General features: G+C 42.6%; 3 protein-coding genes, 1 non-coding gene and 1 pseudogene across 6 annotated transcripts; 3 read left to right on the forward strand and 2 right to left on the reverse strand.

Moving 5' to 3' along the window:
• Nucleotides 1–5,565: 5,565 nt before the first annotated feature.
• EP300 (E1A binding protein p300) lies at nt 5,566–75,900 on the forward strand. 2 transcript variants are annotated; one of them, XM_037006888.2, is made up of 31 exons: nt 5,566–6,147; nt 18,620–19,257; nt 29,685–29,861; nt 30,911–31,172; nt 31,808–31,921; nt 32,990–33,235; nt 39,266–39,359; nt 39,924–40,061; nt 41,721–41,838; nt 42,529–42,703; nt 47,956–48,033; nt 48,471–48,580; nt 50,248–50,385; nt 50,975–51,412; nt 52,683–52,862; nt 53,077–53,221; nt 55,320–55,438; nt 56,611–56,850; nt 57,662–57,750; nt 59,648–59,728; nt 61,466–61,522; nt 62,123–62,200; nt 63,748–63,815; nt 64,986–65,136; nt 65,252–65,398; nt 65,998–66,111; nt 66,937–67,102; nt 68,189–68,353; nt 69,257–69,418; nt 72,077–72,358; nt 72,622–75,900. In XM_037006888.2, the coding sequence occupies exons 1-31, from the start codon at nt 6,054–6,056 to the stop codon at nt 74,797–74,799; spliced, it is 7,242 nt and encodes a 2,413-aa protein (XP_036862783.2). In that variant the 5' UTR covers nt 5,566–6,053; the 3' UTR covers nt 74,800–75,900. The 2 variants fall into 2 exon arrangements, with proteins under 2 accessions (XP_036862783.2, XP_036862784.2); XM_037006889.2 differs by lacking the exon at nt 52,683–52,862.
• Nucleotides 6,154–12,319, reverse strand: LOC140843655 (small ribosomal subunit protein eS24 pseudogene; annotated as a pseudogene).
• On the forward strand, nt 64,483–64,587 carry LOC118970383 (U6 spliceosomal RNA). The gene has a single exon (XR_005058302.1). It is a non-coding gene; the product is annotated as a U6 spliceosomal RNA (small nuclear RNA).
• A 38,398-nt stretch (nt 75,901–114,298) lies between the features above and the next one.
• On the forward strand, nt 114,299–130,412 carry L3MBTL2 (L3MBTL histone methyl-lysine binding protein 2). Of its 2 annotated transcripts, XM_017645844.3 has the most exons (17): nt 114,299–114,410; nt 116,069–116,309; nt 117,584–117,717; nt 119,504–119,627; nt 120,424–120,503; nt 121,482–121,599; nt 122,042–122,176; nt 122,480–122,568; nt 125,199–125,430; nt 125,823–125,899; nt 126,052–126,156; nt 126,845–126,992; nt 127,330–127,412; nt 127,680–127,914; nt 128,289–128,354; nt 129,349–129,465; nt 129,853–130,412. In XM_017645844.3, exons 1-17 carry the CDS (start codon nt 114,387–114,389, stop codon nt 129,963–129,965), a joined length of 2,121 nt encoding a protein of 706 aa, XP_017501333.1. In that variant the 5' UTR covers nt 114,299–114,386; the 3' UTR covers nt 129,966–130,412. The 2 variants fall into 2 exon arrangements, with proteins under 2 accessions (XP_017501333.1, XP_017501334.1); XM_017645845.3 differs by lacking the exon at nt 129,853–130,412 and having other exon boundaries at nt 129,241–129,378.
• Nucleotides 130,413–131,735: 1,323 nt separating this feature from the next.
• Nucleotides 131,736–140,967, reverse strand: CHADL (chondroadherin like). Its single transcript, XM_017645842.3, has 5 exons — nt 139,209–140,967; nt 137,684–137,849; nt 135,449–137,143; nt 134,767–134,933; nt 131,736–134,110 (listed from the first exon to the last, which is right to left on the reverse strand). The coding sequence occupies exons 1-5, from the start codon at nt 139,214–139,216 to the stop codon at nt 133,822–133,824; spliced, it is 2,325 nt and encodes a 774-aa protein (XP_017501331.3). The 5' UTR covers nt 139,217–140,967; the 3' UTR covers nt 131,736–133,821.
• Nucleotides 140,968–144,179: the final 3,212 nt, after the last annotated feature.

Here is a 144,179-nt window from a genome sequence, read left to right on the forward strand (position 1 = left end):
CCTTTACCTTGGTCTGGGGTCTCATGAAGGACATTTTACTTGCTTTAGAGCCTCAGTTTCCCAGATCATTAGTGAATACAAACACTTACTCTCTTTCTGTTGTAATTATAAAGAATCCAGGTCAAGATATTCAAGATGCCAGAAGAGAAGGAGATTGGCTGGCAGGTAAGATAGACCACATCCCCTTCAGGGCCAGAAAGCCTTGGGGCTGCAGTAGAATGGGTGACCCACCCACCCAGACCAGACTCACAAATCAATGGCATCCATTCATTTATCCAACAAGTCTGAGTTGAGTTCCTTCTATGTATCAGCTCCCGAGTTTGGAGCTGGGGAGAGAGATGGAAACATGGTCACCCTTCCTGCTGTCACAGGGAGAGAGACCAACGAGGACTATCACACAGTGTGAAACGCAGAACAATTCAGAAGTGTCAGGTGCTTGACGTGGAGGCACAGGAGGAGTCTGTATCAAGGACTTGGGGATCAGGGACGGCTTTACAGGAAAAAGGATGGCTAAGCTGAGACCTGAAGGGTCACTGGGAATTAGGTGGGTCAAGGGGTGAGGGTGGTTATTGTTTCAGACAGAAGGAATATGTGTGTGAATGTCCCAAGGACAGAGAAAGCATGGTGCAAACAGAAGAAAAATAAATCCACTTGGCTGCAAGAAGGGAAGTTGAGAGAAATGAGGCAGGTAGGCAAGGACCATTTCTTACACATGGAACTTTATCCTAACAGCAAAGAGGAACCATTGAAGGTCTTTAGAAAATGCTTTTTGGTGCTGATTTTGCACACCACAGACATTCAGAATGTAGAATGAAAGCTCCCTGTAACGCTTCTATTACTCCAACACTGTTAAGAGTTTGATGCATATTCTCTTAGCTTCTAACCCATTATTACTATTAATTACAAAAAAAACAGAGCCATTCGAGACCTGCTGTTCCACAATTTTCTTTCTGACCTTAGCGCTATAAGGTTATCTTTCTGTGGTAGTACATACTTACCTACTCATTTTTAAACAACTGCATAGTGATCCCATCATCATTAAGATGTTTCATTATTTGTTTTTATTGTGGTAAAATATATGTAACCTAAAGTTTATCATTTTAAACATTTACAATTATTTTATAAATTGTGGTAAAATACACATAAAATTTACCATCATAACCACTTTTAAGTGCACAGTTTAGTGGTATTAAGTACATTTGTACTGTTGTGCAAACATCACCACCATCCATCTCCAGAAATTTCTAGTCTTCCCAAATAGAAAGTCTGTCCCCATTAAACAGCAATTCCCCATTCTTCCCAACCTCTAGCTCTCATCATTGACTCTCTGGTCCCCTCATATAAGTAGAATCATATCTGTAGTTTTAACCATTCATCTAGAGATGGGCTATTGGTTTTTTTCCCCCTTTCTTTGGGTGGAGGAGGGACAATGACAGTGCTACACAGAACATTCTCTTTATACCTCTGTGTATTTGTAGAATACATTCTAGAAATACTGGGATTTTCAAAGTCTTACAAAACATTTGTACCATGCTCTATTCCCACTAACAGTATATGAAGGCACCAGTTCTTCATATCCTTGCCAATGTTGGCTATTAAAGTTTTTTTCAAAACGTATTTTATTAAATGTATGCTATAAATAAGAGTGTGTTCTTGCAAATGCTGACAACATTCTAGAAGATTATATCAACCAGTAGTTCCTTTTAATGGGTGTGCAACCCCTTTCACAACCCATCCAATGTTCACATTTGCAGGAGCAGCCCAAGTTCAGGAAACATTCCTCCCTTGATGGCGAGTGCTTTGGAAAAACTTTACTGAGGTCACACCTGTAAGAGCCCTTTTTAAGAATTTAATTTTTGTGAGGCAGTAATACTTGCACATGGTTAAACATCCATTTGATTTGGAAAGATAATTCAGTAAATAGAGTCCACAGGACTTGACTGGGTGTGAGGAAGAAGGCATAGGGAGGACTATGGGGATTCACAGATGGTGCCCACATTGCCAACTGGATGAGCACGGGAACAGCTGGACTATTCACAGGACTAAGGGGCACAAAGAGTATAGATCTTGGGGAAAGGGGGTAAGGACCAGCTGAGACCCTGGTGCTTATGGATCTTGTCCAGTTGCAACTGACGGATTCACCCTGGGATAACACGTGTCCCTCCTATTCCTGCGCTCTCTGTCTAGGGGGCTCCTTTTTGGCAATCAAGGCACTTGGGAAGCTGGATTAGTCATCAGAAGGTTTCAAGGTGAACAGAAAATGTCTTAAAGGGAGTTGGATGATCCTGTGAGATCTTCCTTCTGACTGAGGAGACAGATGCCAGTGTGCTAGTCCAAGAAAATTTGCCAGGCTGTGGGCACGGCTGAACACCTTACATGCAATAATCTCGTTTTCATTCTCCTGGCAACTCTGAGTTAGGTTAAGATCCTTTCCTTTTTAGAACCAGTGATTAGAAACAACTAAGGTGTATTGAGTGCTTACTATGTGCCTGGCACTTTGACAACCATTATTCATAAATTATCATGTTTAATCTTTACAACAATAGTGGGTCTCATCAAGAAATCCTTTTTACAGATGAGGAGCCCACCCAAGTCGCACAGTTGCTAAGTGACAGACCCAGAATTTAAAACCAGTCCCAGCTGCTCTCAGTGTCCCTGCTCTTACCTACCAGTCTTTGCTGTCTGATGTGTCTCCCTCTCCCACCTCCCCACTGCCAGCTACTGACAGGCGATTCCTTCTTCATGAATGTACTCTTAATCGACCCATAGCATTCCACAATAAATTAAATTTTCATTTGATTAGGCTAGATATAATCCAGGCTGATGATTCAATTCTACTTTTTTGAAACCATCTGAAATCTCATCTTGATTGCATTTGTGTCATTTTTATTTCTCCAGACACTTCCAATGAGGCTAACTTCAGAGTCCTGGGAAAAGACCCAGGCAGGAGCCGCCATACATGGAAATCCCCACTTTAGAGTGGAGCCTTCCCTTCTGGGTAGGTCCACAGCCCCTGACCCCCCACGGAATGTTTTCATGAGATGTTCCCCAAACCTGCTTATAGGCTTCCTGTACTTAGTCCCACAGTATTTTGGGCAGGCAGGTGGGGTATGTTTGAATGCTGTCCAGACTCAAGTTGGATCCTCTGCAAAGCTGGGCAAATATTTTTCTAAAGGGCAGAAACTCTTTAAAAAATCAGGTGAGCAACCTCCCACAGGGAAATTATGGGCCAAGTTTCCAAGTGTTGCCCACATTTCTTTCGTTTGTCCTCTTCATTGTGAATGTGGCTTATAAACTATGAAAAATCACTGGATCATTCCTGAAAGCCAATTTTGACCTTAGCCCTACTAATTGAATCCATCTTATAACAACTTTAAGATAAAAAGGTACTGTCCTTTTCAATGTGTCCTTTTCCTATTGTAGTTTGAGTGAATTAGGCCTGAAAGTTACACAGCAGAATTCATCCTGATGGCAACTTGAGTTGCTTCATCAGGATTTTCACTCCTAAGTGCTTTATCTATTCCCCTCATCACTCATTTTAAAAAGCAAACCGCTGCAACCAAAATCAAAATAAATGCAAGAATGAGCAAACACCAGCTAAAGGGGATGATATTCGAAATCTGTTAAAAAGCTTTTACCTACCCCCACAGATATTCGTTTGGGGGTTTCCTTGGAGAGCGCCAACAACCTTGCCACCTCCTCAAGTCCCAGTTTACCCAGGGCCAAGCAGAGGAATCCTGCAATGTGTAGGAATGTGGAAGCATGCTGGGGTGGCCTTCCTCTGCAAAACTGTATTGTCACACACACCGCACTACATTTACATTTAGCAATCTTCCCCCACAGTTACATTTTTGCTTTTTTCCATCCTTACATTACCGTTAGCACATTACGTTTTTGCTTTTTTCCATAATTACATTATCTTTACAGCACTGCCCAGACGTGGTCTTTTATTAAGCTCGCCTATTGGGGGTGGGCGAAAAGAAATACAGGTCCCAGGAGTATTCAGAAAAATAATTCAATCTCAATAATTCTGATCGAAGTGCTACCTGCGTAAGGGCCGGTGGACACGTGGTGGACAAGTAACGAATTTAGGTCTGATCCTAAAACCTCTCCCCACTGCTGTGATTTTTTTCTGATTACCAAAATAACACATGCGCGTTGTCAAAAAATTGTGAATTTCAAGGAAAAAGGGAACAACTCGTAATCAGTGTGGGTTTGGGATGTGAGCAGTTCCCTTTTGTAAAGCGATGGAGGACAGAGGACGCCCTAGGTCTCTAGCCCGGAACACGGGTCGGCGGGGTAGCCCTGTCTGGCTGATTCAACGGGGGTTCGGAAGACCGGCCGCCCTAGGGCCCCGGGCGCAGGGCCATCCCCAAGGGGCTCCTATTCGGCCACCTGCGCGGTGACCTGGCGCCTTTCCCGGTGTAGCTCCTAGGATCCGTCTACCCCGGTACCCACCGGTCCCCTACGCCGAGACCCAGCCCAGGGACCTTCTCCCGTAAGTGTCCACCGACTGAAAATAGATCCCGAATCCGCCCAGAGCCCCTCCTTTCAGATCCTCCCCTTTAAAGTGAGCCACCGGGTGACGCGGGGGGAGTTTGCGGAAGCGCCAACCGCGTTGGGGCCTTGGGCGGATCCCGTGATTGGACTGGCCCCGCCCCTGGGTCCTCTTACCCCATTGTGTGTGCGGCTCGTACCCAGGCCCCGCCCCCTCGCCACCTCCCTCCGAAGGCCCACCCCCTCCCCCCTTTTTCAACACCCCCCCTTGGCTCATTTCCGGCCGCCGTCGCTACCGCTAGCCTGTAAGGAGGATTCGGCTGAGGGAAGAAACAACAGCCGCCATCTTGTTTGTGTGCTAGGCTCGGGGGGAGAGAGGGCGAGAGGGAGCGGGCTAGAGTGGGCAAGCGGGACGCCGGGCTGAGTGCGAACTGCGGGAGCGAGAGCGCGGAGGGGAGCCGGGCCGGAGAGAGGCGGCAGGGGCCGAGACAGTGGCAGGGGGCCCGGGGCGCACGGGCTGAGCGACCCCCAGCCCCCTCCCGCCCGCACACACCCCCACCGCGGCCCGGGAGCCGGGCCGTCGTCGACGCCTAGGGGAGACCATTACATAACCCCGCGCCCCGCCGCGCCTTCGCCCGCCGCCGAGGGCGGCCCCGAGCCGGGAGCCCCGGGGGGCGGGCGCTCCCGGCACCAGGCCGCCGCGGGTGGGGGCCGTAGCGGCGGCCGTATTTATTTATTTTCCGCGGGAGAGGAGGGCGAAGGAGAGCGCGGAGCGAGGGGAGGCCGCCTGCGCCGCCCGCCGGAGCGGGGCCTCCTCGGTGGACTCGGCGTCGGCGCGGGCGGGCGGCGCTACTCAGCCCGGCCCCCTCGGTCCTCTGGACCGGCGAGCTCCGCGCCCGGCGTCCTCGCCGCGCCTCCGCCGCCCTCCGCGCGATGTGAGGCGGCGGCGCCAGCCTGGCTCTCGGCTCGGGCGAGCTCTCTGCGGCCATTAGCGGCCGGTGCGGCGGCGGCGCGGAGCGCGACGGCAGGAGGAGGGTTGGGAGGGTGGGGGCGCAGGTCCGGGAGGGGGCACCGGGAGGAGGTGAGTGTCTTTCGTCGCCTCCTCCTCTCCCCCCTTTTCGCCCCCGCCTCCTTGTGGCGATGAGAAGGAGGAGGACAGCGCCGAGGAGGAAGAGGCTGATGGCGGCGGCGGAGCTCCGAGAGACCTCGGCTGGGCAGGGGCCGGCCGTGGCGGGCCGGGGACTGCGCCTCTAGAGCCGCGAGTTCTCGGGAATTCGCCGCAGCGGACGCGGTCGGCGGATTTGTGTCCCTCTGCCCTCCTCCGGGCCTGGGCTCAGGCCCGGCCCCTCTCACTTGCCCCTACGTTTCCCTATCGAGTCCGCATCCCTCTTCCACCGCGACCCGGCGAAGAGAAAAAGGAACTTGTCCCCACCCGCCTCGGGGGCCGGCGGAGCCCCCTAAGCCCACCCCAGGGAGCGGGGCGGGGAACCCCAGCTGGAGAAGAGATTTCCCGAGGATTCTCCTTTTCCTCGCCTGCATCTCCGAAAGAATTAAAAATGGCCGAGAATGTGGTGGAACCGGGGCCGCCTTCAGCCAAGCGGCCTAAACTCTCATCTCCGGCCCTCTCGGCGTCGGCCAGCGATGGCACAGGTTAGTCTCGGGAGCCCTCGCCTTCCACATCCCCCTTAATCTTTTCTGCTCGTGTACCTTTATTCTTCCGTCTTTTCTTCCTTTCTTTCTTTTCCTCGTACTTTGCCTCTTGATTAATTTTAAAGGTGTTTGAATGAGCTGGTCTAAGACGTCCAGTAACCCAACCATTTTCTTTCCTTCCTGATACAAATTTTGCAGTACTGTCATATCGATGTGTGTTCTGGAATTAGAGCCCTTGAGTGGTGCTATAGAAATGGTTTTTATTGTTGCTCCCATGCAGTTTTAATTTTTTGAAATGCCAGTGCATTTGTGTGTAATAGCTTTTCATGCAATTTGACTTAAAAATTTTTGTTGTTGCTGTTGAGAAATGAGGAATTGCGAATCCTTTCTCCTGGATTGCGCTTAGTCTGTTTCCTCTACTTTCTGCACGAGATTTTCTGTTGAGGATGAGGATAGAAAAAAACCTTGGTTTTATTTGTGTGTCTGGGATCCAGGATTTCAGGTTTGACTTGAGGTGTGAACGTCAAGCCTGAAGTTTGGTTTGAATTATTTTACGTGCCATTCCTAGTCTTTTTTTTTTTTTTTTCATATTTGCTTTAAGAATCGATATGGAGCGCAGTTCATTTTACAGCTCGCGTTTCTTTGGTACAAGACCAAAATGTCTGAAACTGGGTTTTTAAGTTGGAAGAGTCGAGGCATTTTCTTTGCAGTTTGTAGTTACTTTCTTTGTAGCGGGGGTTGGGGGGGAGGTGGAGTGGTGTAACCGATTTTGTGGCGTTAAGTACTTGGAAATCAAGATTAGAAGTTGGAAGAGTCCCAATCATGGACTGATGATACAGAAGTTTAAAGTATGCATTCGGTTTCGTATTTGTGTGTTTCTGTCTTTTTACACTTTAAGTGTTTGGAGGTCCAGAATTTAGCTTAAAAAAGCTCTATGATTTCTTCACTCAGTTGTGGACTAGCCCTTTTTTCCGAGAGAAATTGAGGGAGATTGCCTTCCATCATCCCGGTTTTACAGTTCGTTTGATGCTAGGTATTCTGAGAGCCACTGACATTGTCTTTGGCTGTTGTGGTTGTTGAGGTGCCAGGATAATGAAGAGGAAGAAAGGCTGGCCATCTGACAGTCCACAAGATGTTCCCCTTACTACGGAGCATCTCTTTAACTCCCCGGGAACAGGCTCAACGTCATTCCTCCATCTGCCAGTGAGAGTGCATAATGGAGTTAAATGTGCCTATGAGTTTGTAGAGAAGTTCTAAAGCATGTTTCTAAGCAGGCTTCCTTTCAAAGGGCGAAATGTAACGATAGAGCAAATATTTTGTCTTCTTCGCTTTTATAAGAAAGATGTATCCTGAGTTTAATTGAGGATTTTTGCAGAGTTCTGCTTCACACTTGTCACATTGGTGCGCATGAACTTTGACTTGTCTTTCTTTACTCCTTTAAGTTTCTGTAGTCTTAAGGAATTTTTTTTTCTTTTTTTTTCCTCAAATGCATACACATATCCACTAGTGTATTCCTTTGCACTTATGTCATTTAGAAGGATTTTTAGATCACCTTTAGATACACTTTAACCTGTAGGTTTTTGTGTCATTTCTTCAGTTGTTGAGTAATGTAGTTATTCTTGCTCTTTAGTTTTTGTGTAAAGTAGCAATGGATTTTACTTAGGAGTTAGCCAGTGACTTAGGATATTGTAATAGGGAAAACTTGTTTTATATGCATTATTTTGATGTCTCCTAGTCTCATAGTAATACAAGGCCTTATAGAAAGGCTACAATCCGTGGTTCAAATACATCTGTTCAGGTGTTCTACTGCATTCTCTATATTTGATCTGTGTACTTGGAGATTTTAGCTAACACATTTTAGTAGTGTCTCACCTGTCTTAAGATACAAAAACTTTTGCTGCTTGAACTATCTTTGAATAATTATGAGTCCTAAATGTATCAAGTAGGTTTTTTTCATAAAAAACAATCACTCGACATTGAGATGAACTCATTCAATTTTATCTTAGTTACCCTTCTCAAACTTTTGTAGTGAGGGCTGATTTTCTCCACCTTTTATTAAGATTCAACTCCAGGAATTTTTTTGGTGTCCAATTTTTAGTACTAATCAGTCTGGGTTTTTTGTTGGGATGGTAGGGGGAGATGGGTATAAAGGAAATACTGACGCCTGTGAACTTCAAATTGGGCACCTTGCTTTTTTTTGCATCCAATAATGTGTAGTGTAAATTTCCTGGCAACTTATAAGGGAGACACTTCACTTATTAAAAGTTTAAATTTCAAATTTGTGGTTTTCTACACTTTGACTCCTGTGTCACCTGGGTAGTTTATAAATGTGAAAATAGGTTCTTGGTTCTTGATTATGAATTTTGTCTAGAACTGGTCAAAATGAGCCTCAAATTCTAGACCAGAAACTTTTTTAATGATTGAGGCTTGGAATTTCAGTAGTGTTAGTGTGCCTACCAAGAGTGTTTGCATGTTGCCAATTTTATAGGAAAGAAAATTGGAATCCAATGAGTTTACATGCTAAAGCATTACAAAACAAATTAGCACTTAATTCCCAACTTCTGAATTCCTAAGGTCAGCAGCTAATGCAGAATAAAAATGATTTATTTACTACTCAGATCTTTCTTAAAGATTTCCAGGTTGATTTCAGAAAACAAGTTCAAGTTTTATGTGTTGGAATGGGGATAAAGAGACTTACGTTTTAGTTTTTCCATCTTAATGTTCGAGCTCCAATACTTGCGCTTGATCCTTTGAAAATTTTATTTAACTTGGTATGGTTAGGTCAAAACTTTGATAGATCAAATGACTTTTCTATGCCCCTCTCCCCCAAAAGAACCAGTCATAAAAAGCTATGTGTAAGTATTTTTTGGTAAAATTATTGACCATGAAGTTAACAGGTAAGTCCTGGAAATATAACTGTAACCTATTTCTAATAATAACCTGAGTGATGGGAATGATAAAGATATGTTGCCTTCATTGCTCACTGGATATGTTCTGTCTGTGCTTTGTAAACATTTAATGCTATATGCAGTGAAAGAACAGACAGGGAAGATGAGGGATAGCGTTAGGATCTGGCCTATTAAGTAGGGTATAAAGATTCTTGTCTTAGTAGGTTTGTGGCCCAACTGTGTGTACTAGTATCAAACTTGGCTTGGATTTTATGCCTGTTTTTCATTTCAAAGGTACAGGGCAGGTAGTATATAAAATATACCTGCATTTTGACCACAAGATTAAAGTCCAGAATGGAGAAGTGGCAAGGATTTTTTTTTAATGTCAATTTTGTTTTCTCAAAAACACCGTTATGTGTTAGTGGTTTATCATCCTAACCAGGATGTTTTTGGTGGAAGCCATTTCTTTTCAGCTCTTAAACCTATATTTTGATGGTATTATGTTTTATTTTTTAGACGTGAGAGTTTACATTAGATTTCTGCTGTAGTTTTTCGGTTATGGCTCCTTGGTCCAGTGAGGCATGCTGACCTCAGTGTTAAATTGGAAAACATTTCACGAAGTGCCTTGAATGAACTCTGGCAATTACTATTCTCACTCAAGACTGTAAGTTCATTTGTAGGGCTTCAAGAAGGCTGTCTGTGGTCGATAAAGTGACTTTTGTTAAGTTGTAAATCTTGTGTGTTACAGTATGGGTGCCCTTTTCCCAAGGAGGTTGTGTTCTGTTGCAGAGGTAAGAAAAGGCGTGTCCACTCAGTGTAGGATGGGGGAGTGAGGAAAGAGTTGCTGCTGTTGTTGCCTTTTGGCATTATTTTCTGGTTTACTTTGCTTTTCTACTTTCTCCTTAGTCTATTCGATTAAAAGGGGGGGAAATTCAAACAAGAAGTTAAGAAGTTAAAAATTGGTGTGTAGTGGTGTTTGTAGGGACATAAAGTGGTAAATAGGAAGGGGGAAAAAAAGTAGAAACAATGTTGCAGATAAAAGTGGGAGTGTAAAGTACTTCTTACTAGTATATTTACAAAAACAATTCAGGAGTTATTTTGCCAATTCATACACCCCACAATTAATGGAAAAATAAGACATACTTCTGTGTGTTTTTTGGGGTTTTAGGGTTTCCTCTGAGGATTTCTAAAGTTGAATTTTTTAGTGTAGCAAACATTAGAGAAATTAATGGGCAAGGTGAAACTTACATGATAAAAAGTGTAAATTTTTAAAACAATTTTGCATATGTTTTACATGAAATGGTAGTTTTCTTCTGAAATTTTAATGGGAATTTTTTAATGCTCAATTCTCAAAGAAGGTTTAAGAGAATAAATATTAAGGTGTTAAGCCTCTTCTGAACAGTTTTGAATATCATTTGTTTTTAGATCTTTTTTTAAAAAACTAAATGTCCAAAAAGGCAATTAGGAGTAATTTAGTTGAGAGAACAAAATTAAAACCACTGGGGAAAAAAAGCACGAGTGGTTAAGAGAATGGGTTTTGGAGTCAGACTACAAGAGTTCAGACCCTAGACCTGCCTTTATTAAACTGGACTTTGGGCCTGTAATTGAACCTCTCTCTCAGCTTCCTCACCTTTAGTACCCACTTTATAGGACTGTGATGAGGAATAAATGAGAATTCTCTTTAGTAAATGCTTGGGATAGTGCTCGCTGCAGCATAGTGTGTGCCCATTCAGTGTTTAACGTTTTTAACCTTTTGGCTTAAAAAAATACATAGGTATGTATTTTTTTAAGTTCTTAGTTTATTAGTTTTCTCATGACAGATCTGCACAATCACCACAGATAATGTTACTGCAGAATCTTTACTACTCCTTTTTGCCAGCACCAGTATCGGCCTTGCAGTCCCCCTGCCTTTCTTCATTCTGTTCTGGCATTTCTTACACTGTTTCCTTGAGGTCTTTTCCTTCTCATACAGTCCATGTCTTGCAGGTCTATGTTTGGGTTCATTTTTCCTTGCATAATCCAAAGAATTGTAGGTCATGCCAAAGTCAGTTGTCTTGCCACCATCAAAATGGGTTCTGAATCCAAATACAGAGATGATGTCTGGTATGGTCTTAGACATTTTGGCTAGTTGTTGCCTTCCCAGGATGAAGGACATCAGTGACCATTTGCTTCTGTTCAAGTAGTTGGTTGTTCATAAACTTCCTGCCCCAGGAAGTTACTGTGTTGTTCATGGTGACAGTGGATCTTCAAGCAGGCAGGGAAGAAAGAGTGTGTGTGTGTGTGTGTACACATACTTTATTTTTAATAGATACAGACAGACAGACAGGATGAAGAGAAAGCCAAATGTATGAGGTTCAGACAGTAGTGTTTTGACAGAAAGGAAGGCATATGGTACAGAGTTAGCCTATGCATAATCTGCTCAAAGATTAAGTTTTTTGAGAGTATAAGAAATGTGGCAGCAGAGATGAAAATAAGAATAAAAAGTACTGTCTATGCATAGGGTGTCTTGTATTCTTGTATGTGTAATTGAAATGAAAATCAGGTATTTAAGGTATGAGAAATCAGAAAACACATTGTTCTTACTGGAAACCCTCAGGTTCAGAATGGCTTTTTGCTAAAGAATTGTGTGGTTGAGTGCAATTTTTTCTATTTTTTGTTTATCTTGGTCTTAAAATAAGGCTTTCTTATAAAGGAGGAGGAGGAAACATAGAAGGAGCAGTGCAGTGCTTCTCAAACTTACCCAAGTGAGAACTGCATTTTGTGGAAAACCAGAAACCCTGTCAAAAGCTAGTGAACAAATACTTATACTTACTAGTTGTAAAATACTCTGATGTTTTCTACTGCATTTCTTTTTAAACTACTGCTTGAAACCCACTGTATTGATTACATGACCCATTATTAGCTTGTGACCCACAGTTTGAAAAAAATACTGGCTTAGAAGGATGGCAAGCTGGCAGGTGTCCTGTACTGGATCAACATTTTCTGTATGCTAGCCACTTGTCCCCAGTACCTGGGAATAAGCTAATGATCCAGACATAGACCTTATTTCCTGGAATTTATAGATACATAGAGGAGAGCAGCGTTCTAGTCTAAGACTACTGTTGTATTTGGAAAGTGAGAGAAACAGAGACCTAAACCCTGTAACTCCTGTTACTCTGGTGGCTGTCTTTGAGGAATTGGGCATGGGATTTGGGGATCTGAAGGATAGATAGAGGATTAGAAAGGGTGAGCCCAGGTTGGGAACAAGAAAGTATAGCCTGTGAGGGAACCTATAAGTTCCATCCAGCTCGGGGTATAGCAAGAAATAAGACAGGAAAGATGAGTCAAAAGCCAGTCATGCAGGGCTTATAATGCTTGCTGGAGTTTAGACTTACCACTTTAGCTCTTTTAAATGACTGAGGAAGAATTGTACCTTAGATGATTGTCTAAAATGAGTGATTTGGAAAGGAACAGGGTAAAATATGAGAACCAGAGAGACCAGTGAAAAGGCTCTTTTAGAATTCTAGCAGTGATGACACTGACCTGGATATTAATAGATGAAAAGAAGTGAAAAGATTTGAGGGAAGATGGATGACCAGCAGAAACTTGGTGATTAATTAGGTGTTAAGATATTACAATGGAGGAATCAAGGATAATTCCCAGGTTTCAGGTTTGGGCAGCTATATTGGTGAGGATGCCATTTACTGAGATAGCAAACATAGGAAAGGAAGCATTTGTGTTTGGGGGAGTGGGGGGTGGGGAGAGTTGAATGTTGGACATTTTGAAGTTGTGTGATTCTCCTTGAATTGAGTAGTCAATGCTCATTTGGTGTGCCGTTCTCTCGTTTCAGCCAACAAACATTGACTACCCACCAGGTTTTAGGCACTTCGATGTAGCAAAGATGAAACAAATTGCAGTTTCTGGTCTCAGCCTTGAGGATCTGGTGGGGATGGTGTACCTGTACATACAATTTTCCCACAAGTTATACTCTGATAAGAATTTTTAAATGTTCTGGATAAAGGTAAAAGATAGGGATTATTGGATTATTTTAGACAGGATGGATTTGGAGTACTGGGGAAAAACTTCACAAAATTTGTGCTAGAACTGGGATAGGAGAGCTTGAAAGCAGCTTAATCTTAGAAATGGGGAAAGTTGGAAGGGTATTTCATATTTCAGGTAGAACAAATAAATGCCAAGTGGTTCTAATATGACTGGAACACAGACTCTGTGGTGGAATGTTTTTGGAGACAGAAAAGAATGTTTGTATCCTGTTACGAAAAGATGGAAACATGCTAAGGAATTTGACGTTTATGTTACCATCGGGATAAAAATTCTCTGTGCAGGAGGCTGACATGGTCAGGGAAAGGGAGAGGACTTAATTCTGGTGACATGTACAGGATCAGCAGGGAGAGAACCTAATGGCAGGAATATGAGGGGTATATCATTATCTCTTTAAATAAACATCATTTGCCTTGGAAGTTTATGGTAAATTTGTAATTACTAAAGTGAATTGTTTATTTTTTACAATCCAGGTTTTGTTGACGAGTTGTCATACATGTAGCAAATATAGCAGACAACTCAATCCATTAACGCCCCTCCTTTTTCTTTATAGTTACTCAGTTTTTAAGAGGCCTTCGTCTTTTTCTTTTTTTTTAAAGAGATTGTATGATTGCTTCATCATCTAGGATCCCCTGTAGGTACTTCTTGGAGCAAACACCAAGCTCATGTGCAGTTTAGGTTTAATACAAACATTTTGTTGAGATGATTCTTAAGGTGGGTTTTTTTTTTTTTTTTATAACATTGGGAAAACTGGTAGAAGGGTATATTCAGAAATTCTTGGTACTATTCTTGCAACTTTTCTGTAAGTTAAAAATTACATCAAAATGATAATTTAACTCCAAACAGTTTCCTAATTTGTACTCTAAGGTCTGTAAATCCGACCAGTGATCAAAGAATAATACGTGAGTGATTTTTAATTGTTTGCAACTGTTTGCTTTCCTTCTTTTTTCTGTATCTGTGGTTTTATAGCTGTGTTTTCCAAGAATATAGCTGGTAAGATTATTCCTTCAAGGAATTTTAGAATGGACTTATTTGCAGGTGAAATGAGTGGGTCCCAAACAAAGCCGGAAGCCTTTTCTTTTTGTTTTTCATGCCAAATTTTATGCTCAAATTTATTTCCATCAAGCTGATTGGATAGTGATGGGAAATTCCTTCATTTAGTTCTACATGCTAACTTAAGGTGGGGTTTTAATAAATAATAATGTCTTCATCTTTTAATTAACCTCACACTAAGAAGTGTCACTATGTTAATAAACTGAGAAAGACCAAGGCAGATAGATAGTCAATATAAAACTTCTAGAAGTGGCCTCAGGTCACATTCTTTATCAGTTACAGCCTTCTCTGTTTACATTTTGAGACCCGAACTTTAAATGGGTTGAGATTAAGAATCAACTTGAGTCAGTTGCTTTCCAGAATAGAGGTACACCTTTTGGTATCATGGTTGCAGGACAATGTTAAGGGTACATATTTTGAAATTGGCCTGCCCTTTTGCCTTTTGCCTCTAGGATTTCAAAATGCAACAGCTGCTGACATGCACAGCTCTGTGATCTGGTATAAGTTTATATTGATTCTCATCTTTGATCCAAATTTGTACATAACCCAGGTCATTTCCAGTTGTTTTGGAAAAAATCTTAGAAGTCTTAACATGTTTTTCCAGCATGGATGTTGCATTTTCTTAGTGTTCCTTCAAATTAAGTAGTTTTAAGTGTTTGTGTGTCTTTCCTTTGATAGATGGGTTGTTTATAATTAGATTAATTCTGCTTCATCTATAGGTATTAACTATTTTTTTTTAGATGATTATTTTTTATTGAAGGGTAGTTGACACACAGTATTACATTAGTTTCAGGTGTACAACACAGTGATTCAACATTTATATACATGATAATTCTAGGTACCAGCTATCACCATACCAAGTTGTTACAATATTTTGACTATATTCCTTATGCTATACATTACATCCTGGTTACTTACTTATTTTACAATTGGAAGTGTGTACTTTTTTACTGTGTGAGGGTATCTCTCCTATTTATTGATCAAATGGTTGTTAACAATAAAATTGTGTATAGGGGAGTCAGTGCTCCATTAACTATTTTTTAATAGTGGAGTATTGAGTGGAGGTTAGGAAAGTTGTTTTAACCTAGTAAATTCATGAAATTTGCAAAATTGCAAAAGGCCAAGGTGTTTTAAAACGTCTTGCTTCTTAAGCACCCAGCACCGCCGAGTCTAGTGTAAGAGCAGGAGTGCCCCCAATCCATGAGCCTGGGATCTTTATGAGATTGATGGTTTCAGTGTCGCAGCAGAACTGTTACCAGAATCATTAAAGTCATGTAGGCTTGACTTCCATATCTATCCTTACTTTTTTAATCCTAAATCCCTCCCCTAGGCTAGGGGCTCTGAGTGTTCTGATCTCTAATTACTTCATCACTTGGCTGCCCCTTCTCTGAATTCTTTCAGTTGCTGAACTGGTTGATTTTTAGATTGTTCACATTCTATTTTCTCTCTCTACTCTTTACCTGTCCAGCTCCTTCTTATCTAACTCTGGCCTCACCACTGGGTTAGGTAAAAGAAAAGTTTTGAGATCTGGAATGTTCATTTTTTAAAAAGCCTTTTAAGGCCACAAAGAAAACTAACTGAAAGGAGGAGACTCAACGGATGGGTTCTGTCTTCTAAGTGGGTACTTGACAATTGACTACTTTCAGAATAATTAGTGTCGGTATTTGGCTTAGTGTACACAGTGGGAGGGCAGAAGTGAGTTTTTATTTTGACTTCAGATTACCTGAAATACAGAAAGTAGCCTGTTTATTCAACAAGTAATGTTTGACCTTCTAAGGAGAAAACAAAAATGTAAATGGAAGGAAGAAATAGTATTATGCAGTAGAATTAGATTTTGAGCCCATATTATTTCTATTTTAAGTTTTGCATCCAAGTTAGTAACTTAAATCTTTTATTTATGATCACAGACAATGCAGTATTTGGGATTATGTTGTTAATGATCCTTCTTTTGAAAGTTATGCTTCATTTATGTATTTCATGGTGAGCGACATTTGTCTAATTTCTCACATGACATGGAATTGTCTTGATCTTCTGATTTTGGGAAAGTCTAAGTGGTCTGAGTACTGATTTTACAAGAGATTATAAAGCTAATTCTGTGAGGGCCACAGCAATATAGAAGATGGCAAGGGAGACCTACAGAATCAGAGTGTAATGATAAAAGGATGTTTTGACTCAACACTAATTTCCTGCATGATCAGTCCAGATTCATTTCTGTTTGTCACATTTAAACCTCATGGATTATGCTAAACTTTTCAAATCAGATTTAAGTCTGTCCTGTATTTCACATTCTGCATCTCTATGTTTGGACTGAATGTACACTCAGATGAAGAAACGTTTTACTCAAAGTCATTTTGTATTTGAGCTACATTAAATGTATATGAGAAAAAGACAGACTATTTGGTAGAGGTAGCCTGCTGGTAATGTTGATTGATATTTTAGAAAGTAAGCAGAAAATGTCTTAGTGAGGGTAGTGTGAATTCATTCATTTCAACAATTGTTTGCAATACTGTTCCATAAATATACCACAGGATAGTTCACAGATGATGGAATACATTTCAGATTTATAAATTTATAATCCAGGAGAAGGGAGTAAGCAGGTTAAATATCTAGGAATTCACTTTTATATCTAGAAAAAATTTTTCGTGTCTTTTGCTTTCTTACCTCCTACTCAGTCGCCTGCATTTCTCTTTATAGCTCCACTAAACTGCTCTTACCTAGATTACTAAATAATTCCTAATTACATTTAGTGACCTCTCTCTGAGCGTGAGACTCCACTAACATTTCCTTCTTGGAACCTGGTTCCCAGGACAGTATTTCTGATGGATAGGCTGATGTTGGGTTTTAGCATCCTTTACTGGTTAAGATTATTGTCTCTTAAATGCTGGCATTTCCAGTGGTCCCCCTAATGTCTAATGGTGACTTAACCTCCACATTTCTCTTTCACAACGCTATGCATTTCTCTCTACCCATCTGGATAGAGGTTTATCACTTGGATCTTAGGTCGTCCAGGTCTAAAACTTAGGAATCATCCTTTTTTTCTTTTCCCTTAATTCTCTACCTATAGTCCGAAAGATCTGAGTTCTTGTGTTTGCATTGGGATCTGAGTTCTTTTAATTGGCTCTTTGATGTCTCTTCCCCCTTAGCACTTCTGCTGCAGGCTTAGGTGCTGGCTTTGGTTGTTTCTTCAGCAGCAGCCTCCTGACTAGTCTCTCTAACTCCAGACTTGTCTGTCCAATTCATTCTTCATCCCTGTTACCTGAGTTGGCTCTAATAAATGCAGATTTATTCATATTATGTTTCTGCATGAAGTTCTTCAGTAGGTCACGTTTCTCTCTAGAATAAAAATCCCAAACTTTTTAGTTAGGTTACAGGACTCTCTAGGTTGCTTCTTTGTTTGTTGAACATTGAATTTTATTCAGCTCATCTGAACTAATCCCTCTGAAAGTTGGGATCTGAGAAGATTTATTTGAACCTTTATTTTTCCCTTTCCTGAAGGAAGAACCTGAGGAGTTTAGTAGTAGGCATGAAATCAAGGCTGGTCAGTCAATACCAAAACCCATTGTTAGAAAGATTTGTTATGGCATTTGCGTTAGTTTGTTATTTTTTCCTTCCATCTTCATACATACATTTGGTGATATCTGGAGACATTTTTGGTTGTCACAAATGGCGTAGGGATACTACTGACATTGAGAACAGAGATAGGGATCTGCTGAGTATCTTACAGTGCACTCCTTCCCACACAACAGGCAATTACCCAGCCCAAAATGTTTGGTAGTGCCAAGATTGAGAGACCCTGAGTTAATCTGTAATTTTGGCAGGGATGTTATTGTGAGGGTGGGTAGTTTGTGTTAAAGTAGCTAGACAAGCATGGTTTTGTATCCTCTTCCAGCTAGATTGTGGTTAGGTGAAAGCGATGTCACTCAGCAGATTGAGGACCTAACTTTAGGGCAGGCATTGTGATAGTAACTGGGTGAAGAATGGCAACTGGGTAAAGAATGGCAGACAGCCCACACTGAATGTTTACAAGTGGCGGGTCTCTTGTATCAGTTGTCTTTATTATTGTTCTAAATCTTTTGTTTCGCTCCAAATTTAGTTTGTGTATAGATGAGTTATTTCAACCTCTTCTAAGGAATTCTGGAATTTTACACAACCTAATTGTGTATCTTTTTTTCATGATTGTCAGTACATTTCAACAAATGACTGATATCATTTTAACAACTCATGTAATAATGGGTATTGTACTGATTTAATCCTTTCTCTTGGTCTTATGTCAGGTACAGTTCATAAGTGTTTAAACTTACTACATAACCAAATATTCTCCAATTTAAATACATTTTTTTAGTACAGTATGAAAAACTGCAATGCTAATATACAGTATCCCATGGAGTCAGGTTTGGAAATGATATTTAATGCTTATCAAGAACAAAATATAGAGCAGTTTGTAACTTTGATTCTGTCAAACTTTAACCTTTATCTTTCCTCTTTGCTTTTAGATTTTGGCTCTCTATTTGACTTGGAGCATGACTTACCAGATGAATTAATCAACTCTACAGAATTGGGACTAACCAATGGTGGTGATATTAGTCAGCTTCAGACAAGTCTTGGCATAGTACAAGATGCAGCCTCTAAACATAAACAACTGTCAGAATTGCTACGATCTGGCAGTTCCCCAAACCTCAATATGGGGGTTGGTGGCCCAGGTCAAGGTATGGCCAGCCAGGCCCCACAAAACAGTCCTGGATTAGGTTTGATAAATAGCATGGTAAAAAGCCCAATGGCACAGGCAGGCTTGACTTCTCCCAACATGGGGATGGGCACTAGTGGACCAAATCAGGGTCCCACGCCATCTGCAACAGGTATGATGAACAGTCCAGTAAATCAACCTGCCATGGGAATGAACACAGGGATGAATGCTGGCATGAATCCTGGAATGTTGAATGCAGGCAATGGACAGGGGATGCTGCCTAATCAAGTCATGAACGGTTCAATTGGAGCAGGCCGGGGGCGACCTAACATGCAGTACCCAAACCCAGGCATGGGAAATGCTGGCAACTTAATGACTGAGCCACTGCAGCAAGGCTCTACCCAGATGGGAGGACAAGCAGGATTGAGAGGCCCCCAGCCTCTTAAGGTAAGTATGGATTGGTTTGTATGCACAGTCAGTACATTTTGAGGGTTCCAAAGATGGAGGGCAGGTTTGGGGTCAATCAGTTATTCTTTACTGTTGATATTTAACCTTTCTTCAGTGTTTAGCGTTTCCCATGTGTTATATGCCAAGGATCTACTGTGTTGTCACAGATTTTATACAGCTCTTACATTAAATTTAAGTAAAACATTGATTTTACAACTGACTGGTATTGTCGACCTTCGCAGTTTGTTCCAAATGGTGACTGGCTAATTCCTGTTCTCTCTGGCACAGGTATTACGATACTTTCATTTCAGTTCTAAGCCCACTTTAGTTTTCATAGCCTGCTTATACAAATACAGTTTTGAGAGCTGGCATCATACTGTCTTCAGATAGACCCTTATTTCTTCCCACTGTGTGGGACAGCATTTTTATGTTGCTGTATTGATGTGGTTTACTTAGAATATTTGGCTTTTAAGAGCTATATTTACTTATTCTAAAATATTTGTTTAATGTTATTTTTCCTTAATAGTAGATGGACATTAAGGTGCATTAGTTTACTGTGAAACCCTAAGTAACATTCGAGGTGTTCCGATTAGCCTGATTTTCAGTTAAAGCCATTGTTTGAAAAGGTTTTCTTTTTTTAAAAAGCCTACTTTCTTAGATATATTTGATTTAGTAGAGAATGCTAAATATATTTTTAAAACCTTTTAAATGAGCATTCTGTGTATATATTTAGGACATTATAAAAGCACATATTTGATGCTTACTCCTCTGTATTTTTCCTATATATTTTTTTTCCTTTTTCTTAAATGGCATCACATAATACATGCCAGTGTATGGCATATGGTTAGTAAATATTTGTTGAATGATAGTGATGGCTTCACTGGAAAGGTGATGTTGGAGATGGGTAGGATTTTCACAAGGGGTCAGGAGCAAACTTTGTAAGAGGAATAATTTGAGCAGGCATTAGGACTCCTGAGAATCATGATGGTGCGAGTGAGTTGTTCATGGATGAACTTAAGCCATGGGGATGAATTGGGAGTGGGAGGACTGAGGTCACATTCAGAAATGGGAAAGCCCTTTATTGTTTTTTTTACTATACAATAAAGAATACTGACATCTGAGAAAAGATGTTTGGCATCAATACCTACTCTATAGATTCTTCCTTTTTGGCACTTTGATGTTGCTGTATTGATGTGGTTTATGTAGAATATTTGGAGTGAGAACCAGAATCAAGAAGGTAAAATATTTTTTAGGTGCCTCTTCAAGGTTCTAGGAATATGGCTGTAGAGTCCCTGCCCTTCTGATGTATGTATATATTCCAACAGGGAGAGGAGGGATGACAGACAGTAAATCTTCACTGATTGAACAAATATTTACTGAGTCCTGGCTTTGAAGCTGAAGACAGTAAATAAAACCAACTCATGGAACTTACTTTCTAGTATGCATGTAAGATGTAAATTTATAGTATTCTAGGCAAGTGCTATGAAGAAAAAGTAAGGAAAAACTCACTGGAAGAATGCCTAGGTTGAGAGGGGGGCAGTTTTACTTAAAATCTAAATTACAGACTTCTTGCATCAACATTGTTTTGGGGACTGGATATAATACAGCAGTGAACAACAGACCAAAATCCCAGTCCTTGTGGAGCTCATGTGTTCATGGGAGGGGGGAAATAAAAAAATAAAAACATTATTATTAAGATATTTCCTTATTTTAAATGAGTCCTATCTATATTTTATAGTTACAAGTTTGATACTTATAAAGCACAACAATGTCTGACACAAGCTCCAAATGTTTAGAAAATAAGTTTTGAAGTTAATGGAGGTTTAGGATGAGATACCAAATTAATACACAACTTAGATACTATTATAAAACAACTAATTTTCTATTTGCAACAGGATAAAAGCCTTTTCTATATTTTCCTATTGAAGATTAAAATTAATTCAAGTGAGGGTGTTCAAATTGTTGGCTAGCAGTTGCCCTTCAGTGGTACCAGGTCCTAAAATTACCTCATGGAATTGATTATATTCAATACTTTCCTTCCAAAATTCCTAAGAGTTCTGGTAGAATTAGGAATTAAGAGGATGCCCACTCTCCCTACTTTTATTCAACATAGTGCTGGATCCTAGCCATGGCAGTCAGACAACACAAATAAAAGGCATCCAGATTGGTAAAGAAGAAGTTAAATTGTCACTGTTTGCAGATGACATGATATTGTACATAAAAAACCCTAAAGAATCCACTCTAAAACTACTAGATCTAATATCTGAATTCAGCAAAGTTGCAGGATACAAAAATCAATACACAGAAATCTTTTCATTCCTATATACTAACGATGAACTAGCAGAAAGAGAAATCAGGAAAACAATTCCATTTACAGTCACATCAAAAAGAATAAAATACCTAGGAATAAACCTAATCAAGGAGGTAAAAGACTTAATACAAGACACTCATGAGAGAAATTAAAGAGGATGCCAGTAAATGTAAATACATCCCGTGCTCATGGATAGGAAGAATTAATATTGTCAAAATGGCCATCCTGCCTAAAGCAATCTACAGATTCAATGCAATCCCTATCAAAACACCAACAGCATTCTTCAACAAACTAGAACAAATAGTTCCAAAAGTCATATGGAACCACAAAAGACCCTGAATAGCCAAAACAATCCTGAGGAGGAAGAATAAAGCTGGGAGGATTACACTCCCCATCTTCAAGTTCTACCACAAAGCCACAGTAATCAAGACAATTTGGTACTGGCACAAGAACAGACCAATGGAACAGAATACAGAGCCCAGATATAAACCCACACATATAAACCTACACATATATGGCCAATTAATACACGATAAAGGAGCCATGGATAGACAGTGGGGAAATGACAGCCTCTTCAACAGCTGGTGTTGGCAAAACTGGACAGCTACATGTAAGAGAATGAAACTGGATTATTGTCTTAACTCCATACGCAAAAGTAAACTCCAAATGGATCAAATACCTGAATAAAAGTCACGAAACCACAAAACTCATAGAAGAAAACATGGGCAAAAATCTCTTGAATATAAACATGAGCAACTTTTTCCTGAATACATCTCCTGCAAGGGAAACAAAATTAAAAATGAACAAATGGGGCTACATCAAACTAAAAATTTTCTGTACAGCAAAGGACACCATCAGGAGAACAAAAAGGCACCCTACAGTATGGGAGAATATATTCATAAATGACATATATCCGATAAGGGGTTAACATCCAAAATGTATAAAGAACTCAAACCACCACAAATAACCCAGTTAAAAAATGGGTGGAGGATCTGAACAGACACTTCTTCAAAGAAGAAATTCAGATGTTCAACAGGCACATGAAAAAATGCTCCACATCGCTAATTGCCAGGGAAATGCAAGTTAAAACCATAGTGAGGTATTACCTCACACCAGTTAGGATGGCCAACATCCAAAAGACAAGGAACAATAAATTCTGGCGAGGATGCAGAGAAAGGGGGATCCTCCTACACTGTTGGTAGGAATGTAAATTAGTTCAGCCATTGTGGAAAGCAGTATGGAGGTTCCTCAAAAAACTAAAAATAGAAATACCATTTGACCCAGGAATTCCACTCCTTGGAATTTACCCAAAGAAAATAAGACCCCAGATTCAAAAAGACATATGCACCCCTATGTTTATTGCAGTACTACTTAAAATAGCCAAGATATGGAAGCAATCTCAGTGTCCATCAATAGATGAATGGCTGAAGAAGAGGTGGTACATAAACACAATGGAATATTATTCAGCCATAGAAGAAAAACAAATCCTACCATTCGCAACAAGATGGATGGAGCTAGAGGGTATTATGCTCAGTGAAATAAGCCAGGCAGAGAAAGATAAGTACCAGATGATTTCACTCATCTGTGGAGTATACGAACAAAGCAAAACTGAAGGAACAAAACAGACTCACAGACTCCAAGAAGAGATTAGCTATTAACCAAAGGCCAGGGGTTGGAGAGTGTGGGTGAGGAAAGAGGGAGAAAGGGGTTAAAGGGCATTATAATTAACACCCAATGTAGGAGGCTCACAGGGAAGGCAGTACAGCACAGAGAAGACAAGTAGTGACTCTTGCATCTTACTACGCTGATGGACAGTGACTGCAATGGGGGTGTGTGTGTGGGGGGAACTTGATAATATGGGTGAATGTAGTAACCACGTGTGAAACCTTCATAAGATTGTATATCAATGATACCTTAATAAAAAAAAAAAGAATTAAGAAGGAGAGCTTTCAGTGAGACTTACTGACCTGAACCCTGTTAACAAATGGCAGTGGCGTTTGTGCCCAGTTCTTTTTTTTTTTTTTTTTTTGAGAGGGCATCTCTCATATTTATTGATCAAATGGTGTTAATAACAATAAAATTCTGTATAGGGGAGTCAATGCACCATCATTAATCCACCCCAAGCCTAATTCTCATCAGTCTCTGATCTTCTGAAGCATAACGAACAAGTTCTTACATGGTGAACAAATTCTTAGATAGTGAATAAGTTCTTACATGGTGAACAGTGCAAGGGCAGTCATCACAGAAACTTTCGGTTTTGATCATGCATCATGAATTATAAACAATCAGGTCAAATATGAATATTCGTTTGATTTTTATACTTGATTTATATGTGAATCCCACATTTCTCCCTTATTATTATTATTATTACTATTTTTTTTAATAAAATGCTGAAGTGGTAGGTAGATGCAAGATAAAGGTAGAAAACATAGTTTAGTGTTGTAAGAGAGCAAATGTAGATGATCAGGTGTGTGTCTGTAGACTAAGTGTTAATCCAAGCTAGACAAGGGCAACAAAACATCCACGGATGTAGAAGATTTCTCTCAAAACATGGGGGGTGAGGTTCTAAGCCTCCCCTCTGTTGATCCCCAATTTCTCACCTGATGGCCCCCCTGCAACTGTGCCTGTCTTAGGTTGTTCCTCCCTTGAGGAATCTTACCCGTCTCTGGCTGACCAGTCATCTTCCGGGGCCATACAGGGAGATGTGAAGTTGGTAAGTGAGAGAGAAGCAATATTGTTTGAAAAGGTTAGCTTTTTACTTCTTTGCAGATTTATGCCCTGTGGCTTTTATGCCCAGTATTTGTCTTGAGGTATCTTTACCACTTGGAAGAATTATGATACTCGGTAATTTTGTTATGAGTGTGCCCAGTTCTTTTTAAAAGAATGAATCTGATACAGAATGCATGGGCAGGTTGTAATGTTACTGCTGTAAGTCCTCCAAGAGTCTGACTAACAGTGGTTTAAGAGTCAGAATAAACTAATCAAAGACAAAATGTTTTATGTCTTCAAGTTGTTTCTGACTTATTACTTCATGAGAGTACAGTGAAAGGCAGTGTAGTGCACAGACTTCGAACCGAACTACCTCGGTTGGCATCTAGGCTGTACCACAGTCCTCCATCTTTAGCTGCTTATCACAAAGCTCAGTTAAGTCAGTTCACTCCAGTAACTTCACAAGACATTTTATTTCCCTGCTCAAAAGCACTGGAGACAAAAGAAGTGAAAGTTTTCCAAAATCCTTTCCCTTTTATATGTGAATGAAGAGATGAAGTTAACTAATAAAAACATCACAGTTAATGTTGTGGACCAGGGATTTTTACTGCGTTTAAAATGGCTTACATAATAGTTATGTTACATGGGGCAAAGTTGCTTGATGTACCTCAGTTTTCCCATCTGTAAAATGAGTTTAGAGTAGATATAACCTACCTCACAGTATTGTTGGAGAAATGAGTTCATGTAAGTAAGCTCTTTTGTGAATGGCATATAGTAAGTACTTGTAGTGGAGTATTAGTAGTAGAAGAAAGTGCTTAGTATTATTGTAGCTTCCATTTTGTGATGTTCTTAAAACATTTTTGGGGGGAGGCATTGAAATCAAACCTACGTCATGTAGGTAAGCTGGAATCTTCTGGAGACGTAGCTCTAGCTAAATGGGGGAGATTAGATCAACCTAACACTGGAACAGCATTCAAGGCTGTGAGAGTGCTGCTCGTAGAGATGTCAGTAAATGATTACAAATTTGGTGGAAAGCTTACTTTCGTTGGAAGTAAGGACTTAATTCAAGAGTGTCACTCATTAGTATTCTGGAGTTTTTGTGTTTGTTTTTTCCTTAGAAAATAAAAAAAAAGGAGACAAGACCCAGTATATTATAACAATATAGACGGTGTAATTGTACCTAAATTAGTGTTAGGCTCCAAATGCTAAGGGGCTCCTGAATAATTAATAGGTATTTAATATGTGTTAGGACCTACATGCTATGTGAAGAGGTATTATCTGACGTCTGAATAAATTTCTATCCAAATTTTATGTGCTTTGTGACTAATGAAGCTGGTGTTTTAAGAAAACACAAAACAACTTCGTTCAAGTGAGTATTGATTGGTCTTAGCAATACCTTTTTTCTTTTCTCTTTTTAAAAAGTTTTAGAGGTGGTAGGAACACTAATGTCAGTTTTAGAGTTCTCTTAAAATTAACATCAGTTTGCGATGGTTTTGGGCATGTGATGTTAGAGAATATTTAACCTATAAAGTTCCAAAGTAAGCAATGATTGTTGCATTTCTGTTTTAGAACTTGGGTGTCCTTGGACAGGCAAAGGGTGGAGCAGGTAGCAGGAACCAGTCAGGGGGCATTAAGTGTAAGTCAAGGAGGAAGAAGCCATGTTGAGAGAAAGATGGTTCTTAAATGCCATATTCTGATGGTTTTTTAATAGGACAGTCATATGCCCAAATTTACAGTCTAGATGGATGTGGTTTTGAGTGTACAATATCCATTTAAGAGGACTAGTTCCTTATGGGGTAATGAGGCCCCCTGAACTAAGGTTATGGTATAGGAGTAATGGAAATGAGTCGGAAAATATGTTTAAATTTGGTGTAGGTTATGAGGTATCGCTAATCTTCCTTATTTATCAGCATACCCCAGTGCTTAACATGGTGCCTGACATATAACATGGAAACAGATAACATGGGCATTTAATGAATCCAGTCAGTAGTAGGGAATATCTGAATGTAGTTTAATTGTGTTTTTATTACTTGGTAGATCTTGGAGTCACACTTAAGAGTATTGATTTGTGTTAACTGTGATGCGGCAAGTATTATTAAAGGGATTTTTGTCCCCGCATTAAATGTTATATTCCTTATATTGTAGGAACTACTTTTTATTTTTCCTATCATAATCAGTGATCGTCTCTATTGTGTATTTGTTGGGTTCCTGTGTTCCCTATGTTTCTTTTAATATATAGTAAATTTAGAAACAACCTGTTGAGTCAGATTTTTTTTTAAAGAAAGAAAAATAGTCCCCTGCAGGTCCTTTTTGCTTCAGCCACCTAGAACTGTTGTGGCTTCCTGGTCCCTGACCTTTTACATTTAGGTGGATATCTGGATCATATTAGGTATAGAGAAGGGAACAGGATCAGATAACTAACTACAGTTTAGCAGAAATTAAGTGCAATGTATCCCTTTCTTGTTACATTTGGTGGGGGAGTTGAGGGGGTTAGGGAGATGGAAAGAGTAAGGATGGGGAGATAGGTTGTATTTTATTTTCCAACACTGGCAGCAGAACTCTGAGGGACATGGAAAAATGAAATGCCTAAGACTCCTAGAGTGAATAGAAGTGTCAGGAATGAATTATTGCCAACTAACCAGCAGTCAGAATATTTGAGACGATAGTCTGCTGTAGAGTAAATTTAGGAGTTTTCTGGGTGATGCATTGTGATTGAGGGAACAAGCAGTATCAGGAACTGGTTGAAGCTTGGTTGATGTAGCCAGGCAAGGCGGGTCTCTTTGAATGAACATGAAGACCAGATTCAACTTGGGTTGTGTGTGTGTGTATATATATATGTATATATGTACATGTGAATAAAGACAACAAGCTTATTGTCAAGAGACATTAAAGCAGCTTACAAATCCCAGAATTTTATTTAAATAATGAACCCTTAAAAGTGTAATTTATTGTCTATTGGCTTTTTATGTATGGTCTGTGATAGAATGGTTTTCATTTTATGTCTATCGTGAAATTTCCATTCTAATAGAAAACAATTAAGTGAAATATAACTCCCCCAGTATAGGCGTGCATGTTATTGGAATTCTGTTTAGTATAAATATTAGTCATTCTAAAGCGTATCTAGCAGCAGCACTTAAGAGATGGAGTTGAAACTACCCAAAGAAACCTGAACTTGGGTGTAAATCTGCTTCTCTGTCAATTGCTGCTGTAATCTTACTGGCCAGATTCACTTACAAAATTCCAGTTATTGGAGACTAAGTTTTTTGCTCTGGGTGCTTCTTATTCAGGCTGCCCCATTTTTTTTTTAATGCATTCACCCAAAACAACAGGTCTCAGCCTTATTTTTTTTTTTATGCATTCACCCAAAACAACAGGTCTCTGACATTGTTAGAGCACCGGACAAGTTACTTAACTCCTTGTCTCTAATCTCATCTGGAAAATGTGAATATTATTTAATTTTTCTTCTTTATTATTTTGCCTTTCCACTAAAGGCATACCTTTGAACTAATAAATATGTCATATTGATATAAATTTGCCAGAGCATAAATAACTACATGAAATTTTAGAAATGAATTTTATTTACCAGGGGTTCATGTAATTTATTTTCTGACTTTTATCATTTCTATTTTCCAGAGTCAAAAGGCTCTTTTGTCAGTCAGGTTTAGGGTGATGGGGCTACAAAGAAGAGGCCATGCGTTTTAACAAATGTTTATTTTACAAAAAAGGTGATAAAATACAAAGGCATAAACATTTATGTCAGGGTGGGAAAGATCTTTTTAGCTGTCTAGGACAGTAGACAGCTGCTTCACAGAAGTGGTAACTTTTAAAATATATCTTAAAAGAATTGAGTAGAAGCTGCACCTGCTGCTTATAGTTGTATAAACTAAGCAACAAAAGATGATAGGACTGTCTCTGTGAACTTAGTCTTTTGTTTCCTTTATAGATTAGCTTTCAGGAGTTAAATAGGTAAGGAGGATGTGTCACTGCATCCTTGTAAGGATGACGAAAAGCTTGAGGCAAATGCTAGAGATTTAAGATGCAGGACAAGAACACTTCACATTTGCACGTTAGTGGGTGTAGAGACAGTTGAATAGGTTTAAGTAGGCTTCGTGAAGATCATGAAGGCTTTGGTATACCTTTTTTTTCCCCCTCATGAATGGAAAAAAGTGAGGTTTAGAAGGCAAGAAAACCTTCTGGACACAATTTGCACAATCTGTGATGAGCGACTTGAATTAAGATAGTGACAGTGTACCTGGATGCCTGGGGAAGACAGGGGAGGCTGTTTAGAAGTAGAATTTGAAGCACCCTTTGGTATGACTCCTTTTAATTGGGCAATTGCAGTGTCCTTAATTTATTCTGATTGCTTGCTGTGTATTTCACTTAGGTGATTGACTTACAGTGGGATCTTATGGAAGAGTAGAATTGTAAGTTGCGTCACTGCTATCAGTAAAACATTTGGCTTTTGACTAATTAGTACTGTTCTTTCAATTAATCATTACACAGTATGATAGCTCCAGATGTGCCTAATACAGACACAAACCTGTCTTTTAAAATAAATAGGAGTTGCACACAAAGAAGACAAGTAGTGATTTTACAGCATCTCACTATGCTGATGGACAGTGACTAATGGGGTATGTGGGTGGGGGGACTTGGTGAAGGGGGTAGTCTAGTAAACATAATTGTAGATTAATGATACCAAAATAAAAAAATAATAAAACAGTTCGACAAAAAAAAAAAAATACATAGGAGTTGCAAAGAATTCAAATTACTTTCAGAGCCAGGCAGGTAATGAGTAAAGCCAGCTAGGTTTAAGACAGCAAGGAATGGTGTGGACTCTAAAGTTTGTGTGCTCTGTCTAAAGGATTCAGAATCAGACAGTTTAAAACCACTGTGATACCATGATGACCCCGAATAAAAAAGGACCTGTCCCCACACACTTCCCATTTTTTTACCTTTTATATAAACAGAATGTGGAAGTAATAAACATTCGAATGTTTTGATGTATCGAACTCTAATATATTTAGGTATTGGTTGGTTTATTGAGTTGAACTGAAGTTAAGCCATGGTTTGTACATTAAATGAAAGTGCATTCAGTGCATTAAAGGTGGAGATGAATGGCAAACCTTGCTTATTTAGCATTAAATGAACATGCTTGTTAAGTTTTTCTAAAATACATCTCAAATATTTTACAGAAAATAGCTCTAAATTTACTGTTCCCAAGGCCCCTAAATTTTAATCTTGAAAATGTAAGTATTTTCATGAGTATACTTCTGTAGTCTGTTTATACATGTGGAGGATTTCCTTTAAATTGTCTTTGTAAACTAGGAAGTGGAAAAGGAAAGGGAATAGTACTGTTTTATCAGTGTGGGGAATAAGATTTAATTTCTCTTCTGTTTCTTATTCTTAGATGGGAATGATGAACAACCCCAATCCTTACAGTTCACCATATACTCAGAATTCTGGACAGCAGCTTGGAGCCAGTGGCCTCGGTCTCCAGATTCAGGCAAAGTCTGTACTTCCAAATAGCTTATCACCATTTGCGATGGACAAAAAGACAGTTCCTGGTGGAGGAATGCCCAACATGGTGGGTAGTAATCTATCTACCAAGTTGTCTTTGAGCTAGCATTTTAACAAAATAATTGTATTGAACTTCTGCTCTGTGTATTAGGAGGTAATAGATGACCCCTAAGATCAAAGAGGCTTGTGCCTTCCCCCTCATTTCACATGGTATTTTATCACTTGTGATATTTATTGGTCTCTACCAGCTGCTGATCTAAATAGGATCAAATGGGGTTGCTTCAGTGAAAGTTTTTGGGCCTGCAATGTTCTGCAGTTTCTGCTTGTGAACATTTCTATAGGATAGGAAAGTAGAGCCTTTCTTGCAGGACTCTCTGGCAAAGGATTTTGACACTGAATGACCATACCTACTGATTTATGTCTGATACTGCTGCACAAAAGTAACTGCCCTCTCAAAGTTACATTGTTAAAAACACGAAGTAAAACTGTTTGTAATTGTAAACGTGTCAAGCAGTCCATGTTCACTTTCGGAAATAATCGTCCTCTAGGGATTTTATTTCTTTCATGTATTTTAGTTTTTTGCTTTGTGTTGTGGGTTTGTCGAATGCCTATATTTCAGATATTCTTAATTACTAGAGATAAAAAGATGGATAACATGGCATCTCAGTTCCCAGAAATGTTTACCTCTTTATTGGAAAAAACTAATTTCCAGAGTTTACAAAAACTAGTTTTTCACCTACCTGAAAGGTCCCTGCTGGGTCTCCCAAGAAACTCTTCATTATCCTTCAAAACCTGACTTGGACATGTTTATCACTGTAGACTCCTTGCTTCCATTGGAGTTTACTATGTCCACTTGTTTTCTGTTCTCTGATATTATACATACATTGATTCTATCACTTGGTAATGTAATAACTTGTTTTCTCGTTAAATTGAGCTTCTTAATAGTAGGGGCCATTGTTTATCTTGGAGTTCCCTGTGTCAGAAGACGCCAAGTATGGCATACAGTAGACTCACTCTCCGTAAAGGTTTTATTTGAAAATGTCCAGGTCCATGTTTATTAAAGAGACAGCACGCTATGACACCTAACATTAAATGTGACTTTATATCATCCCTCAGGGCCAACAGCAAGCCCCCCAGGTCCAGCAGCCAGGCCTTGTGGCTCCGGTAGCCCCGGGAATGGGTTCTGGAGCGCACACAGCTGACCCAGAGAAGCGCAAGCTCATCCAGCAGCAGCTTGTCCTCCTCTTGCACGCTCACAAGTGCCAGCGCCGGGAGCAGGCTAACGGGGAAGTGAGGCAGTGCAACCTTCCCCACTGTCGCACCATGAAGAACGTCCTGAACCACATGACACACTGCCAGTCAGGCAAGTCCTGCCAAGGTGAGTGGGCTCCAAGAGTGTGTGCGACTGGCAATATTTATAGTCAGTAAGAGAAGAATGTGATCAACTCTATTTTGAGACTCCTTTACTTACTGATAATGTCTTGCTCTGTATAAGGCTATGATAAAATTCAGTATTTTAAGAGTGTCTAGGGATGTGGTAGGAGAGGAATTGTAAAGGACTTTGATGATTATCCTTAATGGTTTTAATTTGCTCCCAGCATGCCATTCTTTAAATGTTGCTGAGTGTTTGCTATCACATGGGCAAACACTGAGACAGTGTTACCCAATGTAATATGAGTTGTGTATTTATAGAATCATTAGAAAATCTGTTTTTGTGTGTTTTTATAGAATAAAGCAGATTGCATGGCTTTGTGGTTGGAAAATAATGGGCTCTGGAGCCAGACCACTTGAATTCGAATCCCACTTTACTCTGTGACTGGGCAGATAACTTGACAAGTTTTTGCCTGTTCTGTGAACTATGAAATATTAGTACTAATGGCTGCACTATGAAGGGTGGTATGAAGATGAAACAAGTTAATAACATCTGTGGCAGTTGTAAAGTGATCAGTATATTAGCTGACACTAATGTAAAGATACATCCTGTATTTTTTTTCTTTTTCTTTTTCTTCTTAGTGGCACACTGTGCATCTTCTCGACAAATCATTTCACACTGGAAGAATTGTACAAGGCATGACTGTCCTGTGTGTCTCCCCCTTAAAAATGCTGGGGATAAAAGAAACCAACAGTGTAAGTGATTAAATCTTTCGAAGCTTTTATAGCAAAAGTATTCTTAGACTCCCACCAGTACAGCTTGGTGGGATTTAGAGTATTTCTTGATTATGTGAACTCCCTGTGACTGCCTAGTACTGTCACACTAGATAGTTTGCAGCTGATCTTTACAGAGAGAAGAGAGAGAATGTGGTCAACTCTGTTTTGAGACTCCTTTACTGATAATGTTTTCATATAGATTCATATTAATGAGGTTAGAAGTAAATGGCCCTTTACCAAAAATAAGATGCAGGAACTTGTCATTGTTAATTCTTTATAAAAACCATAGGTGAATGTATGCTCCATTTTTAAATCCATGAAAACTTCAAATATCATTGCTTTGACTTCAGGCAAGTTACTCTTTATACCTATGATCTAAATATTGAGATAATTTGAAATCATTTAAAGAGAAAGTAAAAAATCTTGGGATTATATTTAGAAATCTTGGATGATGAGAAGCTTAGAAAAAAGATTTAAATGCAGTTACTGCCCCTGTTCTTTAGAAACTAAACATTAAGGGTTTAGAATTGGAAGGCAAATTTGGAAATACACATGCAGCATGTGAAGAAGGAATTAAATTCCGTAGATTAATGAACAAGTCATAAATAGCCCAGTAGGAAATTGGGGCAAGGAAGTAGACATTCTCTAGAGAAAAGGAATGCCAAGAAGTTCACTATTAAATTAAGAAATGAATTAAGGTGCCATATATCTCTTCGTCACCTTGGCAGAGATCATGCCACCTACGGTTGTGTGGTGTGTTGTATGGCTCTGGCATTCAGACACTGTTAGTGGGAACATTGATGCAGTCCGTGAGAAAGTTTTTGGGCATTTTGGATCAAAAGCTTTTCATGCCAGTGATCCCCTTTAACCAGTAAGTTCTGCATCTAAAAGTTTTTTAAAAGAAGTAAGGGTAAAACAAGATGCATATATACTGAGATTTTCATAGTCACATAAAATAATTTTGTGTTTTTTAGAATTCACTCAAACATGCTGGTCTTCTTTTCTCGGCACCTTCAGTGTTTAATACCATTTCTTTGTCTTCTCTAGCAATTTTGACTGGAGCACCAGTTGGACTTGGAAATACTAGCTCTCTAGGGGTGGGTCAGCAGTCTGCCCCCAGCCTAAGCACTGTCAGTCAGATTGACCCCAGCTCTATAGAAAGAGCCTACGCAGCTCTTGGACTCCCCTATCAAGTAAATCAGATGCCAACACAGCCCCAGGTGCAAGCAAAGTCCCAGCAGAATCAGCAGTCTGGGCAGTCTCCCCAAGGCATGCGGCCCATGAGCAACATGAGTAAGTTGGTATCCTAGTGACAGATGTGCTATTGTATTTGTAAATGCCATGTAGTAGGCAGAATCAACTCCTTATTTTAGTTTCTGTGTGTCTTTCTAACCCCCCCTTAATTTTTTGTTAATGTTTTGAAGAAATTTGTTGTTTTAAAGATTGCAGTGTAAAAAAAGTCCCCTTGTAAACCACATACCAGAAGCAACTGCTACTGGTTTATATCCTTCTTAATCATTTTATGCATATGAGTTTTTATTTCTAGAGATGGGGTCCCATGTGTTAATTCTGTGACACACTATTTCTTTTTAACATAATCTTTCACTTTCCATACCAGTGTATCCTTTTTAACGGTTGTGTAGTATTTTGTTATGTAAAACAATCTCTTATAGGTGGATGTTAAGTTTCCAATTTTTTGTTTTTTAAAACCACACCAAAATGTTGTGCTTGGCTTGAAATATTGCTTTGGTTTGAAATAACTGGAAGTGAGTGTGGTTATTGTTAATACAGATTCCCATAAATCTAGCAGCAATAGTGTGGCCTTCTGAAATAATCTTTTGAGTGTACTTGTTTGCCGGGACTCATCCTACGACATGATTGGAGAGGAAAGGGAAGGAGTGATGGTGTTCTAATATCCTAGTTTGTGGTAGATTTCTTTCTCTAATTGTATGGTAAAATAAAAGATTTGCTGTATTACCCTTGCTGTCAGGCAGTTGAACATCTGAGATATTTTGTTTAAATAGTTAGATATCAAACAATAGTAAGTACATTACTTTTAATATTGTGGCTCTTCTAAAATTTTACTTGATGATAAAATTCTTCTGTAACTAGAAAACAGTCTGATTCTGAATAATTAATCCACTATACCTTTTCCTCTGAAATCCATTTTCATCTTTCTGTTAATATTTGCAGTAGGCTTTAGTTTCTGCCCATTATTTGATTCTAAGTGAGAAAATTGGGCCACTACTCTTGCAAAAGTGTGATGGTGTTGATTTTTGTTGTTTTTAACTTAAGGAAGTGTACACTATTGCATTGAGAAGCAGTGATAACTTGTTTTTATTGAGTGAGAAGTTCTAAAAACTAGACCAGAAATTGGGATGAAGAGCAAATTCTGGTCTTTCAGGCCTGTTTTCAGGCTCTTAAGAAGTAAAAAGCACATGAAAGGGGTTAAGAATGGAAAAGATCTGAGGATTTCACCCCCTCACCCCAGCCCCACCCCACCCGACCCCTGATCTCTTTGGTTTGGTTTGGTTAGTTGATTGCTTTTTTGACTTAAAGATAGCTTTTCTCATCAACCTTTCCCATGTTATGCAAAGTGCATCTTCCTTGAGTTTTAGGATCTTGACCCAGTACAGTTGTCTGCACGACCTGGATTTTCATTTTTGTAATTGGTTATTGCCCACTGGTTATTTCTCATTAATTTTTCATATTTCAGTGTTACCTTAGTTGAACTCTTTTCATTGGCTGTTGTATCATCTGTGTATGTTCATTTATAATAAATAGCCTCAAGATTATGTGGAGGTTAGCTTTTTGGGATTTCTTTTTACCCTTTCTCAGTTTCTTTCTCTTTATTTTAGGATTAGATTTAAGATTAATCAAGTTTCCATCTGTTTCTTGTTTTTCAATTTATGGTGCCTTTTTAGTAATCATCATTGTGAACCAAACTTCTAGAATGCCTCACTTATTTCTTTTGTTGTGTTAGATACTGTATTGGAAGCTAGTATGGGAATATTTACTCTGCTTTTCAGCCTATAACATCAGTGTGGTTTCTGTTCATCAGGCACAGCCCAGATAGGCAAAGACCTACTTATGAGGTGTTTTTCTTTTTACACCAAAGCCCTTTTAAAAATAATTCTGTGTGTTTTATGTTGAAGGGTGTCCCCTGTGTTTTCATTTTATTTTTATGAGTTCCCTAAAGTGTAGATAGTAAGTAAAGGATATGAATATCAAATGGAATCACATGACTGGGTCGTGTAATTTTCTCAACCGTCTTTAGATGGTTTTTAAGACAGTATTTACTACATATTATGAAAATGTAACTACTTTTTCACTTCACACCAAAATCTTAAATAATTTACTAGTTTTTAGCAAAACTTCATACTTTGGAGTGATGCTTTAGACCAGGGTTTTGTTTTGTTGTTGTTTTTCCTGTAAATGTTTTTTCTCAGGTTAAAGATCCTTTAAGGTTTCTATCATTATTAGAGTTGTATAATGGATTCTACTAGGAATGTAATAATTTTGATGATCAGAAATATGACTCGAGTTATGACTTGGCTGAGCATAGTGTCATATTACCAGAAAGAGTAAAGAAGCACACAGTTTAACACTCAAATTAATGTTGATAAGTGTATTTTCTTTTACTATCTCTTTTCACTCCTGTTTTCTCCCACTGATAGTTATTATTTTAGGGTATGTGAGGTTTCAGACCTGTGCTAGTAAGCTAAATCCACAAACGGGACTGATCCCCACCAACAGAGTAAAATTTTTATCCTGTTTGTAAACAAAAGTATTTTACTTGAGTATATTTCCATTTATTCAGTGCCCTAAAATGTTTGTCTTTTATGTTTTTCCAAGATTGGACTCCAAAGTAGTGCTGTCAGGTCTCACCCATATTATTTTAACCCCATAATATTGGATGTATAACTAGAAGTCCAGGGGAAAACTTGTCAGGAAATTTGGGCCATAAAAACATCTGTGTATTCTCCCTTACATAATTTAATATATTTTTCTGTCATAATCATTGCAGGTTTAAGGTAAACGTAGTATTTTGGTGATTTCTTCTACCTGTATGAGTGCTTTTTTTTTTTACTCCTGAATTTTATTTTCAAGCCTACCTAAAAGTTGTAGTAGTCCAGTAGAGACCATGTACATACATACCTTTTACCTAGGTTTATAAATTTTCGACATTTATACCACATTTGCTTTGTTCCTGTATGGACTTGAGATATCCTGCTTGACTGCTAACTATTTCAGCATGATTCCTAATAATGAGGACATTCTTAACCACAATACTGCTGCTGTCATACCTGCAAAATTTAACATTTGTTCAATAATGTCATCTTATGTACAGTACAGTCTGTTTTAATTTCTCCAGTTGTCCCCCAAAGTCAGCCAAGGCCTTTATATTCAAGTTTATGTGTCTTTTTTAATATAGAAGTTATTTGACCTTTTCTTTTTTGCTCATCACACATCGACTTTTTTTTAATTGAAGTATCTTTGATACACAATCTTCTGTCAGTTTCAAATGTACAACACAGTCACCCATATTATTAAACCGTCACCCCTTTAGTGCAGTTATTATCTGTCAGTGTAGAAAGATGTTACAGAATCATTGACTATACTCTCCATGCTGTACTACTGTCCACGTGACCTGTTTATATTGTAATTGTGAATTATTGTGCCCTTTTATCCCCAACCCCTACCCCTCACTTCTCATTTTTGTTTTGTTCCTTCTGTTTTCCTTTGTTTTTATATTCCACAAATAAGTGAAATCATACATCACACCATTGACTTTTGAGACCCCTGTAGATTGTCCTGTAAGTTGTGTTTGGTGGTTTTCTTATAATTAAATCCAGGTTAAACTTTTGAGATAAATAAGTCATTTGCGGTGGAGTGCTCTTCGTTTGCCTTTAACCTTTTTAGTATCCTTATTTTCTTCCATTGCTGACCTTCAAATTTTTGGTTAGCTACCTTTCAGTTCTTTTATGGAAATTCTGGAACTATTACCATCAAGAATTTAGGAGTTTTGATTTCTACTTTCTCGAGGTTCTATATCTCACTTATGTGGTAGTTAGGATTTCAAATTTATGTTCCCAGGCTGTCAGGTTTTTGGAAAAAGTAGTATTTATGTTTATGGGTCTGTATCATACCATCTTCACCCTAGGTGTATAGTGCCAGGTAGGATGAAGCACCAAAGCAAACATACTAATGCTTCCTTGGGAAAATGCATTCACAGTAACAGCTGGGGATTATAGGTATGTTTCTTGCTTGGCAGAACTGGTTGCAGTGCTGGAATATTCTCAGTTTAAAATTTAGGTAACCTTTGATTCACAAGGACATTTGAATAAATGATAAGCAGCATTCATTGAGGCGTGCTGTATGCTGAAAAAACTAAAGGGCATGGTCCCTACTTTGAAACATCTCTAGTCTGGATGGCAGGTAAATGATTTAAGTAGATGAAACTACAGGAATTTTATTACATATGTATCAGGTTATAGAGATTTTGTAGTAGGGAGGAGAAAAAGGAATCCATTCTAGGGCCCCAAAAAACATTGTGACCATGTTTGACCACATTCTTAATTAATCTTCTAGTTCTTACTGAATTCACTCACTCTCTAAAGGTTATCTTAGTAGTTTGTTAGATTGCTGCTACAGATTAACAAAGAAAAGTATGTTCTCGCTGATTTTTAGGTGCCATGATTTTTTTTATTCATTTTTTCTTCTTGACATATTCTCTGGCAATACCAGTAATGTCAGACTTTCTACATTTTTGTATTCTCAAGTAAGTGCTCACTCACTCTTATGGTCTTAAATACTAGTTTGTGTAAGGGTATTTCTGTCTCATTTATGACAGCCGTTACTTGTAGTCAGTGCTGCATATTAAATGGACTTCCAGAGACTGTGGAGAGAATGTTGTGCACTGTTTGTGTGCGCCACCAGAAAGCAGGAAGATAAGCAAATTGATGTAGTATCATCACTTTTTCTTGTACCTAATCATACTATTGCCACCAATAAAACAAATCTTTGTTAAATTAAAGGTATATAATTTTTATAAAAAGGGATTATTTACACATGGAGTGTTTACAGTGACAAATACAGGATTATGGACAATATAATTCTTTTCAAAAAGAACACTTCCAGCAAAGACATGTCAGAGCCAGTCTGATGCCGTTAGAAGCAAGATTCTGCCTAAGCATTTAGGAAGCATGAGAGAAGCATCAGCATTTTTCTTCACATCTAGCCAGTTTGCATTTCAGTGGGAGGTTTTGTTTGTTTTCTTTTTTTTAACTAAAACACCTTGAAGGGTATATTAATAGAATTGTGTATCAAAAACAGGGTTTTTTTTTAACCACATGAAAATTTGGTTTATTGTAACTTGCTGTTGCTCATTTCTGTTTTCAAAGAAATAGAATATTTATTAAAATAACAAATTGAAGAAGTTGTATGTGCACATAGAACTATTCAAGCTAGTTTGGAAGAGTAGTCAAAGTCAGTAAAACATGTTCAACTTTAAACCAAATGCTGCCTTACATTCCCCTCCCTAGGACCATAGTACTGAGGTTCGTCGTGTCCTTACATTAATTATACTTCTGAAAGCACATATGTAGAATAATTCAGTTCCCTAAACAATTTGGTTCTAGTGTTTTGCTCCTTTTAACATCATCATACTTAAGTCTGTCCATGCATCTATGCATATAAATGTAAGTGTGTCAGAGTGGAAATCCTGTCAAAGAATATGTGCATGCATTTTTAGTTAACCAGTTGCCAAAAAGCCCACCCAAGAGTGAATCAGTTTACACACTATGAATTGTGGTTGAAAAGGCTTCTTTCCCTGAACCCTTCTCAACACTTGATATTCTCAAAGTTTAAAAAATTTTCACAATTTCATACATGAAAAATACATTGCTCTAAGTTTACTTTAAGTGTAGTTGAGCATATTTGCATTTTTTAAGCTATTGTATTTTTATATAAATTACCTGTTCTTCCTATTTTATGGTTTATAAGGGTGCTTCATGTATTCAGCCTTTATGTATGTGCTAATTATATTGCTAATAATAATTTTTTATTATGTGTGCTTCTAGTATTTTTCCCTGATTTTGTCTCTTTGTGGTGATTGTTTTATTTATTACTCAAATTTCTAAATGTTGTCTGTATGGCTCCTGAGTTTTTGGGTCTTACTTTAAAGCATAAAAATTTCTTACAGTATTTTCTTCTGGTACTTTCATAGTTTTTCTTTCTTCCTTCTACTTATTTTTTTTTTTTTGTACTGCTATTTGATATTTAAAATATTCTATCTTGGTTTTTGTTTTGTTTTTTACCTAGGTGCTAGTCCTATGGGAGTAAATGGAGGTGTAGGGGTTCAAACGTCAAATCTTCTGTCTGACTCAATGTTGCATTCAGCCATAAATTCTCAAAAGTAAGTTTTATCTTGGGTTTGTGCCCTGTGTCATGTTTCAAACACTTTTTAGAATTCTTTGAGTTGTTTTGTTTCCTTGATTTGAGGATATCCTTGATGAATGAAGACAAATAATGTTTTGAGTCCATATTTAAGGCTTTCTATAACCTTATTTGAAACTCAGTTATCTGGGGTATCCTACACCTTCGCAAATAAAATAGAAAGTTGCAAGTATGCCGCTGCTTAAAAGACAAGTTGCTCCATCCCTGTGTTAAGAATTAGTCCATTGCCCAGTGGATTCTCTGGGATAAGCTATTTCAAAGTTACAGTTTAGTCTTATAAGCAAAACTTAGTCTTCTAAACCCAAGACTTCATCCTCCCTGCTACACAATGAAATGTTGTAGGTTGACTCCTTCACACAAGTATAAACACATAGACACTTTATTTCCTGTGGACTGCTTTATGTAAATAGACTTTTATAGTGTATTAGACCCATTGCAGTCACCACTGTCAGCTCTGCTTAAGTGAAATCTTCTTTCTCCTCCCCTTCTTTCACTAAAACTATTTCGTGACTCCTTTTTAAAGCCCAATGATGAGTGAAAATGCCAGTGTGACCTCCCTGGGTCCTATGCCAACAGCAGCTCAGCCATCCAGTACTGGAATTCGGAAACAATGGCATGAAGATATTACTCAGGATCTTCGAAATCATCTTGTTCACAAACTGTAAGATTGTAGGCATGTCTTATTCATAACGAGTTTCCATGTCAGCATGCTTCCAATCTGCCAGGCACTTAACCACAACAGGAATATTACTGATTTCTCTACAGCCTGGCTGATGCTGCTGATACTTCTGTTCCTGTGGCTTTCTTGCTTCCTATTCTCTGCTTTTCAACCTTTTCATTATCATTTGTAGGAGACTTTCAGCTTGAACAGTGTGTGAACTATTCTGCCTGGTAACAATAATCATTGTATTTGTTAAAATTATTCATTTTGGTGTCGCTGCCTTTACAAAACTCCTTTTTTTAAAAGAAAAACCAGATCTTAGCTCATTAGAATATGGCAGTGGCGACACTGTTTGCCATTATCCCTGCTAAAACTGCTGACAAGTTGAATCTGGTACTCTGTGGTGTCTGGTCTTCCACATGTGCACCCATCAGTAGTTTGTGAAATACCTCTGCACTTCTTGTTGCAAAGTTGATATATGCCCGGCACTTGGCCTCATGAATAGTCTTATTTAATTTAAAGAGCTCTTTTCAGATAAAAGAGGGAAAGCATATAGAGTAGTATATGTAATGTGCCTAAGTCATAAAAATAGAGCTTGGACCTCACTGATAACAGAGCTTACACTTCTGACAACATGTAGCATTTCTCTCTTGGGTTAGGAATCTTTTTTTCATTTCTCCACCACTTAATAGAAGGGTCTTCATTCCATCCATGTGTTTTATTGGCTTAGAACCATCTGGCTTTTTATCTTCTTAATTTATGTTTATATTACAGTAGCCTACCAGATACATTTGCATTTCATTTAGGAGTTGTTTTTTTTAAATGATTTCACTAGAAATGGAATTTGACAGTAAGGAGGAAACTCCAGAATAAACTTGATTTGTGACAAACAATTGTTTAGGAACTTTCACTTAATGGACAGAGACAATAGGCTATTTGGGATCAATTGCCTGAATTGATATTAAGGGATTAGTATATGCTTGGGAATTTTTTTACCAATTAAGATACTCTTAACTTCCATTTATTTCCTCCCCATCTGGTTCCTCTAACTACTATACAACTGAACATGGGTGTCCCAGTGATAAAATTAGTGGCTGGAAATCACATTTGTCAGTCTTTAGGAACACAAGTGCCAGGCATTTTGTAGAGACTTGCTAGAGAGTAAAAAATACTCAATTTAGCAGAAGCGTAGACATTTCTGCCTTCTTCACTTCCCATTCTTGATCTTTTAAGATTTTGTAGTGATTTTTAGGTTTTATTTTACTAAACTCAGTAAAATGAGAGCATAGGAGGATCTGAAGGGTGTTCTGCTTTACACTATGACAAAGGTCAGGTTTTCTGACTTCCTTTATGCAGATTGTATAGTATAATTTTTCTGCTCTACACTAGAGTGACGGGGACCAAGGAGTATTTTTTATGGCATCATTTCTTATATTCTGATAAGGAAAACCCTTTGTTTACTACAAAGAGACAACTTCATTTGGGCCAGTGTTATTTTATTTTTGAGTTTATCTGACAATTCTTTTTAAATTCTACCTAATGTACTCATTGTATAAAAATGAGAAAATACTAATTAGGAGAAGGTTTAAAATACTGTACAATTCTGTGATGAGAACAAAAGGCTAACATGATATAATGGTAGGATTTTCTATTCCCTAGTGTTCAAGCCATATTTCCTACTCCGGATCCTGCTGCTTTAAAAGACAGACGGATGGAAAACCTAGTTGCATATGCCCGGAAAGTGGAAGGGGACATGTATGAATCTGCAAATAATCGAGTGAGCATTTGTATTTTCTATATGAAATCAGAAGTGGACCTGTTCTGGTTGTTCAGTTGGTCTCTATTTGTTACATGTTCAGGTGATGCTATATTTCAGAGGATACCCTTTAGCTATCCTGTCTTACTGTGCACAGTCAAGATAACAAAGCAATTTTCTTAAAGCATATGTCATTAAGAATCACATTTTTCCTTTCAGTAATACAGTGCACTCATGTGGCACTTTATCTGGGTTGTCCTGTCAGTTTAAGTGGTTGAGCTGTTAATCAGCTCTGTGCTATTTTCACTAGGATGTAGTGAATCAACTACTTAATATTTCGATCTCAAGTAGTATTCCCATTTCTCTACATCAGTTAAACCTTCTTCTCTAAATTGGCACTTCTTCAAAATGTAGTGTATTCTTTTCATGTGCTGTAAATTGCCAGCATGTATTTCGTAAACCTACTTTGAGATGTCATGCTTTACTTTGTGGGGTCATAATAAAGCTGTTTTCACATTATGATTCCAAACATGAGCCTCATATTTGGAACAGTCTAAGAAAGTAGATTAGATTCTTCCCCCTTTTAAAAGTTTCTGCCTGCTTCCTGAAATGAAGCTAGCATCTGTTCTTAGGTTTGTTTGTTTTTTCCTGTTACCTGATGATAATTCTTTTTTTCTCATGTCTGCTTTTTTATTTCCCAAATTCAAAAAGGCGGAATACTACCACCTGCTAGCTGAGAAGATCTATAAGATCCAGAAAGAACTGGAAGAAAAACGAAGGACTAGACTACAGAAACAAAATATGCTACCAAGTGCTGCAGGCATGGTGCCAGTTTCCATGAACGCAGGGCCTAACATGGGGCAGCCGCAACCAGGAATGAATTCTAGTAAGTGCTTTTCTTATAGTTACTTAGGAGAGAAATTAGTAATAAAATTATTTCTAACAACCTAATAAATTTACATTAGATTGTGTAACTTGTTGTAGTTTTTGAATGATCCATTTTTGCCTTTGTAAAGAAAATAATCCTCTAATAAAAACAGTAACTGAATAGTATATAAGAGTCCTGGGCATGGTCCCTAACGTGTCCTGATATGGCATCATTTTTAGACCCCAAGATATGTTCTCTCATGGTACACCTAGAAAATATTTCACGAGTGTTCACTGATTTGGATATGGTGCACAGCCAATAGGTAGAGGCCGAGTAGGGTTCAGAGGCCTCACCAGCTTTCATAAATCCTAAACACACAATCTCATGTTACACAATATGTTCAAAAGCTAAGAACTATTTTTTAGAAGCATTTTTTAAAAATTTATCTTCACAGCTTCAGTGTCCTGATTATAGCAGCCATCTTGACTTAATGATTACCCAGATAGCCAAGATTATTCTGCATTGCCTTATTCATTCATTGGAACTCATTGTTCCAAGTAGTGCAATAAGCAGTAGATAGACAATAGTGAGGAAGAATACAGGATATTTAAAAGATGTGAGAAAGGCTAGGGAAAAACCTGGGTTTCTTGAGTTAGGGAACACTGACTACCTACAGGTAACATCAAGTGAGTCAGCAGGTGCCATCTCTTAATGCCATTAGTGGATTTGATAGGTGGGCTGAGAAATTCATCCCCAGGCCCTGAAGTAGTAAAGGTGGAGAACTGTTGGTTGCTATCAGCTTTTAGCAGCCTCGTTTGTTAACTTGCAGTGTGCTAGATACGTTTTCTCTGTGGGCCATGATGTGAAAAGAATTGAGAAGAGCGATAACATTTCTGGCAGAGGGAATAATACACATGGAGGCCCACTGACAAGGGAAGACGCATCTTATTTTTATTTATTTATTTATTTTGAGTAGGTAGGAGCACAGATGCTCAGAAACAAGGAAGTCAAGGCTAGAGCTGAGACTGCATCATACTGCTGATGGTTTGAACTAGGGCAGTAACTGAAGTGTGTGCATTTGAGATTCAAAAGTATGATAAAGTTTACTTGAGTTCTTTAGAAATTTGGTCCAAGTCTAAAGTCTATCAGATAGTAAATTGTAGTTTTATGTTAAAGTAAAAACAGTATAGTAACTGAACCATACTGTAACAACTGTGGAATAGGTATTAGTGGAACTCAGTAGCCCTAAGTAGATGTTGACCTTTAGCTTATACTAAATCTAGCATTTTGTATACCTTATCCCATATACAGAAATTAGTTGTAGAAGAATAAAGTTTTAAACTTTAAACAAAAATCTTAAAGTACTACACAGAACAATGTAGAAAAAGTAAAATGAAATAAGAAGCAGCTAAGCTAGCTGCTACCTGGAAGCTTTAAGAAAAAAGTGCAACAGAAGATTACCATAAATATAATTAATACAAACTAGAAAACAGACTCAATATTTAAAGACACTAATTTCCTTAATATATGACTTGGGAAAAAAGATTAGAGATTGGAAGAAAAATGAGAAAAGGAAAGAACAAGTAAAATTAGCAGAGACCGTTTGGAGTCTCTAAAGGTTAAAAATGTGTGTTAGTGACTATATAGTCACATGACTCTTGGTGAGCAGTTAAATATTTGTTCAGTCCTGTAAATCCAAGCATTCCATGTCTAGGAACTTAATGACAAGCAACAATGGTATAATTGCACAGAAATATCCACAGTAGCATGATTTATTCTATTGAACCATCAGAAACATCTAAAAGTGCCCCAGTATTGCATTGCTAAAGTAACCTTAGAGCTACGTACTAGAATATTTTAATTTGAGGCTCCCCCTTTACACCCAAGCAGTTGGAAGATGGAACAGATTTAACCAACCACCAGGAGCCCTCTACTTAAAGTGAAGGTCAAGGTGCCACTGGAGAGTGACAGCTTTAAGGTGATTCTACCTACCCTCTTGAGCAAACAGCTCACCCTGAGGGGACTGCTCACTATACTGAGATAAATGACAGTAAGGATCCAACTTGTGGTTCTTAGGTAGATAAGTTAAAACTGCAAGGGAAAGTCACAATCAGCAAATAGAAAAACTCTTTGAAGAAGTATTACTAAAGGCAAAGGGAATTTTCAGAAGAAAACATTTCTACAGTGAAGAAATGAAAACAAAATAGCAGGGGATAGAAAAGGAATTGAGTTTAAAAACCATGTTAGCAGTAACGAAACAGAAGACTTAACAGCTTTTAATAGGTACAAAATCAAATGAAAAAGAACAAAAATCAGTAGAGGATAGAGAAAGCAGGTACGGGAACTCCAACGAACCTAATGTAGGTGCTGTTGTCTCCATTTTACAGATGAAGAACTGAAGCACAGGGAGTGTTAACTAACTCGGCTGCACTCATACAGTCAGTCAATGGCAAAATTAAGAATCAGGTCCAGGCATTCTGTCTTCACAATCTTCTCTAAACCATTAAGATACAGTGAATAAACAGAACTGTGATTAAACTGTTAAAAAGTAGTAAAAGGAAATTTTATTGAAAGAAAAGGCTGAAACAGCCAACCACGTCTTGTTCATCAGTCTGTCTTAGGAACATAAGTTAACATAAAGGGAGATGAGGGAACATCCAGAAAATAAAACCAAACCATAAAGAAAAGGAATGATAATTTGACTAGGTAAAAAGCCCACAGTGAACCATAAAGGAGAAATGAGTTTAATAAGATAAATATATATGTACCCATGTGAACAATAGCCAAGATAGACCCGTTGATGGATGAATGGTTCAAGAAAGGAGGTGGGGCAGGGGGATTGGAGCGTTAGTGGATACATACACACAGTGGAACTTTATTCAGCCTTTAAAAAAGGAAGAAGGAAATCTTGACATTTGCAACACGGGTGGACCTTGAGGGCATTATGCTAAGTGTAGTAAGTTAGAGAAAGACAAATACTATATGATCTCACATGTGAAATCTTTTCCAATAAAGGGGATGGGGTGGGTCGTGCATACTGAGAACCAATTGGCAGTGGTTGCCAGAGTGGGGGTCGGTGGGAAGTAGGCAAAATGGGTGAAAAATGTCAAAAGGTATAAATTTCCAGTTACAAATAAGTCCTGGGGATGTAATGTACAGCATGGTGACTATAGTCATACTATACTGCATATTTGGAAATTGCTAAGAGTAGATCTTTAAAGTTCTCATCACAAGGAAAAAGATTTATGAGTCTGTATAGCAGCAGATATTAACTAGACTTACTGTGATTATTTTTGCTCTATGTACAAATACCAAATCATGTCATACATCTGAAACCAATACATTATGTGTGTCAGTTATATCTCAATTTTTTTAAAAGACAAAAACACTGGGAAATAGGGATGACACAGTTTTTGCACCCAGTATAATATTTTAAGTGTGAACTTATTCCTAATTTTTGTATTTGCATGAGAAAATTATGGGTAAGAGTAATGACTATGGAAGTCTTGAAACTTCTTGTTTTTGTATTTCTGTACTTGGATTTTTTTTTTATTTAGGCAAGAGGCCTGTGTTTATTATGTAATTAAAGAGTGGCTGTAGTAGGTCTATATATATCAGCCTACAAAGAGGTTCACGGTATGTTAATACAAGCAACATATACTTGCAGTCTGAAAAAGATAAACCACCTAATTGTTAACGACGTTGAATAAGGAGCTGACTTCAACTTTTTACAAATATAAATCCTTAAGAGAAAGTCAGTGACAGATCATTTCTGTTATAATCTGATTTTTTGTAATGTGACATATTCCCAGAAAAAAGTTCTGGAATAAATACTCATCTGTTAACACTGTTTTTTTTTTTTGTGGGGGTGGCAGGATTCCTGGATACTTACTGTTATATGTTATAAGGTTTTTGAATGTCTATGTATATATTTTGCATTAAGAGAGTATTTGTTTAAATGTGAATGATGGGCAGGCATTTTAATGGATTTGGATGTGTGTGTATATATTCTTTATCTCTAAATATTTATCTTAAAAATGATCATCAAAGTGTTCCTTCAAATGTTCATCAGATGTTCCTTTTGACAATGAAAAATTAAGAGCTACCTAATGGGTCAGCAGTAGATTTTGACATATTTCCACCATACAGTCAGTAAAAGCCATCATGTACATCATAGCTGTAAGCACTTGGGCCACATGTGGGCTGTAGAATTTTGTATTGTTTCATTTGCTTAGTCTCACTTATTTATAGACTTTGCAATAAAATCTGGATCTGGCTTTTCTTTAAAAATAGAAGGATCTAGCAGATTTGGCCCTGTCCCCTGCAAGGGCACCACTGTCTGTGGCTGGAGTAGTGGCCACCTTTAAGCAGGCTTGTGCTTCGTCCACCTCATCACAGTCCTCCCTGTCCCTGGTGTTTCAGGGGCAGCCTGATCTTTTTCTCACTCTTGAATATTAACTGCCTGTCCTCTGCTGGCATTTAGTTTGCAACGCCCATCCAGATTGTTGACAGGAAAAAAAGTTCCTCATATGTTAGGGGAAAACTTACTTTATATAAAGTGTGTTCAACACGTGGAAGATTAAAACTGTTAATAGAGGTCTACCTCCTTATATTTTATACAGTGAACATAGGTTACACATGTAACTTGGTAAATCTTGCACAGTTGTGTATAAAAGACTTTTCGAGGGTTTGGTGTTTTCTCCAGTTCTCAATTTTACTGTAATATAGTTTTAGGAGCAATATTAGTGGTAAATTCTTCTGAACTTAGTAACTTGAATTGCAGTAAACCACATGGTGGTGGGATCATTTTTGTTGCTATTTGGTATAGCAGACGTTTAGTAAATGAGCAGAAGTGGTAGAGTAAAGTTTGAAAGTTGTATCAATTTTATTCACTGACCAAGGTCTGTGGCTGGCTCTTAATGGAGTATTGTGCTGCATACCAAACAAAGAATCAGGCTTAGTCAAACAACAGCATATTAAAAGCTATAGTAGCTTCTTTTTTTTTTAAGACTTTATTTCCCTGTCACACTGAAAGCACTGGGAATATACTAACGGAATGTACTAAAAACATTTGAGGCATTTTCTGATGTTTCAGAACTAACATTTTCTTAAGGTTCCTGTCTAGCTTAAAGCTTTATTCTTTTGAGATTGAGACTGAATTCTTTAAGCTATTACTGAAGGTATTTTGTGAGTTGTGGTTTTTTTGTTTCTTTGTTTTAGCGTAGGTGGCTGAAAGATACTTTTTTTTAACCATTTCTCTCCCACTTTAGATGGCCCTCTGCCTGATCCATCTATGATCCGTGGCAGTGTGCCAAACCAGATGATGCCTCGGATAACTCCACAGCCTGGTAAGTTAAGAAAGAAATCCTTGTACTTAAATTAACCATGGCCATTTTAACAAATTCCCTAGTATACTACAAGATAATACCTGCCACCTTACTCTTAACTCAGGCCAGCAGCAAGTTACCTAATTACCAGTTTCAGAAATCAGAAAACGTTTTGGAGTTGGATGGGTGAAGAACAGTTTGGCTGGCAGGTCAGGGACAAAAGACATTAAATGATCAAGCATCCATTTAAAAACAAGTGGCAAAGATGGAATTTATTCCAGACCATGTGAATTAACAATCCCCTTCTATGGTTACTGTGAATGAAACTTGCATGCTAAACATTCATCACACTTGAAAGCAGGTTCCTTTCTTTGCCCTGATATAGTCGGAAATAAGAATTCTTTTATCCTCTGATACCACAAAGGTGTTGAGATCTAGTATTTTGCACTTACTCACAGGTTTGAATCAATTTGGGCCGATGAGTATGCCCCAGCCGCCTATTGGGCCCCGGCAGACCTCTCCTCTTCAGCACCATGGACAGTTAGCTCAGCCTGGAGCTCTCAACCCAGTAAGTTGGACCTCTTTGGGTAATCTTTTTGGCAGTTACCTGTCATTCTAAAAAGTCCTTTTTCTTTGTTTTTATTTCATAAACAAAAATTCTTAGGTAACTGTAAGTGATTAATCCTTAACTTTGATTCTTTCTATAATTCTGTTGATTTGGGCCCTTAATATAGACATAATTAAGTAGTTGCTGTGTTTCAGAGATGAAAATAATTACTTTTTTTAATGGAGTGGAGAAAACCAAACCATATACCACAATTAGGCAGTAAATACTAAATTCCTTAATTTTTACCTGTCTCTTTTACTTACAAATTGTTTTTAGAAATTTATCCTACAGAAATTATCACTGACATACTGAAAGGATATACTTTGAAGGAAATTCATTTTAAGAATGTTATGTTATATATTCTGATTTGAAAAAAATCCATATCCTGAAAGTACATCTAGGGATATATTATGGTTAAACCGTGGGACATCTGTAAATTAGAATGCGCAGTAAACAATAATTACAGAACTTTAGTGGTGGCATGAGAGCTGTTTACAGCTTTAAAGTAGAAAACCAGTTTTCTAAAGTGTGTGTGTGTTTCAGAACACCCATATATATATGTTGTGATAGTTAATGTGTATTTATATATATATATATATATACACACACACACATACATACATAAAGTATATATGGGATCTAATATAGTTTAGAACTCTCAGTTATATAAAATTTACAGTAAAAGAAAGATTTGTTGGCAGATACTGTTTGTAGTCAAGAGTACTAGCAAGCTTATAAAAGGGCAGCCAGTCACCTTTCCATGAAGTCTCAGTGTTGAGAAGCCTGCACACTTTGACACAATCACCTTTCTTCATAATGCCTACCTTACTCAAATATAGAACCATGCTGGCAGGAAACAGTCTTTTGCAAGGGTAATGGAGGGACAGTTGCCTGGTTAGAAAGTAAAGAAGAGGGACAATGAGCGTCTCACTGCTCCTTATGCAAACTCCAAACCTACCATCCGCCTTTCCACATCGACCCTAGCCAACCCTTACCCTGTCTTTCAGAGTTAGCTTAGTGCCTCTAATCCTGGAGCCTTTTTGAGGTTGTCTGTCATAATGTCTTGACACCTGTCTGCCATTCTTAATAAGAAGTCTTAATTTCCATTTTAATCTATTAAAAAAAAAGTTTATGGCCTTTGATATTTCATAATTCCTTCCTGTATTGATGGCCTAGATTTGTTTAGGGCAATTTTACAATGAAATGTAACAATCCCAGTGTGTTTGTGGGCCATGCGTGCTACCCACAGTTCAGCCACAACTTACAAGATTTTATGTGTAGCCATTAAGGAGTCTTATAATTTGTGCTGTTGCAATACCACTGACATTAGCAAAAACCTCATGAAATTCTGATGCACTCTTCTCAGTTCTTGTTGAAGTTCTAGGTTCATTTTGTGTATCGAATGATTTTATGTTTGCAACCTCCTGTCTTTCTTTATTAAATAAGGCTTAGGTCAGCCGTGAGTCTATTCTCCATTTTCTGAGCATGAGGGTCAGATGTTGCACCACTTCCTTTTCTACCCTCCCCTCCCCACATTACGGCCAAAGCAGTGGGTGATTCTAGCCATAGTGGAATTACCTGTAATGAAGCAATGTGGTGCTCTTTTTTTGTTTTGTTTCTTTGTGCAGCCTATGGGCTATGGGCCTCGCATGCAACAGCCTTCCAGCCAGAGCCAGTTCCTTCCCCAGGCTCAGTTCTCAGCACAGGGAATGAGTGTGACGAATATGCCTTTGGCTCCGTCTGGCGGTCAAGCACCCGTGTCTCAAGTATGTCTCACAAATGGATTTTTTTAAACCTGTTTTTGTAATTCTTAAAACTTACCTTGATCTAGATTTTTATAGGAAAGGATGGAAGAAAATAGTGGGTGAAAATAGTTTATTTTTTAAGTTTTTAATAACAGTTACAGGCATAAGGTATTCTGAACATGAAAAGATTACTCTGTGACATAGTGGTGGTGTTACAAAGTAAGAAATAGATTAAATTGATAGTCTTTAACCATTTTCATTAGTAGTGAGCACTTTTTAAAATGAAATCTTAGAACAGCAATGCAGAAGGAAGAACTCTTGCTGAAGAGAGTATAAGGGCCAGAAAAGTGTATTTTACTCACCTGCCCCATGTCTCTGCAGTGGCTAAGGCCATTCTGCTGAATTTTTTGAAGTCCACTTAATTCAGAACTGTATGGGTTGGATAATCCAAAGGTAAGCCCCACCTCCCCACCAAGATTATTTTTTACACAGTTTGAAAAGGAGACATTCGTTGCTATTTAATCAGTTTGTGTCTTTAAATGCATGTAGCCTGCCTATTAAATATTTCTTTGATTCTGTTCTGAATTTTGTTATGTTTTTCATTTAACAGGCACAAATGTCCAGTTCTTCCTGCCCTGTGAACTCTCCTATTATGCCTCCAGGGTCTCAAGGTGGCCACATTCACTGTCCCCCTCTCCCTCAGTCAGCTCTGCATCAGAACTCACCTTCTCCTGTACCCAGTCGTACCCCCACGCCTCACCATACGCCCCCAAGCATAGGGGCTCAGCAGCCGCCAGCACCAGCAATTCCAGCTCCTGTTCCTACACCTCCAGCCATGACGACTGGGCCCCAGTCACAGGCACTGCATCCACCTCCAAGGCAGACACCTACACCACCACCAACGCAACCTCCTCCCCAAGGGCAGCCTTCACTTCCGGCTGCTCCTGTAGCTGACCCGCCACCACAGCAGCCTCTTTCACAGCAGAGTACAGCAGCCTCCGTTCCCACCCCATCGGCACCATTGCTGCCTCCACAGCCTGTGACTCCAGTAAGCAAAACTGGGTTTAGGCATATTTTCAGTTGTTGTGTAGTATTGCACTAGTTATGTGCTGTACCTGTTCTTTATTTCGTCTCTTACTGTTGTCTCCCCAGTTAGACTAGAATCTCTTTGTAGTTAGGGACTTGCCTTCCTTTCTGTTTTTTCTTCCTGTTGTAGTACCTAGCATAGAAGGAATTCAAAGGTTTTGTTTAGTTCTGACGTTGACCGTGCTGTTTTGTGCTGCATTCTGAGACTTGAAGGCGTGTGAGAGAGAATGACAAGGGGCGAGAGTCTAGCACATTCAGTGGACCACATGAATCTTAACCGAAAAATCTTTTCGAACAGTCTGAGCTGTAGTATTTAAGAAAAAATAAACAAAATAATGGATTTAGTGTCTGTGTGGTCCTACCTAAGGTTAAGAAATCATGAGCTAAGATGAGAGGAGTGTGGGCCTGAAACAACTTGAAGCTTCCTTTTGAGAGACTCGTTATATATGTAGTAGAAATCAAATTCACATCTAATAGTTACATCCTCACTAAAAAACTGTATGTCATGGCTTAGAGCTTTCTTCTTGATCCCTGATGGCTAATATTTTAGTTCTCTGTCATGTTGGTGAACTGAGAAGTCCCATGAGTCACAACTTCTTCATAAAACACTTGTTTATTGATGACTGGTTCATCCTGCCCTCTAATAGGCGAAGAAGGGCAGAGCTCAGAAAGGAAACTTTTTATTTTATTCTGTGTAGGGTAATTTGTGAAGATATGAATGTCTCATTGTGAAGTTCCTCTATTGGAAGACTTAAGAAAATAGGTAGAGATTGCTAGTTATCCCACTAGAATGTGAGATTCAAAACAACCATTCAAGGGAGTTCATTATATTCTGTCAACTCTTCTGTACATTTGATACTTTTCCTAATGAGAAGTTAAAAACAAAAGAGCCAGTCATCCTTATTTTATTTTTCCATTTCTTATAAATTAGAGCTTCTCTTCTCTGAAACCCCCACCCCTCACACACTGCCACAGAATGATAATCACTGAATAAATGGCTGCTGGCTTTTTTTTATGTACAACCAGCCAACCAGTGTTTGTAAGTGCTCAGTCTCCCATCCTTAAGCAAATTTAGTCCAAGGGGGTGAAATAGAGTAAGTGAAAGCACTATAAGTGGGTATCATGATACAAGCCTGCAAGTAGGGGATTGATCATGCCATCCTGTTGTATAGCTTAAAATTCTGGTTGTGTATTTGGCAAACTTTGTTTGTTTTTCCCCTCTTTCTGCCCAGCTTTCCCAACCAGCTGTAAGCATTGAAGGGCAGGTATCAGACCCTCCATCTACTAGTAGCACAGAAGTGAATTCTCAGATCATTCCTGAGAAGCAGCCTTCACAGGAAGTGAAAATGGAGGCTAAAATGGAAGTGGATCAACCAGAGCCAGCAGATACTCAGCCAGAGGATATTCCAGAGGTGAGAGTAGGGCAGTTAACTGCTGATTGTTGGCTAGGACCTCAGTCTAGGAGCCCAGATAATACGACAGGGAAGCTCTGATACTTAGGTCTCATTTCATTGATTTCCATGTGAGAGAGGGTCTTGAGATACATCCGTAGGGGAGAATAAATAAGTCTCACTGCTTCCCAGTTGCGTATCTTCGGAAAACTAAAAATCTTACCTTGCCTTTTAGAGTAAAGCAGAAGGCTGTAAGGTGGAACCTACAGAAACAGAAGAAAGAGGCCCTGAACTAAAAATTGAACCAAAAGAGGAGGAAGACCAGCCAAGTACTTCCGCTACCCAATCATCTCCAGCCCCGGGACAGTCAAAGAAGAAGAGTAAGTCACTTAAGCTCTGTATTCCTGGAGGCAGGAAAAGAAACAAAAGACATACAGTAGAATGGAGTCAAGCTTCTTGGGCCTCGGAAATTGACTGTAACGTGATTTCATTAAGCTTGCAGCCCTTGGCCTGGTCTCTTCATTATTACTAATGTTGGAAAAGAAATGTTCTTTCATTTAGGTGTATTTGCTTTCTGTAGTTACTGGGTCAGACATATCCATCATTTCTTCAGGATTGTGGGGTGCAGCCTCTCAAAGTTACCATTTTTAGAGGAGAGAGGTTACTAAATACATCGTTGACTAAAATACCAGAAATAATAGCAATAATAATGGTGGCATTTATTGTTAATCTACTGTGCACTATGCCACACATCTGTCTCACCTATATATGTGAGTTACATGTTAACATATAGGGAGTTCATTATATTCTCTCAGCTCTTCTGTACATTTGATACTTTTCCTAATGAGAAGTTAAAAAGAAAAGAGCCAGTCACCCTTCTTTTATTTTTCCACTTATCTATAAATTAGAGCTTCTCATCTGTGAAACCCCTACCCCTCACACACGGCCGCAGAAAGATAATCACTGAAGAAATAGATGCTGGCTTTTTTTATGTACAACCAGCTAACCAATGTTTGCAAGTCCTCAGTCTCCTGTCCTTAAGTAAATTTAGTTCAAGGGGGTGAAATAGAGTAAGTGAAAGCAGTTAAACTAACTAATGTTACAACAGTTCTGTGAGGTTATTGATCACTATTTTATAGGTGGGAAAACTGAGAGTCAGCAAAGATAAGTAACCTGCCCAGCTTCCTCAGCTGCTGAGTGAACCAGGCAGGCTGATTCAGGGTCTGCTCTAGACCAGTCTGCTGAATGCGAGTGGATCAGACTGAGCGAGCAGCGCCACTTAGCAGAGTGTTAGACAGTTCACGTGGAAATGAGAGATGTGCTAACTAGGACTAGAACTGGCGGCTCTAGCGACCCCTTTAGTGGCACAGGTAGGACTTAACAGGGAGTCGGCTGGCTCCTGTAAATGGTGTGTATAAAAGTGTTCCACTAATACAGCGGGGCTAAAAAAAAGCTTTTATTTAAAATAAGGTTTGTTTATACTAAAGTGTGATTTTAATGGAGGCTAGAGCAAACCCTGCTTTACTGTTAGGAATCTATTCAAAACAGCTCATCTCACAAGTTTGCCCAAATTCTATTACTTTTTTAGTATAACCAAGAATGACAGACTAAAGGTCTGTCTTGATTTTTTTTTTTAAATGACAGACCCCTCCATGAGGTGAAAAATATTCATAGTACTAACAAATACGCCCTCCTAAATATTTAATTTGTGAGCAGAAGAAATAGGCCTCTATTTGGTGTGTTTTAAAGCTCAAAACTGAACCCTTAATGACTAGCTTCTTGAATGATAGCTCAAAGTAATTCCATTTAGGACACAGTAGCAAATCTTTCCTGACTTTTGGGAAACATCATACTGAGAACAAATAGAATGTAATTTGATAAACTAACTCCATGGTCTGGCAATAACAATTTAGTTCTGTCTTTCCTGACACTTAAACCTAACATTTGCCATCAAAATAGTATATATGTCTACCTCCTAAGCTGTAAGACGTCAAGCATTTTAATGAGGGATTCTTGCCTTCAGTGGTTCTATTCCTCTAGGGATAGGACAATACCAGGTCTATATGGTCGATACCGATATCACTAATGAGGACTTCTGTCTAATCTTGCTTGACATCATCCCTCTTCTTACACCACTATCTCCTGGAGTGTCATTTTGATGAGTTTCTTCTTAAGTTTTTGGAAGGCTGTGGTTCTGTTTCTAGTTGGTCAAGAGTATCTTAACTGAAATTCTCACTGAAAAATAAGCTGAGCCATGAAGGATGTCTAAAGGTGACTACATATGGTGTTTGAAGGTGCTGCCCAAAGCAGACGAGGAATTAGAAACTGGAAATATGCCCATAGTGATATTTCCAGAGGGACAGAGTAGGCCATTTTGTGTTTTGTGATTTTTTTTTAGATATTTTTGTAGCTTCGACTTGAATGTTTTTTTTCTTCTTTTGCTTAACTGTAACTAATTTCACACGTACTCTTCTGAAGTTTTCAAACCAGAAGAGTTACGACAGGCACTGATGCCAACGTTGGAGGCACTTTACCGACAGGATCCAGAATCCCTTCCCTTTCGGCAGCCTGTGGACCCTCAGCTTCTAGGAATCCCAGTAAGTCTTTGATGGCGCTTCTGATTTCTCTTGTTGTTAACAGCTTTATTTGTATGTAATTCGGATATTGTACAAGTCACTCCTTTAAGGTATACAATTCAGAGGTTTTTTGAGTACTCACACAATTGTGCAATATCACTGCAGTCAATTTTGGATCAGTTTCATCACCCCATTATCCATACTCTCCATTTCCTCCCAAAGCTCCCACCCCCACCCAGCCAACTGCTAGTCTGCTTTCTGTCTTTACAGATTTGTCTATTCTGAACTTTTTCTTAAATGGAATCATACAATCTGGGATTCTTTGTGACTGGCTTCTTTCACTGAGCGTAATGTTTCCAAGGTTAACCCACATTGACGTGTGAATCAGTACCTCATTCCTTTTTAATGGCCCAGCAATACTCCACTGTGCAGATACACCACACTTCCTTTACCCCTTCATTAGTTTGATAGACATCTGGGTTGCTTACACTTTTTGGCTGCTGAGGAAAGCACTGCTGGGAATGTTTGCATACAAAGTTTGTGTGGGTATATGTTGGGTATATATCTAGAAGTGGGATTGCTGGGTCATATGGTTTGTTTATTTTTTATCACTTGAGTAGCAGTAGTTTGTGATAGAAAAGATTGACCCAGAGTAGTTTTGTCTGCTTTTAAAGCTGTCAACACACCAGGCTACTTGCAATTTTCTTTTGAGGATTTTAAAGTAGTATCAGTAATGGAGTGTTTTGAAGGGCAAAAATCCATTAGTACTGTGTTTTTTCGTGACCTTTAATGGATCACTGATGTTCTGTGGTCTTAGTTTCCTCATATGTAAGCCCCTTCTAGTACTAAAAAGTTAAGGATCTTTGACTTCTTAATCTCTGAGCTGGTCTTCATTACCATCACACATATACTGTGCTAAAGTCTCTAGAGTTGCCTCAGCAGACCATCAGCCTGCTGTCTGGAAAGAAAGTAGTAGTTACTTTATTCTCTCTGCCCTCTGAGCTGCTTCATAATCTCGGTAGACTAATGATTTAAAGAAGCAATGGGCATCAGTCAGCTCTCTGGAAACATGGGCAGGTAAAAGACTCAACATTATCTGGAAAATCAATGATGATGATAATAGGAAGACATGTCATTTATGTTAAATATACTGATACTTGAGTAATGTTGCTTGGTATTCCTTGTCCTTCTAGGATTACTTTGATATTGTGAAAAGCCCCATGGATCTTTCTACCATCAAAAGGAAGTTAGACACTGGACAGTATCAGGAACCCTGGCAGTATGTGGATGACATCTGGCTTATGTTCAACAATGCCTGGTTATATAATCGGAAAACATCACGGGTGTACAAATACTGCTCGAAGTTGTCTGAGGTCTTTGAACAAGAAATTGATCCAGTCATGCAAAGCCTTGGATATTGTTGTGGCAGAAAGGTAAGAAATTTTTGCAGAGATAAGAATCATATTGAAAACTTGACCATTTAGCATCCTGAGTCATCAGATTGTGAACTCATTTGGAGTGGGGACTTGATCATATTCACCTGTGGGTGCACAGTGCCTGTAATGTCCTGGTTTTCCTGTGCATGCCATTTCACGTAGAGCTGCTCTGGTCCTGTTCTTCGGTAACTAGTGGAAGGATATGACAGCTAAGCCTGCCTCAGGGTGATGAGATGGTACAGTTCAGTAGTCTCTCATCTGTGGTTTCTGTCACCCGAAGTCCAGAAGCAGATGATCCTCCTCCTGATGGATAGTCAGAAGGTCCCTAGCTGCCTAACACTTGGTCACAATGCCTGCATCATTCACCTTACTTCATCTCATCACAAAGGTGTTGTATCATCTCACATCATCACAAGAAGGCTAAGTACAAGATATTTTGAGAGACAACACATTCGTATAACCTTTATTACTCTTACTGTGCCTATTTTTAAGGGCCTGTTTTTAAGTATAAACTTTATCATAGGTATGTACCTGTAGGAAATAAAACATTTTATAGGGTTTGATACTATCCATGGTTTAAAGCACACACTAGGGGTCTCAATATATTCCTCATAGATATGGTGAGGACTACTGAGTAAACTAGAATGCGTGTAGTTCTGTGAACTGTCTTGAAAACTACAGTAGCCCATTATGATTAACATAAATGAGAGCTAAGACTTCACTGACTTTTGTTTCTGATTGGCCAGTATAAAAATCCTAGCTTGTCCCTCAGGCTTGTGTTCTATTGAATGACTGGTTTCTTTTGCAGTTGGAGTTTTCCCCACAGACACTCTGTTGCTATGGCAAACAGTTATGCACAATCCCCCGGGATGCCACTTACTACAGTTACCAGAACAGGTAAGCTAGACTGAACCATGGTCCGTGTGTCCAGGGAGTGCATGCAGCTGGACCAGCACACATACAGTCGTGGTTCATCTGTAACTTGCTTGAAAACAACTGTACAGCACAAGTTCTGGGCTTTGCATTTGCCTCTGCAGAATTACATAATTTTTTAGCAGAAAGTAGCCTAGAGTCAGTAGTCTGGGCCCTTAATTTTTATAAGGTGAGAACCCAAGGCCTTGGGAAGTTAAACAATTTTGTGAGTTGTAGGCATAGATGGGATTACAACTCAAGCCCCTCTTCTCTTTCCTACTGTCGTTTGATAGTTTACCACAGCCTCAGACAAAACTGAGAAAATTTGCAAACCAATTAGTCTTTCTATTTGTCCATGAAATTGCTGCTGGCTGTGGTTGTTTCCAAAAACTACCCAGAGAGCTTTGAACCACAAGTTTGTTAGCCAGCTGTATCTTTTTGTGTGCAGTTCTTGGAGGATGTGAAAACAGGATTCCAGAGTGTTTGCTTTGCCTATATTAAAGCAAATAAAAAGAAGCTTCAAATTACTTACAATGATAAGGCAGTAGTTGGTAGGGTTCTAATAAATAGGCTTATTTTCTTCTACCCAGTGGGTATAGTTCCACAAATTACATTCATTAATCTACTTTAACTATGGTTTTTCTCCTGTTTAACAGTATAGCTTGCATGGGGTGCTTACTTAGGGCTCTGAAACAGAAATAGTAAGTCTGGGCAGTTAGCACCCTTTGCTCCTTTAATAAGCAAACCCGTGGTGGTAGTTTTTGCTGAACTTGTGTGCTACAGATGGATTTCTAGCTTTGAAAAAATCGCTTAAATTTTTTGTTTTATTTACAAAAAGGTGCATGCTGCTAATATTTAGTAGTCATTAGAGTCCAGGTTTTTACTCATTAAAATCTAAGAAAAGTGGGTTTCAGGTTGCTAAAAGCATCTTGTATTCAAAAAAGCAAGTAACAGCTGGCATGAAGTTTTTCTTCTATAGTCTTAACATGTATACTGTTTTTGGATTTTTAACACCAATCTACAGGGTTTTTAATTTTGTACCAAGGAACATATGATCACGTACCTGTACATCACTTTCTTTTGCCTTTTAAATTAAGTCAGTTGATGGCAGCAATGAGTATTTAACTACTTATGCAGTTCTTATTGAAAAACGTTTTGTTTTTTTTTAAATTTATGTGGATTTATTGATTGAAACCAATTGTATTTTTTTTTCTTTTTTTTCCAAAAAGTTTTTTTCAAAAACAGTTGTTTTAGGTGATTATTTCCTGGCACTATATCCACAGTTGTGGTTTTGTTTTGTTTTTTTGGAAGTGGGGAGAAGTGTGATTGCTCTTGGAGTAATAGAGTTGCAGTTCTCTCCTCTCTCCCCAGTATATTTTTCCTTCTTCCTCATTTTGATTATTTGCATTGAGTAGCATATAAGTACTGTAATGACAGGGTATGGTCTGTGTAAGTGAAGCCTTTTTTATTTTATTTGTTGTAATCATTTGCTGCTTGTGACCCCATTTGAGATACATAATGCTAATCTGTGCTTCGCCTTGGCTTTCTGCTTTGTGTTGTTTTGTCTTGCTTTTATGTTTTTCGTTGTCCTGCAATCCCTCATTTCTTCGTTTGTTTTGTGTTTTTTTTTTCTCCCTCATGCTTGTCGTTGTCTGCGCTTGGCTTTGATTGCAAAAACAAAAAAAATAAAAATAAAAAAAAACAAAACCCAAACTGTGGGGCCCATAAATCTGCATCATTGAATGTCCTTGTCGCCGTTGATGACCTGCTGTCTGCTCCCGTCCCCCTCCTTGGCCTGCTGTGATTGGTGGCTTCGTTGCTTGGCTTGGGCTGTGTTGTGTGAACGGAACAGTTCACCCCAGTATGGCCTTCTTGCCGACAGGTATCATTTCTGTGAGAAGTGTTTCAATGAAATCCAAGGGGAGAGCGTTTCTTTGGGGGATGACCCTTCCCAACCTCAAACGTAAGTAGTAACTATATTATTTTGGAAAGTGCTGTCTTCTGTTTATTGTCAGATGACTAGTTGTCAGGTTTCTAAGTGGTCTTGGGTTAGTTACACTGCCCAGTATGGTAGCCATTAACCACAAGTGGCTATTTAAACAAGTTAAAGTAAATAAAGTTTAACATTCCACGTTCGAACTGCACAGCAGACATCTGTGGCTAGTGGCTACCATATTGGTCAGGGTAGACAGAGAGCATTTCCATCATAGAAACTTCTGTCAGTGTTGATCTAGGTACTGCATCAGAACTGAGTAGTCATTTTAGATACATTTCTATAAGGAAGCAGTCACCTTTTCTCCTAAAAATTGAAAGGCTGTCATGCAAAGAAATTTCATTAACTGTTTTGGGTACGAGGGGAATTGAACAAGTAACCACCTTACAACCTCAGGTAGGTTAGCAGTACCAAAATCACTATAATTGTGAATATCATTTGTGACAATCGTAGGGGCTTAGTGGTTTGTTGGAGTGTGGTACAAGCTCTTGTTGTTTGGTAAATGCCAAGAAAAATTTTCAAACTTAGCCTAAATTGTCTAAGAGTACTTTTAATCTCAAAGATTTAGTTAGACACACTGTATTTCAAAGTTCAACTGTTTTAGGAAGAAAGAACTGTTTGGTGTACTTTAATAGTCTTCAGCTTTTTCTTTCTGTTTTAACCTATACTAAACAGAAACAGTTCAGAATGTAAAGTATGGAATTGCTACATTACTAGTAAAAACAGGGCTTCTGATAAAAACACTGGTTAAATTTTCCAAATTTGATTTTGAACTTGTACTTTTCCTTCAATTATAATTTAAATACAATATAGTAGGGTCTGATGGTGGTCTGGAAAGTAGGTGGTGGGTCTCCTGAAGGAGTCTTCTGACCCTTGACTAAACCAGGGAAGTTGCCTCTAGCCAGGTTTCCATGATTCAGGAAAGGAAGGCAACCTTCCCGTTAGTACCGCTTGGTGGGGTCACTACATGTTCTAGGTCTTAGGACAGTACATCTCTACTTTTAAAAGAGTCTAGAAACCCCTTGCAACTGTACAGGTCTGTAGTGAAGAATCTGCATCATTAATTAACAAGATCTCTGTTCCTTCTGTGCTGCTATCATTCAGAGCATAATACTTTGAGTAGCAAGACTGTGGGCCATTTAGAGATGAATCTCTAGGGTATAAATATAAGAAAACAGTTTAAATGTAGAAATGCCCTCATTTTTATAAGGAGAAATCACAGGAGTCAAATTTGGGCCCCATAAAATTTATTTATTCTAGGTAGAGAATGATAAGATTTGTTAGCATCTGTGTTTATGAGGTTATAAATAGTGTGGTATGCTAGATTTTGGGATGGGAGGCTGTGGGAACATTTTAAGATGAATACTATAAATAATTTTTACCCTTTAAAATTACTCTTTTTGGGGTAACTCTAAACCTGAAGTATGTATTCTTAATACTGAAATTTTCTATTACTATAAAAAGTGTGACTAGACCATCCTGAAAAAATGAGTATTATAGAGTCCTTTCCAGGGAAAAAAGGCATTCCTTTATGTAAACATGTGTTTTGTGGGAACCAAGAATGTACCTGTTTGATGAATCTTCAGTATATTCTTCGATTTAAATAATCCATTTACAGGATGAGATTTGTTCTTTTGTTAGAACAGTACTCGGGTAGCTCTTCTTTCTGTATTGCTTTTTCTTATTCTGTCCCTCTTCTCTCCTTAGTACAATAAATAAAGAACAATTTTCCAAGAGAAAAAATGACACACTGGATCCTGAACTGTAAGTAGTGTACCCCCTGAGTAGTCAGCACACTTTCCTTTCATTCTTTGGTCTGCATGGACAGTGAGATGAACTCTGTGGCTTTAAGCTGAATCCGTGGAATATACATCTACATAGATGGTAGAAATGTACGAGTCTACATTATAGTTAGTATTCATTAACATTTCACTGAATCAACCTGATATTAGTGTTTTGGCTCAAATGAAGCACCAAGCTACCTCTGCGTAGTGTCTTGTATTCCATCCCTGTTAACCTCTGCGTTTTCAAACAGGTTCATGTTCTGCTACTTTGTAGTGAGGCCTTTCAGAGCACTGAAATGGACTGGGATGCTAGGCTTCTTAGTATGGGTAGGATGGTGTCTCACTTGGAAGTTTAAGTCTGCGGTGGAAATTAAGCCACTGTCTTTCCACAGTCAACATTTAAAATTGTCACATTTAATGACTAATATTAATTGCTTTTGAAATTTGCTCTACGTATAACACTTAAGCTTTTTAAAACTAGAAACTTCTTTGAATTGTCAGAAATAGGGAAATATCAGAAGTTTTGATGTGGTTTAAAGTTTTGGATTTAATCTTAAAAATTTCGGCTTTTCATCTCCAGGTTTGTTGAATGTACAGAGTGTGGAAGAAAGATGCATCAAATCTGTGTCCTTCATCATGAAATCATCTGGCCATCGGGGTGAGACACCAGTATTTTTTCTAGCCTTTTTCTTCATCATGATAATTTTAGGGAATTTTTATCTTCTTTTCAGTGATTGATTATATCATATATACTCCCTCTTAAACATTGTTTGAATTGGGAAAAGATAGTTAAAATCCAGTTATATTAAATAACCTAGAATCAAAAAAATAGAGATCATTCTCTTATTTGCATTTTTTTAATCCATACACAAATGATTTTATTCTGCTGGTTTGTTTTTTAAATTCTTTGGTGATCATTACACATCAAAAGTAATACATTTGGAAGATGTGTCACTAGAGACAGCAAGAAATCTCTAACACCCAGAAACTAGCAAGATTTTAGATGCAATGAAATGTAATGTTACATAGACTGTAGCAGAAAAGTTAGAAGATACAGATGTGGAGGGCACCAAAGGGGTTCCTCTTATTCCTACCTCAGAAAATGTCACCCTGTAAACGGTATACTAAATGGTGACTCTAGTTAGGATTTGGTTTAAACATCTTTTGGGGGTTTGGGCCATGATGGCTGTAGTCAAGTGAAAGTCAAAGAGTTGCATAAAAATCACTAGATGCAAACTTCAGGAAACTAGTTACATTCTTGGGTCCCATATTCTGTTTCTGAACATTCCCTACATATCTACCCAAACTGAAAATCATCTGTGACTTTGATAGCAGTGTGTGGATTTTGGTCCATTGTGGCACTGACCTGTCCGCTGCTGTGGACCACCTCTCACTTCCCAGAAAGGAGGCTGATCTCTCTGTTGGAAGGGAAGGGGGTCTGTGGGTGGGGATATGTGCATCAAGTGACTCTTACAAGGATGGGAACTCTACAGTTCTCTGTTCTTGGACTAATTGTTGTTGCTGGTGTGGAGGTCACAAGAAAGAGGAGGCAAATTAACAGATTTTCAGAAAAGAACGCAAAGGTCAATCAGAGTAGTTGGTGTTTAAGTGGCTTGTCTTTAGCCTCCTTAGTGCACATCCTGATTGCAGAGTGGGCAGGAGTGATCAAGAGACTTGCCTTGATTCTTAGTTTAACATCAGTCAGCTGGTTGATGAACACTTGTGTGATCTCACGTTTTTCTAAGAAACTCTACTTACGCACACATCCTGATGTAGTTGCAGGAGCAACAAATTTCCATTTTAACTCTATTATTGGCACTGCTTTCAAAGTGTAACTTACATTCCCACCAGTGTAGCATGTAGACTTTCGCCAATGTAATTGACCAAAAAAAAAAAAACACAAAATTCCTGTTTTAATCTGTAATACGTCGTCTTTTCACAAGTAAACCAATTTATATGCCCTTCACATTTCTTCATATCTTTTGCCTCTTTCTCAATTAGGCTTTTAATCCTCTTTTTCTTAATGATATCTAAAAGCTCTTTCTTTGTATATTGGTTCTATTATTAACTCTTGGTTAAATATTTAGAAATATTTCTCCAGGTTTTGTCTTTTGATTTTAACTTTGTACATACATAAGGTTTGGTAGTGTATGTTTCTTTAAATGTTTCTGTGAGTTATATAATCAGTCTTGGTTTACAATTTAGATTTGTCTGTGATGGCTGTTTAAAGAAAACTGCACGAACTAGGAAAGAAAATAAGTTTTCTGCTAAAAGTAAGTTTTGTACTTACAGGTAAATCTTGGCAAAACTTCACTAACACATGGTTAATGAACTGTTCAAAGTGAATTACTGTATTTCAACCTTAAGTAAAATACCCAAGTAAAAATGAAATAATTTTTCTATAACCTATTTAAGGTTGAACTGTAATGTACTTTTTGGTGTGAAATTCATGAGACCTAAGAAAGAAATGAATGTAAGGGGTCACGACTTGATAAAACACAGGATGTGTGGGTTTTTTTGTTCCTACATTTCTCTATATTTGAGGCATGTCCTAATAGAGGCCACATGTGGAAATATTTGTCCAGAACAGCCATCTCATAAGTGAATCCCTTAGTTTTTGTCCATACCACTAGTTAAGAGAGCTGAGTTTAGACCTATGTCAAGTGAGAGGGAAGGAGTGACAGTTAAAATTTTTATCATAAATTTGATATAAATTTATCTTAATACAGTGTTAGTTTTGGAGGTGCTTTTGCAGTTTTTTCTGACCTAGAGGTTGCTTTTATTCCCATAAGGTTTCTCATAATACTCAACCATTGTTATTTTAAATTTTGCAGTGAAGACAAAAGGCTTATGGGCGTTTGTTCTGTTTTTTAACTTCTGAAATTGGAAAATTTTCAAAATAAAAATAAGAAAATAACATTTAAAAAGTATTTGACTATTGTGCTTGCTTTTAACTGCACATACACAAAAATTGAAATGATACAGAGATTAGCATGGCCCCTGAGCAAGGATGATCCACAAATCTGTGAAGTGCTCCATACTTTAAAAAGAATTTTTAAATATTGCTAACTTTTAACAAAATCCAGCAATTTAACAATCCAACAAAAAAGCAGAAATGATCAGGAACAAATTACTTCATTACTGACAGCAGTAGCAGTAATCAGAGCATCAGCAGGATGCTTTCAGTGGCTTCTCACACACATTCCCCACCAGGTGGTGGTACAAAATATCTTAAGATCTCTAGCATCTTTTTTATGCCTGATATTGGTAATTTGTACCCTCTCTCTTAACTAGTGTTTCTGGATATTACTCAATTCAATTAAATTTCTCATGAAGTGGGAGGACACAAAAAGCAGAAATAAGATTTGACACTGAACCTTAAAACTGGCAGTAATTAATTTGCACCTTGGTTACTGCTTAACTCCTAATATCTACATTCCTAGGGTTGCCATCTACCAGGCTTGGCACCTTTTTGGAGAATCGTGTGAATGACTTTCTAAGGCGACAAAATCACCCTGAATCAGGAGAGGTCACTGTTCGAGTAGTTCATGCTTCTGACAAAACTGTGGAAGTGAAGCCGGGCATGAAAGCAAGGTATCGAGTACTTTTCCCGTTTATTCTGGATCCACAGTTGCTCAGACATGGTTACTGTTGATGATTCTAATCTGAGCAAAATGTGGTTTTTTTCCTTTCGATCTGAATCGTGTAGGTTTGTAGACAGTGGAGAGATGGCAGAATCCTTTCCGTATCGAACCAAAGCCCTCTTTGCCTTTGAAGAGATCGATGGTGTCGACTTGTGCTTCTTTGGCATGCATGTCCAAGAGTACGGCTCCGACTGCCCTCCACCCAACCAGAGGTAGGACTTCACCATGGCCGGCTTCTGATTGGTGTGGGAGTTTGACGTTTAATAGGTGAAAAAGCGTAGTGGGCAAAAAACCATTCGATGTGCTTGATCTCAAGTGTAGTAATGAAATGAAACCGGAAAAAAAATAATACCGCCCTTCTGTCATAGTAATAGGGAAAATGGATATGAATAGCAGCCTGAATTTGAAAATGGGGTTCTCAGAAAATGAGCTTACATCTAGATTGTCTTAGTACCTTGCTGAGAGAGAGGCATGTGAAAGAATGTCATACAAATGGGGTATAGGATTAGGTTTCAGATTTCTTGTTTCTAAAATAGTATAAATATAAAGGCCAGAATAAGGTGCTGCCTGAATACATCTGGATCCCTAAGCATTGGCCTGCTGTCCTATGTTTCAGGCACTACTGGGTGCTGAGACAGTAACAGAGCGGCAGGCTCACCGAGCTCTTATAAAGGGTCCCGGTCTAGTCATGTACTAACAGTGCTGTGCAGCAACAGGGTGAGCAAAGCACAGGAGAGAAGATGTTTTTAGCCACATCACTAAGGACTTAGCATGGGACTTGACCTGGTTTCTTTCTCCCCTTTTGCTACAGGAGAGTATACATATCATACCTTGATAGTGTTCATTTCTTCCGTCCCAAATGCTTGAGGACTGCGGTCTATCATGAAATTCTAATTGGATATTTAGAATACGTCAAGAAATTAGGGTAAGCATGTTGATAACAAATGCTGTTCTTTAAAAAAAAAAAAAGCCTAAATAAATTAGGTTTTAAACTAATTAATGCTATGGTAATGTGATGAGATACAGGTTAAAACATACACGTATATGATTTACTGCTATTTTTTTCAACTTTGGTTTTCATCTAGTAGAACTATAATCTCAACTGTCGGAGATCCTTTGATGCTAATCCTTTTGCTGCTGGGAAAGAAATGGGCTTTTTGACCCTAGTTGTACCCACTCCAGATTAGTTTTATTTCGTTCAGTTAAGCTATTAGGTATAGTTTGACTTGACTTGAAGGTTGGTTGTTACTTGTTGAGGACCAGAGCCTCAAACCACATTTGATCCTTTTACACCTGGGTATCAAAACCAAAAAAATTAAGTTCTGGAGATAGAAAAATTTGTTAGATTGGTTCCTTACCTTAGGGTAGGTAAATGCTTGAGAATATTCACCACCTCAGATTGCAATTTCTCTTTAACAATATGCATTTCATTAGCTCTCTTGTTGGAATGGATTCATTTTCCCTTTACATTGTAGCTTTCAGTTTGTGTTTAAATACAGGTATGGGATTTGGGAATCCATGGAGATGTAGGGAAAACTAGGCCATGTAGGTACCTGTTGTTAGTGTTGGTTCTGACCAGTGTTATTCCTGGTTCTGACCTTAGGATTTTGATCTAATGCTGGATTGTACACTTTGCATTATTTTGGGCAAAACCACTGTTTCTGTACTGACTCCACCTTGTCTTACGGTGTGGCATTCTCTCTAGAACGGATGATCTTTTCTCTTGAATGTTCTCTCTTTGTGTTGTTAGATATACAACAGGGCATATTTGGGCATGTCCCCCAAGTGAAGGAGACGACTATATCTTCCATTGCCATCCTCCTGACCAGAAGATACCCAAGCCCAAGCGCCTGCAGGAGTGGTATAAAAAGATGCTCGACAAGGCTGTGTCTGAGCGCATCGTCCATGACTACAAGGTTAGGAGCAGAGGGGGCAGGACAGAACCGAACATTTGCTGCTCTGTGTTCTGCCCTTTGTCTTAACAAAAATCCTCTTCATTCTTCCTCTTCCATCACTAAAATTAGGCTGTTTAAAAATTGCTAAATCTAGTCAGTTGAGTATATCAATGTCTCTCTTAACTTTTCTGTACAAACTTTTTCAAAGTAAGGAAAACAAAGCTTTCAAAGAGTTTTAGGTCAACAAATTAAGGCATGATATTACAAATGTATTCTTAACCATTCATGATTATAGGGTATTTGATGATAAGAACTTGACTACTAAATTTCTTAACTATTTTTACTCATGAGGAAGAAAACATGAACTAGGTGTTTTCCCAGGCAGCACAGCAGGTCATGCTGTAGCCATGCAGTTGCCAGTATTTGTAGTTTGGGGTGTTTTGAACCTATTTCTTAGTGGAAACTGCTGAAATTCCAAGTATGGGTATGAGGCAGGTGTGCCTCACAGCATGAACTTCCTGTCATCACCCAAAAGTGATAACGGCTACTGTGAAATGATGATGCCTCTGCCATTGGTCCTAGCAGAAAAATTACCGCTTGGTTATATGAAGACAGGTAGCCTCCCTATCCTTGTGGGTATAGGAAAGAGTAAACCAGAAATACAGACTTCAGACCAGGCCTTTTCACTCTTGGTGATACTAAGTGAGGATGGGCCTTAGGTATCAAATCTCTGCCACCTTTCAGGAGATGTCTTAATCCTTCATGTTTCTTGTATCTGTCACTTGTTACTGTTTCTATATAGTAAATACGTTTTTCTTAATTACTATTTTTTTAATATCATTAATGTACAATTTATGCTTACTAGAATCCCCCATTATCAAGTCCCCCCAACATACCCCATTACAGTCACTGTCCATCAGCATAGGAAGATGCTATAGAATCATTACTTGTCTTCTCTGTATATACTGCCTTTGCTGTGTCCCCACCACCACCATTATGTGTGCTAATCGTAATGCCCCGGATTCCCCCTTATCCCTCCCTCCCCACCCACCCTCCCCAGTCCCTTTCCCCTTGGTAACTGTTAGTCCATTCTCGGGTTCTCCACAGGATATTTTTAAACAAGCTACTGAAGATCGGTTAACAAGTGCAAAGGAACTGCCTTACTTTGAGGGTGACTTCTGGCCCAATGTTCTGGAGGAGAGCATCAAGGAGCTGGAGCAGGAGGAAGAAGAGAGAAAGCGAGAGGAAAACACCAGCAATGAGAGCACAGATGTAAGGGCTTTGCATTTTCCTTCTCAGCTTCTATTTTCATGCCCATGTATAATCCAAAAATGAGCTTAAATTTTTAACTTGTTCTTAAAGCTCTCAGGTGGGAAAGAGCTCTTTAAATTGGTCAAGAAATAATTGGCTTAGATAAGGTTCTATTTTTAAACCTTATTCATATCAGACTCCCTTTTTAAATGGAATCTTGCATTTCTTATTAATGGAAACAGGAGGAAGGAAACCCGGAAAAGTAGAGAATTACCCATCTAGAGTAGGGGGGCCGGACGTTACTTATTATAAAGGTCCAGATTATGAGTATGTTGGGCAGGCCAGTATCTTCTCTTTTTAAACACTTAATAAATGTGGAAAGCATTCTTAGCCATACAAAAATTGTTACTAATTAGAACCTGTTATAAATCAGAACCTGGCTTTGTAGGAAAGATGACCTGAGGAGCTTCTTCTAGACAGTCACCTCCCCACAGTATGTCTAGAACTGCCCTCATTGAATCTGGCCAACTAAGTCACCCTTAGTCTGATAAAGAATCTTTATAGTTTAAATTCATTGGTTGAGTGTTTTTCAAGGGTTTTTTGTTTGTTTGTTTTGTAATAGTAGCTGTTATAGACCATAAAATTCTAGAATGTGAGTGGAAGGAAACGAAGACAATGTCTTGGGTCCTTAGTCTGTTCTGATCAAAAAGCAAAGGCAGCATTGCCTTAATGAAGGGTCATAGTGCAGGAATTCTTCACTGGGAGAAAATACATGCAAAAACATTAGTAAATATTAATTACCCTAAAGAGAGCAGCTGGTGGAAGACATAAGAGTATGACCTCTACTTTCAAAGAAAGGAAAGCAGTCTTTCTACCATTAGCATTATTCAAATGACTTCTTAAAAACTTTGTGCTAACCTGCAGGTAACAAAGGGAGACAGCAAAAATGCTAAAAAGAAAAACAACAAGAAAACCAGCAAAAACAAGAGCAGCCTGAGTAGGGGCAACAAGAAGAAGCCAGGCATGCCCAGTGTATCCAATGACCTCTCGCAGAAGCTGTACGCCACCATGGAGAAGCATAAAGAGGTAAGACGGAGACCATTCCGCCAGGAATGGAAAACCAGGGCAGGGTTTCCTAAAGAACTGCCCACTGTGATTGGCATTTATGACATGAACATCGGACCATCTGAAATTCAGAATAAAGAAAAATCATTTAATGGGTAAGAAGAAAGAAGAGAGGGTCGCTAGAGTGGGTGGTAAAATCTGGAAATAACAGTTTCTTTGACTTGCAACTGTTACAAATTAAGATGATATGTTGGATTGTGTCTTTTTTAAATTTAAAAGCATAAGCATAGCTTGTCTAGCCCTGTTATTTGTAATCCTGCTAGGTCTGTATCTCTGTCCGTTGTTCAGGATGTTGGTTCATTGGCTATTCCGGTTTTGTTTTAACCCAAGCTCTTTAGCACTCCATTGGCCATTCCAGTTTGTCTGTAATGGAACTTTGGCAAAACATACGAATAAAAATGTCAGCTGTCTAACTTCCTAAAAGTGAACTGGGAAGTGAAGAGAATCAAGGGAAAGCTAGACCTTTATATTTACAGTGTAATCGCTTCTCAGAGAAGTTAAAACTTGATTAATTTGCTTATTTGTTATTGTCAGCAATATGGAAAGGTAATTGGATGTGTTGGGGTTTCTTTCCCCTTACGTAGCATCACTGGTAAGATGAGATTTATTTATTTACACTTCATGTCAGTTTTTTTTTAGTATCTCAGTTTGACTCTGTTCAGGTATCATAATCAAATTCTTACAGGAAGGTTTTGTCATGCTGAGAGGGGGAACTAAAGGCTTGATTTTAAGGACAGAATTACAACTACATTGATGAAGCAGTGTCTTTGGGAAAAAAGAACCCTTCTTTAAGGAGGTGCTTATGATGGTGCTTGACTATGTAAAGCTGCTCGGAACATCCTCTCCCACACACCGCTACTCCACTCCTCTCCCCCACTCCTATTTTAAGCCTAAAGAACTAAGGTCAACAGGGTAGCTTAATATGATGGAGGCTTAATTACTTTACCTCAGCCACACTAGTGAAATGGAAGGATTCCTAAGTTCTAGTGGGTGCCTCACATAGATAGTATCAACAGTCAGTAACAATTTTGTTACCATTATTATTAGCTACTTAAGTGACATTTAGTGTTAGAAAATTCTAGCATAAAAATTGGGAAAGGCCCTAGAAGTATAATAGGTTTGACTTAAATTGTAGATACAGCCTATGATTTTGTTTAATCTGAAGAAGATGTATACAATAGTCACCTGTTAGGAATCAGAATCTAAGATTATTGATTGAGGTTAAATTCAAGTATTGTCTTAGTTAAGGTGGAATCGATCATGATGGTGGTTACTGGAGGCTAGCCATACTCAAGATTTCCTGGGAGTCCCTGGGTGGTTTTCTTTGCCTCTTATTTTGGCTGGGTTGTTACCGAATTTCCCACCTGTTAGATGCAGCACTTTCCTGTGTGTCACCTTTTCAAGATGCTCTTCCTTGCTTTGTGAGTGCTCTGGGGCCACAGAGGTCAAGCCTCAAGTACTCCCTTGATGGTTTTAACTTTTAGCACCTGTTTGATATGTATCTCAACTTGGTGGGTGTGTGCTCTCTTGTCCTGTGTGCTTTGATTATAAATGTGTCTTACTTAAAAGACTTGTTTTATGCAAATACGCCTGCTCAAGTGCATTGCAAGTGTTACTGCCAGTTTGCACAGATTTTCAGTCTCTGGAAAACTGGTAGAATGTAGTGGGCAATACAGCAGCTGCTTACAAATTCCTGATCTCTTTAAGGTACTGTTTTACGTTTTATTAGTTTAATAGTTTATAGTTATATACTAATTCATTTCAAAGATATATATATAGTAACTTGATATTACAGCCTTTACATTAATGGTTGTCATGTGTTCTTCAGTGTCACTGAAGAAAATTTTCACTATTCCCAGTAGTAGCAAGGACTGAAGTTGGATTTTTATCTTTCCTGCCCCCACTTTTTTTTAATTTCAAACTTAGAGGAAAGTTGCATAGAGTCAGTCCCCTTCCCACACCTTCACTTAGATTCACCAACTGCTAACATTTTGCCTTAATTTCTTTCTCTACTTCAGCAAGTACCCTTTAGAAGAGAAGACATCCTCTGCACAGCCACACTGGTTTTCCACTTGGGAAACTTACCCCGTCACCACCATCTGATGTCTGGTCTTAGACTCCAGTCTGGGCTTCTGTGTCATTGCCAGGTCTCAGTGCCTGGCCTTATTTTCTTCCATAACATGGGCATTTTATTGAAGAGTCCAGGCCAGTTATTTTGGAGAATATCCCTCAATTTGGACTTGTTTGGTTTGTGTTTCCTTGTGACTAGATTCAGGTTAAACCATGAATTACATCTTAAAGTAGACCATTTTGAGGCAAAATGTTCATTGTACATGTGCTGTGCCTGACCAAGACCATTTTGATTTTGAAGACATTATTGAATGAGGTGGAAAAGGTAACAAGATGTAGATTTTAGGCCCACTGTAGTCAGTCTCAGAGAAGAGCCGGGATGTTTGTGGAATAGGAGAAAGAGGGTGTGTTGTTGAACCTTGTGGTGTGGTTGTAAAATGACCCAGCCTCACGGTGCCTGCCTGGCCTGACTCCGCCATCTGCTGTGCTTGATCCCGTGCCATGTGCTACTCCAGTTCTAGAGTCAGAATAGGACGGTCTGTTTTGCAGGTCTTCTTTGTGATCCGTCTCATTGCCGGCCCTGCTGCCAACTCCCTGCCTCCCATTGTTGATCCTGACCCCCTTATCCCCTGTGATCTGATGGATGGGCGGGATGCCTTTCTCACCCTTGCAAGGGATAAGCACCTGGAGTTCTCTTCACTCCGAAGAGCCCAGTGGTCCACCATGTGCATGCTGGTGGAGCTGCACACTCAGAGCCAGGACCGCTTTGTCTACACCTGCAATGAGTGCAAGCACCACGTGGAGACTCGCTGGCACTGCACCGTGTGCGAGGTAGGCCCCCAGCCAGGGGAGGAGGAGAGGGTGCTGGGGGCTTGGCGCCTGAGAGGCAGTACCCATGGATGGTACCCAGGCGGGGGTGCCTGCCTTATGCCAGTGCTGAGCACTGTAGGGGAGGAGCCTGGCCTCATGCTTGAGTGGCAGAGCTGAAGAGGCTTTCTCTAAAGAGGGGCTTTTTAGTCCAAGCAGAACATGTAATGTGCTTTTGAAGGACTTAAATCTTGGAGAGCTGACTTTTGCCTGTGGTTTTTCCCCAGGATTATGATTTGTGTATCACCTGTTATAACACTAAAAACCACGACCATAAGATGGAGAAGCTAGGTCTCGGCCTAGATGACGAGAGCAACAGCCAGCAGGCCGCGGCCACGCAGAGCCCAGGAGACTCCCGCCGCCTGAGCATCCAGCGCTGCATCCAGTCCCTGGTGCACGCCTGCCAGTGCCGCAACGCCAACTGCTCGCTGCCCTCCTGCCAGAAGATGAAGCGGGTTGTGCAGCACACCAAGGGCTGCAAGCGGAAAACCAACGGGGGCTGCCCCATCTGCAAGCAGCTCATCGCCCTCTGCTGCTACCATGCCAAGCACTGCCAGGAGAACAAGTGCCCGGTGCCGTTTTGCCTCAACATCAAGCAGAAGCTCCGCCAGCAGCAGCTGCAGCACCGGCTGCAACAGGCGCAGATGCTGCGCAGGAGGATGGCCAGCATGCAGCGGGGCGGAGCCGCTGGGCCACAGGGCCTGCCGTCCCCCACGCCTGCCACTCCCACCACACCCACCGGCCAGCCAGCCACGCCGCAGACACCCCAGCCCCCCGCGCCTGCCCCACCCCAGCCCACGCCTCCTGGCTCCCTGCCCCCCTACCTGCCCAGGACACCAGCGGCTGGCCCTGTGTCCCAGGGGAAGGCTGCCGGCCCGGTGACCCCCCCAACACCCCCCCAGACTGCTCAGCCGCCCCTTCCGGGGCCCCCACCTGCAGCAGTGGAGATGGCAATGCAAATTCAGAGGGCCGCAGAAACGCAGCGCCAGATGGCCCACGTGCAGATTTTCCAGAGGCCGATCCAGCACCAGATGCCCCAAATGACTCCCATGGCCCCCATGGGTATGAATCCACCCCCCATGGCCAGAGGTCCCAGCGGACATTTGGAGCCAGGGATGGGGCCCACAGGGATGCAGCAGCAGCCACCGTGGGCCCAGGGAGGAGGGCCTCAGCCCCAGCAGCTGCAGTCCGGGATGCCAAGGCCAGCCATGATGTCAGTGGCCCAGCACGGTCAGCCCTTGAACATGGCTCCCCAGCCAGGATTGGGCCAGGTAGGTGTGAGCCCTCTCAAACCAGGCACTGTGTCTCAACAAGCCTTACAAAACCTTTTGCGGACTCTCAGGTCTCCCAGCTCTCCCCTACAGCAGCAACAGGTGCTTAGTATCCTTCACGCCAACCCCCAGCTGTTGGCTGCGTTCATCAAGCAGCGGGCTGCCAAGTATGCCAGCTCTAACCCGCAGTCCCTCCCTGGGCAGCCGGCCATGCCGCAGGGCCAGCCAGGGCTTCAGCCGCCTGCCGTGCCAGGTCAGCAGGGGGTGCACTCCAGTCCTGCCATGCAGAATGTGAGCCCCATGCAGGCGGGCGTGCAGAGGGCCGGCCTGCCCCCGCAGCAGCCGCAGCAGCCGCTCCAGCCGCCCCTGGGAGGGATGAGCCCCCAGGCTCAGCAGGTGAACGTCAATCACAGCACCATGCCTTCGCAGTTCCGGGACATCTTGAGACGACAGCAAATGATGCAGCAGCAGGGAGCAGGGCCAGGCTTGGGCCCTGGGATGACCAACCATAGCCAGTTCCCACAGCCCCAGGGAGTTGGCTACACGCCACCGCCACAGCAGCCACGGATGCAGCATCACATGCAGCAAATGCAGCAAGGGAGCCTAGGACAGATGGGCCAGCTTCCCCCGGCCCTGGGAGCAGAGGCTGGAGCCAGTCTGCAAGCCTATCAGCAGCGACTCCTCCAGCAGCAGATGGGGTCCCCTGCTCAGCCCAACCCCATGAGTCCCCAGCAGCATATGCTCCCAAACCAGGCTCAGTCCCCGCACCTGCAAGGCCAGCAGATCCCTTCTTCTCTCTCCAATCAAGTGCGTTCACCCCAGCCTGTCCCTTCACCGCGGCCGCAGTCCCAGCCCCCCCACTCCAGCCCTTCCCCAAGGATGCAGCCTCAGCCTTCTCCACACCACGTTTCCCCACAGACCAGTTCTCCACACCCTGGACTGGTAGCTGCCCAGGCCAACCCCATGGAACAAGGGCATTTTGCCAGCCCGGACCAGAATTCAATGCTTTCTCAGCTCGCTAGCAATCCAGGCATGGCAAACCTCCATGGTGCAAGCGCCACGGACCTGGGACTCAGCACCGATAACTCAGACTTGAATCCAAACCTCTCACAGAGTACACTAGACATACACTAGGGACACCTTGTAGTATTTTGGGAGCAAAAAAATTATTTTCTCTTAACAAGACTTTTTGTACTGAAAACAATTTTTTTGAATCTTTCTTAGCCTAAAAGACAATTTTCCTTGGAACACATACGAACTGTGCAGTAGCTGTTTGTGGTTTAAAGCAAACATGCAAAATGAACCTGAGGGATGACAGAATACAAAGAATATATTTTTGTTAATGGCTGGGTACCACCAGTCTTTTTTTCCCTTGTGTGTGTGGTTCAGGTGTGCACTGGGAGGCGGCTGAGGTCTGTGACGCCCACCACATGCTCATGCCTTGCGCCTCCAATAGGTTTTATTATTTTTTTTAAATTAATGAAAATATGTAATATTAATAGTTATTATTTACTGGTGCAGATGGTTGACATTTTTCCCTATTTTCCTCACTTTATGGAAGAGTTAAGAACATTTCTAAAACCAGAGGACAAAAGGGGTTAATGTTACTTTAAAATTACATTCTATATATATATATAAATATAAATATATATTAAAATACCAATTTTTTTTCTCTGGGTGCAAAGATGTTCATTCTTTTAAAAATGTTTAAAAATAAAAAAACTTCCCCACCCTCAAGTCAACTTTTGTGCTCCAGAAAATTTTCTATTCCGTAAGTTTGAGCGTAAAAACTTCAAGTATTAAAATAATTTGTACATGTAGAGAGAAAAATGACTTTTTCATAATAAACAGGGGCAGCTGCCAAATTGATGTATTATATATTGTGGTTCTGTTTCTTGAAAGAATTTTTTTCGTTATTTTTACATCTAACAAAGGAAAAAATTAAAAAGGGTAAGAAACGATTCCAGTGGGATGATTTTAACATGAGAATGTCCCTGGGGTTTCTTCTTTGCTTGCTTTCTTCCTCCCACCCCGCCCCCACCCACACACACACCCACACACACACACACACACACACATTTTCTGTAAAACTTGAAAATAGAAAGCAGAAACCCTCAACTGTTGTAAATCATGCAATTAAAGTTGATTACTTATAAATATGAACTTTGGATCACTGTATAGACTGTTAAATTTGATTTCTTATTACCTATTGTTAAATAAACTGTGTGAGACAGACACCTGACTTTGTTTTACTTCTTGCCGCCACATCCTTGCATCGGTTTATGGTTTAAGTGCCTGAAGCAGAGGATTCAACACTGTAAGTACTGGCTAAGTACATTTTGTCTATTTGAATAAATACCAATTCACCTTAACAGCTTGGTACAGGACCTCCCATGGTCCCCTCTGGATTGGCCTCGTGGTCTTCCCATCACCCTCATCTTAAAGGGATGAGAATGAGCCCCTAAATCACAAGGATCTCCTGGAAACCGCACTGAAGGCAGAGAAGCAGTCATCACTATCCTCTGGTAAACACACCTGTTTTTGCCACCTGCCAGCCATGAAGTCGGGGGTGGGGGTGGGGGGGAAGCATGTGGAAATAAAAACCAGGAAGACTGAGAGAGAACCACAGTAGGTCCAGTACTGTGCTAAGTGGTACAGGAATGGAGAGGCTACTGGTGCCCCCAACTGAATATTACATTACCTTGGCTTTGAACAACTGTGAATAATAAGAATACTCTTAGCTTTGGCATTATTTACTCATTTTTGTCATAAAGCTTTGTATTTAATAGTTCATTAAGGGCTAAAGAAAAAGATCTTCCGATAGCTTAATTCAAACTCCTTTTGTTAAACTGTTTTACACTCTCAACAAAAATAACCAGTATCTTAATGTGAGGCGAGCTTGCACAGTCAACATAAATCAGAGCCCACCCTGGAAAATATCAATCACCCACCTTCCTTGGGTCAGCAATCCAGCAAAAGGTGTCCCTGCATTCTGTGCCAGGCCAGGAGGAGCTCCGCGGACAGGGTGGCCCTGCCCTCAGCCAGTGTCCAATCTAGAAAAGACAGGTGCTTAAATAAGATAAAATAGGAAGTGGTAAGTGATACAGAGGAACAGCCAGGAAAAGCCTGGCTGACGGGGTTTGAGAACGTTTCTGGAAGGGGTAGTACTTAAACTGGATAGAGGGGAGCCGCATGGGAACTGGGAGAGTGGGAGGAAGCCCTCTGTGCGGAAAACGGTTTCAGCTGCACTTGGGCTGAGACCAGATTGTAGAAGATGGGAAATGCCTGTGCCAGCAGACTCCCCTGCCCTTTGCTCCCTAGTACTAGGGGCTCAAGATTGATCTGAACCCCGAAAAGTAAAATAGAACTCTAACCCATTTCCAAGCAGTACACTCCCAGGTTTCAGAGGCCTAACCTTTGGCTAAAGGCCACTGGATTGAAAAGTGTTAGACCACATACTCACTGCAATGTTACGAGGCAGAAGTGGCAGAAATAATTAAGTGGGGGGAAAAAATGCTGTCCTTGCCCAGGCCAGAGGTGGTGCTGGGGAAGGGGAAGATGGGTTAATCCAGAGTCAGGAATACAGGAATGTGAGCTCAGTGTTCGTACGTATTTGAAATTTATCACAAGGAAAAGTTGGGAAGGGCTAAAGAGCCACAAGTCTCCGACAGCTGTTTCCAACATCAGTCGTCTAGGAGATGGACCCAGTGAGCTGCTTTCGTTTACTTAGCTTACTTGAATCTTTGTAAATAACCTCAATGGACAAATGAGAAAACTGCAGCTCAGGAGAAATAACTTGGTTAACGTCACATTGCCAGTAAAAAAGGCTAACCGGAATGTCAGTGGTCTGTTGGACTCCAAAGCCCGCCTTCTCTGTAGCTTCATCTCCCTTACTGGAGAAAAGCCCTCGTGATGGCTCGAAGAAACTAATACAAATGACACGGTCCCTTTTCCAAGCAAATTCAACATACAGACTAGAAAAGGGATTGGGGTCTCGGGAACTGAGGAACCCTAAAGATAAGCTCCAAGTTGCCTCCTTTTATAACCAAGGAAGCCAATGGCTTCCTGGAATGTTACTTTCATGAAGATACCACCCTGTTTAAAGAGCCTGTTGGCCAGCATCAAAAATAATAAGTTGTTTGGGAATAAATATAACGTGTAAGACTTGTACACTGAAAACTGCAAAACATCACTGAAAAAACCTAAAAAAATGAAAAGATCATAGAATAGTCTTTTTCAACAAACAGTGCAAGAACTAGATACCCACATTCAGAAGAATGAAGCTGGACCTCTAGCTCACCACAAATAGAAAAAGTAACTCAAGATAGACTGTAGACGTAAATGTAATAACCAAAACTATAAGAATCATGGAAGAGAACAAGTATAAATCATAATAACCTTGGACTAGGCAGTGGTTACTTCGATGAGATATCAAAAGCACAAGCAACCAAAATAAAAATTGGACTTTCTCAAAATTTAAAACTGTGCATCAAAGGACACTATCAGGAAAGTGAAAAAAAAAACCACAGAATGGGATAATATATTTGCAAATCTATCTGGTAAGGGTCTGTATATACAGACTATATAAAAATTCTGTAATGAACAGACAACCAGGGAGGGAGAAGAGGAATAAGGGGCATTACGATTAGCAATGTAATGTGCGGGTGGGGGTGGGGGCACGGGGAAGGCAGCACAGCACAGAGAAGACAAGTGGTGACTCCATAGCATCTCACTACGCTGAGGGACAGTGACTGTAATGGGGTGTGTTGGGGGGACTTATAATGGGGGGAATCTGTAACCACAGTGTTGCTCATGTAGTTGTATATTAATGACACCAAAATAAGAAACAACCCAATGAAAAAGGCGAAGCATTTGAAGAGAGATTTCTGCAAAGATAGAATAGACTATATACCCATACAATAGAATATTATTCAGCCATGAAAAGGAATGAAGTACTGATATATATGCCAACATGGATGAACTTTGAAACATGCTCAGTGAAAGAAGCCAGACACAAAAGGCCACATATTGTCTGATTCTATTAATACGAAATGTCCAGAATAGGCAAATCCACAAAGTATAGACTAGTGGTTTCCAGGGGCTGGTTCAGGAGGAGAGTGGGGAGTGGCTGCCAATGGGGACAAGGTTTCTTCTTGGGGTGATGACAGTGTTCTGAAATTAGTGGTGATTGTTGCACAGCTCTGTAGATATATCGAAAACCACTGAGTTGTAAGCTTTAAAAGGGAAAATTGTATACTATGTGAATTATATCTCAAACAAAAAGGAGGCCACCAACCAGCTGGAGGGCCAGCTAGGATAGTGCTGCTTTAAGGGGCCACCTTCCAAGAGCCTACCTGAAATTTTAGGGATGTTTACCCTGCAGATGGGAAGCTTGGAAAGTCAAAAGGGTAGGCCTGAAGGACCATTAAGAGGAACTGTTCTTAGTTGGAGGCTTGAACAAAATTTGATCCAGGGTAAGTAGAGTTACCTTGGGATATGGTGAGTTTCCACTGAAAGTGGAAGAAACTGAGAGACAGCTAGCATCATCTTCAATCTTTTGATACAAGACAGAAAAAAATATATAAAAAATTATAAGGGAAGGTTCAACAATGGTATATAATGATCTCACCTAAGCCTGATATCTTTGAGAAGAAAGTTTATCATCCTTATTATTGGCCAAACAAATTAACCCAGAAGTGAGAGTAAGCAGCAGGTAACATCCCACCTCACAACCTTACACGTGAGTTCAGTCATTTCCCACTTACGAAGCACTGAAGGCCTACTGTATATAACAAACTCTGGAGACAGAGAAGGGAGAACTAAAACAAAATGAGGTGGTAGTCGGAGTAAACTATAACTGACGTATTTGGGAATTAACCTAAGTGTCCCCCTAATGATGAGTGGATAAAGAAGTTGTGGTACATATATGTAATGGAATATTTTCAACCATGAAAAAGGAGGTCCTGCCATTTGACATCATGGATGGACTTAGAGGACATTATGCTAAGTGAGATAAGTCAGACCAAGAAAACAAATAATACACGATCTCATTTATACGTAGAATCTAAAAGAGCCAAACTTCGAAAACAGTAGAACGGTGGTCACCAGAAGCTGGAGGGAGGGGAGCTGGGGAGATGTTTAAGAGTACAAACCTGCAGGTAGTAGATAAATAAGTCCTGGGGAATCTAGTACACAGCAGAGTGGCTATAGTCAACAATACTGTAGTATAACCTTCAAAAGTGCTAAGAATATAGCTCTTAATTGTTCCCACCACAAAAAATAAATGATAATTATGTGACATGATAGAGGTGTTAGCTAATGGCTTGATAGAGGTGCTAGCTAATGCTACAGTCATAGCAATCATATTGCAACATGAATGTATCAAATGAACACTATGCTTCAGACTTGCATCGTACATGTCAACTATATTTGAGTTTAAAAAATCAAAAGGTTCAGACTGAGTATGAAGAGAATTCAACAGTTCTATGACCTTAGGCAAATAATCTGACTTCAATTGTCCATTTGTGAAACTGAGATGATGTTGTCCATCCTACTATCCCACTGAGTGCTTGTAAAGATAAATGAGTATGGGTGAGGAAATGCATAAATTAAAATTCTTGTATGTTGTGGGTGGGAATGTAAAATGGTGCAGCCACTGTGGAAACAGTACATATTAAAAATTAAACATAGAACTACCGTAAGACCCATAAATTCCACATCTGAGTATATACACTAAGGAATTAAAAGCAGGGACTTGAGTAGATATTTGTAAACCCATGTTCACAGCAGCAGCATTCACAATATCCAAAAGTTAGAAACAACCTAAATGTCCATCAATGGGTGAATGGGTAAACACAATGTGGTACATAGATATAATGGAATATGATTCCTTAAAAAGGAAAGAAATTCCTATAACACAGGTGAACCTTGAAGACATTAAGCTAAGTGAAATAAACCAAACACAAAAGGGCTGACATTGTATGATTCCACTTATGTGAGGTGCCTAGAGTAACAAAATTCATAGAGACTGAAAGTAGGTGTTTTCCAGGAGCTGAGAGAGGGGACTAGGGGATTAGTGTTTAATGGGTACAGAGTTCAGCTTGGGTTGCACAACGTGAATGTATTTAATGCACTGAATTGTACACTTAAAAGTGGTGAAAATGGTAAATTTTATGTATATTTTACCACAAAAAGATTACATAAAATTGTATTCATGAAAGTATGTTGTAAACTATAAAGCACTGATCCATGTATTATGTTATTTCCTTCCTTCCTGCATGCTGTCAAGTAGTTAGCTAAAAAGGAGCCCATTCTATATTATTACCTATAAGAATGATAGATTTATGGCCATGAAATCTATCTAGTCTGTCCTAGTTCACAGAGATCAGCGCTGGAAAAGAAGGGGGAGAGACGGGCATTGGAGTCCTTGCAGCAATAAGCCAGGAACAGGATGAGCAGTTTTTCACACATGGTCTGGTGAAGAGGGCAAAAGGAAATAAAGCAGTCACTGGTGATGGCCTAGGATAAGTTATACAAAACAGTAGTCTCAAAACATCAGGGCTGCCACATGGTCACAGGCAGAAGACAAAAAAGACAGGAAAGAAGAAAAAGGACATAGCCATCCAAAGAGTGTGTGATTGGACCTCCTATTTGTACAGCAAGTACACTGCTGAACAGTAAGGCGCAGGCCTGTGCGGAATGCTGTCCTGAGGGTGGGCAGTAGCGGAGACACTCATGACTCCAATGAACAGAATTGATAGAGGTGAAAAACACAATGCCTGAAAAGGAAAAGGAACGGGATTAACAGAAGATTAAATACTGCAGAAAATGATGATTGGTGAATTTAAAGATATAAGAAGAGAAACTAAAATGAATCACAGAGAAAAAAGACTGAGAAAAAAATGAACAGAGCCTCTGTGAGACAATATCAAGCAATCTAACGTGTAATTAAAGTTCTAGGAAAGGCAAAAGAAAAATATTTTTTGAAAAAAATGACAGTATTTTCCAAATTTGATGAAAACCATAAGCTCACAGATCCAAGAAGTACAAACACATACAAAACCATACTGAGACATATTATAATGAAATTGCTTTAAAAAAAACAGTAAAAAGAGAAAATCTTAAAAGCAGCCAGAAGACAAAAAGATACATTATAGAACAAAGACGACTGTAAATTTCTCATTAGAAAGTATGCAAGTCAGAAAACAATGAAAAAATCAGTCAACCTAGAATTTTATAACCACAGAAAATAACCTCCAAAAAATGAAGGCAAACAGAATTTTTCAAATAGAACTTTTAAAATTACTAAATTAATTCAAAAGATAACACACAAAGGGGGGGAATAACAAAAGACAGATAGAAAAATAAATAATAAGATGTATCAACCATAATGATAATTAAGGTAAATGTTCCAAACACTCCAATTAAAAGGTAGACATTGTCAGATTACATTTTAAAACTACAAGACCCAACTATATGCTCTCCAAAGAAATCCACTTTAAGTGTAAAGACTCAGATAGGTTAAAAGTAAAAGTATGGAAAAGGATATACATGCAGATGTTAAACAAAAGAAAACTGAAGTGACATTAATATCAGAAAGAGTAGACTTCAGAACAAGGAACATCAGCGATAAAGAAGGATATTTCTTCATGATAACCATGTTAATTCATCAAGAATATGTAAAAATTATAGTGTGTATATCAAGATGTATCTGACAATTTATATGAAATGGAAACATTCCTTGAAGCACAAAAATAACAAAGTGATGCAATAAAAATAGGAAATCTGAAATGCTCTAAATATATTTTTTAAATTGAATTCATTATTAAAATCTTCCCACAAGTAAAACTCCAGGCCAAAATTATTTTGTGGATGAATTCTATTAAACAAATATTAACATATCTACTATTATATTAAGAAATAACATAAATCATACAGAAATTCTTTCAGAGGATAATAGGAACACTTATCAACTCATTTCATGAAATCAACATTGACCTGATACCAAGTTTTCTTTTAATTGTAAGAAAACTAAAGACCAATAGCCCTCATGAACATGGATATAAAAACCCTAAAGTATTAGCAAATAAAGTCCAGCAGTATATAAAACAATACTATATCATGATCAAGTGGGTTTTTTCCCAAGAATCAAGGTTGGCTTAATATTCCAGAATCAGTCTGATTCACCATATCAACAGAAAATTAACATAGTAAGGGAGACAAACAATATGATCGTCTCAATAGACGTACTCATTAATAAGAAAAAACCCTCAGCAATCTAACAATAGAAGTGAACCTCACAGCCTAAAATGATCATCTGTTAAAAACCAACTGCTAAAATCATATGTAATAAAATGAGAGAGAAAATGCTTTCTAAGCTCAGGAATGAGGCGACAATCTCTATTCTCACCAATTCTTTACAACATTATCCTGGATATTCTAGCCAGCAATATAAAGCAAGAAAAAGAAATCAAAGACTAAATGGCTGGAAAGAGAGAGGTAAAACTGTTTTCATTCTGTGTCATGATCATGTAAGTAAAAAACCCTAAGGAATCTACAAACAAGCTACTAGAACCAATAAGTGAATTTATAAGAAAGGCTTTAAAAGATCACTTGTATGTCTATATACCAGCAATTAAGAGTTAGAAAATGAAATGTATACATTCTAGATGTGAGTCTTTTGTCAGATACGTGGTTTGCAATATTTTCTGCTAGTTAAGAGCTTGTCTTTTCATCCCCTTAACTGATTTTTACAGCCCAAAGCTTTAAATTTGATGTTATCCAATAACAAATTTTTTTCGTTATGGATCATGCTTTTGGCATTATGTCTAAGAAGTCTTCAACTAAACCTTAAGTCCTAGAGATTTCCTCCTACGTAATACAGAAAGTTTTAGAGTTTTAGGTCTTACATTTAAATCTGTGATCAATTTTGAGCTCATTTTTGTGCAGAGGTTTAGCTTGTGCTTGTTTTTGCTTTGGTTTTGTTTTGTTTTGTTTCGCTTGTGGATATGCAGTTGTTCTGGCGCCTTTATTAAAAAGACTACCCTTCTTCCGTTGAATTGTTTGTACACCTTTGTTAAAAATCAGTCATGCTCATGTGGGGCTATTTATTTCTGGGTTCTCGATTCTGTTCCATTATCTATATGTTATGCCTCTGCCAATACCACCACAGACTTAATTAACGTAGCTCTATTGTAAGTCTAAAATCAGAAAGAGTGATTCTTCACATTTTATTGTTCTTTCTCAGAATTGTTGTAGCTACTCTCGTTTCTTTGCCTTTCCATATAAATTCTAGAATAATCTTGTCTCTTGTTTACAGAAAAAAAAAATCTTGCTGAGGTTTTGATAGGAATTGTGTTACATCTATATATCAGTTGGGGGGGCTTTGCCATCTTCACGGTGTCGCATCTTCCAGTCCAGGAACACAGAATGTCTGTTTATTCAGATCTTTGATTTCTTTCATCAGTGTTTTGTAGCTCGCAGCATACAAGTCCTGTACATGTTTTGTTAGATTTACACCTACATTCTTTTTTTTAAGTGATTGTAGATGATATTGTACTTTTTAATTTTGATTTTCTTCTTAAGTTATTTCAGTTTCATTGATAGTACCTAAAAATACAATTGATTTTTGTATGTTTATCTTGTATCCTATGACCTTACTGAACTCAATTTATTAGTCCTGGTGAATTTTTGTTGTTCTTAATTTCATGGGATTTTCTACATAGGCCATGATGTCATTTGCAAAAGCAAATGTTTTATTTCTTCCTTTCTGATCCATATCTCTTTTATTTCCTTTTTTTGCCTTACTGCATTGGTGAGAATTACAAGTACCATGTTGACTAGTAGTGGTGAGAGGGGACATCTTTGCCTTATTTCTGATCTTAGAGGGAAAATATTCAGTATTTTACCATTAAGCATAGTATTAGTTGAAGGTTTTCTGTAGATTTTTTTAATCAAGTTGAAGAAGTCCCCTCTATTTCTAGTTTCTTGAGTTTTTAATCATGAATACGTGCTTATTTTTGTCAATTGCTTCCTCTCTATCAATTAGTTTGATCATATGATTTTTCTTCTTTCACTTATTAATATGGTAGATTACATTGATTTATTTTCATATACTGAACCAGCCTTGCGTCTCTGGAATAAACTCCACTTGGTCATGGTATATATAATTCTTAAATGTTGTGAATCCTATTTGCTAAGATGTGTTAAGAACTTTTGAATCTATATTCATGAGAGATACTGGTCTGTAGTGTTTTTTCTTTATATATATATATATATATATATATATATATATACTGTCTTTTGTTTTGGTATCAGAGTAATACTGGCCTCACAGGATGAGTTGGGAAATGTCTCTCCTCTTCTCTTTTTGAAAAAGATTGTGTAGAATTGATGTTAATTCTCTAAATATTTGTTAGAACTCTCCAATGAAACCAACTGTGCCTGGAGATTTTTTTGAGAGAGTTTTAATAACTAATTGAATTTCCTTAATAGTTACAGGGCTATTCAAATTATCTATTTAATATTTGATGAGGTGAGGTAGTTTGTACTTTATGAGAAATTGGGCCATTTCTACCTATGTTCTCAGATCTGTGTGTATAGAGCTGTTTGTAGTATTCTCTTACTATCCTTTTAATGTCTGTAGTGTCTGTAATGACATTACCTATTTCATTCCTAATATTAATAATGATGTTTATTAATTTTGTTGATCTTTTAAAAAATCTGAGTTTTTTTCATGTTTTTTTTTCTATTGCTTTGCTATTTTCAGTTTCATTGATTTCTGTTTTTATCTTTATCACTTCCTTCTATTCCTTCTATGGGTTTATTTTCTATCTTTTTCTAGTTTCCTGAGATGGGAATATAATTATTCACTTGAGATTTTTCCTCTTTTCCAATGTAAACAGGTAGTGCTATAAATTTCCCTCTCCAATTAACTTAAGCTGCATCCTACAAAGTTTTATATGTTATATTTCCTTTACATTCAGTTAAATATTTAAAAATTTCCCTGGAGACTTCATCTTTGACCAATGGATTATTTATAAGTGTGTTGTTTAATTTTCAAGTGTCTAAAAATTTTCCTGTATCCTTCTATTACTGATTTCTAGTTTGATTCCATTGATCCCAATGGTCAGAGAAACATGCTAGGTATGATATCAATACTTTTTAAGTTTATTGAAATTTGCTTTATGGCCCAACCTATAATCTATCTTGGTGTATGTTCTATGGACACTTAAAAAATAATGTGTATTCTGCACTGTTGGGTAGATTTTTCTATAATGTCTATAGTGTCCATTAGATCTTGTTATTTGATGGTGCTATTGAGTTATATATGTCTGCTAGTTTTATGTCTAATTGTTTATCAATTGTTGAGAAAGGGTGTTGAAGTCTCCAATTATAATTATAGAGACATATCTTTCTACTTTCAGCTTTATCGAATTTTTTCCCACATATGCTGCAGCTCTGTTGCTTGGTGCATATACGTTTAGGATTCTATGTCTTCTTGATGGACTGACCCTTTTATCATTATATAATATCCCTCCCTATCCATGGTAACTTCCTTTGTTCTAAAGTCTACTTTATCTAATATTAATACAGCCACTCCTACTTTCTTTTTATTAATGTTTGCATGTATATCTTTTTCTATCAATTTACTTTCACTCTACAATTACTGTACTTAATATCTTTGCTGTATGTGGAAGTGAATTTCTTACAAACACCAGAGAGCTGAGTCATGCTTTTAAATCCATTCTTCCTTAGATGATTTCCATTCATTGCAGTGATTAGCATGTTAAGTCCTAAGTCTACTGCTTTGTGTTTTCAGTTTGTTCTCTCTGCTTTTTACTTCTCTGTTTTTCTTTTTTCTACTGCACTGTGGGTTACATGAACATTTTTAGAATTCTACTTTGATTTATCTATAGTGTATTTTAGTACATTTCTTCATAATAGTTTTTTAGTGCTTATTCTAGCTATTACATTATATACACATAACCTATCAGAATCTACTGGTGGTGACATTTTACCAGTTTCAGTGAAGTACTGAAACTTGACTTCCATTTGTATACCTTTACCCTGCTCATTCCAGTATTTTCCTCTACACATACTGAGAACCATATTAGGTAATACTACAGTTTTCGCTTCAATTGTCAAATATAATTTAGAAAACTCAAAATAGAAGAAAAGTCCATTTATTTACCCATACTTTTTTTCCTTAGAGTGTTCTCTTTTCCTTCCTGATGTTCTAAGATTCCATTTATTTTGTAATTTCCTTTCTGTTAGACAACTTTCTTTAGTCATTTTTTTTTAGGGTAGGTCTGCTGGCAACAGATTCTCTTAGTCTTCCTTCATCTGAGAATGTCTGATTTCCTCCTCATCGCCGTCTTGCTAAACTGCCCCTTTCCTGGGCCTGTGGCTTCAGTATTGTTTTGGTCTGTGCCAATTGATGTTTCAGGTTCCAAGCTTTTCCAAATTTAGTCTGGTTAATGTGAGGCAAAAACTCCAAAAATGTGAGAAAACTCCAAAACTCACCCCATCATTCCTTGGCTCTAAGTGTCCCTGTCTGATGTGCCTTCTTCTCTCCACCTGTCAGAGTTTCTTGTTTGTTCACTATGTAGCCCCCATATATATAGTGTCCAGGGTTTTTAGTTGTACTTAGCAGGGGAAATAGGAAAAACTACATTTACTCCATCTTTCCAGAAGCAGAAGTCTCAAAAAGATTTTTATAAATAATATTTGTAACAGCACTAAAAAAGAAATACTTTAAAATAAATCTTAAAAAATATATAATATCCCCCTACACTGAAAACTAAAAAACACTAGTGAGAGAAATTTAAAAGGCCTAAAGGTGGAGAGATATACCATGTTCATGAATTAGAAGATAATATTGTTAAGATGTCATTTTCCCCAAATGGACCTATAGATTCAATGCAATCACAAAAATTCCAGGGTTATTTTTCAATGAACAAGCTAGTTAGATTTATATGGAAATGCAAAGGATATAATAGCCAAAGTAATTTTGAAAAGAAAAAACAAAGTTCAAGGACTTACCCTCCCTGACATGAAGACTTACTATAAGGTTACAATAATCAAAATAGTAAGATATTATTATAAGCATGAATAGGCAGCTCAATAGAATGGAACACAGAGTCCAAAAAGATACCCACATATTTTATTCATGGACAACTGATTCGCACTGAAGATGCCAAGGTAACTAAATAGTGAAAAAATAATCATTTTAAAAAATGATAGTGGGACAATTAGACAGTTATAAGCAAAACAAAACAAAACTTTGATCTATATGTCAAATGATATACTATAAAAAATAAGTCAGACTTAAAAGTAAAAGCTACCTATTGAAACTTCTAGAAGGAAACAGTAGAAAGAAAATCCTTGGAAATGTAAGGAAGCAAAGATTTCTTAGGACACAAAAATCAAGAATCACAAAAGAATGTTTTGATCAATTTTACTAAAACACTTTGACAATTTAACACTTCTCTTAAAAAAACACAATTAAGAAAATGAAAAGGCAATCCACAGACTAGGAGGAAATATTCACCACACATAAGCTTGGTATACTTGGTAAAAGACAGGCCTCTAGAATAGACAAAGAACCCCTACAATTTAATTAGAAGACAACCCAGTTAGAAAATGAGCAAAAGGCAACCCACAGAATGGGAGAATATATTCATAAATGATTTATCCAATAAAGAGTTAACATCCAAAATATACTTAAAAACTCATATGCCTCGACACCAAAAAACAAATAACCTGATTAAAAAATGAGGGGAGGACGTGAACAGACATTTTTCCAAAGAAGAAATTCAGATGGCCAACAGGCATATGAAAAGATGCTCCACATCGCTAATCATCAGAGAAATGCAAATCAAAGCCACAATGTGGTATCACCTCACACCAGTTAGGATGGCCACTACCCAAAAGACAAGGAACGAGTGCTGATGAGGATGTGGAGAAAGGGGAACCTGCCTTACTCTGCTGGTGGGAATGTAAATTAGTTCAACCATTGTGGAAAGCAGTATGGAAGTTTCTCAAAAAACTAAAAATAGAAATACCATTTGACCCAGGAATCCCACGCCTAGGAATTTACCCAAAGAAAACAAGATCCCTGATTCAAAAAGACATATGCACCCCTACGTTTATCGCAGCACTTTTTACAATAGCCAAGATATGGAAGCAACCTAAGTGTCCATCAGTAGATGAATGGATAAAGAAGAGGTGGTACATATATACAATGGAATACTATTTGGTCATAAGAAGAAACCAAATCCTACATTTGCAACAACATGGATGGAGCTAGAGGGTATTATGCTCAGTGAAATAAGCCAGGCGGAGAAAGACAAGTACCAAGTGATTTCATTCATTTGTGGAGTATAATGACAAAGCAAAACTGAAGGAACAAAACAGCAGCAGACTCACAGACTCCACGAAGGGACTAGCGGTTACCAAAGGGAAGAGGTTGGGGAAGGAGGGAGAAAGGGATTAAGGGGCATTATAATTAGCACACATAATATAGATAGGTTACGGGGGAAGGCAGTACAGCACGGAGAAAACAAGTAATGACTCTACAGCATCTTACTAAGCTGATGGACAGTGACTGCAATGAGGTGTGGGGTGAGGACTTGATAATATGGATGAATGTTGTAACCACAGTGTGGCTCATGTGAAACCTTCATAAGATTGTATATCAATGATACCTTAATAAAAAAAAGTGCCAAAGAAAAAGAAAGAAAATGGGCAAAAGATTTAAACAGACACTTCACATGATAAAATATGTAAATGGTCAGTAAGCAAATGGGAAAAGCTTAACATCATTAGTCTTCAGGGAAATGCAAAACCATAGTGCGATACATGATCTATCCACTAAAATGGCTCAAATGAAAAAGATTGTCAATACTAAGTGTTAATGAGAATATGGAGCAACTAGAATTCTACAGTGCTTTTTAGCATGTAAAATGCCAAATTTGGAAAATAGTTTGACAGTTTTATAAAGTTAATCACATCCTTACCATATCACCCAGGAATTCTATCCCGAGGTAATTACTCCAAAAGTTTGTCCACATTTTTGTCCATTCATATTTGACTTATTCATAATAGGTCCAACCTGAAAACAAGTGTCCTTCACCGGGTGGACATATATCCATACACTGGAATACTACTGCGCAGTAAAAAGAAATGAGCCAATGCACACAACAACATGGATGAAGCTCAAAAAACTTTATGTTAAGTGAAAAAAGCCGGATATAAAAGTATATACTATATGATTCCATTCTAGAAAAGGCAAAACATACTTATTATGAGCAAAAATCAGAAAGGTGCCTAGGGCCAGAGGAGTGGGGACCAGCAGGACAGGGCTAGGGGGAACTCTTTGGGATGGCAGGAACGTTCTCTTTGTTGCTTGTAGTGGTAGTACGCTTATCACCAACTGTACATTTAAAATGGATGCATTGTATTATATATTCATTATATGAAATAAAGTTGATTAAAAGAAATTCAGCTGACTTCTTTCCTTCCTTATTTCCTTGGATCTTGCTGCAAGTTGTGACGCTGGTGCCCACTCCTTCCTTCCAAAACACTCTTTCTTTGACTTCCCTGTGCCATCTCTCGTGGTTTCTCTTCCTTCTCCAACCACCCTTCAGAAGCCTTTTCCCAGACGGGTGTCACGGTGCCGGCCAGTTCCTCAAGTACTGGTGTGTCGAGATCTCTGCTACTCTCTCAACACACTCCTGGCTGACCTCCTCCGCTTCCAAAGTTTAGTTAATGACCTCGATCTTGGGCCCAGCTTTTCCCAAACACAAGGGAAACAGCTCCATCTGGAATAAGCAGTAGGTACCCCAACTCCACATGGCCTATACTGGGCTCCTCCCTCCGCCCTGGGCATGCCTTGGGTTCCTTTCAATGACCACTGACCCCCAGCTGCTCAGGTGAGAAACCAGGGAATCTTCCTGATTCCTCTGTGCTATTGGTTCCCCATCCAGTGCAAGTCTTTTCTATTCTGTCTCCCAAGTCATTCATGAATTTGTCCCCCTCTGTGCATCCCCACTGGCTCAGGCACTCAGAGATGCTTTCCTACTCTACTGCAGTAAGCCTCCAAACTAGTCTCCTATCTCCAGCCTTTCTCCCTCCGAGGCTTACTCCTAACCACAGCCAGATTACATGATTGGAAACTTTCTAGAATATAGTTTACTTACAGGTCAGATGCAAAATTCAAACCAGCATGGCATTCCCAGTCCTTCTCCGTTATTACCTCCTTCCAACACCATTTTACAACAATCTCAACCCTCGGAATGTCACACTTTCTTATCAACATGCTTTGGGTTTGTTTTCACTTCCCTGGGCTCATGACATTCCCTCTGTCTGGAATGCCCTCGGCCATTCTTTTCTGGTGAACAATACCTGCTCATCCTCCAATACCCAGCTCCACATTCCTGTGCCATGAGCAATCTCTGGCCCTTGCTCCTTGTTTCCAGAATACTCAGCATCTACCTCTACCCCGGCATGTGAGCATATCGCATTGTATAATAACTTTCTGCGTCTGAGTGCGTCTTCCACTAGACTGTGAGCAACTAGACAGTCTCAGTCTTCTCTGCTCTCTCCGTAGTCTAGAGCTTGGAACACAGTTCTTGGCCCAGAGCAGGCTGCTCAGTAAATGTTGAAGAAATGGACGGTGGACAAATGGGTAGACGGATGAATGGCTAAATGAAAGAAGGAAAAAAGGAAGCTCTTGGGCCCCATGGTTTCTCCTTGGTAATACTGCACACCCACACGCACCCATTCACATCCGTCTTCAAGACATTCCTTCTGAATATTCCTGTGTGTTTTCTTCTTCGTGTTGTACTTTATGAATAATGTAAAATTCTTGTATGAACCATCATGAAGTATTGGCCTGGTCACAGAGTTGTCATTGAAACAGGAAAATAACCCCACAAACAGCTCCAGAGACGACAGATGCTCTTAAGAGATCCCTGTTTCTTCTTCCTCTCCTAGCGAGGGGAGCGCAGAGAAAGAACATCAGCAGGGGCAGCGCAGGGGATTCCGAACCTTGAGCCCTAATTTTCCCTTGCAACTGATAAATTCCAGGAAAAATCCTGAAGTTAGAAGGAGCAGCAAAGGAAGAGGAAGAAGTGCAGGGAGAAGCCTGGGTGGTTTCCTTCAAGAAGTCAAGATTCAGTCTCTCCAAGGAGCCTGCGTCCCCGACCCTCCAGCGCATGTTCCCAGCCCCTCCTCTGCCTTCAAGCTTCAGGGAGCCTGGAAGGAATCTTTCACTAAGGAGGCCTCTCCAGTCTGCTATGATCTTCCTGTGGGACGATTCCTAAAGACACATCCCCCCTTACTCCACCTCAGCAAACCTCCTGGCCAGAGGCCGCATCCCCTCTAGCCTCCCCCCCAACCAGCCACCATCCCAGCAGCCAGCTGTTGAACTGCACACCACACACTGTGCTTTATACACACCGCTTCACTGAATTCCCTAGACAGATATTCCGTGACGGTGGGAACATTCTAGATCTGCACTGTCCAACACAGCACCATGGCTACTGAGCGCTCAGAAGGTGGTGCGGGCACCTGGGGAGCTGCACTTGCGTGCCGCCGTAATTAACGTAAATGTGAGCAGCCGTATGTGGTGGTGGCTACGGTCTCAGCGCAGCTCCAGCTACCCTGAAGTGCAGATGATAATCCTCATTGGGCAAGTGAGTAAACCGGAACCTCCGTGAGGTCCCTAAGTCAGTGCACGGGAGGGGCCAGGGCTCCCCCAACAGGTCAGGGGGAGGAGAGGGGAACGTGACGTTCAATGTCCTCCAAAAGATCAGCTCAGAGACACGGAGGCACCACGAAGAAACCGAGAAGTTCCCAAGCCTACACTGACGTCGGCAACCAATGCTAACACCTCAGAAGCAGGGCCAGTCAACAACGGCAGCAGAGGAAAAGGATGGCCAGAGAGGCCCCCCGCCCCCCGCTCCACCGGGAAGGCAGCGCGGGCTCCCGCACCCCAGCCCTGCCAGAGGGGCGGCCCCAAAACGCTGATGGGCCTTGGAGCTCTCAGAGCAAACCGACCCACTGCCAACCGGCAGCCACGGCGCGACGCCCATGATTCCCAGCGTCGGCCAGATGATGCCGGCGCCCCGCCGGCCCGCCTGCGGGGAGAGGCCACTGAATGAGTTACCTGCCTTTCCGTGTCCAAGAACAGGCAGCGCCCTCTTGTGCGGGTCGGGTTTCTGAGCCTGCAGGCCAAGAACGACCTGGCTTGCGAGGGTGAGGAGTGTGCCCTGCTGGTGACCTGTCCCGGAGCCAGCGGCCTTTCGCCGGGAAGCCCCGAGCTTTTCTGCAGTTAGAGCTGCGTCTGTCCATGGTGCTTGGCAGGGGAGGGCAGGCAGGAAGCACTCTGGCGGCTCAAGACCCTCCTCTTCGAGAAAAATGCCCTATTACCGGCCCACAAAGACTCCTTTCCCTTCAATTTAGGGAGTTTGCTCTCACAGCACATGTGAGGCCCTAAGTCACACAGTGCCCACCACACGCGGTAGCACATTCCTGCTCACCCCGCCCGCCTCTGCAGCACGCCGCTGGCCTTCTGGCCTGCGTGCACCTGACTCCACCTCACGGTGTGTGCGCTCCAGGGGGCCCGGCCTTGCCCCTGACCACCGTGCAACCAGCGCCCTCCACCACACAGCTCTCAGCCGCAGCATCAGCCCCTCCACGAGGTTCTCCATCTCCGGCTGCAGCAGCCACGCGGCCGGCTCGAGCTCACTTCCCCGTGAGCATGCGCTCCAGAGCCCTGTCACTAACGGTGTTCTTCCTCACCAGCTGGAACACCATCCTCCAGTATCGCAGGTATCGCGGTGCCAGAGCACCGGGACTGCACAGAGCACGGGACTGGGGACTCTGAAGGCACACACCCCTCTTGGATTTAGTGTGGATGGTATTTTGATCCAAGCCTCTGCAGACCAAGTTATTAAATGAACAAGCAGATACACTACCGTTCCCCTGGAGAGAAAACCGATTCAGGAATGTGGAGCGCTGGATTCTAAGGTGATGTGGAATAAGGAGAGAAGACCATGAGGGAGGGAGAGTAATAAGAACAAAAACAGTGCAGGGGGCAGGAAAATGGAGATGGCATTTAGGCCTGAGGCAGGCAGTGCCCAGTTGGGGAAGAACAAAAGCAGAGGTAGCCATACACATGTGACTGGGGTGGCCTGTGGCAGGCAGTGAGTTAGCACAGTCTTGTGCATCTGCATCTCTACTACTTACTGGGTAATAGCTTAAGCATCTTTTGAGTCCCAGTAAAAAAATCCCTTGGGGAAGGAACTAATGGTTACCAAAGGGGAGGGGTGTGGGAGGACGGGTGGGGAGGGAGGGAGAAGGGGATTGAGGGGTATTTGTTCAGTACACATGGTGTGGGGGGTCACGGGGAGAACAGTGTAGCACAGAGAAGGAAAACAGTGTAGCACAGAGTGGATCTGTGGCATCTTGCTGCACTGATGGACAGTGACTACAATGGCGTGTGGGTGGAGACTTGATAATATGGGTGAATGTAGTAGCCACATTGTTTTTTTCATGTGAAAACTTCAAAAGAGTGTATATCAATCATACCTTAATAAAAAAAATTTTTAAATCCCTTGGGGTAAGAAGAAATTAGTGGAGGGAGTGGGAAGGAAAACCACCCCGGGGATGCCCTGGAGAGAGGAAGGGTCCCAGAACCAGGAAAGAATCGCTAAGTGGCTGAAAGGCAGCTTGAGAGAAAGCCAAGCAGACCAATCATCTCAGAGCCAAGGCTGTGTCCCGGCACAGTGACCAGAGCCAGCGCCTGCACGAGCCCCAGGCTGGCGCCCACGACAAGGGAAGTCAGGCTGCGGTGCGGCGAGACGGCCGCGGCCCGTGTTGAAAACGGGGCGGGTCACAGCTGTGCGTAGGAGCCTCCCTGCAAGGGCGCCGCCAGGGAGCCCGTGCTGATGTGCGTCAGCAGGAGGGCGTGTGTCGTATTTTATGCCTTTTTTTTTTTTATTAACCCACCTCCCAATAAGGGACATTTCTAAAATACACATATATGATTAACTATCTGAAGACACCACAAAGGGACAAAAAAAGGCAAAGTAGAGAGGCCTCTACCCTTTTAAAGTGACCACCTCTGGGTGAGGTCCACCTTGTAAGGCTTTTCCCCGGAGAGTGCTCCAGGCCTTGGAGGAGGCAGGGGACAGAGGGGGAAGATGCCATCTCAGTGGCCTGAGCAAGGACGTCAGAGTTTGGGGCCACCAAAGATTGTAGAAATTGCAGGGCTGGGGATCCTAGAAAGGAGGGAACCACAGGGGGGTTGTGAATAGCTTCCTTCCAGCCATCGGCTATGCCTGCTCTGCACACTCACGGCACAGACTCCCAGGAGCCCAGGGCAAGGCTGGACGAGCTGCTGTGCGGGGACATGGCGCACGTGGAGTCTGAGTCCCGCCAGGTCAGAGGGGCTCCGGACACACTCTGGCTCTCCACTGACATCCCACAAGAGCCACACTTGCAGAGTAAAGACAGTATCTCAGGACTAAGGGATTCGTTCTAATATTAAGGGTGAAATCAGACTGCCCCAAGAAATCCTAAAACCAAGCCACCCCAAGATCAGAGTAGCCTGCCAGGAATTTAACCACTCATGAAAACATAACTCAGTCCACCTAGAGTCACTGCAACCTATCATCCATAATGTCCAGTATACAATTAAACATTATTAGACATAGAAAACATAGGAAAATGTGATCCATTTCCTAAAGAATTACCAGGCAACAGAAATAGGCACACCGACCACTCCAATGTTGGAATTAGCAGTCAAACATTTTTTAAAACTATGATATCTTTTACAGTACCATTTACAATATTTCAAAGAGGAAGAGGATAAATATCTAGGTACAAATCTAACAAAAGGTATACAGGATTTTTGTGCTTCCAAGTACTTAACACTAATGAATTAAAGAAGAGCTAAATAAATTGAGAGAAATGCCATGTTCATGGATTGGAAGACAAAACACAGTTAGAATGCCAATCCTCTAAATTGATCAGCAGATTTAACACAAGCCTAGTGATTATGCCAGCATTATTTTCTGCAGACATGGACAAGCTGACTCTAAAGTACATGTGGAAAGACAAAGGAACTAGAGTAGCCAAAGATTTTGAAAAAGAAGAACAAATTGGAAGCCTCACGCTGCGTGACAAGACTTACTATAAAGTTACCGTAATCGAGACAGTGTGGTTTTGGAGAAAAATAGACATATATGTCAAGGGAATAGAATATAGAGTCCAGAAATAGAACCACATAAATTTGGTCAATAGATTTTTCACAAAAGGATAATTCAGTAGAGAAAATATAGTCTTTTTGACAAATTGTGCTGAAATATTTGGACACCCAAATGCAAATAACAACCTATAAATCACATCAAATATAAAAATTAACTTAAAATGGGTCATAGACAAATGTAGACTGCAAAGCTCAGAAGAAATCACAAGATAAGATCTTCATGACTCTGGGTTAGGCAAAGAATTCTTAGAAACAGCTCTATAAGTAGGACTCTAAAAAATTACACATTTGGACTTCATCAAGATTTAAAACTTTTGCTTTGCAAAAAGAATGAAAAGACAAGCCATATACTGGAAGGAAATATCTGTAAATCACATATATAATGAAGACTGGTATTTAAAAAAAAACAATGCAATACAAGCAAAAATAAATAAGTGGGACTATATCAAACTAAAAAACTTCTGCACAGCAAAAGAAACCACCAAGATGGAAAGGCAGCCCACCGAATGGGAGAGTATCTGTAAATCACGCATCTGATAAGGAGTCACTACCAAAAATATATAAGGAACTCATATAGCTCAATAGCAAAAAAAATGACTAAAAAATGGGCAGAGGAGCTGAACAGACATTTTTTCAAGGAAGACATACAGATGACCAACATGAAAAGTAATCAACATCACTAACCATCAGGAAAATGCAAATCAAAACCACAATGAGATACACCTCACACCTGTTGGAAAAGAAAGAAAAGGAAAGAGAGAGAAAGGAGGGACGGAGGGAAGGAGGAAGGAAGGAGGAAAGAAAGAAAAGGTGTTGGTGGGCATGTGAACAAAAGGGACCCCTTGTGCACTGCTGGAGGGAGTGACATCTGGGGCAGCCACTATGGAACAGTACAGAGGTTCCTCCAAAAATTAAAAATAGGAATACCATACAATCCAGCAATCCCACTTCTGGGTATTTATCCAGAGGAAATGAGAACATGAACTCAAAAAGGTATCTGGGCCCTCATGTTCATTGAAGCATTATTTACAATAACCAAGACATGGTAACAACCTAAGTGTCCACTCATCAAATGGATGAACAGAGCAAGAAAATGTGGTACATATCTACAATGACATATTATTCAGCCATAAAAAAAGAAGGAAATCCTGCCATTTGCAACAACATGGATGAACCTTGAGGTCATTATGCTAAGTGAGATAAGTCAGAGAAAGACAAATACTGTATGATCCCACTCATATGTGGAGTCTTAAAAGAAGAGCTCAGAAAGGGGGACACGGGGAGGGCTGTGCAACACAGAGAAGACAAGTAATTATTCTACAGCATCTTACTACGCTGATGGACAGTGACTGCAATGGGGTTTGTGGGGGGGACTTGGTGAAAGGGGGAGCCTAGTAAACATAATGTTCTTCATGTAATTGTAGATTAATGATACCAAAAAAAAAAAAAGAGCTCAGAGATACAGAGAACAGACTGGTAGCTGCCAGAAGCAGGGTTGGGCAGGGATTGGTGAGCAAAATGGATGAAGGGAGTCAAAAGGTACAAAATTCTAGTTATAAAATAAATAAGTCCTAGGGGTGTAATGTACACCATTGTGTCTATAGGTAATAATAGTGTACTGAATATTTGAAAATTGCTGCAAGAGTAGATCTTAAAAGTTCTCATCACAAGAAAATAATTTGTGGTTGTGTTTGGTGACTTACAGTGGTGATCATTTCACAACATACACATTATATTGACTCATTATGTTGTGTGCTTGAAACTAATATAATATTCTATGTCAATTATATCTCAATTTTTTTAAACCTGGTATTCTGAACATATAAAGGACTTGTATCTCAAAACTCAACAAAACAACCCAATTTTTCAAAATGAGTAAAGATCTAGATGCTTCACCAAAAAAAGACATACAAATGGCAAATGAGCATAAAAAGAGACTCAACATCACTAGACATTAGGGAAATGAAAATTGAAACTACAAAGAGATATCACTACATATCTATTAGAATGGGGAAAAAACTGGCAATACTAGGTACTAGTGAGAAGGGGAATAACTGGAACTTTTTTTAATTCGTGTCACTGACATACAATCTTATACTGGTTTCAAATGCACAACACAGTGGTTCAACAGTTACCATATTATTAAATCCTCACCTCCTCTTGAGCAGTTATTATCTATCAACGTAGAAAAATGTTACAGAATCATTGCCTATATTCTCTATGCTGTCCTACCACCCCTGTGACCAAATTATATTGTGATAGCAAATTATTGTGCCCCTTTATCCCCCTAACTCCCCCCAGCAGACTGCTCTAGCCCCTCCCCCTCTACTGTTGTTTTGTTCCTTCTGTTTTGCTTTGCTTTTATATTCCATAAATAAGTGAAATCATATGGTATTTGCTTTTCTCCATCTGGCTTATTTCACTGAGCATAATACCCTCTAGATCCATCCATGTGTTGCAAATGACAGGATTTCTTTTCTTTTTATGGGTGAATAATATTCCATTGTGTACATGTACCACATCTTCATTCATCTATTGACGGACACTTAGGTTGCTTCCATTTCTTGGCTATTGCAAATAGTGCAATAAACACTGGGGTGCATATGTCTTTCTGAATCAGGGACTTGATCAACTGGAACTATTACATTAGGAATGCAAATGGACAGTCACTCTGGAGAAGAGTTTGCCAGTGTCTTATAAAGTCAAACATACACCTACCTATGACTCAGCCATCCTCCTTCTAGGTATTTGCCCCAGAGATGAACACATGTTCACACGAAAATCTGTAGAAGAATGTGTTCGGCAGCACTCGTCGTCATCAAAATCAATCATCAGAAACTGGAAGTTGGAATTAGTGCTCTTTTTTTCTCCCTCAATGATTTTTTTAAGTCTTAGTAAACTATGTATAACATAAAATTAAACAACGTCGTGCACAAAAAGGTAACTGTGAGGTGATGGATGTAACTCACCTTATTGTGGTAATCATTTCATAATACATGCATATGTCAAATCATCACATTTAATTAAACGTACACGATGTGATATGCCAATCATATCTTAATAAAGCTCGGGAAAAGATTTTTCAAAATCAAACATCTTAACCACCGTGTCCAGTACTGTCAGATGCATCCATGCTGTGACGCGCCCGATGTCCAGAAGTTGTTCCACCTTGCAAATCTGAGGCTCTGTCACCTTTAAACAGCCACCACCCATCCCCGCCCCAGCCCCTGAAAATCCCATTTCCATTTTCTGTCTCTATAATCTTGACTACTCTAGGTACCTCATATAAGGGGAATGATACAGTGTTTATCTTTTTCTGATTGACTTATTTCATTTAGTATAATGTCCTCAAGTGTCATTCACACTGTAGCCTGTGTCAGAATTCCCTTCCTTTTTAAGGCTGTATTATATGTATAACATAAATATATAACTGTGTATACTCACACACACAGGGATATTATACACACACATACACACACACAAACACCCACATATATATACATATTTTGTTTTTTTTTATTTAACCTAAAAGTAAAATTTTATTTTACTTTCTATTGGAATATAGCTCATATCATCTTGTTTATTTACTCATCTGTCATTGAACATTTGGGTTGTTTCCATCTAGGTCTATTGTGAATAATGCTACTGTCAATATGGTTATATAAATACCTCTTCAAGATCCTGCTTTCATTCTTTTGGATATATACTTGGGAGTAGAATTGCCAGATCATATTCTATTTTTAATTTTTTGAGGAACCACCATACGGTTTTCCACAGAGGCTGCACCATTTCACACTCCCAGCAACTGTACAGAAGGGCTCCAATTTCTCCATATCCCCGTCAACTCTTGTTATTTTCTGTTAGGGTTCTGATTTGCATTTCCCTAATGATAAGTGATGTTGAGCATCTTTTCATGTGCTTTTTGGCCATTTGTACATCTTCTTTGGAGAAATATTTATCCAAGTTCTTTGCCCATTTTTTTACGTGGGTTATTTTGGGGTTTTTGTGGAGTTGTAGGAGCTCTTTAGTCTGGAAATTAACCTCTTACCAGATATATAACTTGAAAATATTTTCTCCCATTCTGTAGGTTGCCTTTCCATTCTGCTGATTTTGTCCTTTAATGAACAGAAGTCTTTCATTTTGATGTAGTTTACCAGTTTTTACTTTTGTTGCCTATGCTTTTGGTATCATATCCAAGAAACCACTGCCAAGTCCAATGTCATGAAGCTTTTCCCCTACACTTTCTTCTAAGGGTTTTCTAGTTTGGGCTCTTAGGTCTTTATAGTTAGATCTTTCAGATCTTTGATCCATTTTGGGTGAAATTTTGTATATGATGTAAGGCAATGATAGAACTTCATTCTTTTGCATGTGGGTATACAGTTTTCCCAAGCATTATTTGTTGAAAATATTCCTTTCTCCCATGAGATGGTCTTAGCACCCTTGTTGAAAATCATTTGACCACATGTGGGTAAAATTGTTAACATTTCCAGAATATCCCGCCTGGCTTTAGTACATCTGCATATCAGTAGGCGTTCAGAGGTGGAGAAAAGTATGGCTTTAGTGCATTTGCATCATTCCTCAGGGGTGGAGAGAAGTTCATCTCCATATCAATGGATAACTACCTGGGCGAGGAGGACTTATTTGTCCCTGAGAGGTGAGGGGAGGGCTGGTTTTGCTACTGCTGGAGCAGGAGAGAGAGATGGGCTGGAATGCAGTTTGTAAGCAATAAACAGATTTTAAACTTTATTTCTCCCTTTGACTGATTTAGGTTTTTAGATGTATTTTGCCCTGGGATTTCCTCTCCCAGGACTTACACCATATATGTGCAAGGATTTATTTCAGGGCTCTTCTATTAGAGAGTTAGTGTTTAATGGGCACAGAGTTTCAGTCTGAGAAGATGGGAGAGTTCTGGAAATAGATGGTGTGACAGCTGCACAACGACGTGAATGTGCTTAATAGCACAGAACTGTATACTTTAAAGTGGTAAGGTTTATGTTGTATGTATTTTACCGCAATTTTTTAAAAATTTAATGAAATGAAGACACTTGCAGGTAAGCAAAGTTGGAATAATTTGTAGCCAGCAGACACTTACTCCAAGAAATGCTAAGGGGAATTCTTCAGGCTGAAGGGAAAGATCAAAATTCAGATCTATAGAAAGGAACAAACACACAGAAAATGGCAAAATATATAGGTAAATAAAATATTGTTCTTTCTTCTCTTAAAAGTTTTAGAAAGTCAACTGGCTGCTTAGAGTAAAAATAACAGTACTGTGAAGTTAATGACAATAGTACAAAGGGCAGTAGGGGTATAAATACAATGATCTTTTAAATGTTTTCATTAAGTAGGAATCAGCTACAATAAACTAAAGACATAAACTTTAATTCCCAAGGAACCATTTAAAAATGATCCAAAGGGAAACAAAAGTAAAAATGAACAAGTGGGACTACATCAAACTAAAAAGCTTCTGTACAGCAAAGGACACTATCAGTTGAACAAAAAGACATCCTACAGTATGGGAGAATATATTCATAAATGACATATCCGATAAGGGGGTTGACATCCAAACTATATAAAGAGCTCACACGCCTCAACAAACAAAAAGCAAATAAGCCAATTAAAAAATGGGCAGACGAGCTGAAAAGACCTTTCTCCAAAGAAGAAATTCAGATGGCAACAAGCACATGAAAGATGCTCCACATCACTAATCATCAGGGAAATGCAAATTAGAACCACAATGAGGTATCACCTCACACCAGTTAGAATGGCCACCATCCAAAAAACAAACAACAACAAACATTGGCAAGGATGTGGAGAAAGGGGAACCCTCCTACACTGCTGGTGGGAATGTAAACTAGTTCAACCATTGTGGAAAACAGTATGGAGATTCATCAAAAAACTCAAAAGAGAAATACGATTTGACCCAGGAATTCCACTTCTAGGAATTTACCCTAAGAATGCAGGGGCCCAGTTTGAAAAAGACATATGTACCCCTATGTTTATCACAGCACTATTTACAATAGCCAAGATATGGAAGCAACCTGTGTCCATCAGTAGATGAATGGATAAAGAAGATGTGGTACGTATACACAATGGAATATTATTCAGCCATAAGAAGAAAACAGATCCTACCATTTGCAACAACATGGATGGAGCTAGAGCTACATGCTCAGTGAAATAAGCCAGGCGGAGAAAGACAAGTACCAAATGATTTCACTCATATGTGGAGTATAACAATGAAGCAAAACTGAAGGAACAAAACAGCAGCAGAATCACAGAACCCAAGAATGGACTAACAGTTACCAAAGGGAAAGGGACTGGGGAGGGTGGGTAGGGAGGGAGGGATAAGGGGGGGAAAAGGGGCATTATGATTAGCACACATAATGTAGTGGAGGGGGACACCGGAAAGGCTGTATACACAGAGAAGATAAGTAGTGATTCTATACCATCTTTCTACACTAATGGACAGTGACTGTAATGGGGTATGTGGGGGAGACTTGATAATAGGGGGAGTCTAGTAACCATAATGTTCAAGTAATTGTACATTAACAATACTCCCCCCCAAAAAATAAGCTCATACCATAGAGAGATTGGTGGTTACCGGAGAAAGGGGTTGGTGCAGTGGGTAAAAAGGGGATCAATTGTATGGTGACAGATGGTAACTAGACTTACTGTGACCTTTATTAATGTGTATACAAATACCAAGTTATTAAGTTGTACACCTGAAACTAACATTACATACCAATTTTATCACAATAAATAATTTGAAAAAAAAATGATCCAAAGAACTGGCTAAAAGGTCAGTAAATGAGAAATAATGAAATACTTAAAAACACTCTACTAACCCCCCAAAAAAGGAAACAAGGGAAGAAGGAACAAAGAACAGAGGGGACAAAGAGAAAATAAATATCGAGATGGGAGACTTAAAACCAATCACATCAGTAATTATATTAAATGTAAATGGAACATGCATCCAATAGCATAGATGGATCTCTGATTAACAACAGAAAACATTGAATACCAACATGCAGAATGAAAGAGAGGCCATCTCTACAGAACCTACAGAGTGATGAAATTAAGAACTTTATGCCAATACATTCACAACTAATATGAAATGGATAAATTCCTTGAAAAATACAACTTACCAAAGCATGAGAAAATATAAAATATATGAATACTTTTTTATCTATTAAAGAAATTGAATCCATACAATTAACAACCTTCCCACTAGAAAACTCCAGACCTAGATGGCTTCATTCACAAATTACACCAAATATTTAAGGAAGATACAACACCAATCTTACACAAATTCCTTCAGAAAACAGAGGAAAGGGAATATTTCCCAACTTGTTTTATGAGGCCATTCTAATTCTGACACCAAAACCTGATATTATATAAAAAGAAAATTGCAGATAGTATCATTCATGAACACAGATGAAATATTTACACACTGAAAAATATTATTACTGAGTTGTAAAACAAAATATTAACAAATTGAATCCAGCAATATATAAAAAATGATAACCATGTACACATGAAGTTTATATCAGTATCACAAGGTTGGTTCAACATTTGAAAGTCAACTGTACTCCATCACATTAGTGTAATAAGGGGAAAAAATCAGATACCATCTCAATAAATACAAAAAAGTATTTGACAAAATTCAATGCCCATTCAAGATAAAAATCCTCACAAAGTAGAAATGGAAGAGAAGTACCCAAACTAACAAAGAGCATCTATGAAAAACCAAGAGTAACATCATCATACTTATTTAAGTCAAGGGAGAAGAAATCCTGAGGCAAAATACCTCTAAAAACCAAAATCAGTCAAAGGGAGAAATAAAGTTTAAGACTCGTTCGTTTATTGCTTACAAACTGCAGTCCAGGGCCGTCTCTCTCCTCTGCTCCTGAAGAAGCAAGGAAGCAAGCAAGCCAGCCCCCGCTTTAAACTCTTGGTTCAGACACGCCCTCGGTTGCCCAGGTACTTACCCACTGACACAGAGATGAACTTCTCTCCACCCCTGAGGATATGTAAGTGCTCTAAAGCCAGGGGAGATATTCTGGAAATGTTACAATTTTACCCACACTTATTGATGAAATGATGAGGGATTGCCCCCTAATATGGTAAACAATGCAAGGCTGTCCACTCTAAACACTCCTGCTCAACATTGTACTGATGGTCCCAGTCAGTGTTTTGTAAGAAAAAGAACTTTAAAAATAATAATTAAAAATTCTTAAAAAAAAGGAAAGGCATAATGATTGGATATAAATAACTAAAGCTGCCTTTATTTGCAGGCTACATAATTGTATTTGGAAAATTCTAAGGGATCTATAAAATATTTACTAGGATAAATGAATTTTTAGCAAAGTCACAGGATACAAGGTCAGTATTCAAGACAGTGTAGTATCGGTTTATCAGTTAAGCAAAAAAAATTAATGGAACAGAAAAAACATACACAATCAACTGATTCTTAACCAAAGCATCAAAATAATTCAATGCAGAAAGAACACTCTTTTCAAAATATAATGTTAGAACAACTGGATATATCTATTTCATAAAGAATTAATCTTGATCCCTTCCTTACACCAAATATAAAAGTTATCTTGAGATGGATCATAGATCTAAAAGTAAAATAAAAAACCATACAATTGATAGAAGAAGATATACAAGACTATTTTTTGCAACCTTAGGATAGGCAAAAATTTCTTAGAACACAAAATGTACTAATCATAAAAGAGAAATTTGATAAACTCGACTTCATCAAAAAATCTTCCACTCATCAAAAAAATGAAAAGGCAATCTTGAGGAGATAATGTTCACAATACATATATACAACAAAGTACTTATATTCAGATTACAGATTACATTTTTTAAACACTCCAACTCAATAATTTAAAAAAGACAATAATCCAATTTATAAAAATGGGCAAAAGACTTGGACACTTCACAAATGAAGGTATACAAATGGCCAGTAAGCACATTAAAAGATACTCACCATTGTAATTTTGAAAATGCAAATTAAAACCACTATGAGATTCCACTACATGCCATTTGAATGGCCAAAAAAGACTGACAAACATGATATTGTACATAAAAAAAACCCCTGAAGAATCCACTCAAAAACTACTATATCTAATATCTGAATTCAGCAAAATTTCAGGATACAAAATTAATACACAAAATCTGTTACATTCCTATACACTAATGATGAACTAGCAGAAAGAGAACTCAGGAAAACAACTCCATTCACAATTGCATCAAAAATAATAAAATACCTAGGAATAAACCTAACCAAGGAAGTGAAAGACCTATACTCTGAAAACTACAAGACACTCATGAGAGAAATTAAAGAAGATACCAATAAATGGAAACACATCCTGTGCTCATGGATAGGAAGAATTAATATTGTCAAAATGTCTATCCTGCCTAAAGCAATCTACAGATTCAATACAATCCCTATCAAAATATTAAGAGCATTCTTCAAAGAATTAGAGCAAATAGTTCTAAAATTCATATGGAACCACAAAAGACCCCAAATAGCCAAAGCAATCCTGAGAAGGAAGAGTAAGGAGGGAGGAATTATGCTCCCTAACTTCAAGCTCTACTACAAAGCCACAGTAATCAAGACAATGTGGTACTGGCACAAGAACAGACCCATAGACCAGTGGAACAGAATAGAGAGTCCAGATATTAACCCAAATATATATGGTCAATTAATATATGATAAAGGAGCCATGGACATACAATGGGGAAATGACAGCCTCTTCAACAGCTGGTGTTGGCGAAACTGGACAGCTACATGTAAGAGAATGAAAATGGATTATTGCCTAACCGCATACATACACAAAAGTAAACTCAAAATGGACCTGAATGTAAGTCATGAAACAATAAAACACTTAGAAGAAAACAAAGGCAAAAATGTCTTGAACATAAACATGAGCAACTTTTTCCTGAATACATCTCCTCAGGCAAGGGAAAAAAATAAAAAATGAACAAACAGAACTTCATCATGCTAAAAAGCTTCTCTATGGTGAAGGACACTATCAGCAGAACAAAAAGGCATCCTACAGTATGGGCGAATATATTTGTAAATGACATATTTGACAAGGGGTTAACATCCAAAATATATAAAGAACTCATACACCTCAACAAAGGAAAAGCAAATAACCCTATTAAAAAATGGGCAGAGGTTATGAACAGACAATTCTCCAAAGAAGAAATTCAGATGGCCAACAGGCACATGAAAAGATGCTCCACGTCGCTAATTATCAGGGAAATGCAAATTAAAACCAGAATGAGATATCACCTCACACCAGTTAGGATGGCCAGCATCAAAAAGAATATGAACAACAAATGTTGGCGAGGATGCAGAGAAAGGGGAACCATCCCACACTGCTGGTGGGAGTGTAAGCTAGTTCAACCATTGTGGAAAGCAGTATGGAGGTTCCTCCAAAAACTAAAAATAGAAATACCATTTGACCCAGGAATTCCACTCCTAGGAATTTACCCTAAGAATGCAGGAGCTCAGTTTGAAAAAGACATATGCACCTATACGTTTATCACAGCACTATTTACAATAGCCAAGGAGTGGAAGCAACCTAAGTGTCCATCGGTGGATGAATGGATAAAGAAGATGTGATACATCTACACAATGGAATATTATTCAGCCATAAGAAGAAAACAAATCCTACCATTTGCAACAACATGGATGGAGCTAGAGGGTATTATGCTCAGTGAAATAAGCCAGGCGGAGAGAGAGAAGTATCAAATGATTTCACTCATCTGTGGAGCATAAGAACAAAGCAAAAACTGAAGAAATAAAATAGCAGCAGAATCACAGAACCCAAGAATGGACTAACAGTTGCCAAAGGGAAAGGGATTGGGGGTGGGGGAGGGGAAGGGAGGGAGAAGGGGAATAAGGGGCATTACGGTTAGCAGACATAATGTAGGGGGTGGACACAGGGAAGGCAGCATAGCACAGAGAAGACAAGTGGTGATTCTATAGCATCTTACTACACTGATGGACAGTGACTGTAATGGGGTATGTGGTGGGGACTTGATAATGGGGAGAGTCTAGTAACCACAATGTTGCTCATATAATTGTATATTAATGATAACAAAAGAAAAAAAATTAACAGTTTTTTCAGCTTTAGTGACATACAGTTGACAAATGAAATTGTAATATATATATAAAAAAAAGACTAATAAGACCCAAGTATATGTCAAGGACATAGAGCAACAGGAACTCTCTTGCGTGCTGGTGGGGATGTGAAACAGTGTATCCACTTCTGCAGTTTCATAAAAAGCTAAAATGCCCTTAACATACCACTCAGAAATCCCACTTCTGGATATTTACCCAAGGGAAAGAAAAACCTATGTCCACACTAGCCTTTGTGTGAATGCTGACAGCTTTATTCATACCAGCCAAACCGTGCAAAGAGCCCAACAAGTGAGGAATGTCTAACCGATGTGTGCTGCAGCCACGCAGACGTCAGCTCTCAGCAATCAAAAGGAACAAACTACTGAGAGCCATGACATGGATGGATCTCAAAAGGGTCATGCTGAGTGAGAGAAGCCAGACACAAAGACTATATACTGCACCAAATTGTAGAAAAGACTGTAACATAGTGACAGAAAGGAGACTGGTGGTTTCCAGGGGGAAATGGCTGGGAAAGGGTAAGAGGTACAAAGGAGATTTTTGGGTGATGGACATGATTCTAGTGGTGGTTACACAGCTGCATATATTTGTCAAAACTCATCAAATTATAGATTTTTAAATGGTGAATTTTATTCTATATACGTTAAACTTCCCACCTGCTCCAATCCGTCCTCAGCTCTGCAGCAGGACTCTACCTAACACCGAAACCAATCTCATCACTCTCCTTTCGTAAACACTGCAACGGCTTCCGCAGCCTGCAGATTAAACTTCAAGTGACCTGGGTTATCCACGTATCCTTTCCCCTTGGGTTGTCCAACAATTACTCATCTGTCAAGACAGCTTAGATCATTTATCTTGACACCTCCCTCCCCCTCTGCTGGAACAGAACTGCCCCCTCCTTTCTATTCTCATTACAGGTAGCACATAAGTCTAAAACTTCACTGATTGCTCTGCAAGTACCATATTCATCTGTGAACGTCCCGGGGGCAGGCACTGAGATGCCTGCTCTCTGCTCGCGAAACCCCTGCCCAGCAGGCCCTCAGCCAACATTTCATGAATGAATGGAAAACAAGGCGGAGGGACGAAACCTTTGTGAATGCACCTCTTCAGGGGAGTATGTTTCGTTCCTAACTGGTGGTCTTCTCATGGAGGCTTTACCCTGAGATGGTTAGAAGAAAGGGCTTTGGGACCAGAAAGAAATGTGTTGGAACACTGGCTCCACTGCATACTCACTGTGTGACCCCACTGCGTCACTTAAACCAGGACTCGGTTCCTCCTTCTGTAGAGGGGGACCGATAATACCTTGTGGGTCGTCACAAGGATCAGAAGGGGTAATGGATGCAATCTGCTCAGCCGAGCACCCGGCACACATCAGGCACTCAGGAAACGGTAGCGTTTAAAAAGTGCAAAAAAAATACAGCTGAAGGTTAATGGTGACTATGGGGCTCAGGGAGATACATTTTGAGGGTAAATTCCCATTTTACATATTTTTATGTATCGATTGTGAATCAGAAAATTAAATATAACAAAATTAATTTAAATAATTCAAAATAGATTCAGGTCTTCCAGTGTTTTTTACTTGCACCTAAGCCCTGGAGAAAAGGATCCTGTCTGAGAACAAACATAGCCTCGAGCAGGTAGGGGTCCTGCACTGGGAGAAGAAAACGGTTTCTTCGGAATCCTCTGCGCCGGGCTGCCCGTCCTAAACCACAGAGGAAGGAGACGGGTACGCAGGGCCAGAGCAGCTGCCTCCTAAGGGAAGCAGAACCGGCAGCTCGGCCGAGCGCTGCCCAGCCCGCAGGCAGGAAGTCCAGCGCCACATCTTTTAAACTGTCTTGAAAGAGACGCTGAAAACCCACACTTTGTACACTTTAAGCATTACTTCAAAACTTTTTAGATCCACAGCACAGGCCAAACCGAACTCTCATGCAGGCCAAGTTTGGCGCGTAAGCCTGCAGGGTGTGCCACTCGACGGGATTTCTCAGGAAATGGAGGCTGGGGCAAACGATAAAAACGAGTACCTCCAACAAGGTGATCTTTCTTCATTCTTCACCCGTGCGTGTGTGCACATTACTTAAGCCTGGCCGTCCCCACAGCTTTTCCAGTCAACAATAAACATACTGGCAACTGCACTCAGCACGCTTCAGGGTAAACAGAGCAAAATTGCTATCCATTCAATAAAAAAGTAATTTGTATTAATTTTTCACAATTCAGTTCGGGTGATACGTTCCCCGAGCATCTGTCCCGATCCCTCATCCTAACACTCACCGTTCCCTGGGGTACTAACACGCATCTACTGCGCACAGGCTCTGTACCAGGCTCTGCTTGAAGCATTTTACCTGTGAAACCCATCTAATCCCCTCGGCACACAGATGAGGTAAGTACTACTACCATCCCCATTTTACCTAAGATTGAGTAACCTGCCAGAGATCGCAGTTTAGACAGAGCAGGACCCAGCACCACCCATCTCCCACACCAGATCAGGGGACTCCATGATGACCAGCAACTTGTCTTCCTCCCTTTTGAATCCACAGGGATCAGAACTTTGGCACTAAATGTTTGGGAGTGAATGGATGGGTGGACGGCTCCCCATCCTTACATGTGTATATGGTAGGCTCTGAAGAGTGATCTTGACAACACAGACATTTATTCATCAGTCATTCTATGCATCAGACCTGCTGGGTTCTAGAGGTGAATGGACCATGATTAGAAGGCACACAGTTTGGTGAGGATGCCAGATGTGTGAATTAAAAATTATGGCAATGTTACTTGATTTTGCTTGGAAAAGTCAGGGAAAGCTTCCTGGCAGAGGAGGTGCTGAGGCTGAGCCCTGAAGGAAGAAAGCATTCCCCAGGCAGACAAGGGCATGAAGGAAAGCCCAGGCAGAGGGACGGCATGTGCAGAGGCACTGAGATGACCAAGTCTTTACCCAAGACCTGCAAGCAACTCTGAACGGCTCACGTGCAGGGACTCTGCAGGCACAGGCGGGAGGGGCGACAGCTCCTGAGCACTCAGGGCCCTGAGTACAAAATGGGGAACCAAACGTGGTTTTGCTTATTTTCTAACAGTTTTACTGAGGAGTAACTGACACCCCATAAAATTCATCTCTTTTATGTGTTCAAGCCAATGCTTTTTCAGTACATTTACAGAGTTGTGCAACTACCACCATTTTTTTAAATCACTCAGAGCTGTGGAGATCAGCTGGGGGTGTGTTAGGACCAAGGGCTGCCTTTGTCACTACCTCCTTCAGTCTCAGATTAAGCAGCTTTTCAGTTACGGGCCATGTTGGAATTTCCACCAGATGTCTTTTCATAAATAACACCTAATTGGTCCAAGTGTCAGATCAATGGTTAATCCCATTAATCAATACTATGTGCACTTGTCACAGGAAACCAGTGGCATTTTCAGATTTCATTGTCATCAGTAGGGGAAAAAATGCCCCTGCAGTTCAATTTGCTACATGAGGCCCACATTTCTGCTTTGCACCACTCTTTTTGTTATGTCAGGATTGTATTAAAGGAATTGCTGCCATTGGTATCCCCACAGCGCCGCATCATGTACAGAAGGAGGGGCTGTAACATTACCATGGATTTAGATGCTTATCCACTGTCCTGTATAAGGGAGTGGGCTCTTTTTTTATTTTTTAAGGATTGCTAATTGACTCCAATGCGATAGCTGAAATGAGCAAACAGCCTGGTGGGTTGTCATGAGTATTCAACAAAATACTCAAAGGCATCTGACATTAAGTAGATGTTCATTAAATATGTGTTGACACTGAATGTGAATCGACAGTGTGAGAAGTGTGATTTAGTGAAAAGGATTTTTAGCACTGACAGGGCTGGTTTACTTGCCTACATTCTCATTTCTAAGAAAGATAAGATCTCCTCCTGCCTTTTTAGTTTGTTGTGAGGATAAACGAGGATACAGGAATGAAAACACTTAGCCCAAAAAACACCTGGCACACATCGCAGATGTGAGAAAACACTTGGCCCCTCTTCCCTTTCCCAGGTCTATAAGGACTGAAAAAAATAGTGTCACTTCTCAGTATTTGTCAGAGCTTAATGCTAAATGACTGTCACCTCTGTAGACTTCTCTGCATGTATTAGTAAATACACTCCTCAAAAATGGGCATTTGATAAGTACCTGCCAATTAACTTTATACATACAGAAGTGGTATCACCAAATTAACTATCATTATTCAAAACGATTTTGGTTCCCTTGATACTTCAAAATCCCTACTTACATTTCTCATGTTCCTTCCAATAATTTGCTAGGAGGTGGACCTGTCAATAGGAAGGAAAAAAATTATCATTTATCACCAATGCCCTCAAAATAATTGTTGCTGAGAAAACCCAAACACTCAGTTGCAATTTTCAGAATTCATTCAACCCCCCAGCCAACTACCTCCCAGTTTTGTCTTTGCCCAGCACACATCGCAAAGGACTCCTCGTAGTTGACTTCAGCCCAAACCAGCAAGAAACATCTTTGCAAAATAATCAGAACTGTTATGTCATGGTGATCGGGGTTGCTGGGAAATGACTGTTGGTAGTTGGGGAGGGACAAACAGATCTAGCAAAAGCATTATTTTAAATTAGTAGCTTACAGCTCAGATGATGTCACAGAATGCTTGCATTTCAGAGCTTTATGCTCATCAGAGGCAGTTATCCCAAAAAGCCTTTGATCTATTCACTAGTAATGCTCACCACTGCTCCCTGATCTAATAAACCTCTCTTGGACCCAGTTTCTTCAATTGTAGAAGGAAGCTAATAAAAACACTTACTGGGTGAGTTAATGGTGAGGCATTATCATGACAACATAATGGAAAGTGCTTTACACACTGCAAAGCACTACTTACATATTAGTTATTAGTTTTCCTAAGTCCAGCTATTTTTACGGAGATGGAAATTGTGGCCTATAAAGATCAAACATCTTCCAAAGGTCTTACGAATTAGGGCAGAATTCTGAGAGGCCTGCAGAGAACAGGGCAAGAAGGCAGTTGGTATTCATTGGAGATCCTGAACTAGAGAATTAATAATATGGGTAACTATTGAACCACTGCGTTGTATATCTGAAACCAACATAAGACTGTATATCAACAATATTTTAATTTAAAAAAAAATTAAAGATTAAGCAACTCCTAAGGATTATTCTTCTTGGCTGGCTTACTCTTCTAGCCTCTGTCCTTCTAGTGGCTAATAGGATGATAATGACTACCATGTACTGTGTCCTATCCTGGACTGTATCCAGACACTACATATTTATTATTTCTAATTCTTACAACAACTTGATGAGATAGTCTTATTATTCCCATTTTACAAATTAAAACCTAGATTCTATCTGCTTATTATGCTTGATGTTGAATCTTGAATTGTTTATTGCACTTGGAAAACATGGCATTATTCAAATTGAATGAGATTAACTTAATCCAGTTTACCTGATGAAGGTGAGGTCCAGAGAAGGAAAGACTAGATCTAATGGAGGAAATGGGCCTGGAACCCTGTTAGGGGTAAAACAAAACAAAACAGTTCAGAACAGCAGGGTCAGAAGAGTGAGCTACCCATCTAGTGTTCCACCTTCAAGAAGCAGCCTGTTGTAACCCGGGAAGTCTTATTTTCTTGCTCTCTAGTCATTGAGCACCTAGTACATGCAGAAGGCTCTGATCCTGGCTCTGGAAGCACAGTGGAGAACAAGACAAAGTCCAAGCTTGCCCTCAAGGGGCTTCCATGCCAGTGGGGGGAGATAGGCAATAAACAAGTAAACAATGAACAAATAGTTTCAGACAGAAACAAGTACTATCACGAAATATAAAATGGGGGAAGGGACATAGATTGAGGGGAGAGAACAGCTCTTTTTCTCATTTGTTTGCTTGCTTGTTTTGTGGGGAACAGCTACCTTGAATAAGGTACCTGAGGAGGTGCTCTGAGCTGAAATCTGAAAAATGAAGAGCCATCTATGAGAAGAGCCATGGAATAAAAATGTCCTACAAAGAACAGCAAGTGCAAAAGTCAACTCAAGCTTGGCACTCAGGAAAAGGAAGAGGTGAGTGGATGGGTGCACTGAAAGGTGGAGAGGGTAGTTCAAGAGGCTGGAAAGAAAGCTGGGCCAGGCCGTTCAGGGTCTTGTGGAGTGCTTGGATTTTATTCAAAGTGCAAGCGGGAAGCTATTAGGGGTTTTGAGCAAGACAATGAACATTATCTGACTTAGATTTTTAAAGATCACCTATATGACTTAAAGAAGGTGAAGATTCAAACAGAGACCAGTTGGATGGCTGTTGCATAGACCTTAGGTGGCTTGTCTTAATGTGGTAGTGGCAGAGAGAGACAGGTCATATACCGGAGGTAGAACCAACCGCACTCTTTGACACGGAGTTGGAGGTAGAAGGGGTTGAAGAAAAAAAGAAACCAAGAAGACTTTTACATCTGTGCGGTGGTGGAACTCAAACTTAGAAATATTTTTAGCATATTTTCAGCCTCCATTTATTACATTTAGAGTCTCAATTAATTGATCGGAGCACAGAATGGCATAGGGAAAGACTTTGGACTACATCTTAAAAGTTCAATCCTGTGTGATCTTGGAAAGTGTTTGAAGCCAAAGAACCTCCGTTTCCTCTTTATCTTTATAAAGCTGATTGGATGCCTTCGGATTTGGGATGTTTGTACAGCTTCAATGTCAGCACCTCGAACTCTTGAGTGTGTAAAGAGACTGAAACACCCAAACAGAATGAGAGAGCCTCATATTCAAAGTTTAGTCAAAAGATAGTGACGGAGGATGAGTGTTTCAAGGATTCTGAGCACGCGGACATTGATAAAACGTTGAGCATAAGAATATTGCAGTTTCTGCCCTAAATGGAAGTGAGTCACTCTGCTAGGCATGTCCCGAGAATGCAACGTTAGTCCTGGCATTACCTGGAGCAGTACCTGACCATGGTAGGCGCCTCAATTATTGCTTCATGAAGAAAGGGATCGGGGTGAGGGGAAGAAGTTAGCGTAGTGACATGAGAATAGTCCACGCGAGACACCAGGGGCCAGCGCCCTAGGATTTTCACCGGGGATTTTTTCGTTGTGGCAACGCCCCCTCGCACAAGCATCCACAAGGAACTACAAGTCCCACAAGTGCCCGCGCCTTCCCCACCCACCAGCGTGAGCTAGCGTGGACCTGGCTTTTCTTCCTTGCTGCAGCATGATTGGCCTGCGGCTCTCGGAGGCAACCAATGAGTGCGTTCGGGGAAAGCCGCGAGGCCAATATGGCTTCCTGCACCTGGTGACTGTTGAAGAAACAGTGTTAAGTCTCATGGAGAAGACCAGGGGCCTCGAGGTGAGAGGGAGAGCACTTAACGTGACTGGGGAAGAGAACCCGAGAACCTTTCCCGGGGACCCTTATTTAGACCTTGTGGCGACGCCTTGAGAGCCGAGGGTGGAAGGATGGATAAACTGAGACGGGCTGAGCAGGGTCAGAGGCGATTGGCGTTACGGCCTTTTGCTGCCGTACCGCTGGGGCCGACGTCTGGCTGATAGTTCTGGGAGGAACAGCCTCCCTGGCCTGGGGTAAGGGACCTGGCTTCAGGATCTGAGAACTGCATGACCTTCGTCCTCCTTGTCTCGTGGTTGTGTTCTTTGGGGATTATGAGCCTGTCACATCCTGGTAGGAGGTGAAGGGAAGTTAAAGTGTAAGGAACACTCCGTATCTGGAGCGTTCACGTGCAGTCTCCCTCTGGTAGCCTTATATTTGCATTCGGCTTCCTTTCTACCACATTTGCATGTGTAGTTGTAAATATAAGTGGAATAGTTCAGAAATCCTATAAGGGCAAAGGAGAATAGTAATAGAGAATAAGAGTAATAACTTTTAGAGCTGTCACTAACCACCAGAAACAGAAGAAGGCTTTACGTATCTTATCTCGATCTTCCTTAGCAGTTCTCTAAAGAAGGATTCTTGTTATCTCCGTTGCACTGATGAAAAAACAAAGAGCAGCAAGGTTAAATATCTTGCACAAACTCACAGTTAGTAAGTGGTAGAGCCAGGACTAAACCCAACAAATCTGGTTTGAAAACCCAAGCTTTTAACTAGTAATAATTGCCAACATTGATTGCACATATTGACTATGTGCAAGTCACTATTCTGAGTGTTTTACCTGTATCGACCCTTATTTCTCCCCCAAAGCCTGTGAAATAAGTGGTATTTAACCTCATTTACAGATGTGGAAACAGGCATTAAGAGATTGACTTGCTGTAGATGATGCAGCTGGTAAGCGGTTGAGAGAGTCTTTGAGCCTTGGCCTAGAGCCCAAACCCTTCACACCTTTTCTACCACATGCCAGGTAGAATCATATACAATATCTCATTTACATTTCACATCCTATGAATTAAATTTTTTCTTATTTTATAGATGAAACAATTGAGGCTTAGAGAGTTTAAATGACTTGCCCAAAGACCCAGGACTAGTTACGACGGGAGCAAGTCAGAGCTGTGGTACATACCGCTGTGCTATCACTAGTGTTTCATCTGCCTGCCAGGTCCTCTGTAGGGTGGTCTGGGTCCCAGATTGACTTTTCTGTGACTGAAATAATTTTAGGGTTAAGGTTATTTTGGTGTACACAGGCTGAATGGGGAACAATCAGTTTCTAGTATACATCGTTTCCTAAAGTCTTAATGAGGCACCTTACGTAGGGTATTTTCACAGCATTATATTCTATTTGAATCATGTTAAAATGTCATCATGTATAAATCCACAGATGGAGCTTGGTGAATTCCTAATATATGTTTTCCGTGTTGTTAAGCTATTCTGTTGTGTTGTCCAGAAGTGTACAAACAAGAGTAGTGGTGCCAGTGTTTGCAAAGCAGTATCGATTCTGCCTGCCCCTTGGCCCAAAAGTGTTGGAACTGGAAAGGGAGCCAAGAGCAGATCTGCAGCCTCCCTTCCCATACACTGAGCCAGCCGTGACTCCTTCTGCCTGGTTTGTGTCATCCTTCCACTAGGAGCCTCCACCTTTGGAACCAATGGAGGAAGAAGAGGAAGACGACGACTTGGAGCTCTTTGGCGGCTATGACAGTTTCCGGAGTTATAACAGCAGTGTGGGCAGTGAGAGCAGCTCCTATTTAGAGGAGTCAAGTGAGGCGGAAAATGAGGATCGGGAAGCCGGGGAGCTGCCCACATCCCCGCTGCATTTGCTGAATCCTGGGACTCCACGCTCCTTGGATGGCAGTGGTTCTGAGCCAGGTGCCTTCAGTGTCCCCTGAAGATAGGGAGGTTTCAGGAGGCTGTGGAAGAAGAGGGGGATATAGGCCGTGTGGGTAGCGCCATCCAGGTGTAAAAGACTATTTGATATTTAAGAAAGCAGGTGTGTAAGGATCTGTGAGAGAGACAGAAGCACCCCAGGTAGCCCCAAGTGTCAGTTCTTCTGCTATAGGCTGATTTCAAATTGTGATTTCATTCATTTTTTCATACAACTGATATTTACTCAGCACATATTAGGTGCCAGTTGTTAACATGGTTCTGCTTTTACATTGGTGTGAATAGCTGGTGGATTTCTAAGCCTGGATGTTGAGAAGATAGAGCACTTTGTTCTGATTATTTTCTGGAAAGGGACAAGAGATAGGTTGTGGGTTAGAAGTAAGGGGAGAGAACTATAGAATAAAGTGACCTCCAGGTAAAAGGATTAGGATGGGAGTGGGCAGATAAGAATCCCCATGGATCATCTGGAAGCCAGTGGCTTCACAGGTGTGATGCTGGGATAGCTGTGGGGGGGCCTCCATTGTGTGGACAGTCTGATGATATCCTTCTCCCTTGGTACCTAAACTCTTTAGAAGAGTTAGCAAATATTCTTGCCAGTTGAATCTTAACTTCCTTTCTATTCATCCTGTCTTCTCTTCTTCCCCTTTCTTTAATCTTTTTCCCTTCTACCTTCTTCCAGCCATTCTCTTAGAATTTAGAACTTTAGAACTAGAAAGAACCATTAGAGACAGTCTAGTCCAGGGACTCTCTGCTCGCTGTGCATTAGAATCCCCTAGGGAGCTTTTCACACACTAAAGATACCTGTGTCTCACCACAGAGCAGTTCATTAGAATCTCAGACGTGGGCATTTTTAAGAGCTTGCCAAGTGATTCTAATGTGATGTCAGGGCTGAAACATTGATCCAGTTCAGCCTCTTTACAGATGAGAAGGAAATAGACCCACGGAAGTTAAGTGATGTGGGCATTTTCTCCTTCTCGTTTCCCTCTTAGCAAACTTCCCAACATGCCCGTCTCCCCTGTCATCCTCATAGGTTTCCTCAGCCCCTCTGTTGACAGCCAAGGGATTCCGAGCAGCTTATCTTAGGCAAAACAGATTCAGGTGTGCACACCAGAAGCTCTTCCTATGAATCAGTCCTGTCAGCCTAAGTGGGGCCTGGCACTACCTGGGTAATGCAGTGCCCCAAATTTTGAAGGGCCCATCGTTTGATTTGGTTTGGAGTGGCCGCATCATGTGAGTCATGTGCTAAGTTCTCTTCCCAGCTGTCTGTGAGATGTGCGGTATCGTGGGTACAAGGGAAGCCTTCTTCTCCAAGACCAAGAGATTCTGCAGTGTCTCCTGTTCCCGGAGCTACTCCTCCAACTCCAAGAAAGCCAGTATCTTGGCTAGATTACAGGTGAGAGACAGTCACTTGGAAGACCCTTTCTGGGGGCTGGGGTGCTGAGGAAAACCAACTCACTGAAGGCAAGGGGTCAAGAGGGCATGGGAAGGATCTTGCTTGGGGCCATCTGAGGTTGTAAACATCCTGGTTATTTACTAGAGGAATCAATTTATAGAGCTCATCCAGTTGCCGGCTCCTGGCGCTGCCCTCATTCCCCACTCTCACCCCTCAGAGTCTGACGTATTCAGTAAGCTTTAAACAAGAATCACGGAGGAGTCTGATGCCCTTGGTCATCCCACCGTACTTTTATAAATGCTCTGAAAGGAAGGTGGGAAATAGGTACAAGGTTCACCAGCCATGGTGGATTTAGGAAGTTGATTCCTCATCTCTGACTCCGCAGCATAGGCAGCCACCTAGAAAGTCTTACCAATCTCCAATTAATTACTGACATTCGTAGAATTTTTAGAAACGGAAGAGTTCTTAGAGATGTGTTGTCTAGCCGCACATTATTTAATAATGTTCTGGGTCCAGAGAGGAAGAATGATTTCCGTAGGGAGATTCTGTTGGAAAATAGCTGCAGAACCACTAATGGAACCTCATGTCCAGTCCTCACCGTGAGTCGTTCCTGGTGACTGTGGCCACCCTCCCTCCACAGCTCTGGTTCTCAGCCTTGACTGAACGTTGGAATCACCGGGAAGGTGTTTCAAATATTGATGCTTGGATCTTGCAAAGATTCTGAATTAATTGGGGTGAAGTGTGGCCTGAACATAGGGGTTGTAAAAAGCTCCCCAGGTGACCATAATGTGTGACAGAGCTTGAGAGCCATTGCTCTGGTGTTGATGGGAAGTCACAATGTGCCAGGTCTTCTGATTGGTGCTTCATACACTTTCTCACTTTGGGAGACAGTTTCTGTCTTTTCCCTCATTTTGTGGATTTTAGTCAAGGCATAGAAAAATACCTCTCCTCAGTGAGCTGATGATCATATATTTTAGTAGCTTGTTAGTTGTTAACAATTTAGGGGTACATGCTGAAGGCGTGGCACTCTTGGACCAACCAATGACCCCTAAAAAATGAATTTTTCAAAATTCCTACTTTAAAGTCTCAAAAATTTTTTATAACTTACTCAGAGGTACACAAATAAAATTGAAGAGCCAGGATTTGATCCCAGGTCTGTGTGGTATTTAACCACTTTTCTAGCTCACTGATCTCTTGAATAAAATCTCTGGGCCTTTCTAATCAGTGTTTAAAGTTACAGACCAGATTGCTTTGGGGAAGGATATCTTTTGCTTAAGTTACAAATTGCAGGCCGTTCACTTTGGGGGGAACCCCTTTTAGCCCTGTGATCTCCGTGACTCTCCAGAGGGTCGTGTATATATAAATTTTGCTTCCTGGTTCAGTTCACAGAGCCCTCTGAAGCCCAATGTCGGCCATAAATCTGGAGGAGCCCCAGAGGAAGGAGATGGCTGAGGGTTCAAGCCACTAGGAAGAGGGTCCTGGCGCAAAAGGCTGATAAGATAGGACACGCGTCACTCCTTGGCCCACACCTCCTCTGACTGCCCCCATCCCTCCCCAGGTGGACAATTAGCTGAGTTACTGAATGCCAGGCACAATCCAGTAACTTGCATCCTTGCATCCCCCCTCTGAGCTAAGCATTGTTTTTATTATCATCCTGGTTTACAAATGAAGAAACAAGCCCCAAAGAGGTTCTGTCACTGGACCAATGCCAGAATTGAGACCGAGGCGGGCCAAGTCCAGAGCTATCTTCTTAGCCTTTAGATTACATGCTCTCCCCCACCTCCAGGGAAAACCACCTACCAAGAAAGCCAAAGTCCTGCACAAGGCAGCCTGGTCAGCCAAGATTGGAGCCTTCCTCCACTCCCAAGGGACAGGGCAGCTAGCAGATGGGACACCCACAGGGCAAGACGGTAAGACAGCAGAACACTGGTGCTCAGGAAGCTGCAGGCGGTCGGGGTGGGAGGCCAGGACTTGGGCGGCCCTCCCTGGCGGCCAGGAATGGCAAAGATGGCCAGCTAGCAAGCGCCCTGACCCAGGCTGACCGTGGATCCCACCTTCTACCCCTAGTAGATACTGTGGAACTTATCCCAGAAAAGCCCTCCTTTTTTGAAAGGACTGCTACCCTTGGTGATTCACAAGCCAAGAACTGGCTGCTTTTGGTTTGCAGTGCTTTGAGCCCTGCGACTTCTGTTTCCCTGGGGCCGTGGAGACCCAGATGTGGTTTGGAGAGGGGCCCAGGATAAGCAGGGGAACCCTCCTGAGTGCGGGTACCGGTGTGAGGCGAGGGTCCGAGTTTCTGACAAACTAAGCTCCACGGGGACGGGGTTGCAGGGTCCTGGGTGTGTGCGCCTCCCACCCATTTGGGTTGGCTGTAACCAATGAGAGGTTAGGGGAGGTCTGAGGAATTTAAGCCGAGGGTTCTTTAATTTCCTTCTTTCTTTGAGGGGAGAAAGGTCAGACATTTCTCTCTGAATGTTCGCTCCACTCCTAGAGTGGCAGCCTGGGGATAAGCTCCTCTCCTATCCTGACGGCCACTGCTGGGGCAGGTACGGGGGCGGGTGCAGGGCTGCCGGGCAGAGGTGGCCTCCGGGGCCTGGGATCAGGGAGCTGCTGGGGCGGGAGGGGGACCTGCTTCTCCCAGCTCCTCACGTTGCTGCAGGAGCCTCCCCTCCCCTCCCTCCAGCCTCCTTCCTCTCTGCTCCACAGCTCTGGTCTTGGGTTTCGACTGGGGAAAATTCCTGAAGGATCACAGTTACAAGGCTGCCCCTGTCAGCTGTTTTAAACATGTGAGTGTCCTGGAGGTGAAGGGAGGGAGAGCGGGGAACCTGGGCTGGTGCTCAGTTTACCCACCTGCCTCCTGAGCACTGTTGCAGGTCGTCATGGGCACGGGGGAGGGAACAGCGCCGAGGTCTGGGTGTTTGAAAAGCCCAGCTTTGCCACTTGCTCTAGAAAGTTTATCTTTCTATCCACTTTCTGTTCAAAAAGAAAACCTGCGAACCCTCACTGAGGGCTTTTAGCACTGTGCTTCCCCTCAGGGGTCCCCACTTTGCTCACATCCTGGAACTTTGTGGGACTGATGCCTAAGAGACCACTCTCCTTTCTTCCTTCCCCATTTTTATTGTGTTCCCATTGGAAGCTTCTGCTTCTCAGCCGCCCTGGGCTGCGTGGCTCCTGGGAGGCCAGTGTGCTGCCTCCTGAGCTCACACCTGCCAAAGGCTCCCTGAGCCGCTATGGCTGAGAAACACCAGAAGGGTACGGCCCGGGGGGACTGGCCTTAGAGTGGAAGGAATGTGACCACAGCATCTGCAGCCTGTGGTGTCCGCAGGGCGGGAGAGACGCCTAACGCAGGGCTAACTCCCTGAATCCCAGGAAGTCCAGGGGAGGCCTCTTGACTCCTGGAGTCCCCTGACCCAGGAGGGGTGAACCCACTTGTTAGTCTCTCCTTTCTGAGCTCTGAAGTGCCCCAAGCAATGGAAGGTTGACCCTCAAAGCAGCTGAACTCCTTTACTCCTCTCCTGTCTGAACTGATGATGAAAGTGCACAGCTTTGCTAGTAGGGAAGGCTCCCTGTCGCCCTGAATTCTCTAGTAGTCCTGGCATTTTCATTGTTGGGCAGTTACATTGTACTTGGATTTCACATACCTGATTCAACAGTAAGCAGTGTGAAAATCTGAGGTACCCAGGAGGGCGCGTGCGGCCAGCAGCCGCTCTCCCTGCCTGTCCAGGCAGCTCACCGCTCCCCCGGGCGTTCTCGTCCCCACACAGGTCCCACTCTATGACCAGTGGGAGGACGTGATGAAGGGGATGAAGGTGGAGGTGCTCAACAGCGACGCCGTGCTCCCCAGCCGGGTGTACTGGATCGCCTCTGTCATGCAGGCAGCAGGTAGGCAGTCCTCTGGCCAGGGCAGGGGCAGGGGCTGCACGGTGACATTGCCAGGCAGGTGGGCATATTGTAGGCAGCAGGTGGCTTCATAAAACAAACCCACCTACTGGTGTTTCTGCCTTTCTTCTTGGGATTGGCCTACCTGCCTTTCCCAGCTTAGAGGGAACTACAGGATTGGGAAGCATGGAACCCCATTTTTAAAGTTTATTCCAGGGATGATCAGGCAGTAGAAAATTAATTCTCACCACCACACCATATGGCATATCAAGTAAGTGATGTGGGTTTACTTCAGCTCTGACAGTCATGGATGACAGGGACCCCACTTGCTGGAAGGAATTCTTGAAATTGGCAGCAGAAAGTCAGGTTTAGGCTGGAGGAGGGAAAAACCTGACACTATACTTTCCCAATGCTGCCTCCGTCACTGGTGCCTTTCCCCTTCCAGGGTACCGGGTGCTGCTCCGGTATGAAGGCTTTGAAAATGATGCCAGCCATGACTTCTGGTGCAACCTGGGGACCGTGGATGTCCACCCCATCGGCTGGTGCGCCATCAACAGCAAGATCCTCGTGCCCCCACGGAGTGAGTGGAGAACATTCCCTGTCCTGGTTCCTGCAGGGCCCTTGGTAGAAGGGGTGTCATCTGGTCAGGTTAGGCCAGAACAGAGCCCACTTACCTCCTCGCTTCCCATCCCACCCAGTCCCAGAGGCCCTGTGGCAGGTCCACTTTGGGTAGCCCCGTTTCGTCAGACCGGTGATCGCTGGCCTCAAGAGGCAGAAAGGAGTCGTTCGGCCGCCCTGGCTGGTCTCTGGGGCGGCTCCAGTGCCCCCATCCATGAGCGTGTCATCAGTCTGTGTGACCAGGACTCTGCGTGTGTCTTCACAGCCATCCATGCCAAGTTCACCGACTGGAAGGGGTACCTCATGAAGCGGCTGGTGGGCTCCAGGACGCTGCCTGTGGATTTCCATATCAAGGTCTGGCAGTGAGCCCTTTGGGTCTCCTCCTCGGCTTTTTCCTGCCCCCCTCCCGCTTCATCTGTCCTTCAGGCTATTCGTTGGAGTGTTTCTCCAAGACCACGTCCTGGGCAGTCTTTAGCAGCTCCATGTTTCTCAAGGATGGTGGTTGCCATCTGCCTTCCAGCCTAACGTCAGCCCCCTCCCCACCAGACCGATGGAGCTGGTTCACGTTGCTCTTCTGCTGTCCTTCCAGGCCCTTCCCTCTGCTCATAGCATTTTTCAGGAGCATTCGTTCGATATAGTTTATTAAGTGCTTGTATACAGGCACTGTGGGAATATAAGGAATACGGTCCCGCCATTCAGGGCTCTCCAGTCTGGCAGAGGAAACGAAGTCGTGAACATGAGTAATTGTGAAATAGCCTTGATTGTGAACCAGGGGTGTGCCTTAGAATGATCTGTGTGGCTTTTAAGTTTAATTTTTAAAAATTACTTAGTTGCTTAAAATTTTTTTAAACATTGCTCAGGTTAAAAAACCATGCCATGGTAAAAATTCAGAGGGCTCACAAGGCTGCACAGTTGGTCTGTCTCCCACCTCTTGTGCCAGTCCTCTTGTGGAATTCGCTCACGTAGGTGCCTGGGCTGCATGAGGTCCCCTCACCCAGATGCCCGCAGCTGTGGTTCCTGTGTTGCCCTGCGGAGTGTCCCAGACGTGAACAGGGGAATGCAGGGCAGGCGCTGCTGTGGCGCGTGAGTGAACTGGCCTTGTGACCTCAGGAAGCACACTATCCAGGAGGGCTCCCCGGGGAAAATGGCATTTGAATTCCGCCTCGATGGGTAGGACGCAGGTGGCACAGAAGCTCTCAGTGGGAAAGAAGGATGGCATGGAAGCTTCGGCCATCGGACTCAGGACATGGGATGCCTGGTGAAGAGCGCTGCTGTGGGCTTTGGCTGGTGAGAGTTGCCTTCAGCAAGGAAGGTTCCGGGCACCTCAACGAAGGATTCCTTGGCTTTTTTCCCTAAAGTAGAAATTTTTCCCTTATTTGAACTTGCTATTACTCAATTGCTATTTTCTCTCATGTGTTAATTGTCTTTTCATACTCTTTCCAATAAGCCTGTACGCTCTTTCTCCTATATTCCTTGTAGTGCCTTGGGCAGCTGACGGATTGGGCGACTGAGACCAATCATTCGCTCTCTCAGCTGGCCCTTGTTTGAAGATGAGGCAGACGATTCTGGGGGTGCAGGCCTCTAGGAGTGTCAGGAGGCCTCTCTGCTTGAATTAAAAGGGGCCTGAGGCTGGGTGGCAGAGAAGGGTCCTTGTGAGCCTGTCAGCAAGCATGCAGCGAGTGGTGCTCACGTTCCCATCTTGCATACACAGGGAGGGAACGCAGAAGCAGCCGCCTCTGAAGATGGGGGGTAGGGAGCATAAAAGGGGGTGGTTTGTGGAGGGCACCCCAGTTCGAGGCCAATGTCTTTGATGCCTGCAGTTCGGTGAGTAAAATGTCTTGAATGACTAACCCATCCGCCAAGGTCAGATGTGTTATGCATGTGTTTGTTGGTTCAGCTGAGAAAAACATTAACTGAGCGTCAGTTCTGTGCTTGGAGCTGAGAATGTAGCAGTGAGTCCTGCCGAACCCAGCTTTGGCCTTACTGAGGTCAGGTCCCCGTGTGCAACAGTAAACAAACAAGGGCAGTAAAGGGTTGTGGGGTTGTGGGCCGCACTGCGGGGGTACAGAGGAAAGGTGCCAGGAAAGGCGAGGCAAGGGAGGTGGCCAGGGGCCCTCAGACGGAGACGCAGACGTCTCACCTTGCATCTGTGACTCTCCCAGATGGGCCAGTCCAGCAGTTGGTGTCTGGGTGTGTTGCAGCCTGAGCCGAGGGCTGGACCTGCTCCAGGACTCCCACCGGGTGGCTGCCTTGTGGCCTCGGAGGTGCTCCCCCTCCCGGTGGGATTTGAAGTGGCACTGCTGAGTCCCCTCCCTGCCTAGGCTGGGACTGCCCTGCCCTGAGCCAGCAATGAGTGCGTGCCCGCGGCTGGAAAAGCCCTGTGAGCTCACTGTACCCCTTCACCTCCCTGATGCAGGATGGCACAGAAGCCACCTCAGACAAAAACAACCCCCTGCCTCCTCAGCAAGGGGCAGCCCTGGGCATCTTGGCCACTGTTCCTAGGTGGGTCGGAGTGGGGCAGGCATTGGTACTGACATGCTCCGGAGGCCGTGCAGAGCCCCAGCGCAGGGGGCCGGAGCAGGAATTAGATGGAGAGGGGCACAATGGGACTCAGTTCTCTGGACATAGGCTTGGACGTGCCATCAGCAGCCTCAGGAAGGAGGAGTGTGGGGACCCACGGGGTCAGCCCTGAAGGGCACAGCTGGACAGAGGGACCAGGGCCAAGGCGCAGAACTGGCTTACTGGCATCGTGGCGCACGTGCTGTGAGCTGCGTGCCTTTCCTCAGTGTTACCCCAGGATTGAGCGCCAGTGGTGAACCTGGTGGCATAGGTGGGCTCATGCTGGATTCAGCTTCCCGACCTAGCATTTGGGCCGGTTCCACCCCACCTTGCTTGTTGTCTGGTTACTTTTAAGAGAGAGAACAGGAAGATGGATGGCAGGGTCTCTATGACCACAGCAGGCCCGTGTTTTCATGTCGCTGCAGATGGTGGAGAGCATGAAGTACCCCTTTCGGCAGGGCATGCGGCTGGAGGTGGTGGACAAGTCCCAGGTGTCACGGACCCGTATGGCCGTGGTGGACACAGTAATTGGAGGTCGCCTACGGCTCCTCTATGAGGATGGCGACAGTGACGATGACTTCTGGTGCCACATGTGGAGCCCCCTGATTCACCCAGTGGGCTGGTCGCGGCGTGTTGGCCACGGCATCAAGCTGTCAGGTTAGCGGGGCCCAGGCCAGCATGACCCCAGGCTCTGCTGCCTTAGGCATCTATTTCTATACCCGTAGTAACACTGGTAGAGGTGATCAGCTCCACCTTGCCGAGGTCCAGAGAGGTTGAGTAACTTAACCAAGGTCACTCAGCTTGTAAGTGGTAAAATCTGTTTGAACCTCATCCTCTCCCACGTCCTGTGGGAAGAATCCCTGTCTTAAGGGCTGAGGAGTCCCCACAGAGAGCTCCTGGTGTTTTCTGTCTTCTGATCTGGGTTGGGGGTTGCTGAGGTACAGATTAGGGCATATGCAGGCCAGCCCCACATTTCTGGGGGAGGAGTGGGGCTGTTAGCAGCTTTCACCTCCCTTTTCTCCTTTACTCCCCCTGCCATCTCCCAAAAGAGAGGCGCAGTGACATGGCCCACCATCCCACCTTCCGGAAAATCTACTGTGATGCTGTTCCTTACCTGTTCAAGAAGGTAAGGACGGCTCCTGGGCACTTCCCCTGGCCCTACATCCATTAGGACCTTAGGACCCTGGAATGTTCCTTTCCCCCAGCAGATGAGGCCTGCTTCCCCGACCCTGGACCTAGGCCAGTCCAGAGATTCCCCAGCTGCCCTGTTTCTTTAAGGTTCGTGCTGTCTACACGGAAGGTGGTTGGTTTGAGGAGGGGATGAAACTGGAGGCCATTGACCCCCTGAATCTGGGCAACATTTGCGTGGCAACCATCTGCAAGGTGAGTCCGGCGCTGGCCCCCCAGCCTCGGGATGGCTCTCGGGGGGGCTGAGGCAGCACAGAGCTCTGCGCTCCGTGTGCACCCTGTCTTCCCGGCCTGGCCGCTCCTGGAACGTCTGGTTTCTGTGAGCTGGGACTCTCATGCTCCTTGTTCCGACTCTGCTCTCATGTCAGAGTCCGAGATACACTGGACAGGTGCTGACTGAAGACCTGGCCTGAGGCCCGGTCCTGGGTCAGGGGTAGGCCTTGCCCTACCACTGTACTGGGGGTCTCCCCACTGCCACATGCCGTCCTTTGGGTGCTGGCCCAGCCAAGAGCCACTGCCGTGCTGACTTCACTGCAAAGCTTCATTATTGCCGCAGCCTGAAGAACAGACGGCCCCCCACCTTGGCCTTCCTGGGGGACATGCTGATTTGTCTGTCCAGCGGATCTCTAGGCCTGGCCTGTGTGCCACTTAGAACACAGTGGCAAAAGACAGCAGACATAGTCCCTGCTGGCACAGCGTTTGCTGTCCAGTGAGGAGGGCGAGTGGCGTGAAGAATCTCGCGGTATGTGTTACCGGAGTTCAGGGAAGGCTTAGATTTGCTCTGGTCGGATCCATCCACCTGTGTCCCCACCACTGCCTTCTTACCCTCTGATGGGGTACAGTTCAGGATACCGTTATTTGGCCCTACCACGCCCCCCACCAGGTTCTCCTGGACGGCTACCTGATGATCTGTGTGGATGGGGGGCCCTCCACAGATGGCTCCGACTGGTTCTGTTACCACGCCTCCTCCCACGCCATATTCCCAGCCGCCTTCTGCCAGAAGAATGACATTGAGCTCACACCCCCGAAAGGTAAGGCTAGCCTCGCAGTTGGAGGGAGCGGGATGAGGCCATAGGCCCGGATTCGTGGCCAGCTAGACTCCTGCAGTTTGGAGAGGTGACAGGGCTCCCAAGGCCACCAGGAGGCCTTCCATGGACTGACGCGGCCCCATGGCCAGCGTGTGGCATTGTGAGCAGAGCTCCCACTTGGCCGACGGTGGTCCCAGGGCAGGTTCCAGCCTGGGGAGGAGGAAAGATGGCTGCTGGGGAGACTGCGGGCTGGGTCCTGACCAAGCTGCGGGTGCCCCTCGCCCGGACTCCCTCCTCTTTGCTTCTTCTCGCTCCACATCCAAGCTACATGCTCCTCCAGGGTACGAGGCACATGCTTTCAACTGGGATGCCTACTTGGAGAAGACCAAGTCAAAAGCAGCCCCATCGAGGCTCTTTAACATGGTGAGGAGACTGAGGGTGCAGGGGCCTCGTGCGGCCGTGCTGCTGCCAGCCAAGCAGGGCCAGCCCCTTGTTACTGGGGTCCCTCCTGCTGAGATCGGCCCTTTGGGGGAGAAGCCCCAGACTCGAGCAGAGGTGCTCAGCTGCACAGTTCACTTCCCAGAGGGGCTGGTGCTTGGGAACAAAGTGCAGTGGGGTCACTGGGCAGGGGAACCTTCCCCAGGGCAGGGAGCTGGCTGGTGTGGGCACTGCCTTCTGCTCCCTCCCCAGGACTGCCCCAACCACGGCTTCAAGGTGGGCATGAAGCTGGAGGCCGTGGACCTGATGGAACCCCGGCTCATCTGCGTGGCCACGGTGAAGCAGGTGGTGCATCGGCTCCTCAGCATCCACTTCGATGGCTGGGACAGCGAGTATGACCAGTGGGTGGACTGTGAATCCCCGGACATCTACCCCGTCGGCTGGTGTGAGCTCACCGGCTACCAGCTGCAGCCGCCGGTGGCCGCAGGTCTGGACTCCTGCAGCCCAAGGGGCTCTTTTTCCTTCCTGCCACTAGCTCTCCCTGCCTCAGTCCAACCTTACTCTGGCATGAGATTGAAAGTCTCCTAGGCTGTTTCTAAGTGAAGAGTGTAGCCCTGTTGCCTGCCGCCCACTCCTGACTTCTCTGTCCCCTTCTCTGTCTGGCCTGCAGAGCTCCTTCCTCGATCTTGCCCCCTCTGTCATAGGCTTGTGCCCTCGTGCACCCAGATAAACCACCCAGGCCCCTCCTCGGGGCCCGCTCCCTGTTCTCATTGGGGGTGGGCAGGGGTCTAGACATGTGCCCACACCCTGCGTCCTCTCAGAACTCTCCTTTTACCTCTTACTCCTGTCTTTCAACAACAGAGCCAACCACACCTCTCAAGGCCAAAGAGGCCACAAAGAAGAAAAAGAAACAGTTTGGAAAGAAAAGTAAGTGATGCTCTGAAGGGGCTGGAGTGGGCTTGGGGTCAGCAGAGCCTGTGTCCCTCCACGATGGGACACCATGACGAGAAGAGGCACGTCCTGAAATGGGGCAGAGGAAACAGATGTAGCCATTAAGGGGTGGGGCAGTGGCCACTCAGTAGCGCTCTTCACAGCCCCTCCATCTCCTCTGCCCTTTGGCCCCATGGCCCTGTCACCCGTGTTTTCAGAGACCCAGAACATACATAGGGAGTCCTCAGTTTCTGGCAATGGTCAGGATGCTGAGGAAGACACAGGAGACTGGATTTACGAGGGAGAAGGAGGGGTCCCCATGCCAGCTGCCCCCTGGTCAGATGGGCCCGGTCCCCTCCGCAGTGTGCAGCTGCTGTTTGAAAGTAAAAGGCACGGGAGGAAACGGAAGGTGCTCCCGAATCTGGTGTTCTTCCCTGCGACCCTTTACGGGGTGGGAGCACGGGCAGCCACCAGCTCGGGTGTCATTTCCCTGGGCAGGGCCCACCCAACTGATCCTGAGGGGGCAGCAGGTTGGAGAGGGGCAAGGGGCAACGGAGGAAAGCCATCCTCCAGAGCTATTAGGCCTGTGGCAGCAGCAGGCGTCCACGAGGGGACACCGTGCAGAGAACAGGCACGTCCTGAAGGGAGACAAAGAGGAAACGGATGTCGCCATTAAGGATAAGATTGTGGGAAGATGAGGAGCTGATCAAGTGGGAGGACCCCATGCTGTTCAAAATGGGGAAGAAAGGACGGACCGGAGCAGGGCAACTGGGCTGCGAGGGGCCAGTGGTGGCGGCACCCCCCGTGGGACGGCACTCACCTAAGCCTCGGGGTGCACAGGCCTGGCGGGGGATGGCAGAATCCGGCTCTTCTCTCCCCCCAGGTTGGCCCGGATCCCCTTTGGTGCAGTGCCGGCCGCTGAGTGAGATGCAGCCTGCGAGCTTCACGTGGCCATAACCTTGTGCTAGGTTTAATTCCATTTTTATTTAAGGGAAAAGAATACCACCACCCAAGACCCGGCTCCTCCGACAGGGGTCCCAGAAGCCCCTTCTGGAGGACAGCCTGCAGGCCTCAGAGAAGACGTGCTTGGAGCCTGTTCCTCAAGAGAGTAAGAGCCCGCTGCGTGCGGCCCGGCGGGGCTGCTCTGCCCAGGGCTCGAGGCGCCCTCTCTCCTGCCCCACCTGGGCACAGCGGAGTCACGTTTGAAGGGAATTCTATGAGTACCAAGCAGTCCTCAGACCACTGGACCTAGAGAGCTTCCCAAACACCTGCCCCCAACTCTGAGTGGAGCCCAGCATCCCCGGCCTGGAGCTCCCCGCCCCTGCCGCTCCCCATCCCTGTGCGCACCTCGCAGCGGGCCCTGCCTGCCCCGACCAGAAGGTGCTCTCCCCACCTCCACGTCACATCCTAAGGAGGCCAGATCAGGTGCCCCTGCCCTTCCTGGAGTTACACCACGTTCTCTCTCCTGCCTGCCCTCCCACCCCGTCCTTTTTAGTCATTGCCGTGCGTGTGAAGGAGGAGCATCTCGACACAGCTGCACCTGACAAGGCCCTGAGTCCAGAGTTGCCTGTTCCCATCGAGAACATCAAACAGGAGACAGACGAATGAGCCTGCCCTGTGCCAGCCTGGACACCCAGCCGGGAGCCACCCCAGGGCTGCTCCTCTCCTGCCGTCATCTCTCTACCCCACTTGTGTTTGGTGACTGAGCCTTTTGGCATAAGTTCTGCTGGTGCTGTGGGCCAGGCACTGCACACGTGACCAGCCGGGACCTCCTTTGACCCCCTGTGCCTCTGCTCTTCTGTCGGGCACGGCCTGCGTGACAGGCTGTCTGAGGCCCCCAAACCTGTCTGTGAGCGACCCCCTCTCTGCTGGAGTTCCCCGGAGTTCTCCTTAGAGTAACTCCCTCCTCACCCCCACACCTCTCAGCTGCCAGGGGTGGGGGCTGCTCCCCGAGGCCTACTGAAAACAGTGGGGCATGTGTGTGCAGGGGGCCGGCGGGGGCGGCAAGCAAATAGTCCAAAATAAAGGCCTGGAGCCGCTCTCAGGGATTGAAGGTGAGCGGTGCAATGAGTGTAGCCTTCACCTAAAACACGAGTCAAGCGGACCGGCCTCTCTTGCCTCCTGGGTCGTGCTCTGCTCTTAGCACCCTGGGGATGTTGCCGCGGCCCGTGCCCACACCCAGCTCTGGCGGGGAGCCGAAAGCCGTGTTCAGGATGCGGGTCAGCAGTCTGTGAGGTGGCCTTGGCCTGTTACCTGTCTTGGCATGAGTATTGCCTCCCATTTCCTAAAAGGATGCCTGGAGCAGATCTGGGTCTGCCCCCTGGGTAGAGGGGCTCGCACGGGCCAAGGGAGGGAAAGACCATCAGCCCCTGTGCCACATGGGGAGGCTCGTCGGGGAAGGGCAGGGCTAGAAGGTAAACTCAACCCAGTGTGACCCTTGCTGCCGTGGTGGCCCTGAGTGGGCTTCTGGAGGGAGAAGAGGGGAGTGGGACGTGCTTCCTGGCTCCCTTCTTCCTGTCCAAGCCCTTACCCCTGAAAGTATTAGATTGCCCTGCTCCTTTCTGGAAGGACATCATAGAGGCTCACCTGCCCAGGTCTCAGCTGCCAGCAGGCTTCCCAGCCAGTCTCCTTTGAAAGTGTGTCCTCTGACCAGTCCTGTCCCCAGTAAGTCTTCCTGGAATGTCCGGTGGACGCAGGCTGACCTCTTCTTCCCTCCTCTTCCGAGTAGAGCTGGCACTGCCAGGTGGACGCTTGTGTCCTGTAAAGGTGCGGCTGCAGCGGCCTGTGCTTGCTGTGGTGCCAACTGGGTTTGCTCAGGACCCAGGCTGTCTGGCTCCCCTTGGGCTGGTCATCCCATCTCCAGTTTCAGCTGTTCAAAGAGGACTTGATTCTGTCTCCTTTGCTCAGGGCACTAGGCAGTGCCACGCAGTGCAGAAACCAGGCCCAGTGAGCGGCCTGTTGATGCAGCCCGAATTCCCCAAAAAGTGACTAGGTTTGGAATACAGTGCAGACCAAGGACAGGGACAGGTCTCAGGGGGCTGTTCCTTTTCTCCACCCGCCATCACACCCACAAACCCCAGACTTGGGCAGTGACAGGCCGGTGGCATTAGCCCTGGGGAGGAAGATGGCCTGGGTGTGTGCTTCGGCTCTGATCCTGCTTGTGGAACTCGAAGGTGATGTGCCTGGCTCAAAATAACCCCCGGTTCCCTTGCAGTTACAGGATCCAGTCTGACCGAAGAGCTTCTGGGAAAATGGCTTGTATGGCATTTGGGCCTTTAGTTCCTTCCTGATGGAAGAAGTGATACCCGCAGGGACCATGGGCACAAAAGCCTGACGCTAAGGACAGAAGAGCCGGAGAACCGGTGTAGCTGCAATTCCAGCCCTGGCCTGGCCTCCCCGGGTTTTGTAACTGCAATAGTCCCTGACCTGGTGAAACCCGATCTGTCAGATTTCTGTTCCTTGCAGCAGAGTGTATTGTGGTGTGCCAGCCTCACAGCGCCGGTTAGGGAGACTGTTCACACATGAAGAGAACGATAAGAATTAATGTTGCCTGTCATCATTTGTGCACCCCGTCTCCTAGCAACTGTGTTGCGTTATCCTTACATTTCTGCCGTTCCTCTCCCTCCAGATCCTGAGTTCCCCCAAAAGGCTGAGCCATTGTCTCAGGAAATGTCTCAGAAGTGGCTTCTGAGACATTTTCACTCAAGGCACAGAATGAGCGCTGCCTCAGTTGCCCTTGGAGGGAACTAACAGTCGTCCGAGGTCCATAGCAGTGGGGCTACCAGCTGGGCAACATCCTAAAGGACCTTTCCACTTCCTGCTACCGTGGTGGCTTCCCGGGGCAGATGAGACCGAAGGCAAACCCTTGAAGATGCCTCCTTTTCTGCCACCCGGTCCAGACCCTCTGCTGTGCTCAAGGGACGGGAGAAGCAAGGGAGCTGCCATTCATAACAACCTCCTGTGCCAGGGACCAGGCGACACGTTGACATGGCTTAGTTCATCCTCACAGTAACCGGTGAGGTACATGATGACCTCACTTCATAGAGGAGAGAAAAGACTTGCTAAGGTTTAGGAACTTGATTACTTAAACTCAACTGTTGAAAGAGCAGTGGGATTACACCCAGGTTAATCCAGCTGCAGCCACCAGACTCCACGTGGGGCAGGGGTCTTCCTTGACAACAGCTCTGGCTTGCATGCAGGTGGACCCTCTGCTTCCACTCCCAGGAGCCACAGAGCCTCCCCAGGGCTGGGGTGGGGGTGGGGGAATAGTTCTGGCACGGTGCATTAATCAGCACAATGCCTGGTGGAAAGTGGGCACTACAGGGGGGTTAGCTGAAAGTAATACTGCTGCTGCCACTAATGCCAGTTCTGGAGCTGGCCTCTCAGACAGAACTGCTCCCTGTCTGCTTGGGGGTTTTCTGGGGGTTCCTCCCGATGTCTTTTCTCAATACCTTCACACTGTAGCCAAATTCCCTTTTTATAAGGACACCATAATGGCCTCCACAAGCAACACTATTATGAGTTCTATGCCCCAAAGAGGCACCTCAGAATAAGACCTTATTTAGAAATAGGGTCCTCACAGAGGTAAGTCAAGTTAACATGAGGTTAAAAGGGAAGTTGGACACAGATACAGCACAAAGATTATGAGAAAAGGCACCAGGAGACACCATGGGATGGCAGAGGCAGAGACTGGACTGGTGTTGCCACAAGCCAGGGAACCTCTGGGGCCCCCAGCAGCCGGAAGGGGCAGAGGATCCTCCCCTAGAACCTTCAAGGCAGCACAACCCTGCAGGCACCTGGCCTCAGACTTCCAACCTCCAGGACAGACAGAAAGTGCCCACTGTTCTAAGTCCTCTGGTTTGTGGTGCTTCATTAAAGCAGCCCCGAGGAACTGATGCAAACCCCAGCTCAGCCAGGCACCCGATCTCCGGGATGCAGGTCCCAAGGCAGCCAGAGGCCCCTGCTCCTTCCAGTGCCGCCTTTTGCTGTTCTCATTTTTCCTCTAAGGACTGGCCTCTCCCCCTAGACCCTATGTCCTCACCACAGCAGGGCCTCCTACATGGGGGGCACCCAGACCCCGCTCACCCTTCTCTGATGTGACAACTGAGGGCTCAAGTGTGAATGGATATGTCAGGATGGTGAATGAAACATCATGGGGGCGACGGGACAACAGAGAGGGGTCAGTCTGCAGCTGGCAGTCGCTGACACACCCTCCCTCTGCCCTTCCCGCCCCAGGTCCTGCGTAGGAGCAAGGCCCTTGAGGTCACGGTGGGAAACGGCCCAGTCAACAGTGATCCAGCAAATACAGTAATGGGGTTGATTTTATGGACACATTGGGTCCAGGTACGCTGTGGCTTATCGAGAGGCCGTCCCACAGGATGAAGTAGCATCCTTACAAACCCCCCTGGGCCCAGGGAGGAGGTGGGGAGAGGGGGATGGACATTATTGAGCAAAAGCAACAGGGTTACTGCCCAGATTTGGAATGGAATGAATGAGAACCAAGAGAAGTCAGAACTCTGCTGGCCCAGAAGCCTCCCCACATTCCGTGGCCAACCTTGCCTGCTCCGCGACGTCTTCCCTTCATTGCGGTTCTCCAGGCACCCAGCCTGGGAACTTGCATCCGCTTGGCCTTTCTGGCAGTCCAGCCCGGACAGGTTTCAAAGACAGCAGCTGCAGCCTTCACCCTCTGGCCGCGGGCACTGGGGGGTGTGGCACAGGTGGCCCCCACACGCAGGTTCAGCCTGGTGAGCCACCTGAGGAGAGAAGAGAATTCGGGAACCCACTGTGCTAAGATTTTTCTGAGAAGAGCACGGAGGGACTCCTAGGGAATTTGGGGGCAGTGGGGCCTGGTGGGTAAAGGCAGACCCTGACCCTGGAGAGAAGCCTGGCTCAACCCCTCGCCAATTACGTGACGCAGAGCAAGTCATTTCTAACCTCAGCTCCCTTCCCTGTAAAAGGGAATAGTAATAGTTAACAGTGAGCTTGCCGCGCTCCTAAATGTAATTCTTACAACCACCACAAGGTGGAAACAATGACTTTCGTCCCCTTTACAGTTGAGTAAGGCTCAGAAAGGTCATGGGGCCCAGTTAGCCAATCAGAGAGCTAGGTTTAAGCCCAGGTCTGCCGGACTCCAGAGTTCTTGTTGCTTTACGAAATTATGTAAAGTGCCTGTGAATAGTTATTGGGTCCTACACAACTAGGCTGAGCAGATTTCACTCCCACTTTATTGATGAGGGACTCGAGACTCAGAGAAGGGCCCCCCCAGGCCCTGGGTAAACTGGCTCCCTCCCAAAGGGTGGCTGGCTCCAGCGGGATCCACCCCGACCCGAGGCTCCCCTTGGAAATGATGGGGGCCTGACTGAGAGCAGCCGGTGGGTCCGCAGCTGGGGGTCCAGGTCGGGGTGCTTACCTGTGCAACGGGAGCAGCCGGCAGTCACAGCGGAAGGGATTGCCGCTGAGGTCAACGAGCTCCAGCCGGCTGAGGTCCGGCAGGGCGGGCAGGGTCTGCAGCTGGTTCTTTTGCAGGTGCAGGCTCTGGAGTCGGAGCCCCAGGCCCCAGAAGGCCCCAGGGGAAACCTGCAAGGAGGTGCCAGGCCCTGGTGTGAGCTCCCACCAAGCCCATCTCACCCCATAGGCCTGGAGGAAAGCCTGTGCCTCCCCAGCAAAAGGGTAGAGAGACCAAGATGGCGCAGGCAGGAGGCCCGTGCTGGGGTTGGTCTGAGGCAAAGCGCCTGCCGTTTACTGGTCACCCAGGTGCCTGGCTCAGAGTCCTCTCTGCTAGGCCTGAACCCACTCCCCTTAATGACAAAGCCCTTGAGCCTGCCCTCAAAGCATAAAACAGTAGCTAACGCTGTGGACCCATGTTCCTTCCTCCTCCGTGAGCCATCAGTGCCCGCCCTGGCAGGCCTCTCAGTGGATTGCACCTGGTCTGTCACCCACCCCTGAGCTGCCTGGGGGCAAGCGCAGTGTCTGGGCTTCAGAATCCCCGTGCCCAGCGTCAGGGCTGGCTCCGTGGAGGCAGCAGTGTTTGAGTGCATGCATGCTGCACGGGGCCTCAGGCTGCCTCCCCAACTCCTACACCCCACGTCCACCTGCTCTAGACCACTGCCGTTCAGGAAGAGGTGCTGCAGCGTCTGGCCCACAGGCTGGAAGGCTGCATCTCGCAGGGCCCTAAGCGGGTTTCCAGAGAGCTGCAGCTCCAGGAGGGCAGGCAGCCCCTCCAAGGCCCCAGTGGGCACCTCTCGCAGCTGGTTCCTGTCCAGGTGCAGCTTCTCCAGCTCCAGAGCTGGGCCCACTGCCCCCCGGGAAACCTGGGTGATGCGGTTCCCACTCAGGTAGAGCCAGCGCAAGGCCTGCACCCCTGTCAGGTCCCCAGGTGCCAGGTGGGCAACAGCATTGTCTTGCAGGTGCAGGGAGAAGAGGCCTGGCAGGGCACGCAGGGCAGCCCCTGGCACCTGCAGGAAGCGGTTGCGCTCCAGGTACAGGTAGCCAAGGCGGGGGGCCCCCTCAACGGCGGCAGCGGTGAGGCCTGAGAGCTGGTTGTCAGAGAGGTAGAGGTAGATGAGGCTGCCCAGCCCCACCAGGGCGCCAGCCTCCAGCTCTGCGATGCCACAGTGCTGCAGATGCAGTGACACCAGATGACCCAGGCCCGTGAAGGCCGCTCGAGGCACCGAGGGGAAGTGGTTCCGCCGCAGGTCCAGGAGCTGGGTGTCGCTGGGGAAGCTGCGGGGCACGGCCTGCAGGCCTCGGCTCTCGCAGTTGCTGTGCCGGGATGCGGAGGCGCACCAGCAGGCGCGCGGGCAGGGCCGAGCCGCCCCATCCTTCTCCTCGGGGGCCCCGGAAGGGGTGCGGAGCCGCACGGCAGCCAGCCGCTCTTCCTGTTCCTCTGCCGCATCTGCAGGGCAGCGCAGGTCTGAGGGCCGCAGGGCATCCAGGGCCTCGCCTCGCAGGTGCCGGGGCCCCCTGCACGTGCCGTCCAAGTGCACCCGTGCCTGCGCTAGCCACTTAAGCAGCGGCTGGGCCTGGCAGCCACACCACAGTGGGTTCCCCTGCAGGCGCAGCCGGCGCAGCTGTCCTGGGCCCTGCAGCGACGGCAGAGCGTCCAGCTGGTTCCCGCGGAGGTCCAGGGTGTGCAGCCGGGGGCAGTGGGCGAAGGCTCTGGGGTCCAGGACCTGTAGGGCCCCATGATCCAGCATCAGCTCCCGCAGGCCAGGCAGCACCAGCTCATCCTCCTCGCCCACGTAGGTGAAGGGGTTGTGGCCCAGCTCCAGACGGGCCAGGCCACGGGCCTGCGACAAGGCTGGCCCCGGCAGGGCCTGCAGCTCATTGTGGTGCAGGCTGAGCCGGCGCAGGGCAGGCAGGCCAGCCAGGGCCTCGGGGGCCAGCACACTGAGCATGTTGTGGGACAGCTGCAGCCAGCGGGCGCGTACCAGCCCCTGGAAGGCCATGGCTGGCAGGTAGACGAGGGCGTTGCGGGCCAGGTTCAGTGTGGCCAGTGCACCCAGGGCGCCAAACATCCCTGGCCGCAGCTCTTCCAGCATGTTCCCTTCCAGCTCCAGCTGCCGGAGGGAGCGCAGCCCATCCAGTGCTTCTTGGGGCAGCACACTCAGGCGATTGGAGGCTAGGTTGAGGTGCAGCAGACGGCCCAGGCCACGGAAAGCACCCTCAGCCACCGTCTCCACCTGGCAGTGCCGCAGGTCCAGCTGTGTCAGATACGGCAGGTCCTGGAAGGCAGCTGGAGGGATCACCTTCAGCATGTTGCCCTGGAGGTCCAGCCGCTGGGTCAGCTGAGCAGAGGGGTAAAGGGAGCTGAGCACAAGACTATGGCCTCGGCCCCTTGCTATCCCTGGCCTTTGCACATGCTGTCCCCTCACCTGGGACACTCTTCTCCCTGTCACCTTTGCCTCACCCTTTCTTCCTGCTCCCTGACACTCCAGGAAGCCTTCCTCCCCAGCTATCTGGGCATCCTCCACCCTGGTGTTTTTCACATTGAACTGACAGTGCCCATTTATTTTCTCTTCCTGTCCCCAGCTCTTGACTCCATAGGGCAGAGACCATACTTTATCCTAGTATATCCTCAGTTCTCTGCCAGAGTCTATAATTAATTCAGAAGTTATCTAGAGGTCACCTACTTGCGCTAATCAAGTAGTTTTAAGTAGATTGCTTCCCTATTGTGGGTTATCATTCCCATTTTACAGATGTGGAGACTGGGGCTCAGAGAGGAAAACTGACTTGCCAAGGTCTCCCGCCAGGCGGGGGCAGACCCACTGTGCCCACGCTCCTCCTGCTGTCCCCACCGCTCCCCCTGCCCCCCCTGCCCTGCTGACCTCAGGGATGGCCTTGGGCACCTCAGTGATGTTCTGGTGCCGACAGGAGACATACCGCCTGGAATTGTCACAGACACAGGTCTGTGGGCAGCGCTGCGCAGCTGCATGCCAAGCTGGGCCCAGGGGCAGCAGCAGGGAGAGCAGCAGGGCCAGGGTGCAACGGGGCCTGGGAGAGCGAGCAAGGCTGTCTGTGCGTACAGTAAGAGGCCCCGTCCACTCCCTGAGCCCCAGGCTGTTCCCACAGCCCCTCAGCCTTTGGAGACACCCCAAGGAAGGTGTCCTGCCCTGAGCATCATGCCCCCCACGCAGCCGACGCTCACTTGTCGGGCCTGCTCTCACCCGAGGAAGCAGGCTGAGGAAGGGGAACTGGCCAGTCCCTCTGCACACAGTGGCTCACTGCGGCCTTGCTGAATGCAAGAACGGCTCAGAGCGTGTGCGCAGGCTGCGGTGAGGCTCTTCCATGGGAGGCTGGACCTCCCAGCATGAGAGCAGCAGCCAGTCCTCAGACAGATGCGCCAGCTCCACGGTGGCCAGAAGCACAGTAGCCAGAGGGGAGGACCAGGCATGGCCCAAGTTGTGAGCCAAGACTTTGGGGACCAGGTATCGCAGGGCCTGAGAGCTTGGAGAGGGGCCTCAGCAGCGGTCAGAGCTGTGCTGCCGGGCGAGCAGGCAGCCCAGGCCTCCCTCCTGTCCCTCACGGCCATCCTACCTCCATCTTAGTGCCACCCTCTGAGACTTCTGGGGACAAGAGTACAGGTTTGGGCTGGCTTTGAGCTGGGCAGGGCCCACCCTCCCTGGCCCTCCTGGCCCCCCATCGATTACCCAGATGACCCCTTCCCCTCAAAACTGCAGCCACTGCCTGTCACTTCCCAGGGACGGCCACTGCCAGGGCGACTGTCCCGGACTCCCCCAGGGTCTGCTCACCTCCGCCCACAGGGAAGTTCCCAACATGCAGACCTGCGGAAAGTGCTTCCGCACCTTCCACAGCCTTTGGTGGGGCACCCCCACCCACCAACTGGAATCTGCTCCCCTTCCTCAGCGTCCCCCTTGGTCCCACCACCAGGAGCAAGCTGAACGACCTGCCTCCTCCTGCGACAGCCACCTCATGTCATGGCCCCAGAGGGGCCTTTCCTGACCCCTGGGCTGGCCCACCGGTGCCTCCCAGCTCCCACTCACTGCGCTGTCCCCATCTGATTTTCAGTCTCCTCGGGGTCCTGGGGCCCAGCCCTGGCCTTGGAGCCGGTGGCATCCTCTAGAGCCAGAAGGCTGAGGCTCAGGGCAGGGCTGTGGGGACAGATCCCTGAAGGACAAGCGCCCAGGGCTCAGAGGGCTGCTGTGCTTTCAGATAAGCCCCCAAAGGACTAGCCCCCAGGAAGCTGTGTGAGCAGCCTTACTCCCACTCATGCAGGGAGACCCCAGGACAATCTGCCCAGGTGGACCCCAGAGTCCCTGCCCCCAGCCCAAGAGAGGCCCAGAGCGCCAGAGCCTTGCCTGTGCCTTGCATCCCAAGGGCCCGAATACTCACCCCTCCATGCTGCCTCTCGCAGCCAGTCCAGCCTGGAGGAGCAGCTCAAGGGAAAGGTCCACAGCGTCCTGCCAGGATGCTGACGGGAGCCTCCCTCCTGGCCTGCAGGCCTGTCAGCAGGGACTGGGCTGAATGGGAGGCATTGTGGGTAGCCCAGCCTGAGGCTGAGGTGAAGGAGGGGCCGCAGGGGTGGGAGAAGCGGCTGGAGTTACAGGGCCTCCTGCCTGGTGCTGGCTCAGGATGGTGGCCCAGGCCCAGACCGCCGCCTGGGTGGCTGGGTCCCTGGTTGGCCAGCACAGAGGGGCTTCAAGGGGCTGGCCTGTCGGTCCCAGACTGGGGCTCCCTCTGGGCTGTGGGACCACAGGCAGGGGCTGCCTCTCACTGAGACTCGTTTCCCACTCTGAAAAAACCTATTAGTTAACTAGCTTTGAGAATTAAGGTGGGCACCTGGCAGACAGTAGGTGCTTGACACTGCTAACTCTGTCCTTTCTGTTTGGGCTGATTCCATACACTGCTTAATACTGTACACATAATATTCTGCAGGTTTTTTCACTCAACTTCAAATTACTGGGAGTGATCCAGGTTTTCTTCTTCTTAGTCATATTCCATTACTGTAACTGTTGTATAGTATCCCATTATACCAGTGTATCAATTTTCCTTATTCATTCATCTTGGGCATTTTGACTGCCTCCAACTTTTTACTCCAATGCTGCAAAAAATACCCATATACTTATCCTCCTGGGCACAAGTGCATTAAAAAAAAAAAGTTCATCTAGACTGCAGCATACATTTAGGTATCCTATCATCTTTCAGATCCTGTTATTTTTCACATCCAAGTTTCTGGTAGAATCGCATTTTTCGTTGTTCAGTTTGGCTTTTTCTTTTTTAACTAGAAATAGTGCGGCAGCACACAGACTTCTGCATGCGCTCTCTTTCACTCAGCAAATTGCCTGTCAGTGGAATTACAGTGTGTACTTCTATGTCCAGCTTTTTTCATCAACATTGTGAGATTGATTAGTGATGCATATTTAAAATTTTTGCTTGTTTTCACTTTTATTTAACATTCCACCTTTCCATTTTATAAATATTCCACAACAGTGGTGTGGGGCCCAGGCAGGAGAACAATCTGCCCGAGATGCAGTTAAAAAGCTGGTGTATTGTCAATAGGAAATTTAAATACAATGGGACCAACCTAAAGTTGGTTTGCTTTTTATTGTCATCATGTGCTGCCAATTGTAAACAGGCTAAAATGTCCCTCCCTGCTTGGGTGAACCATTTCGACCTCCGCCTACTTGGTACCTCACCAACCACAATTATCCCTTCCACTCTTCATGGGTTGTTTCCAAGGTGGGGCTATTTGGGAGATGCTGCTTCCACTTTTGCACATCTTTTGGTGAATATACCACAACCCAGTTCCGTAGGGGCACACCTACAGGCAGAATTGTCTTACAGTACGTTTATTCTTAGCTTCAACAGATACTGCCAGTTTCTCAGAGTGGTTGTACCAACTTACATGTTCACTGCAGTATTTGAGTTCCAGTTTGCCCAATATCCTCAGTAACACTTGATTTTGTCTATCCTTTGTATGTCAGCCATTCTTGTGAGGGTGTAATGGTATCACATTGTGATATTTTTTTGTATCATTAATCTACAATTACATGAGCAACATTGTGGTTACTAGACTCCCCACTGCATCAAGTCCCCACCACACACCCCATTACAGTCACTGTCCATCAGCGTAGTAAGATGCTCTAGAATCACTACTTGTCTTCTCTGTGTTATACGGCCCTCCCCATGCCCCCCACTACATTATGTGTGCTCATCGTAATGCCCCTTTTTCCCCCTTGTCCTTCCCTTCCCACCCACCCTCCCCAGTCCCTTTCTCTTTGGTAACTGTTAGTCCATTCTTGGGTTCTGTGATTCTGCTGCTGTTTTGTTCCTTCAGTTTTTGCTTTGTTCTTATGCTCCACAGATGAGTGACATCATTTGATACTTGTCTTTTTCCACCTGGCTTATTTCACTGAGCATAATACCCTCTAGCTCCATCCATGTTGCAAATGGTAGGATTTGTTTTCTTCCTATGGCTGAATAGTATTCCATTGTGTATATGTACCACATCTTTATCCCTTCATCTACTGATGGACACGTAGGTTGCTTCCGTTTCTTGGCTATTGTAAATAGAGCTGTGATAAACATAGGGGTGCATATGTCTTTTTCAAACTGGGCTGCTGCATTCTTAGGGTAAATTCCTAGGAGTGGAATTCCTGGGTCAAATGGTATTTCTATTTTTAGTTTTTTGAGGAAACTCCATACTGCTTTCCACAATGGTTGAACTAATTTACATTCCCACCAGCAGTGTAGGAGGGTTCCCCTTTCTCCACAACCTTGCCAACATTTGTTGTTTGTCTTTTGGATGGTGGCCATCCTTACTGGTGTGAGGTGATATCTCATTGTGGTTTTAATTTGCATTTCCCTGATGATTCGCGATGTGGAGCATCTTTTCATTCACCTGTTGGCCATCTGAATTTCTTCTTTGGAGAACTGTCTGTTCAGCTACTCTGCCCATTTTTTAATTGGATTATTTGCTTTTTGTTTGTTGAGGTGCGTGAGCTCTTTATATATTTTGGATGTCAACCCTTTATCATATCTGTCATTTCTGAATATATTCTCCCATACACTGTAGGATGTCTTTTTGTTCTATTGATGGTGTCTTTTGCTGTACAGAAGTTTTTCTGCTTGATATAGTCCCACTTGTTCATTTTTGCTTTTGTTTCCCTTGCCCGGGGAGATATGTTCATGAAGAAATTGCTCATGTTTATGTCCAAGAAATTTTTGCCTGTTTTTTTGTAAGAGTTTTATGGTTTAATGACTTATATTCAGGTTTTTGATTCATTTTGAATTTACTTTTGTGTATGGGGTTAGACAATGATCCAGTTTCATTCTCTTACATGTAGCTGTCCGGTTTTGCCAACACCAGCTGTTGAAGAGGCTGTCATTTCCCCATTGTATGTCCATGGCTCCTTTATCATATATGAATTGACCATATATATTTGGGTTAATATCTGGACTCTATTCAGTTCCACTGGTCTGTGGGTCTGTTCTTGGGCCAATACCAAATTGTCTTGATTACTGTGGCTTTGTAGTAGAGCTTGAAGTCGGAGAGTATAATCCCCCTTGCTTTATTCTTCCTTGTCAGAATTGCTTTGGCTATTTGGGGTCTTTTGTGGTTCTGTATGAATTTTAGAACTATTTGTTTTGGTTCATTGAAGAATGCTGTTGGTATTTTGATAGGAATTGCATTGAATCTGTAGATTGCTTTAGGCAGGATGGCCATTTTGACAATATTAATTCTTCCTATCCATGAGCACAGGATGTGTTGCCATTTATTGGTATCTTCTTTAATTTCTCTTGAGTGTCTTGTAGTTTTCGGAGTATAGGTCTTTCACTTCCTTGGTTAGGTTTTTTCCTAGGTATTTTATTCTTTTTGATGCAACTGTGAATGGAATTGTTTTCCTGATTTCTCCTTCTACTAGTTCATCATTAGTGTATAGGAATGCCACAGATTTGTGTGTATTAATTTTGTATCCTGCAACTTTGCTGAATTCCAATATTAGTTGTAGTAGTTTTCGAGTGGAGTCTTTAGGGTTTTTTATGTACAATATCATGTCATCTGCAAATAGTGAGTTTGATTTCTTCTTTACCAATCTGGATGCCTTGTATTTCTTTGTCTGATTGCCGTGGGTAGGACTTCTAGTACTATGTTGAATAAAAGTGGGGAGAGTGGGCATCCGTGTCTTGTTCCTGATCTCAGGTGAAAAGCTTTCAGCTTCTCGCTGTTAAGTATGATGTTGGCTGTAGGTTTGTCATTTATGGCCTTTATTATGTTGAGGTACTTGCCCTCTGTACCCATTGTGTTGAGTTTTTATCATGAATAGATGCTGTACATTGTGATTTTAATGTGGGTTTCTCTGAAGACTAATGAAATTAAGCACCCTTTCATAAGCTTTTTGTGAAGTGCCTATTTGAGCCTTTTACTCAATTTTTCTATTGCCTTTTATTATAGAAACTATGAAATCTGAATTTTAAAATGGCTCTAAGGTGGATGGATTTGGATCACTGAATGCTTGGTGCATGACAGCGGCGTAGGCTGTGCTTCCTCCGTCCCACCCCACCGCCTTCCCCGGACTCCTATCCTGGATACTGGCCTCGTCACGTATACTTGCGCACCTAAACCCATGTTTAGCATTTACATGAACTAAGGTGTCACGCTGAGACTTTGTCCCCCAGCGTCACTTCTGACTCGCCCGTGGAATGCACGCGGCTCTGGCTCTCTTCCACCGTTGGTTCTGCACTTGGTCCATTTTCCTGATGTCGGTCTGTGAATCTTTCTAGGTTCTTGCTATCAGGAAGTGCTGCTAAGAGCACCTTCAACCACACTGGGATTTTTCTAGTCTGAGCTTCATGACGGAATTGTTGGGTTAGCCCTGAGGTTGTGGCTAATGGGCCAGCCTGGGGCTGAGCACACCCTTCATATATGGGATCCACAGGTTGCTCAGGCCAAGGCGTCTACAATCTTGCAAACCCCAAATCACGATGCTCAGGGACCTGGAGTGTGTTTCATCTTAGGGTTGGCTACAGGTACAGTTCTTAGGGGCATCTGAGTCAGGGCTGGGGGGGAAGGGGTGAATTCCAAAGGCCACAGCTCTCTCAGTACGCAGCTGAGTTAGAGGCCCCCAGGCCTTGCACCTGGAGCTGGTCTGAGGGCCGGAGCAGGGGCCAGGGCAGTTGGAAACCTGCTTGTGGGACCAACAGGGTCCTCGTCGTATGGCTAAGGAACCAGGCACTGCTGGTTTACTGCAAGGTTAAATGAGGTCTGTGTTCTCTTCTCAGTCTGAGGTGAAGCCTGTGCATGCATCAGGTAGTGGGGAATGGGGGCCAGCCCCAGGCAGTCCGGAGGGAGAGCAGCCGAGC

Source organism: Manis javanica, chromosome 10 (genome assembly GCF_040802235.1).
Source record: "Manis javanica isolate MJ-LG chromosome 10, MJ_LKY, whole genome shotgun sequence".
Lineage (NCBI taxonomy): Eukaryota > Metazoa > Chordata > Mammalia > Pholidota > Manidae > Manis > Manis javanica.

Bases quoted from the DNA above. Each gene is read 5' to 3' on its own strand.
- EP300 (XM_037006888.2), top strand. From the start codon at position 6,054: ATGGCCGAGAATGTGGTGGAACCGGGGCCGCCTTCAGCCAAGCGGCCT. The intron at 50,386-50,974 runs GTATGTCTCACA...TTCATTTAACAG, and splicing joins GTCAAGCACCCGTGTCTCAA to GCACAAATGTCCAGTTCTTC. The intron at 53,222-55,319 runs GTAAGTCACTTA...ACTCTTCTGAAG, and splicing joins GGGACAGTCAAAGAAGAAGA to TTTTCAAACCAGAAGAGTTA.
- CHADL (XM_017645842.3), bottom strand. The intron at 134,934-135,448 runs GTGGACGTGGGG...ACCTCCTTGCAG, and splicing joins ACGGCAGTGGTCTAGAGCAG to GTTTCCCCTGGGGCCTTCTG. The intron at 134,111-134,766 runs GTAAGCACCCCG...TTCTCTCCTCAG, and splicing joins CGGCTGCTCCCGTTGCACAG to GTGGCTCACCAGGCTGAACC.
- L3MBTL2 (XM_017645844.3), top strand. From the start codon at position 114,387: ATGGAGAAGACCAGGGGCCTCGAG. The intron at 119,628-120,423 runs GTAAGACAGCAG...TCTGCTCCACAG, and splicing joins GACACCCACAGGGCAAGACG to CTCTGGTCTTGGGTTTCGAC. The intron at 126,993-127,329 runs GTAAGGCTAGCC...ATGCTCCTCCAG, and splicing joins TGAGCTCACACCCCCGAAAG to GGTACGAGGCACATGCTTTC.